We start from the raw sequence: 129,803 nt of genomic DNA on the forward strand, positions 1-129,803 counted from the left end.
CGGTTATGTTGTTGAGGGCTGATTTCTTTTCCTGTGATAAAAAGCCTTCTGTTTCGACTGCAAAACCTCTCAGGGGAGCATTTGCAACCGTATGGCACCATTTTTGAGTGAATTGCCGAAAGTCAGATTTATGATGAAATTGTTACCCCGGGGCTTAGGGATTTTTTCAAAAGATTCTTTTTCTGCCGGTTATGTTGTTGAGGGCTGATTTCTTTTCCTGTGATAAAAAGACTTCTGTTTCGACTGCAAAACCTCTCAGGGGAGCATATGCAACCGTTTGGCACCATTTTTGAGTGAATTGCCGAAAGTCAGATTTATGATGAAATTGTGACCCCGGGGCTTAGGGATTTTTTCAAAAAAATCTTTTTCTGCCGGGTATGTTGTTGAGGGCTGATTTCTTTTCCTGTGATAAAAAGCCTTCTGTTTCAACTGCAAAACCTCTCAGGGGAGCATTTGCAAACGTTTGGCACCATTTTTGAGTGAATTGCCCAAAGTCAGATTTATGATGAAATTGTGACCCCGGGGCTTAGGGATTTTTTCAAAAGATTCTTTTTCTGCCGGTTATGTTATTGAGGACTGATTTCTTTTCCTGTGATAAAAAGCCTTCTGTTTCGACTGCAAAACCTCTCAGGGGAGCATATGCAACCGTTTGGCACCATTTTTGAGTGAATTGCCGAAAGTCAGATTTATTTGGAAATTGTGACCCCGGGGCTTAGGGATTTTTTCAAAAAAATCTTTTTCGGCCGGTTATGTTGTTGAGGGCTGATTTCTTTTCCTGTGATAAAAAGCCTTCTGTTTCGACTGCAAAACCTCTCAGGGGAGCATTTGCAAACGTTTGGCACCATTTTTGAGTGAATTGCCCAAAGTCAGATTTATGATGAAATTGTGACCCCGGGGCTTAGGGATTTTTTCAAAAAAATCTTTTTCTGCCGGGTATGTTGTTGAGGGCTGATTTCTTTTCCTGTGATAAAAAGCCTTCTGTTTCGACTGCAAAACCTCTCAGGGGAGCATTTGCAAACGTTTGGCACCATTTTTGAGTGAATTGCCCAAAGTCAGATTTATGATGAAATTGTGACCCCGGGGCTTAGGGATTTTTTTAAAAAAATCTTTTTCTGCCGGTTATGTTGTTGAGGGCTGATTTCTTTTCCTTTGATAAAAAGCCTTCTGTTTCGACTGCAAAACCTCTCAGGGGAGCATTTGCAACCGTATGGCACCATTTTTGAGTGAATTGCCCAAAGTCAGATTTATGATGAAATTGTGACCCCGGGGCTTAGGGATTTTTTCAAAAGAATCTTTTTCTGCCGGTTATGTTATTGAGGGCTGATTTCTTTTCCTGTGATAAAAAGCCTTCTGTTTCGACTGCAAAACCTCTCAGGGGAGCATATGCAACCGTTTGGCACCATTTTTGAGTGAATTGCCGAAAGTCAGATTTTTGATGAAATTGTGACCCCGGGGCTTAGGGATTTTTTCAAAAAAATCTTTTTCGGCCGGTTATGTTGTTGAGGGCTGATTTCTTTTCCTGTGATAAAAAGCCTTCTGTTTCGACTGTAAAACCTCTCAGGGGAGCATTTGCAACCGTTTGGCACCATTTTTGAGTGAATTGCCGAAAGTCAGATTTATTTGGAAATTGTGACCCCGGGGCTTAGGGATTTTTTCAAAAAAATCTTTTTCTGCCGATTATGTTGTTGAGGGCTGATTTCTTTTCCTGTGATAAAAAGCCTTCTGTTTCGACTGCAAAACCTCTCAGGGGAGCATTTGCAACCGTTTGGCACCATTTTTGAGTGAATTGCCCAAAGTCAGATTTATGATGAAATTGTGACCCCGGGGCTTAGGGATTTTTTCAAAAAAATCTTTTTCTGCCGGTTATGTTGTTGAGGGCTGATTTCTTTTCCTGTGATAAAAAGCCTTCTGTTTCGACTGCAAAACCTCTCAGGGGAGCATTTGCAACCGTATGGCACCATTTTTGAGTGAATTGCCGAAAGTCAGATTTATGATGAAATTGTTACCCCGGGGCTTAGGGATTTTTTCAAAAAAATCTTTTTCTACCGGTTATGTTGTTGAGGGCTGATTTCTTTTCCTGTGATAAAAAGCCTTCTGTTTCGACTGCAAAACCTCTCAGGGGAGCATTTGCAACCGTATGGCACCATTTTTGAGTGAATTGCCGAAAGTCAGATTTTTGATGAAATTGTGACCCCGATGCTTAGGGATTTTTTCAAAAAAATCTTTTTCTGCCGGTTATGTTGTTGAGGGCTGATTTCTTTTCCTGTGATAAAAAGCCTTCTGTTTCGACTGCAAAACCTCTCAGGGGAGCATTTGCAACCGTTTGGCACCATTTTTGAGTGAATTGCCCAAAGTCAGATTTATGATGAAATTGTGACCCCGGGGCTTAGGGATTTTTTCAAAAGAATCTTTTTCTGCCGGTTATGTTATTGAGGGCTGATTTCTTTTCCTGTGATAAAAAGACTTCTGTTTCGACTGCAAAACCTCTCAGGGGAGCATATGCAACCGTTTGGCACCATTTTTGAGTGAATTGCCGAAAGTCAGATTTTTGATGAAATTGTGACCCCGGGGCTTAGGGATTTTTTCAAAAAAATCTTTTTCGGCCGGTTATGTTGTTGAGGGCTGATTTCTTTTCCTGTGATAAAAAGCCTTCTGTTTCGACTGCAAAACCTCTCAGGGGAGCATTTGCAACCGTTTGGCACCATTTTTGAGTGAATTGCCGAAAGTCAGATTTATTTGGAAATTGTGACCCCGGGGCTTAGGGATTTTTTCAAAAAAATCTTTTTCTGCCGATTATGTTGTTGAGGGCTGATTTCTTTTCCTGTGATAAAAAGCCTTCTGTTTCGACTGCAAAACCTCTCAGGGGAGCATTTGCAACCGTTTGGCACCATTTTTGAGTGAATTGCCCAAAGTCAGATTTATGATGAAATTGTGACCCCGGGGCTTAGGGATTTTTTCAAAAGAATCTTTTTCTGCCGGTTATGTTGTTGAGGGCTGATTTCTTTTCCTGTGATAAAAAGCCTTCTGTTTCGACTGCAAAACCTCTCAGGGGAGCATATGCAACCGTTTGGCACCATTTTTGAGTGAATTGCCGAAAGTCAGATTTATTTGGAAATTGTGACCCCGGGGCTTAGGGATTTTTTCAAAAAAATCTTTTTCTGCCGGTTATGTTGTTGAGGGCTGATTTCTTTTCCTGTGATAAAAAGCCTTCTGTTTCGACTGCAAAACCTCTCAGGGGAGCATTTGCAACCGTTTGGCACCATTTTTGAGTGAATTGCCGAAAGTCAGATTTATTTGGAAATTGTGACCCCGGGGCTTAGGGGTTTTTTCAAAAAAATCTTTTCCTGCCGATTATGTTGTTGAGGGCTGATTTCTTTTCCTGTGATAAAAAGCCTTCTGTTTCGACTGCAAAACCTCTCAGGGGAGCATTTGCAACCGTTTGGCACCATTTTTGAGTGAATTGCCCAAAGTCAGATTTATGATGAAATTGTGACCCCGGGGCTTAGGGATTTTTTCAAAAGAATCTTTTTCTGCCGGTTATGTTGTTGAGGGCTGATTTCTTTTCCTTTGATAAAAAGCCTTCTGTTTCGACTGCAAAACCTCTCAGGGGAGCATTTGCAACCGTATGGCACCATTTTTGAGTGAATTGCCCAAAGTCAGATTTATGATGAAATTGTGACCCCGGGGCTTAGGGATTTTTTCAAAAGAATCTTTTTCTGCCGGTTATGTTATTGAGGGCTGATTTCTTTTCCTGTGATAAAAAGCCTTCTGTTTCGACTGCAAAACCTCTCAGGGGAGCATATGCAACCGTTTGGCACCATTTTTGAGTGAATTGCCGAAAGTCAGATTTTTGATGAAATTGTGACCCCGGGGCTTAGGGATTTTTTCAAAAAAATCTTTTTCGGCCGGTTATGTTGTTGAGGGCTGATTTCTTTTCCTGTGATAAAAAGCCTTCTGTTTCGACTGCAAAACCTCTCAGGGGAGCATTTGCAACCGTTTGGCACCATTTTTGAGTGAACTGCCGAAAGTCAGATTTATTTGGAAATTGTGACCCCGGGGCTTAGGGATTTTTTCAAAAAAATCTTTTTCTGCCGATTATGTTGTTGAGGGCTGATTTCTTTTCCTGTGATAAAAAGCCTTCTGTTTCGACTGCAAAACCTCTCAGGGGAGCATTTGCAACCGTATGGCACCATTTTTGAGTGAATTGCCGAAAGTCAGATTTATGATGAAATTGTTACCCCGGGGCTTAGGGATTTTTTCAAAAAAATCTTTTTCTACCGGTTATGTTGTTGAGGGCTGATTTCTTTTCCTGTGATAAAAAGCCTTCTGTTTCGACTGCAAAACCTCTCAGGGGAGCATTTGCAACCGTATGGCACCATTTTTGAGTGAATTGCCGAAAGTCAGATTTTTGATGAAATTGTGACCCCGATGCTTAGGGATTTTTTCAAAAAAATCTTTTTCTGCCGGTTATGTTGTTGAGGGCTGATTTCTTTTCCTGTGATAAAAAGCCTTCTGTTTCGACTGCAAAACCTCTCAGGGGAGCATTTGCAACCGTTTGGCACCATTTTTGAGTGAATTGCCCAAAGTCAGATTTATGATGAAATTGTGACCCCGGGGCTTAGGGATTTTTTCAAAAGAATCTTTTTCTGCCGGTTATGTTATTGAGGGCTGATTTCTTTTCCTGTGATAAAAAGACTTCTGTTTCGACTGCAAAACCTCTCAGGGGAGCATATGCAACCGTTTGGCACCATTTTTGAGTGAATTGCCGAAAGTCAGATTTTTGATGAAATTGTGACCCCGGGGCTTAGGGATTTTTTCAAAAAAATCTTTTTCGGCCGGTTATGTTGTTGAGGGCTGATTTCTTTTCCTGTGATAAAAAGCCTTCTGTTTCGACTGCAAAACCTCTCAGGGGAGCATATGCAACCGTTTGGCACCATTTTTGAGTGAATTGCCGAAAGTCAGATTTATTTGGAAATTGTGACCCCGGGGCTTAGGGATTTTTTCAAAAAAATCTTTTTCTGCCGGTTATGTTGTTGAGGGCTGATTTCTTTTCCTGTGATAAAAAGCCTTCTGTTTCGACTGCAAAACCTCTCAGGGGAGCATTTGCAACCGTTTGGCACCATTTTTGAGTGAATTGCCGAAAGTCAGATTTATTTGGAAATTGTGACCCCGGGGCTTAGGGGTTTTTTCAAAAAAATCTTTTCCTGCCGATTATGTTGTTGAGGGCTGATTTCTTTTCCTGTGATAAAAAGCCTTCTGTTTCGACTGCAAAACCTCTCAGGGGAGCATATGCAACCGTTTGGCACCATTTTTGAGTGAATTGCCGAAAGTCAGATTTATTTGGAAATTGTGACCCCGGGGCTTAGGGATTTTTTCAAAAAAATCTTTTTCTGCCGGTTATGTTGTTGAGGGCTGATTTCTTTTCCTGTGATCAAAAGCCTTCTGTTTCGACTGCAAAAACTCTCAGGGGAGCATATGCAACCGTTTGGCACCATTTTTGAGTGAATTGCCGAAAGTCAGATTTTTGATGAAATTGTGACCCCGGGGCTTAGGGATTTTTTCAAAAAAATCTTTTTCTGCCGGTTATGTTGTTGAGGGCTGATTTCTTTTCCTGTGATAAAAAGCCTTCTGTTTCGACTGCAAAACCTCTCAGGGGAGCATTTGAAACGATATGGCACCATTTTTGAGTGAATTGCCGAAAGTCAGATTTATTTGGAAATTGTGACCCCGGGGCTTAGGGATTTTTTCAAAAAAATCTTTTTCTGCCGGTTATGTTGTTGAGGGCTGATTTCTTTTCCTGTGATAAAAAGCCTTCTGTTTCGACTGCAAAACCTCTCAGGGGAGCATTTGCAACCGTATGGCACCATTTTTGAGTGAATTGCCGAAAGTCAGATTTATGATGAAATTGTTACCCCGGGGCTTAGGGATTTTTTCAAAAAAATCTTTTTCTGCCGGTTATGTTGTTGAGGGCTGATTTCTTTTCCTGTGATAAAAAGCCTTCTGTTTCGACTGCAAAACCTCTCAGGGGAGCATTTGCAACCGTATGGCACCATTTTTGAGTGAATTGCCGAAAGTCAGATTTTTGATGAAATTGTGACCCCGGGGCTTAGGGATTTTTTCAAAAAAATCTTTTTCTGCCGGTTATGTTATTGAGGGCTGATTTCTTTTCCTGTGATAAAAAGACTTCTGTTTCGACTGCAAAACCTCTCAGGGGAGCATATGCAACCGTTTGGCACCATTTTTGAGTGAATTGCCGAAAGTCAGATTTTTGATGAAATTGTGACCCCGGGGCTTAGGGATTTTTTCAAAAAAATCTTTTTCGGCCGGTTATGTTGTTGAGGGCTGATTTCTTTTCCTGTGATAAAAAGCCTTCTGTTCCGACTGCAAAACCTCTCAGGGGAGCATTTGCAACCGTTTGGCACCATTTTTGAGTGAATTGCCCAAAGTCAGATTTATGATGAAATTGTGACCCCGGGGCTTAGGGATTTTTTCAAAAGAATCTTTTTCTGCCGGTTATGTTATTGAGGGCTGATTTCTTTTCCTGTGATAAAAAGACTTCTGTTTCGACTGCAAAACCTCTCAGGGGAGCATATGCAACCGTTTGGCACCATTTTTGAGTGAATTGCCGAAAGTCAGATTTTTGATGAAATTGTGACCCCGGGGCTTAGGGATTTTTTCAAAAAAATCTTTTTCGGCCGGTTATGTTGTTGAGGGCTGATTTCTTTTCCTGTGATAAAAAGCCTTCTGTTTCGACTGCAAAACCTCTCAGGGGAGCATTTGCAACCGTTTGGCACCATTTTTGAGTGAATTGCCGAAAGTCAGATTTATTTGGAAATTGTGACCCCGGGGCTTAGGGATTTTGTCAAAAAAATCTTTTTCTGCCGATTATGTTGTTGAGGGCTGATTTCTTTTCCTGTGATAAAAAGCCTTCTGTTTCGACTGCAAAACCTCTCAGGGGAGCATTTGCAACCGTTTGGCACCATTTTTGAGTGAATTGCCCAAAGTCAGATTTATGATGAAATTGTGACCCCGGGGCTTAGGGATTTTTTCAAAAGAATCTTTTTCTGCCGGTTATGTTGTTGAGGGCTGATTTCTTTTCCTGTGATAAAAAGCCTTCTGTTTCGACTGCAAAACCTCTCAGGGGAGCATATGCAACCGTTTGGCACCATTTTTGAGTGAATTGCCGAAAGTCAGATTTATTTGGAAATTGTGACCCCGGGGCTTAGGGATTTTTTCAAAAAAATCTTTTTCTGCCGGTTATGTTGTTGAGGGCTGATTTCTTTTCCTGTGATAAAAAGCCTTCTGTTTTGACTGCAAAACCTCTCAGGGGAGCATTTGAAACGATATGGCACCATTTTTGAGTGAATTGCCGAAAGTCAGATTTATTTGGAAATTGTGACCCCGGGGCTTAGGGATTTTTTCAAAAAAATCTTTTTCTGCCGGATATGTAGTTGAGGGCTGATTTCTTTTCCTGTGATAAAAAGCCTTCTGTTTCGACTGCAAAACCTCTCAGGGGAGCATTTGCAACCGTATGGCACCATTTTTGAGTGAATTGCCGAAAGTCAGATTTATGATGAAATTGTGACCCCGGGGCTTAGGGATTTTTTCAAAAAAATCTTTTTCGGCCGGTTATGTTGTTGAGGGCTGATTTCTTTTCCTGTGATAAAAAGCCTTCTGTTTCGACTGCAAAACCTCTCAGGGGAGCATTTGCAAACGTTTGGCACCATTTTTGAGTGAATTGCCGAAAGTCAGATTTATGAGGAAATTGTGACCCCGGGGCTTAGGGATTTTTTCAAAAAAATCTTTTTCGGCCGGTTATGTTGTTGAGGACTGATTTCTTTTCCTGTGATGAAAAGCCTTCTGTTTCGACTGCAAAACCTCTCAGGGGAGCATTTGCAAACGTTTGGCACCATTTTTGAGTGAATTGCCGAAAGTCAGATTTATGAGGAAATTGTGACCCCGGGGCTTAGGGATTTTTTCAAAAAAATCTTTTTCTGCCGGTTATGTTGTTGAGGGCTGATTTCTTTTCCTGTGATAAAAAGCCTTCTGTTTCGACTGCAAAACCTCTCAGGGGAGCATTTGCAAACGTTTGGCACCATTTTTGAGTGAATTGCCCAAAGTCAGATTTATGATGAAATTGTGACCCCGGGGCTTAGGGATTTTTTCAAAAGATTCTTTTTCTGCCGGTTATGTTATTGAGGACTGATTTCTTTTCCTGTGATAAAAAGCCTTCTGTTTCGACTGCAAAACCTCTCAGGGGAGCATATGCAACCGTTTGGCACCATTTTTGAGTGAATTGCCGAAAGTCAGATTTTTGATGAAATTGTGACCCCGGAGCTTAGGGATTTTTTCAAAAAAATCTTTTTCTGCCGGTTATGTTGTTGAGGGCTGATTTCTTTTCCTGTGATAAAAAGCCTTCTGTTTCGACTGCAAAACCTCTCAGGGGAGCATTTGAAACGATATGGCACCATTTTTGAGTGAATTGCCGAAAGTCAGATTTATTTGGAAATTGTGACCCCGGGGCTTAGGGATTTTTTCAAAAAAATCTTTTTCTGCCGGGTATGTTGTTGAGGGCTGATTTCTTTTCCTGTGATAAAAAGCCTTCTGTTTCGACTGCAAAACCTCTCAGGGGAGCATTTGCAAACGTTTGGCACCATTTTTGAGTGAATTGCCCAAAGTCAGATTTATGATGAAATTGTGACCCCGGGGCTTAGGGATTTTTTCAAAAGATTCTTTTTCTGCCGATTATGTTGTTGAGGGCTGATTTCTTTTCCTGTGATAAAAAGCCTTCTGTTTCGACTGCAAAACCTCTCAGGGGAGCATATGCAACCGTTTGGCACCATTTTTGAGTGAATTGCCGAAAGTCAGATTTATTTGGAAATTGTGACCCCGGGGCTTAGGGATTTTTTCAAAAAAATCTTTTTCTGCCGGTTATGTTGTTGAGGGCTGATTTCTTTTCCTGTGATAAAAAGCCTTCTGTTTCGACTTAAAAACCTCTCAGGGGAGCATTTGAAACGATATGGCACCATTTTTGAGTGAATTGCCGAAAGTCAGATTTATTTGGAAATTGTGACCCCGGGGCTTAGGGATTTTGTCAAAAAAATCTTTTTCTGCCGGTTATGTAGTTGAGGGCTGATTTCTTTTCCTGTGATAAAAAGCCTTCTGTTTCGACTGCAAAACCTCTCAGGGGAGCATTTGCAACCGTATGGCACCATTTTTGAGTGAATTGCCGAAAGTCAGATTTATGATGAAATTGTGACCCCGGGGCTTAGGGATTTTTTCAAAAAAATCTTTTTCGGCCGGTTATGTTGTTGAGGGCTGATTTCTTTTCCTGTGATAAAAAGCCTTCTGTTTCGACTGCAAAACCTCTCAGGGGAGCATTTGCAAACGTTTGGCACCATTTTTGAGTGAATTGCCGAAAGTCAGATTTATGAGGAAATTGTGACCCCGGGGCTTAGGGATTTTTTCAAAAAAATCTTTTTCTGCCGGTTATGTTGTTGAGGACTGATTTCTTTTCCTGTGATGAAAAGCCTTCTGTTTCGACTGCAAAACCTCTCAGGGGAGCATTTGCAACCGTTTGGCACCATTTTTGAGTGAATTGCCGAAAGTCAGATTTATTTGGAAATTGTGACCCCGGGGCTTAGGGATTTTTTCAAAAGATTCTTTTTCTGCCGGTTATGTTATTGAGGACTGATTTCTTTTCCTGTGATAAAAAGCCTTCTGTTTCGACTGCAAAACCTCTCAGGGGAGCATATGCAACCGTTTGGCACCATTTTTGAATGAATTGCCGAAAGTCAGATTTTTGATGAAATTGTGACCCCGGGGCTTAGGGATTTTTTCAAAAAAATCTTTTTCTGCCGGTTATGTTGTTGAGGGCTGATTTCTTTTCCTGTGATAAAAAGCCTTCTGTTTCGACTGCAAAACCTCTCAGGGGAGCATTTGCAACCGTTTGGCACCATTTTTGAGTGAATTGCCGAAAGTCAGATTTATTTGGAAATTGTGACCCCGGGGCTTAGGGATTTTTTCAAAAGAATCTTTTTCTGCCGGTTATGTTGTTGAGGGCTGATTTCTTTTCCTGTGATAAAAAGCCTTCTGTTTCGACTGCAAAACCTCTCAGGGGAGCATTTGCAAACGTTTGGCACCATTTTTGAGTGAATTGCCGAAAGTCAAATTTTTTATGAAATTGTGACCCCGGGGATTAGGGATTTTTTCAAAAAAATCTTTTTCCGCCGGTTCAGTTGTTGAGGGCTGATTTCTTTTCCTATGATAAAAAGCCTTCTGTTTCGACTGCAAAACCTCTCAGGGAAGCATTTGCAACAGTTTGGCACCATTTTTGAGTGAATTGCCGAAAGTCACATTTTTTATGAAATTGTGACCCCGGGGCTTAGGGATTTTTTCAAAAAAATCTTTTTCTGCCGGTTATGTTGTTGAGGGCTGATTTCTATTCCTGTAATAAAAAGCCTTCTGTTTCGACTGCAAAACCTCTCAGGGGAGCATTTGCAAACGTTTGGCACCATTTTTGAGTGAATTGCCCAAAGTCAGATTTATGATGAAATTGTGACCCCGGGGCTTAGGGATTTTTTCAAAAGATTCTTTTTCTGCCGGTTATGTTATTGAGGACTGATTTCTTTTCCTGTGATAAAAAGCCTTCTGTTTCGACTGCAAAACCTCTCAGGGGAGCACATGCAACCGTTTGGCACCATTTTTGAGTGAATTGCCGAAAGTCAGATTTATTTGGAAATTGTGACCCCGGGGCTTAGGGATTTTTTCAGAAAAATCTTTTTCTGCTGGGTATGTTGTTGAGGGCTGATTTCTTTTCCTGTGATAAAAAGCCTTCTGTTTCGACTGCAAAACCTCTCAGGGGAGCATTTGCAAACGTTTGGCACCATTTTTGAGTGAATTGCCCAAAGTCAGATTTATGATGAAATTGTGACCCCCGGGGCTTAGGGATTTTTTCAAAAGATTCTTTTTCTGCCGGTTATGTTATTGAGGGCTGATTTCTTTTCCTGTGATAAAAAGCCTTCTGTTTCGACTGCAAAACCTCTCAGGGGAGCATATGCAACCGTTTGGCACCATTTTTGAGTGAATTGCCGAAAGTCAGATTTTTGATGAAATTGTGACCCCGGAGCTTAGGGATTTTTTCAAAAAAATCTTTTTCTGCCGGTTATGTTGTTGAGGGCTGATTTCTTTTCCTGTGATAAAAAGCCTTCTGTTTCGACTGCAAAACCTCTCAGGGGAGCATTTGAAACGATATGGCACCATTTTTGAGTGAATTGCCGAAAGTCAGATTTATTCTGCCGGTTATGTTGTTGAGGGCTGATTTCTTTTCCTGTGATAAAAAGCCTTCTGTTTCGACTGCAAAACCTCTCAGGGGAGCATTTGCAAACGTTTGGCACCATTTTTGAGTGAATTGCCGAAAGTCAGATTTATGAGGAAATTGTGACCCCGGGGCTTAGGGATTTTTTCAAAAAAATCTTTTTCTGCCGGGTATGTTGTTGAGGGCTGATTTCTTTTCCTGTGATAAAAAGCCTTCTGTTTTGACTGCAAAACCTCTCAGGGGAGCATTTGAAACGATATGGCACCATTTTTGAGTGAATTGCCGAAAGTCAGATTTATTTGGAAATTGTGACCCCGGGGCTTAGGGATTTTTTCAAAAAAATCTTTTTCTGCCGGATATGTAGTTGAGGGCTGATTTCTTTTCCTGTGATAAAAAGCCTTCTGTTTCGACTGCAAAACCTCTCAGGGGAGCATTTGCAACCGTATGGCACCATTTTTGAGTGAATTGCCGAAAGTCAGATTTATGATGAAATTGTGACCCCGGGGCTTAGGGATTTTTTCAAAAAAATCTTTTTCGGCCGGTTATGTTGTTGAGGGCTGATTTCTTTTCCTGTGATAAAAAGCCTTCTGTTTCGACTGCAAAACCTCTCAGGGGATCATTTGCAACCGTATGGCACCATTTTTGAGTGAATTGCCGAAAGTCAGATTTATGAGGAAATTGTGACCCCGGGGCTTAGGGATTTTTTCAAAAAAATCTTTTTCGGCCGGTTATGTTGTTGAGGACTGATTTCTTTTCCTGTGATGAAAAGCCTTCTGTTTCGACTGCAAAACCTCTCAGGGGAGCATTTGCAAACGTTTGGCACCATTTTTGAGTGAATTGCCGAAAGTCAGATTTATGAGGAAATTGTGACCCCGGGGCTTAGGGATTTTTTCAAAAAAATCTTTTTCTGCCGGGTATGTTGTTGAGGGCTGATTTCTTTTCCTGTGATAAAAAGCCTTCTGTTTCGACTGCAAAACCTCTCAGGGGAGCATTTGCAAACGTTTGGCACCATTTTTGAGTGAATTGCCCAAAGTCAGATTTATGATGAAATTGTGACCCCGGGGCTTAGGGATTTTTTCAAAAGATTCTTTTTCTGCCGGTTATGTTATTGAGGACTGATTTCTTTTCCTGTGATAAAAAGCCTTCTGTTTCGACTGCAAAACCTCTCAGGGGAGCATATGCAACCGTTTGGCACCATTTTTGAGTGAATTGCCGAAAGTCAGATTTTTGATGAAATTGTGACCCCGGAGCTTAGGGATTTTTTCAAAAAAATCTTTTTCTGCCGGTTATGTTGTTGAGGGCTGATTTCTTTTCCTGTGATAAAAAGCCTTCTGTTTCGACTGCAAAACCTCTCAGGGGAGCATTTGAAACGATATGGCACCATTTTTGAGTGAATTGCCGAAAGTCAGATTTATTTGGAAATTGTGACCCCGGGGCTTAGGGATTTTTTCAAAAAAATCTTTTTCTGCCGGGTATGTTGTTGAGGGCTGATTTCTTTTCCTGTGATAAAAAGCCTTCTGTTTCGACTGCAAAACCTCTCAGGGGAGCATTTGCAAACGTTTGGCACCATTTTTGAGTGAATTGCCCAAAGTCAGATTTATGATGAAATTGTGACCCCGGGGCTTAGGGATTTTTTCAAAAGATTCTTTTTCTGCCGGTTATGTTGTTGAGGGCTGATTTCTTTTCCTGTGATAAAAAGCCTTCTGTTTCGACTGCAAAACCTCTCAGGGGAGCATTTGCAACCGTATGGCACCATTTTTGAGTGAATTGCCGAAAGTCAGATTTATGATGAAATTGTTACCCCGGGGCTTAGGGATTTTTTCAAAAAAATCTTTTTCTGCCGGTTATGTTGTTGAGGGCTGATTTCTTTTCCTGTGATAAAAAGCCTTCTGTTTCGACTGCAAAACCTCTCAGGGGAGCATTTGCAACCGTTTGGCACCATTTTTGAGTGAATTGCCCAAAGTCAGATTTATGATGAAATTGTGACCCCGGGGCTTAGGGATTTTTTCAAAAGAATCTTTTTCTGCCGGTTATGTTATTGAGGGCTGATTTCTTTTCCTGTGATAAAAAGACTTCTGTTTCGACTGCAAAACCTCTCAGGGGAGCATATGCAACCGTTTGGCACCATTTTTGAGTGAATTGCCGAAAGTCAGATTTTTGATGAAATTGTGACCCCGGGGCTTAGGGATTTTTTCAAAAAAATCTTTTTCGGCCGGTTATGTTGTTGAGGGCTGATTTCTTTTCCTGTGATAAAAAGCCTTCTGTTTCGACTGCAAAACCTCTCAGGGGAGCATTTGCAACCGTTTGGCACCATTTTTGAGTGAATTGCCGAAAGTCAGATTTATTTGGAAATTGTGACCCCGGGGCTTAGGGATTTTTTCAAAAAAATCTTTTTCTGCCGATTATGTTGTTGAGGGCTGATTTCTTTTCCTGTGATAAAAAGCCTTCTGTTTCGACTGCAAAACCTCTCAGGGGAGCATTTGCAACCGTTTGGCACCATTTTTGAGTGAATTGCCCAAAGTCAGATTTATGATGAAATTGTGACCCCGGGGCTTAGGGATTTTTTCAAAAGAATCTTTTTCTGCCGGTTATGTTGTTGAGGGCTGATTTCTTTTCCTGTGATAAAAAGCCTTCTGTTTCGACTGCAAAACCTCTCAGGGGAGCATATGCAACCGTTTGGCACCATTTTTGAGTGAATTGCCGAAAGTCAGATTTATTTGGAAATTGTGACCCCGGGGCTTAGGGATTTTTTCAAAAAAATCTTTTTCTGCCGGTTATGTTGTTGAGGGCTGATTTCTTTTCCTGTGATAAAAAGCCTTCTGTTTCGACTTCAAAACCTCTCAGGGGAGCATTTGAAACGATATGGCACCATTTTTGAGTGAATTGCCGAAAGTCAGATTTATTTGGAAATTGTGACCCCGGGGCTTAGGGATTTTGTCAAAAAAATCTTTTTCTGCCGGTTATGTAGTTGAGGGCTGATTTCTTTTCCTGTGATAAAAAGCCTTCTGTTTCGACTGCAAAACCTCTCAGGGGAGCATTTGCAACCGTATGGCACCATTTTTGAGTGAATTGCCGAAAGTCAGATTTATGATGAAATTGTGACCCCGGGGCTTAGGGATTTTTTCAAAAAAATCTTTTTCGGCCGGTTATGTTGTTGAGGGCTGATTTCTTTTCCTGTGATAAAAAGCCTTCTGTTTCGACTGCAAAACCTCTCAGGGGAGCATTTGCAAACGTTTGGCACCATTTTTGAGTGAATTGCCGAAAGTCAGATTTATGAGGAAATTGTGACCCCGGGGCTTAGGGATTTTTTCAAAAAAATCTTTTTCTGCCGGTTATGTTGTTGAGGACTGATTTCTTTTCCTGTGATGAAAAGCCTTCTGTTTCGACTGCAAAACCTCTCAGGGGAGCATTTGCAACCGTTTGGCACCATTTTTGAGTGAATTTCCCGAAAGTCAGATTTATTTGGAAATTGTGACCCCGGGGCTTAGGGATTTTTTCAAAAGATTCTTTTTCTGCCGGTTATGTTATTGAGGACTGATTTCTTTTCCTGTGATAAAAAGCCTTCTGTTTCGACTGCAAAACCTCTCAGGGGAGCATATGCAACCGTTTGGCACCATTTTTGAATGAATTGCCGAAAGTCAGATTTTTGATGAAATTGTGACCCCGGGGCTTAGGGATTTTTTCAAAAAAATCTTTTTCTGCCGGTTATGTTGTTGAGGGCTGATTTCTTTTCCTGTGATAAAAAGCCTTCTGTTTCGACTGCAAAACCTCTCAGGGGAGCATTTACAACCGTTTGGCACCATTTTTGAGTGAATTGCCGAAAGTCAGATTTATTTGGAAATTGTGACCCCGGGGCTTAGGGATTTTTTCAAAAGAATCTTTTTCTGCCGGTTATGTTGTTGAGGGCTGATTTCTTTTCCTGTGATAAAAAGCCTTCTGTTTCGACTGCAAAACCTCTCAGGGGAGCATTTGCAAACGTTTGGCACCATTTTTGAGTGAATTGCCGAAAGTCAAATTTTTTATGAAATTGTGACCCCGGGGATTAGGGATTTTTTCAAAAAAATCTTTTTCCGCCGGTTCAGTTGTTGAGGGCTGATTTCTTTTCCTATGATAAAAAGCCTTCTGTTTCGACTGCAAAACCTCTCAGGGAAGCATTTGCAACAGTTTGGCACCATTTTTGAGTGAATTGCCGAAAGTCACATTTTTTATGAAATTGTGACCCCGGGGCTTAGGGATTTTTTCAAAAAAATCTTTTTCTGCCGGTTATGTTGTTGAGGGCTGATTTCTATTCCTGTAATAAAAAGCCTTCTGTTTCGACTGCAAAACCTCTCAGGGGAGCATTTGCAAACGTTTGGCACCATTTTTGAGTGAATTGCCCAAAGTCAGATTTATGATGAAATTGTGACCCCGGGGCTTAGGGATTTTTTCAAAAGATTCTTTTTCTTCCGGTTATGTTATTGAGGACTGATTTCTTTTCCTGTGATAAAAAGCCTTCTGTTTCGACTGCAAAACCTCTCAGGGGAGCACATGCAACCGTTTGGCACCATTTTTGAGTGAATTGCCGAAAGTCAGATTTATTTGGAAATTGTGACCCCGGGGCTTAGGGATTTTTTCAAAAGATTCTTTTTCTGCCGGTTATGTTATTGAGGACTGATTTCTTTTCCTGTGATAAAAAGCCTTCTGTTTCGACTGCAAAACCTCTCAGGGGAGCATATGCAACCGTTTGGCACCATTTTTGAATGAATTGCCGAAAGTCAGATTTTTGATGAAATTGTGACCCCGGGGCTTAGGGATTTTTTCAAAAAAATCTTTTTCTGCCGGTTATGTTGTTGAGGGCTGATTTCTTTTCCTGTGATAAAAAGCCTTCTGTTTCGACTGCAAAACCTCTCAGGGGAGCATTTGCAACCGTTTGGCACCATTTTTGAGTGAATTGCCGAAAGTCAGATTTATTTGGAAATTGTGACCCCGGGGCTTAGGGATTTTTTCAAAAGAATCTTTTTCTGCCGGTTATGTTGTTGAGGGCTGATTTCTTTTCCTGTGATAAAAAGCCTTCTGTTTCGACTGCAAAACCTCTCAGGGGAGCATTTGCAAACGTTTGGCACCATTTTTGAGTGAATTGCCGAAAGTCAAATTTTTTATGAAATTGTGACCCCGGGGATTAGGGATTTTTTCAAAAAAATCTTTTTCCGCCGGTTCAGTTGTTGAGGGCTGATTTCTTTTCCTATGATAAAAAGCCTTCTGTTTCGATTGCAAAACCTCTCAGGGAAGCATTTGCAACAGTTTGGCACCATTTTTGAGTGAATTGCCGAAAGTCACATTTTTTATGAAATTGTGACCCCGGGGCTTAGGGATTTTTTCAAAAAAATCTTTTTCTGCCGGTTATGTTGTTGAGGGCTGATTTCTATTCCTGTAATAAAAAGCCTTCTGTTTCGACTGCAAAACCTCTCAGGGGAGCATTTGCAAACGTTTGGCACCATTTTTGAGTGAATTGCCCAAAGTCAGATTTATGATGAAATTGTGACCCCGGGGCTTAGGGATTTTTTCAAAAGATTCTTTTTCTGCCGGTTATGTTATTGAGGACTGATTTCTTTTCCTGTGATAAAAAGCCTTCTGTTTCGACTGCAAAACCTCTCAGGGGAGCACATGCAACCGTTTGGCACCATTTTTGAGTGAATTGCCGAAAGTCAGATTTATTTGGAAATTGTGACCCCGGGGCTTAGGGATTTTTTCAGAAAAATCTTTTTCTGCTGGGTATGTTGTTGAGGGCTGATTTCTTTTCCTGTGATAAAAAGCCTTCTGTTTCGACTGCAAAACCTCTCAGGGGAGCATTTGCAAACGTTTGGCACCATTTTTGAGTGAATTGCCCAAAGTCAGATTTATGATGAAATTGTGACCCCCGGGGCTTAGGGATTTTTTCAAAAGATTCTTTTTCTGCCGGTTATGTTATTGAGGGCTGATTTCTTTTCCTGTGATAAAAAGCCTTCTGTTTCGACTGCAAAACCTCTCAGGGGAGCATATGCAACCGTTTGGCACCATTTTTGAGTGAATTGCCGAAAGTCAGATTTTTGATGAAATTGTGACCCCGGAGCTTAGGGATTTTTTCAAAAAAATCTTTTTCTGCCGGTTATGTTGTTGAGGGCTGATTTCTTTTCCTGTGATAAAAAGCCTTCTGTTTCGACTGCAAAACCTCTCAGGGGAGCATTTGAAACGATATGGCACCATTTTTGAGTGAATTGCCGAAAGTCAGATTTATTCTGCCGGTTATGTTGTTGAGGGCTGATTTCTTTTCCTGTGATAAAAAGCCTTCTGTTTCGACTGCAAAACCTCTCAGGGGAGCATTTGCAAACGTTTGGCACCATTTTTGAGTGAATTGCCGAAAGTCAGATTTATGAGGAAATTGTGACCCCGGGGCTTAGGGATTTTTTCAAAAAAATCTTTTTCTGCCGGGTATGTTGTTGAGGGCTGATTTCTTTTCCTGTGATAAAAAGCCTTCTGTTTTGACTGCAAAACCTCTCAGGGGAGCATTTGAAACGATATGGCACCATTTTTGAGTGAATTGCCGAAAGTCAGATTTATTTGGAAATTGTGACCCCGGGGCTTCGGGATTTTTTCAAAAAAATCTTTTTCTGCCGGATATGTAGTTGAGGGCTGATTTCTTTTCCTGTGATAAAAAGCCTTCTGTTTCGACTGCAAAACCTCTCAGGGGAGCATTTGCAACCGTATGGCACCATTTTTGAGTGAATTGCCGAAAGTCAGATTTATGATGAAATTGTGACCCCGGGGCTTAGGGATTTTTTCAAAAAAATCTTTTTCGGCCGGTTATGTTGTTGAGGGCTGATTTCTTTTCCTGTGATAAAAAGCCTTCTGTTTCGACTGCAAAACCTCTCAGGGGATCATTTGCAACCGTATGGCACCATTTTTGAGTGAATTGCCGAAAGTCAGATTTATGAGGAAATTGTGACCCCGGGGCTTAGGGATTTTTTCAAAAAAATCTTTTTCGGCCGGTTATGTTGTTGAGGACTGATTTCTTTTCCTGTGATGAAAAGCCTTCTGTTTCGACTGCAAAACCTCTCAGGGGAGCATTTGCAAACGTTTGGCACCATTTTTGAGTGAATTGCCGAAAGTCAGATTTATGAGGAAATTGTGACCCCGGGGCTTAGGGATTTTTTCAAAAAAATCTTTTTCTGCCGGGTATGTTGTTGAGGGCTGATTTCTTTTCCTGTGATAAAAAGCCTTCTGTTTCGACTGCAAAACCTCTCAGGGGAGCATTTGCAAACGTTTGGCACCATTTTTGAGTGAATTGCCCAAAGTCAGATTTATGATGAAATTGTGACCCCGGGGCTTAGGGATTTTTTCAAAAGATTCTTTTTCTGCCGGTTATGTTATTGAGGACTGATTTCTTTTCCTGTGATAAAAAGCCTTCTGTTTCGACTGCAAAACCTCTCAGGGGAGCATATGCAACCGTTTGGCACCATTTTTGAGTGAATTGCCGAAAGTCAGATTTTTGATGAAATTGTGACCCCGGAGCTTAGGGATTTTTTCAAAAAAATCTTTTTCTGCCGGTTATGTTGTTGAGGGCTGATTTCTTTTCCTGTGATAAAAAGCCTTCTGTTTCGACTGCAAAACCTCTCAGGGGAGCATTTGAAACGATATGGCACCATTTTTGAGTGAATTGCCGAAAGTCAGATTTATTTGGAAATTGTGACCCCGGGGCTTAGGGATTTTTTCAAAAAAATCTTTTTCTGCCGGGTATGTTGTTGAGGGCTGATTTCTTTTCCTGTGATAAAAAGCCTTCTGTTTCGACTGCAAAACCTCTCAGGGGAGCATTTGCAAACGTTTGGCACCATTTTTGAGTGAATTGCCCAAAGTCAGATTTATGATGAAATTGTGACCCCGGGGCTTAGGGATTTTTTCAAAAGATTCTTTTTCTGCCGGTTATGTTGTTGAGGGCTGATTTCTTTTCCTGTGATAAAAAGCCTTCTGTTTCGACTGCAAAACCTCTCAGGGGAGCATTTGCAACCGTATGGCACCATTTTTGAGTGAATTGCCGAAAGTCAGATTTATGATGAAATTGTTACCCCGGGGCTTAGGGATTTTTTCAAAAAAATCTTTTTCTGCCGGTTATGTTGTTGAGGGCTGATTTCTTTTCCTGTGATAAAAAGCCTTCTGTTTCGACTGCAAAACCTCTCAGGGGAGCATTTGCAACCGTTTGGCACCATTTTTGAGTGAATTGCCCAAAGTCAGATTTATGATGAAATTGTGACCCCGGGGCTTAGGGATTTTTTCAAAAGAATCTTTTTCTGCCGGTTATGTTATTGAGGGCTGATTTCTTTTCCTGTGATAAAAAGACTTCTGTTTCGACTGCAAAACCTCTCAGGGGAGCATATGCAACCGTTTGGCACCATTTTTGAGTGAATTGCCGAAAGTCAGATTTTTGATGAAATTGTGACCCCGGGGCTTAGGGATTTTTTCAAAAAAATCTTTTTCGGCCGGTTATGTTGTTGAGGGCTGATTTCTTTTCCTGTGATAAAAAGCCTTCTGTTTCGACTGCAAAACCTCTCAGGGGAGCATTTGCAACCGTTTGGCACCATTTTTGAGTGAATTGCCGAAAGTCAGATTTATTTGGAAATTGTGACCCCGGGGCTTAGGGATTTTTTCAAAAAAATCTTTTTCTGCCGATTATGTTGTTGAGGGCTGATTTCTTTTCCTGTGATAAAAAGCCTTCTGTTTCGACTGCAAAACCTCTCAGGGGAGCATTTGCAACCGTTTGGCACCATTTTTGAGTGAATTGCCCAAAGTCAGATTTATGATGAAATTGTGACCCCGGGGCTTAGGGATTTTTTCAAAAGAATCTTTTTCTGCCGGTTATGTTGTTGAGGGCTGATTTCTTTTCCTGTGATAAAAAGCCTTCTGTTTCGACTGCAAAACCTCTCAGGGGAGCATATGCAACCGTTTGGCACCATTTTTGAGTGAATTGCCGAAAGTCAGATTTATTTGGAAATTGTGACCCCGGGGCTTAGGGATTTTTTCAAAAAAATCTTTTTCTGCCGGTTATGTTGTTGAGGGCTGATTTCTTTTCCTGTGATAAAAAGCCTTCTGTTTCGACTTCAAAACCTCTCAGGGGAGCATTTGAAACGATATGGCACCATTTTTGAGTGAATTGCCGAAAGTCAGATTTATTTGGAAATTGTGACCCCGGGGCTTAGGGATTTTGTCAAAAAAATCTTTTTCTGCCGGTTATGTAGTTGAGGGCTGATTTCTTTTCCTGTGATAAAAAGCCTTCTGTTTCGACTGCAAAACCTCTCAGGGGAGCATTTGCAACCGTATGGCACCATTTTTGAGTGAATTGCCGAAAGTCAGATTTATGATGAAATTGTGACCCCGGGGCTTAGGGATTTTTTCAAAAAAATCTTTTTCGGCCGGTTATGTTGTTGAGGGCTGATTTCTTTTCCTGTGATAAAAAGCCTTCTGTTTCGACTGCAAAACCTCTCAGGGGAGCATTTGCAAACGTTTGGCACCATTTTTGAGTGAATTGCCGAAAGTCAGATTTATGAGGAAATTGTGACCCCGGGGCTTAGGGATTTTTTCAAAAAAATCTTTTTCTGCCGGTTATGTTGTTGAGGACTGATTTCTTTTCCTGTGATGAAAAGCCTTCTGTTTCGACTGCAAAACCTCTCAGGGGAGCATTTGCAACCGTTTGGCACCATTTTTGAGTGAATTTCCCGAAAGTCAGATTTATTTGGAAATTGTGACCCCGGGGCTTAGGGATTTTTTCAAAAGATTCTTTTTCTGCCGGTTATGTTATTGAGGACTGATTTCTTTTCCTGTGATAAAAAGCCTTCTGTTTCGACTGCAAAACCTCTCAGGGGAGCATATGCAACCGTTTGGCACCATTTTTGAATGAATTGCCGAAAGTCAGATTTTTGATGAAATTGTGACCCCGGGGCTTAGGGATTTTTTCAAAAAAATCTTTTTCTGCCGGTTATGTTGTTGAGGGCTGATTTCTTTTCCTGTGATAAAAAGCCTTCTGTTTCGACTGCAAAACCTCTCAGGGGAGCATTTACAACCGTTTGGCACCATTTTTGAGTGAATTGCCGAAAGTCAGATTTATTTGGAAATTGTGACCCCGGGGCTTAGGGATTTTTTCAAAAGAATCTTTTTCTGCCGGTTATGTTGTTGAGGGCTGATTTCTTTTCCTGTGATAAAAAGCCTTCTGTTTCGACTGCAAAACCTCTCAGGGGAGCATTTGCAAACGTTTGGCACCATTTTTGAGTGAATTGCCGAAAGTCAAATTTTTTATGAAATTGTGACCCCGGGGATTAGGGATTTTTTCAAAAAAATCTTTTTCCGCCGGTTCAGTTGTTGAGGGCTGATTTCTTTTCCTATGATAAAAAGCCTTCTGTTTCGACTGCAAAACCTCTCAGGGAAGCATTTGCAACAGTTTGGCACCATTTTTGAGTGAATTGCCGAAAGTCACATTTTTTATGAAATTGTGACCCCGGGGCTTAGGGATTTTTTCAAAAAAATCTTTTTCTGCCGGTTATGTTGTTGAGGGCTGATTTCTATTCCTGTAATAAAAAGCCTTCTGTTTCGACTGCAAAACCTCTCAGGGGAGCATTTGCAAACGTTTGGCACCATTTTTGAGTGAATTGCCCAAAGTCAGATTTATGATGAAATTGTGACCCCGGGGCTTAGGGATTTTTTCAAAAGATTCTTTTTCTGCCGGTTATGTTATTGAGGACTGATTTCTTTTCCTGTGATAAAAAGCCTTCTGTTTCGACTGCAAAACCTCTCAGGGGAGCACATGCAACCGTTTGGCACCATTTTTGAGTGAATTGCCGAAAGTCAGATTTATTTGGAAATTGTGACCCCGGGGCTTAGGGATTTTTTCAGAAAAATCTTTTTCTGCTGGGTATGTTGTTGAGGGCTGATTTCTTTTCCTGTGATAAAAAGCCTTCTGTTTCGACTGCAAAACCTCTCAGGGGAGCATTTGCAACCGTTTGGCACCATTTTTGAGTGAATTGCCCAAAGTCAGATTTATGATGAAATTGTGACCCCCGGGGCTTAGGGATTTTTTCAAAAGATTCTTTTTCTGCCGGTTATGTTATTGAGGGCTGATTTCTTTTCCTGTGATAAAAAGCCTTCTGTTTCGACTGCAAAACCTCTCAGGGGAGCATTTGCAACCGTTTGGCACCATTTTTGAGTGAATTGCCCAAAGTCAGATTTATGATGAAATTGTGACCCCGGGGCTTAGGGATTTTTTCAAAAGAATCTTTTTCTGCCGGGTATGTTGTTGAGGGCTGATTTCTTTTCCTGTGATAAAAAGCCTTCTGTTTCGACTGCAAAACCTCTCATGGAAGCATTTGCAAACGTTTGGCACCATTTTTGAGTGAATTGCCCAAAGTCAGATTTATGATGAAATTGTGACCCCGGGGCTTAGGGATTTTTTCAAAAGATTCTTTTTCTGCCGGTTATGTTATTGAGGGCTGATTTCTTTTCCTGTGATAAAAAGACTTCTGTTTCGACTGCAAAACCTCTCAGGGGAGCATTTGCAACCGTTTGGCACCATTTTTGAGTGAATTGCCGAAAGTCAGATTTTTGATGAAATTGTGACCCCGGGGCTTAGGGATTTTTTCAAAAAAATCTTTTTCGGCCGGTTATGTTGTTGAGGGCTGATTTCTTTTCCTGTGATAAAAAGCCTTCTGTTTCGACTGCAAAACCTCTCAGGGGAGCATTTGCAACCGTTTGGCACCATTTTTGAGTGAATTGCCGAAAGTCAGATTTATTTGGAAATTGTGACCCCGGGGCTTAGGGATTTTTTCAAAAAAATCTTTTTCGGCCGGTTATGTTGTTGAGGGCTGATTTCTTTTCCTGTGATAAAAAGCCTTCTGTTTCGACTGCAAAACCTCTCAGGGGAGCATTTGCAAACGTTTGGCACCATTTTTGAGTGAATTGCCGAAAGTCAGATTTATGAGGAAATTGTGACCCCGGGGCTTAGGGATTTTTTCAAAAAAATCTTTTTCTGCCGGGTATGTTGTTGAGGGCTGATTTCTTTTCCTGTGATAAAAAGCCTTCTGTTTCGACTGCAAAACCTCTCAGGGGAGCATTTGCAAACGTTTGGCACCATTTTTGAGTGAATTGCCCAAAGTCAGATTTATTTGGAAATTGTGACCCCGGGGCTTAGGGATTTTTTCAAAAAAATCTTTTTCTGCCGGTTATGTTGTTGAGGGCTGATTTCTTTTCCTGTGATAAAAAGCCTTCTGTTTCGACTGCAAAACCTCTCAGGGGAGCATTTGAAACGATATGGCACCATTTTTGAGTGAATTGCCGAAAGTCAGATTTATTCTGCCGGTTATGTTGTTGAGGGCTGATTTCTTTTCCTGTGATAAAAAGCCTTCTGTTTCGACTGCAAAACCTCTCAGGGGAGCATTTGCAAACGTTTGGCACCATTTTTGAGTGAATTGCCGAAAGTCAGATTTATGAGGAAATTGTGACCCCGGGGCTTAGGGATTTTTTCAAAAAAATCTTTTTCTGCCGGGTATGTTGTTGAGGGCTGATTTCTTTTCCTGTGATAAAAAGCCTTCTGTTTTGACTGCAAAACCTCTCAGGGGAGCATTTGAAACGATATGGCACCATTTTTGAGTGAATTGCCGAAAGTCAGATTTATTTGGAAATTGTGACCCCGGGGCTTAGGGATTTTTTCAAAAAAATCTTTTTCTGCCGGATATGTACTTGAGGGCTGATTTCTTTTCCTGTGATAAAAAGCCTTCTGTTTCGACTGCAAAACCTCTCAGGGGAGCATTTGCAACCGTATGGCACCATTTTTGAGTGAATTGCCGAAAGTCAGATTTATGATGAAATTGTGACCCCGGGGCTTAGGGATTTTTTCAAAAAAATCTTTTTCGGCCGGTTATGTTGTTGAGGGCTGATTTCTTTTCCTGTGATAAAAAGCCTTCTGTTTCGACTGCAAAACCTCTCAGGGGAGCATTTGCAACCGTTTGGCATCATTTTTGAGTGAATGGCCGAAAGTCAGATTTATGATGAAATTGTGACCCCGGGGCTTAGGGATTTTTTCAAAAAAATCTTTTTCGGCCGGTTATGTTGTTGAGGGCTGATTTCTTTTCCTGTGATAAAAAGCCTTCTGTTTCGACTGCAAAACCTCTCAGGGGAGCATTTGCAACCGTTTGGCACCATTTTTGAGTGAATTGCCCAAACTCAGATTTATGATGAAATTGTGACTCCGGGGCTTAGGGATTTTTTCAAAAAAATCTTTTTCGGCCGGTTATGTTGTTGAGGGTTGATTTCTTTTCCTGTGATAAAAAGCCTTCTGTTTCGACTGCAAAACCTCTCAGGGGAGCATTTGCAACCGTTTGGCACCATTTTTGAGTGAATTGCCGAAAGTCAGATTTATTTGGAAATTTTGACCCCGGGGCTTAGGGATTTTTTCAAAAAAATCTTTTTCTGCCGGTTATGTTGTTGAAGGCTGATTTCTTTTCCTTTGATAAAAAGCCTTCTGTTTCGACTGCAAAACCTCTCAGGGGAGCATTTGCAACCGTTTGGCACCATTTTTGAGTGAATTGCCAAAAGTCAAATTTTGATGAAATTGTGACCCCAGGGCTTAGGGATTTTTTTTGAAAAAAATCTTTTTCTGCCGGTTAACTTGTTGAGGGCTGATTTCTTTTCCTGTGATAAAAAGCCTTCTCTTTTGACTGCAAAACCTCTCAGGGGTGCATTTGCAACCGTTTGGCACCATTTTTGAGTGAATTGCCGAAAGTCAGATTTATGATGAAATTGTGACCCCGGGGCATAGGTATTTTTGCAAAAAAATCTCTTTCTTCCGGTTAAGTTGTTGAGGGCTGATTTCTTTTCCTTTGATAAAAAGCCTTCTGTTTCGACTGCAAAACCTCTCAGGGGAGCATATGGAACCGTTTGGCACCATTTTTGAGTGAATTGCCGAAAGTCAAATTTTTGATGAAATTGTGACCCCGGGGCTTAGGGATTTTTTGAAAAAAATCTTTTTCTGCCGGTTATGTTGTTGAGGGCTGATTTCTTTTCCTGTGATAAAAAGCCTTCTGTTTCGACTGCAAAACCTCTCAGGGGAGCATTTGCAAACGTTTGGCACCATTTTTGAGTGAATTGCCGAAAGTCAGATTTTTGATGAAATTGTGACCCCGGGGCTTAGGGATTTTTTCAAAAGAATCTTTTTCTGCCGGTTATGTTGTTGAGGGCTGAAAAAACTCAAGATCTACCCACACTGGAAGAGTGGCAGATGCAGCTGATGGACTATATGCAACTGGCCGAGATGACTGGCAGAATTCGAGACCTGGGAGAAGAGAGGGTTGAAGAAGATTGGAAGAAATTCAAGATCTATCTACAAAAGTATTGTAATTTGGTTGAATGCTAAGAAGGATGCTAGATCATAAATAATTGCCTGCCATTGAATCAGATTTGAATTTGACGATAAGTGAGACTGAGGGAAACACAAAATTTTTGGAGATTAGATTAAACTAACTGAACAAGATTTAAGAATATAAATAAGATGCTAAATTGCTGGAAAAAATTTATACTGATGTAAGTGGGAGTGGGAGACGTGAGGGAATCCAAAGAAGTTCTGAAAAATGTGTTATGATCCATGTTATATTGTTTATTATTTTTGCATTTGATATTTTTAAAAAAAATCTCAATAAATATTTATAAAAAAAAAAAATATATGTTGTTGAGGGCTGATTTCTTTTCCTGTGATAAAAAGCCTTCTGTTTCGACTGCAAAACCTCTCAGGGGAGCATATGCAACCGTATGGCACCATTTTTGAGTGAATTGCCGAAAGTCAGATTTATGATGAAATTGTGACCCCGGGGCTTAGGGATTTTTTCAAAAAAATCTTTTTCTGCCGGTTATGTTGTTGAGGGCTGATTTCTTTTCCTGTGATAAAAAGCCTTCTATTTCGACTGCAAAACCTCTCAGGGGAGCATTTGCAACCGTTTGGCACCATTTTTGAGTGAATTGCCGAAAGTCAGATTTATGATGAAATTGTGACCCCGGGGGCTTAGGGATTTTTTCAAAAAAATCTTTTTCTGCCGGTTATGTTGTTGAGGGCTGATTTCTTTTCCTGTGATAAAAAGCCTTCTGTTTCGACTGCAAAACCTCTCAGGGGAGCATTTGCAACCGTTTGGCACCATTTTTGAGTGAATTGCCGAAAGTCAAATTTTTAATGAAATTGTGACCCCGGGGCTTAGGGATTTTTTGAAAAAAATCTTTTTCTTCCGGTTAAGTTGTTGAGGGCTGATTTCTTTTCCTTTGAGAGAAAGCCTTCTGTTTCGACTGCAAAACCTCTCAGGGGAGCATTTGCAACCGTATGGCACCATTTTTGAGTGAATTGTCCAAAGTCAGATTTATTTGGAAATTGTGACCCCGGGGCTTAGGGATTTTTTCAAAAAAATCTTTTTCTGCCGGTTATGTTGTTGAGGGCTGATTTCTTTTCCTGTGATAAAAAGCCTTCTGTTTCGACTGCAAAACCTCTCAGGGGAGCATTTGCAACCGTTTGGCACCATTTTTGAGTGAATTGCCAAAAGTCAAATTTTGATGAAATTGTGACCCCAGGGCTTAGGGATTTTTTTTGAAAAAAATCTTTTTCTGCCGGTTAACTTGTTGAGGGCTGATTTCTTTTCCTGTAATAAAAAGCCTTCTCTTTTGACTGCAAAACCTCTCAGGGGTGCATTTGCAACCGTTTGGCACCATTTTTGAGTGAATTGCCGAAAGTCAGATTTATGATGAAATTGTGACCCCGGGGCTTAGGGATTTTTTCAAAAAAATCTTTTTCTGCCGGTTATGTTGTTGAGGGCTGATTTTTTTTCTTGTGATAAAAAGCCTTCTGTTTCGACTCCAAAACCTCTCAGGAGAGCATATGCAACCGTTTGGCACCATTTTTGAGTGAATTGCCCAAAGTCAGATTTATGATGAAATTGTGACCCCGGGGCTTAGGGATTTTTTCAAAAGAATCTTTTTCTGCCGGTTATGTTGTTGAGGGCTGATTTCTTTTCCTTTGATAAAAAGCCTTCTGTTTCGACTGCAAAACCTCTCAGGGGAGCATATGCAACCGTTTGGCACCATTTTTGAGTGAATTGCCCAAAGTCAGATTTATGATGAAATTGTGACCCCGGGGCTTAGGGATTTTTTCAAAAGAATCTTTTTCTGCCGGTTATGTTGTTGAGGGCTGATTTCTTTTCCTGTGATAAAAAGCCTTCTGTTTCGACTGCAAAACCTCTCAGGGGAGCATTTGCAAACGTTTGGCACCATTTTTGAGTGAATTGCCGAAAGTCAGATTTATTTGGAAATTGTGACCCCGGGGCTTAGGGATTTTTTCAAAAAAATCTTTTTCTGCCGGTTATGTTGCTGAGGGCTGATTTCTTTTCCTGTGATAAAAAGCCTTCTGTTTCGACTGCAAAACCTCTCAGGGGAGCATTTGCAACCGTTTGTCACCATTTTTGAGTGAATTGCCCAAAGTCAGATTTATGATGAAATTGTGACCCCGGGGCTTAGGGATTTTTTCAAAAAAATCTTTTTCTGCCGGTTATGTTGTTGAGGGCTGATTTCTTTTCCTGTGATAAAAAGCCTTCTGTTTCGACTGCAAAACCTCTCGGGGGAGCATTTGCAACCGTTTGGCACCATTTTTGAGTGAATTGCCCAAAGTCAGATTTATGATGAAATTGTGACCCCGGGGCTTAGGGATTTTTTCAAAAGAATCTTTTCTGCCGGTTATGTTGTTGAGGGCTGATTTCTTTTCCTGTGATAAAAAGCCTTCTATTTTGACTGCAAAACCTCTCAGGGGAGCATTTGCAAACGTTTGGCACCTTTTTTGAGTGAATTGCCGAAAGTCAGATTTATGAGGAAATTGTGACCCCGGGGCTTAGGGATTTTTTCAAAAAAATCTTTTTCTGCCGGTTATGTTGTTGAGGGCTGATTTCTTTTCCTGTGATAAAAAGCCTTCTGTTTCGACTGCAAAACCTCTCAGGGGAGCATTTGCAACCGTATGGCACCATTTTTGAGTGAATTGCCCAAAGTCAGATTTATTTGGAAATTGTGACCCCGGGGCTTAGGGATTTTTTCAAAAGAATCTTTTTCTGCCGGTTATGTTATTGAGGGCTGATTTCTTTTCCTGTGATAAAAAGACTTCTGTTTCGACTGCAAAACCTCTCAGGGGAGCATTTGCAACCGTTTGGCACCATTTTTGAGTGAATTGCCGAAAGTCAGATTTATTTGGAAATTGTGACCCCGGGGCTTAGGGATTTTTTCAAAAAAATCTTTTTCTGCCGGTTATGTTGTTGAGGGCTGATTTCTTTTCCTGTGATAAAAAGCCTTCTGTTTCGACTGCAAAACCTCTCAGGGGAGCATTTGCAAACGTTTGGCACCATTTTTGAGTGAATTGCTGAAAGTCAGATTTATGAGGAAATTGTGACCCCGGGGCTTAGGGATTTTTTGAAAAAAATCTTTTTCTTCCGGTTCAGTTGTTTAGGGCTGATTTCTTTTCCTGTGATAAAAAGCCTTCTGTTTCGACTGCAAAACCTCTCAGGGGAGCATTTGCAACCGTTTGTCACCATTTTTGAGTGAATTGCCGAAAGTCAGATTTATTTGGAAATTGTGACCCCGGGGCTTAGGGATTTTTTCAAAAAAATCTTTTTCTGCCGGGTATGTTGTTGAGGGCTGATTTCTTTTCCTGTGATAAAAAGCCTTCTGTTTCGACTGCAAAACCTCTCAGGGGAGCATTTGCAACCGTTTGGCACCATTTTTGAGTGAATTGCCGAAAGTCAGATTTATTTGGAAATTGTGACCCCGGGGCTTAGGGATTTTTTCAAAAAAATCTTTTTCTGCCGGTTATGTTGTTGAGGGCTGATTTCTTTTCCTTTGATAAAAAGCCTTCTGTTTCGACTGCAAAACCTCTCAGGGGAGCATATGGAACGGTTTGGCACCATTTTTGAGTGAATTGCCGAAAGTCAGATTTATGATGAAATTGTGACCCCGGGGCTTAGGGATTTTTTCAAAAAAATCTTTTTCTGCTGGTTAAGTTGTTGAGGGCTGATTTCTTTTCCTTTGAGAGAAAGCCTTCTGTTTCGACTGCAAAACCTCTCAGGGGAGCATTTGCAACCGTTTGGCACCATTTTTGAGTGAATTGCCGAAAGTCAAATTTTTGATGAAATTGTGACCCCGGGGCTTAGGGATTTTTTGAAAAAAAATCTTTTTCTGCCGGTTATGTTGTTGAGGGCTGATTTCTTTTCCTGTGATAAAAAGCCTTCTGTTTCGACTGCAAAACCTCTCAGGGGAGCATTTGCAACCGTTTGGCACCATTTTTGAGTGAATTGCCGAAAGTCAGATTTATTTGGAAATTGTGACCCCGGGGCTTAGGGATTTTTTCAAAAAAATCTTTTTCTGCCGGTTATGTTGTTGAGGGCTGATTTCTTTTCCTTTGATAAAAAGCCTTCTGTTTCGACTGCAAAACCTCTCAGGGGAGCATATGGAACCGTTTGGCACCATTTTTGAGTGAATTGCCGAAAGTCAAATTTTTGATGAAATTGTGACCCCGGGGCTTAGGGATTTTTTCAAAAAAATCTTTTTCTGCCGGTTATGTTGTTGAGGGCTGATTTCTTTTCCTGTGATAAAAAGCCTTCTCTTTTGACTGCAAAAACTCTCAGGGGTGCATTTGCAACCGTTTGGCACCATTTTTGAGTGAATTGCCGAAAGTCAGATTTATGATGAAATTGTGACCCCGCATAGGTATTTTTGCAAAAAAATCTCTTTCTTCCGGTTAAGTTGTTGAGGGCTGATTTCTTTTCCTTTGATAAAAAGCCTTCTGTTTCGACTGCAAAACCTCTCAGGGGAGCATATGGAACCGTTTGGCACCATTTTTGAGTGAATTGCCGAAAGTCAAATTTTTGATGAAATTGTGACCCCGGGGCTTAGGGATTTTTTGAAAAAAATCTTTTTCTGCCGGTTATGTTGTTGAGGGCTGATTTCTTTTCCTGTGATAAAAAGCCTTCTGTTTCGACTGCAAAACCTCTCAGGGGAGCATTTGCAACCGTATGGCACCATTTTTGAGTGAATTGCCCAAAGTCAGATTTATGATGAAATTGTGACCCCGGGGTTTAGGGATTTTTTCAAAAAAAACTTTTTCTGCCGGTTATGTTGTTGAGGGCTGATTTCTTTTCCTGTGATAAAAAGCCTTCTGTTTCGACTGCAAAACCTCTCAGGGGAGCATTTGCAACCGTTTGGCACCATTTCTGAGTGAATTGCCAAAAGTCAGATTTATGATGAAATTGTGACCCCGGGGCTTAGGTATTTTTGCAAAAAAATCTTTTTCTTCCGGTTAAGTTGTTGAGGGCTGATTTCTTTTCCTTTGAGAGAAAGCCTAATGTTTCGACTGCAGAACCTCTCAGGGGAGCATTTGCAACCGTTTGGCACCATTTTTGAGTGAATTGCCGAAAGTCATATTTTTGATGAAATTGTGACCCCGGGGCTTAGGGATTTTTTCAAAAAAATCTTTTTCTGCCGGTTATGTTTTTGAGGGCTGATTTCTTTTCCTGTGATAAAAAGCCTTCTGTTTCGACTGCAAAACCTCTCAGGGGAGCATATGGAACCGTATGGCACCATTTTTGAGTGAATTGCCGATAGTCAGATTTTTTATGAAATTGTGACCCCGGGGCTTAGGGATTTTTTCAAAAAAATCTTTTTCGGCCGGTTATGTTGTTGAGGGCTGATTTCTTTTCCTGTGATAAAAAGCCTTCTGTTTCGACTGCAAAACCTCTCAGGGGAGCATTTGCAACCGTTTGGCACCATTTTTGAGTGAATTGCCGAAAGTCAAATTTTTGATGAAATTGTGACCCCGGGGCTTAGGGATTTTTTGAAAAAAAATTTTTTCTTCCGGTTAAGTTGTTGAGGGCTGATTTCTTTTCCTTTGAGAGAAAGCCTTCTGTTTCGACTGCAGAACCTCTCAGGGGAGCATTTGCAACCGTTTGGCACCATTTTTGAGTGAATTGCCGAAAGTCATATTTTTGATGAAATTGTGACCCCGGGGCTTAGGGATTTTTTCAAAAAAATCTTTTTCTGCCGGTTATGTTGTTGAGGGCTGATTTCTTTTCCTGTGATAAAAAGCCTTCTGTTTCGACTGCAAAACCTCTCAGGGGAGCATTTGAAACCGTTTGGCACCATTTTTGAGTGAATTGCCAAAAGTCAAATTTTGATGAAATTGTGACCCCAGGGCTTAGGGATTTTTTTTGAAAAAAATCTTTTTCTGCCGGTTAACTTGTTGAGGGCTGATTTCTTTTCCTGTAATAAAAAGCCTTCTCTTTTGACTGCAAAACCTCTCAGGGGTGCATTTGCAACCGTTTGGCACCATTTTTGAGTGAATTGCCGAAAGTCAGATTTATGATGAAATTGTGACCCCGGGGCTTAGGGATTTTTTCAAAAAAATCTTTTTCTGCCGGTTATGTTGTTGAGGGCTGATTTCTTTTCCTGTGATAAAAAGCCTTCTGTTTCGACTGCAAAACCTCTCAGGGGAGCATTTGCAACCGTTTGGCACCATTTTTGAGTGAATTGCCGAAAGTCAGATTTATTTGGAAATTGTGACCCCGGGGCTTAGGGATTTTTTCAAAAAAATCTTTTTCTGCCGGTTATGTTGTTGAGGGCTGATTTCTTTTACCTTGATAGAAAGCCTTCTGTTTCGACTGCAAAACCTCTCAGGGGAGCATATGGAACCGTTTGGCACCATTTTTGAGTGAATTGCCGAAAGTCAAATTTTTGATGAAATTGTGACCCCGGGGCTTAGGGATTTTTTGAAAAAAATCTTTTTCTGCCGGTTATGTTGTTGAGGGCTGATTTTTTTTCTTGTGATAAAAAGCCTTCTGTTTCGACTCCAAAACCTCTCAGGAGAGCATATGCAACCGTTTGGCACCATTTTTGAGTGAATTGCCCAAAGTCAGATTTATGATGAAATTGTGACCCCGGGGCTTAGGGATTTTTTCAAAAGAATCTTTTTCTGCCGGTTATGTTGTTGAGGGCTGATTTCTTTTCCTTTGATAAAAAGCCTTCTGTTTCGACTGCAAAACCTCTCAGGGGAGCATATGCAACCGTTTGGCACCATTTTTGAGTGAATTGCCCAAAGTCAGATTTATGATGAAATTGTGACCCCGGGGCTTAGGGATTTTTTCAAAAGAATCTTTTTCTGCCGGTTATGTTGTTGAGGGCTGATTTCTTTTCCTGTGATAAAAAGCCTTCTGTTTCGACTGCAAAACCTCTCAGGGGAGCATTTGCAACCGTTTGGCACCATTTTTGAGTGAATTGCCGAAAGTCAGATTTATTTGGAAATTGTGACCCCGGGGCTTAGGGATTTTTTCAAAAAAAATCTTTTTCGGCCGGTTATGTTGTTGAGGGCTGATTTCTTTTCCTGTGATAAAAAGCCTTCTGTTTCGACTGCAAAACCTCTCAGGGGAGAATTTGCAACCGTTTGGCACCATTTTTGAGTGAATTGCCCATACTCAGATTTATGATGAAATTGTGACTCCGGGGCTTAGGGATTTTTTCAAAAAAATCTTTTTCGGCCGGTTATGTTGTTGAGGGCTGATTTCTTTTCCTGTGATAAAAAGCCTTCTGTTTCGACTGCAAAACCTCTCAGGGGAGCATTTGCAACCGTTTGGCACCATTTTTGAGTGAATTGCCCAAACTCAGATTTATGATGAAATTGTGACCCCGGGGCTTAGGGATTTTTTCAAAAAAATCTTTTTCGGCCGGTTATGTTGTTGAGGGCTGATTTCTTTTCCTGTGATAAAAAGCCTTCTGTTTCGACTGCAAAACCTCTCAGGGGAGCATTTGCAACCGTTTGGCACCATTTTTGAGTGAATGGCCGAAAGTCAGATTTTTGATGAAATTGTGACCCCGGGGCTTAGGGATTTTTTCAAAAAAATCTTTTTCTGCCGGTTATGTTGTTGAGGGCTGATTTCTTTTCCTGTGATAAAAAGCCTTCTGTTTCGACTGCAAAACCTCTCAGGGGAGCATTTGCAACCGTTTGGCACCATTTTTGAGTGAATTACCGAAAGTCAGATTTATTTGGAAATTGTGACCCCGGGGCTTAGGGATTTTTTCAAAAAAATCTTTTTCTGCCGGTTATGTTGTTGAAGGCTGATTTCTTTTCCTTTGATAAAAAGCCTTCTGTTTCGACTGCAAAACCTCTCAGGGGAGCATTTGCAACCGTTTGGCACCATTTTTGAGTGAATTGCCAAAAGTCAAATTTTGATGAAATTGTGACCCCAGGGCTTAGGGATTTTTTTGTTTTTTTTTTTGTTTTTTTTTTTTTATAAATATTTATTGAGATTTTTTAAAATACAAAATGCAAAAATAATAAGCAATATAACATGGATCATAACACATTTTTCAGAACTTCTTTGGACTCCCTCGCGTCTCCCACTCCCACTTACATCGTTATAAATTTTTTCCAGCAATTTATCATCTTGTTTATATTCTTAAATTTTGTTCAGTTAATATAATCTATTCTCCACAAATTTTATGTTTCCCTCAATCTCACTTATCGTCAAATTCAATCTAATTCAGTGGTAGGCAATTATTTATGATCTAGCATCCTTCTTAGCATTCAACCAAATTACAATATTTTTGTAGATAAATCTTGAATTTCTTCCAGTCTTCTTCAACCCTCTCTTCTCCCAGGTCTCGGATTCTGCCAGTCATCTCGGCCAGTTGCATATAGTCCATCAGCTGCATCTGCCATTCTTCCAGTGTGGGTAGATCTTGAGTTTTCCAGCTCTTGGCAATGAGTATCCTTGCTGCCGTTGTTGCATACATAAAAAATGTTCGGTCCTTCTTTAACACCTTCTGGCCGACAATGCCCAGAAGGAAGGCCTCTGGTTTCTTAGTAAAGGTATACTTAAATACCTTTTTCAACTCATTATAAATCATTTCCCAGAAGGCCTTCACTCTAGGGCAAGTCCACCAGAGGTGAAAGAATGTTCCTTCATGTTCTTTACATTTCCAACATTTATTATCAGACAAATGGTATATTTTGGCAAGTTTAACTGGGGTCATGTACCATCTATATATCATTTTCATTACATTTTCCTTCAAAGCATTACATGCAGTGAAGTTCAGCCCAGTGGTCCACAACCTTTCCCAGTCCTCAAACATAATATTATGCCCAATATCCTGAGCCCACTTTATCATAACCGATTTAACCATTTCGTCTTGTGTATTCCATTTCAGCAGCAAGTTATACATTCTTGATAAAACCTTAGTTTTTGGCTCTAACAATTCTGTTTCCAACTTCGATTTCTCCACCTGGAACCCTAACTTTTTGTCATTTTTAAAAACTTCTTTAATCTGAGCGTAATGTAACCAGTCTCGCACTTTATCCTTCATTTTCTCCAAACTCTGCAATTTCCAATTGTCTCCATCTTTTTCTAATATTTCCCAATATTTTGGCCAGTTGGCCTCCATATTGAGTCTTTTTCGGGCCTTAGCTTCCAGAGGTGAAAGCCACCTCGGAGTTTTATTTTCCAATAAGTCTTTGTATTTTGTCCAGACTTTAAAAACTGCTTTCCTGACAATATGGTTCTTAAAGACCTTATTAATCTTAACCTTATCGTACCATAGATATGCATGCCAACCAAAGGCATTATTAAACCCTTCCAAATCCAATACGTCAGTGTCTTCGAGAAGTAGCCAGTCTTTTAGCCAGCAAAAGGCTGCGGCTTCATAATACAACTTTAGGTCTGGCAGGGCAAAGCCCCCTCTTTCTTTCGCATCAGTTAGTATCTTGAACTTAATTCTGGGCTTTTTGCCCTGCCAGACAAATCTAGATATATCTCTCTGCCACTTCCGGAAACACTCTGTCTTGTCCACAATCTGCAATGTTTGAAACAAAAACAACATCTTTGGCAATACATTCATCTTAACAGCAGCGATTCGGCCTAACAGAGAAAGCTTCAATTTTGTCCAACTATCCAAATCTCTCTTAATTTCAGACCAACATTTTTCGTAATTATCCTTAAATAGACTCAGATTTTTTGCTGTTATGTTTACCCCTAGGTACTTTACTTTTTTAACCACAGTTAGTTCCGTTTCTCTCTGAAACTGTTCCGACTCTACATCTGTCAGATGGCTTAGGGATTTTTTTTGAAAAAAATCTTTTTCTGCCGGTTAACTTGTTGAGGGCTGATTTCTTTTCCTGTGATAAAAAGCCTTCTCTTTTGACTGCAAAACCTCTCAGGGGTGCATTTGCAACCGTTTGGCACCATTTTTGAGTGAATTGCCGAAAGTCAGATTTATGATGAAATTGTGACCCCGGGGCATAGGTATTTTTGCAAAAAAATCTTTTTCTTCCGGTTAAGTTGTTGAGGGCTGATTTCTTTTCCTTTGATAAAAAGCCTTCTGTTTCGACTGCAAAACCTCTCAGGGGAGCATTTGCAACCGTATGGCACCATTTTTGAGTGAATTGCCCAAAGTCAGATTTATGATGAAATTGTGACCCCGGGGCTTAGGGATTTTTTCAAAAAAATCTTTTTCGGCCGGTTATGTTGTTGAGGGCTGATTTCTTTTCCTGTGATAAAAAGCCTTCTGTTTCGACTGCAAAACCTCTCAGGGGAGCATTTGCAACCGTATGGCACCATTTTTGAGTGAATTGCCGAAAGTCAGATTTATTTGGAAATTGTGACCCCGGGGCTTAGGGATTTTTTCAAAAAAATCTTTTTCGGCCGGTTATGTTGTTGAGGGCTGATTTCTTTTCCTGTGATAAAAAGCCTTCTGTTTCGACTGCAAAACCTCTCAGGGGAGCATTTGCAACCGTTTGGCACCATTTTTGAGTGAATTGCCGAAAGTCAGATTTATTTGGAAATTGTGACCCCGGGGCTTAGGGATTTTTTCAAAAAAATCTTTTTCGGTCGGTTATGTTGTTGAGGGCTGATTTCTTTTCCTGTGATAAAAAGCCTTCTGTTTCGACTGCAAAACCTCTCAGGGGAGCATTTGCAACCGTATGGTACCATTTTTGAGTAAATTGCCGAAAGTCAGATTTATGATGAAATTGTGACCCCGGGGCTTAGGGATTTTTTCAAAAAAATCTTTTTCTGCCGGTTCAGTTGTTGAGGGCTGATTTCTTTTCCTGTGATAAAAAGCCTTCTGTTTCGACTGCAAAACCTCTCAGGGGAGCATTTGCAAACGTTTGGCACTATTTTTGAGTGAATTGCCGAAAGTCAGATTTATGATGAAATTGTGACCCCGGGGCTTAGGGATTTTTTCAAAAGAATCTTTTTCTGCCGGTTATGTTGTTGAGGGCTGATTTCTTTTCCTGTGATAAAAAGCCTTCTGTTTCGACTGCAAAACCTCTCAGGGGAGCATTTGCAACCGTTTGGCACCATTTTTGGGTGAATGGCCGAAGGTCAGATTTTTGATGAAATTGTGACCCCGGGGCTTAGGGATTTTTTCAAAAAAATCTTTTTCTGCCGGTTATGTTGTTGAGGGCTGATTTCTTTTCCTGTGATAAAAAGCCTTCTGTTTCGACTGCAAAACCTCTCAGGTGAGCATATGCAACCGTTTGGCACCATTTTTGAGTGAATTGCCGAAAGTCAGATTTATTTGGAAATTGTGACCCCGGGGCTTAGGGATTTTTTTAAAAAAATCTTTTTCTGCCGGTTATGTTGTTGAGGGCTGATTTCTTTTCCTGTGATAAAAAGCCTTCTGTTTTGACTGCAAAACCTCTCAGGGGAGCATTTGCAACCATATGGCACCATTTTTGAGTGAATTTCCGAAAGTCAGATTTATGATGAAATTGTTACCCCGGGGCTTAGGGATTTTTTCAAAAAAATCTTTTTCTGCCGGTTATGTTGTTGAGGGCTGATTTCTTTTCCTGTGATAAAAAGCCTTCTGTTACGACTGCAAAACCTCTCAGGGGAGCATTTGCAACCGTTTGGCACCATTTTTGAGTGAATTGCCGAAAGTCAAATTTTTGATGAAATTGTTACCCCGGGGCTTAGGGATTTTTTGAAAAAAATCTTTTTCTGCCCGTTATGTTGTTGAGGGCTGATTTCTTTTCCTGTGATAAAAAGCCTTCTGTTTCGAGTGCAAAACCTCTCAGGGGAGCATTTGCAAACGTTTGGCACCATTTCTGAGTGAATTGCCGAAAGTCAGATTTTTGATGAAATTGTGACCCCGGGCCTTAGGGATTTTTTCAAAAAAATCTTTTTCTGCCGGTTATGTTGTTGAGGGCTGATTTCTTTTCCTTTGATAAAAAGCCTTCTGTTTCGACTGCAAAATCTCTCAGGGGAGCATTTGCAACCGTTTGGCACCATTTTTGAGCGAATTGCCGAAAGTCAAATTTATGATGAAATTGTGACCCCGGGGCTTAGGGATTTTTTGAAAAAAATCTTTTTCTGCCGGTTATGTTGTTGAGGGCTGATTTCTTTTACCTTGATAAAAAGCCTTCTGTTTCGACTGCAGAACCTCTCAGGGGAGCATTTGCAACCGTTTGGCACCATTTTTGAGTGAATTGCCGAAAGTCAGATTTATTTGGAAATTGTGACCCCGGGGCTTAGGGATTTTTTTAAAAAAATCTTTTTCTGCCGGTTATGTTGTTGAGGGCTGATTTCTTTTCCTTTGATAAAAAGCCTTCTGTTTCGACTGCAGAACCTCTCAGGGGAGCATTTGCAAACGTTTGGCAGCATTTTTGAGTGAATTGCAGAAAGTCAGATTTATGATGAAATTGTGACCCCGGGGCTTAGGGATTTTTTCAAAAAAATCTTTTTCTGCCGGTTATGTTGTTGAGGGCTGATTTCTTTTCCTGTGATAAAAAGCCTTCTGTTTCGACTGCAAAACCTCTCAGGGGAGCATTTGCAACCGTATGGCACCATTTTTGAGTGAATTGCTGAAAGTCAGATTTATGATGAAATTGTGACCCCGGGGCTTAGGGATTTTTTCAAAAAAATCTTTTTCGGCCGGTTATGTTGTTGAGGGCTGATTTCTTTTCCTGTGATAAAAAGCCTTCTGTTTCGACTGCAAAACCTCTCAGGGGAGCATTTGCAACCGTTTGGCACCATTTCTGAGTGAATTGCCGAAAGTCAGATTTATGATGAAATTGTGACCCCGGGGCTTAGGGATTTTTTCAAAAAAATCTTTTTCTGCCGGTTATGTTGTTGAGGGCTGATTTCTTTTCCTGTGATAAAAAGCCTTCTGTTTCGACTGCAAAACCTCTCAGGGGAGCATTTGCAACCGTTTGGCACCATTTTTGAGCGAATTGCCGAAAGTCAAATTTATGATGAAATTGTGACCCCGGGGCTTAGGGATTTTTTGAAAAAAATCTTTTTCTGCCGGTTATGTTGTTGAGGGCTGATTTCTTTTACCTTGATAGAAAGCCTTCTGTTTCGACTGCAGAACCTCTCAGGGGAGCATTTGCAACCGTTTGGCACCATTTTTGAGTGAATTGCTGAAAGTCAGATTTATTTGGAAATTGTGACCCCGGGGCTTAGGGATTTTTTGAAAAAAATCTTTTTCTGCCGGTTATGTTGTTGAGGGCTGATTTCTTTTCCTGTGATAAAAAGCCTTCTGTTTCGACTGCAAAACCTCTCAGGGGAGCATTTGCAACCGTTTGGCACCATTTTTGAGTGAATTGCCGAAAGTCAGATTTATTTGGAAATTGTGACCCCGGGGCTTAGGGATTTTTTTAAAAAAATCTTTTTCTGCCGGTTATGTTGTTGAGGGCTGATTTCTTTTCCTTTGATAAAAAGCCTTCTGTTTCGACTGCAAAATCTCTCAGGGGAGCATTTGCAAACGTTTGGCAGCATTTTTGAGTGAATTGCAGAAAGTCAGATTTATGATGAAATTGTGACCCCGGGGCTTAGGGATTTTTTCAAAAAAATCTTTTTCTGCCGGTTATGTTGTTGAGGGCTGATTTCTTTTCCTGTGATAAAAAGCCTTCTGTTTCGACTGCAAAACCTCTCAGGGGAGCATTTGCAACCGTATGGCACCATTTTTGAGTGAATTGCTGAAAGTCAGATTTATGATGAAATTGTGACCCCGGGGCTTAGGGATTTTTTCAAAAAAATCTTTTTCGGCCGGTTATGTTGTTGAGGGCTGATTTCTTTTCCTGTGATAAAAAGCCTTCTGTTTCGACTGCAAAACCTCTCAGGGGAGCATTTGCAACCGTTTGGCACCATTTCTGAGTGAATTGCCGAAAGTCAGATTTATGATGAAATTGTGACCCCGGGGCTTAGGTATTTTTGCAAAAAAATCTTTTTCTTCCGGTTAAGTTGTTGAGGGCTGATTTCTTTTCCTTTGAGAGAAAGCCTTCTGTTTCGACTGCAGAACCTCTCAGGGGAGCATTTGCAACCGTTTGGCACCATTTTTGAGTGAATTGCCGAAAGTCAGATTTATGATGAAATTGTGACCCCGGGGCTTAGGGATTTTTTCAAAAAAATCTTTTTCTGCCGGTTATGTTGTTGAGGGCTGATTTCTTTTCCTGTGATAAAAAGCCTTCTGTTTCGACTGCAAAACCTCTCAGGGGAGCATTTGCAACCGTTTGGCACCATTTTTGAGTGAATTGCCGAAAGTCAGATTTATGAGGAAATTGTGACCCCGGGGCTTAGGGATTTTTTCAAAAAAATCTTTTTCTGCCGGTTATGTTGTTGAGGGCTGATTTCTTTTCCTGTGATAAAAAGCCTTCTGTTTCGACTGCAAAACCTCTCAGGGGAGCATTTGCAACCGTTTGGCACCATTTTTGAGTGAATTGCCCAAAGTCAGATTTATGATGAAATTGTGACCCCGGGGCTTAGGGATTTTTGCAAAAAAATCTTTTTCTTCCGGTTAAGTTGTTGAGGGCTGATTTCTTTTCCTGTGATAAAAAGCCTTCTGTTTCGACTGCAAAACCTCTCAGGGGAGCATTTGCAACCGTTTGGCACCATTTTTGAGTGAATGGCCGAAGGTCAGATTTTTGATGAAATTGTGACCCCGGGGCTTAGGGATTTTTTCAAAAAAATCTTTTTCTGCCGGTTATGTTGTTGAGGGCTGATTTCTTTTCCTGTGATAAAAAGCCTTCTGTTTCGACTGCAAAACCTCTCAGGGGAGCATTTGCAACCGTTTGGCACCATTTTTGAGTGAATGGCCGAAAGTCAGATTTTTGATGAAATTGTGACCCCGGGGATTAGGGATTTTTTGAAAAAAATCTTTTTCTGCCGGTTATGTTGTTGAGGGCTGATTTCTTTTCTTGTGATAAAAAGCTTTCTGTTTCGACTGCAAAACCTCTCAGGGGAGCATTTGCAACCGTTTGGCACCATTTTTGAGTGAATTGCCGAAAGTCAGATTTATGATGAAATTGTGACCCCGGGGTTAGGGATTTTTTGAAAAAAATCTTTTTCTGCCAGTTAACTTGTTTAGGGCTTATTTCTTTTCCTGTGATAAAAAGCCTTCTGTTTCGACTGCAAAACCTCTCAGGGGAGCATTTGCAAACGTTTGGCACCATTTCTGAGTGAATTGCCGAAAGTCAGATTTTTGATGAAATTGTGACCCCGGGCCTTAGGGATTTTTTCAAAAAAATCTTTTTCTGCCGGTTATGTTGTTGAGGGCTGATTTCTTTTCCTGTGATAAAAAGCCTTCTGTTTCGACTGCAAAACCTCTCAGGGGAGCATTTGCAACCGTTTGGCACCATTTTTGAGTGAATGGCCGAAGGTCAGATTTTTGATGAAATTGTGACCCCGGGGCTTAGGGATTTTTTCAAAAAAATCTTTTTCTGCCGGTTATGTTGTTGAGGGCTGATTTCTTTTCCTGTGATAAAAAGCCTTCTGTTTTGACTGCAAAACCTCTCAGGGGAGCATATGGAACCGTTTGGCACCATTTTTGAGTGAATTGCCGAAAGTCAGATTTATTTGGAAATTGTGACCCCGGGGCTTAGGGATTTTTTCAAAAAAATCTTTTTCTGCCGGTTATGTTGTTGAGGGCTGATTTCTTTTCCTTTGATAAAAAGCCTTCTGTTTCGACTGCAAAACCTCTCAGGGGAGCATATGGAACCGTTTGGCACCATTTTTGAGTGAATTGCCGAAAGTCAGATTTATGATGAAATTGTTACCCCGGGGCTTAGGGATTTTTTCAAAAAAATCTTTTTCTGCCGGTTATGTTGTTGAGGGCTGATTTCTTTTCCTGTGATAAAAAGCCTTCTGTTTCGACTGCAAAACCTCTCAGGGGAGCATATGGAACCGTTTGGCACCATTTTTGAGTGAATTGCCGAAAGTCAGATTTATGATGAAATTGTTACCCCGGGGCTTAGGGATTTTTTCAAAAAAATCTTTTTCTGCCGGTTATGTTGTTGAGGGCTGATTTCTTTTCCTGTGATAAAAAGCCTTCTGTTTCGACTGCAAAACCTCTCAGGGGAGCATTTGCAACCGTTTGGCACCATTTTTGAGCGAATTGCCGAAAGTCAAATTTATGATGAAATTGTGACCCCGGGGCTTAGGGATTTTTTGAAAAAAATCTTTTTCTGCCGGTTATGTTGTTGAGGGCTGATTTCTTTTCCTGTGATAAAAAGCCTTCTGTTTCGACTGCAGAACCTCTCAGGGGAGCATTTGCAACCGTTTGGCACCATTTTTGAGTGAATTGCCGAAAGTCAAATTTTTGATGAAATTGTTACCCCAGGGCTTAGGGATTTTTTGAAAAAAATCTTTTTCTGCCCGTTATGTTGTTGAGGGCTGATTTCTTTTCCTGTGATAAAAAGCCTTCTGTTTCGAGTGCAAAACCTCTCAGGGGAGCATTTGCAAACGTTTGGCACCATTTCTGAGTGAATTGCCGAAAGTCAGATTTTTGATGAAATTGTGACCCCGGGCCTTAGGGATTTTTTCAAAAAAATCTTTTTCTGCCGGGTATGTTGTTGAGGGCTGATTTCTTTTCCTGTGATAAAAAGCCTTCTGTTTCGACTGCAAAACCTCTCAGGGGAGCATTTGCAACCGTTTGGCACCATTTTTGAGTGAATTGCCGAAAGTCAGATTTATTTGGAAATTGTGACCCCGGGGCTTAGGGATTTTTTTAAAAAAATCTTTTTCTGCCGGTTATGTTGTTGAGGGCTGATTTCTTTTCCTGTGGTAAAAAGCCTTCTGTTTCGACTGCAAAACCTCTCAGGGGAGCATTTGCAACCGTTTGGCACCATTTCTGAGTGAATTGCCGAAAGTCAGATTTATGATGAAATTGTGACCCCGGGGCTTAGGGATTTTTTCAAAAAAATCTTTTTCGGCCGGTTATGTTGTTGAGGGCTGATTTCTTTTCCTGTGATAAAAAGCCTTCTGTTTCGACTGCAAAAGCTCTCAGGGGAGCATTTGCAACCGTTTGGCACCATTTTTGAGTGAATGGCCGAAGGTCAGATTTTTGATGAAATTGTGACCCCGGGGCTTAGGGATTTTTTCAAAAAAATCTTTTTCTGCCGGTTATGTTGTTGAGGGCTGATTTCTTTTCCTGTGATAAAAAGCCTTCTGTTTCGACTGCAAAACCTCTCAGGGGAGCATATGGAACCGTTTGGCACCATTTTTGAGTGAATTGCCGAAAGTCAGATTTATTTGGAAATTGTGACCCCGGGGCTTAGGGATTTTTTCAAAAAAATCTTTTTCTGCCGGTTATGTTGTTGAGGGCTGATTTCTTTTCCTGTGATAAAAAGCCTTCTGTTTCGACTGCAAAACCTCTCAGGGGAGCATATGGAACCGTTTGGCACCATTTTTGAGTGAATTGCCGAAAGTCAGATTCATGATGAAATTGTGACCCCGGGGCTTAGGGATTTTTTGAAAAAAATCTTTTTCGGCCGGTTATGTTGTTGAGGGCTGATTTCTTTTACCTTGATAGAAAGCCTTCTGTTTCGACTGCAGAACCTCTCAGGGGAGCATTTGCAACCGTTTGGCACCATTTTTGAGTGAATTGCCGAAAGTCAAATTTTTGATGAAATTGTTACCCCGGGGCTTAGGGATTTTTTGAAAAAAATCTTTTTCTGCCCGTTATGTTGTTGAGGGCTGATTTCTTTTCCTGTGATAAAAAGCCTTCTGTTTCGAGTGCAAAACCTCTCAGGGGAGCATTTGCAACCGTTTGGCACCATTTTTGAGTGAATTGCCGAAAGTCAGATTTATTTGGAAATTGTGACCCCGGGGCTTAGGGATTTTTTTTAAAAAAATCTTTTTCTGCCGGTTATGTTGTTGAGGGCTGATTTCTTTTCCTTTGATAAAAAGCCTTCTGTTTCGACTGCAAAATCTCTCAGGGGAGCATTTGCAACCGTTTGGCAGCATTTTTGAGTGAATTGCCCAAAGTCAGATTTATGATGAAATTGTGACCCCGGGGCTTAGGGATTTTTTCAAAAAAATCTTTTTCTGCCGGTTATGTTGTTGAGGGCTGATTTCTTTTCCTGTGAAAAAAAGCCTTCTGTTTCGACTGCAAAATCTCTCAGGGGAGCATTTGCAACCGTTTGGCACCATTTTTGAGTGAATTGCCCAAAGTCAGATTTATGATGAAATTGTGACCCCGGGGCTTAGGGATTTTTTCAAAAAAATCTTTTTCGGCCGGTTATGTTGTTGAGGGCTGATTTCTTTTCCTGTGATAAAAAGCCTTCTGTTTCGACTGCAAAACTTCTCAGGGGAGCATTTGAAACGATATGGCACCATTTTTGAGTGAATTGCCGAAAGTCAGATTTTTGATGAAATTGTGACCCCGGGGCTTAGGGATTTTTTCAAAAAAATCTTTTTCTGACGGTTATGTTGTTGAGGGCTGATTTCTTTTCCTGTGATAAAAAGCCTTCTGTTTCGACTGCAAAACCTCTCAGGGGAGCATTTGCAACCGTTTGGCACCATTTTTGAGTGAATTGCCGAAAGTCAGATTTATGATGAAATTGTGACCCCGGGGCTTAGGGATTTTTTCAAAAAAATCTTTTTCGGCCGGTTCAGTTGTTGAGGGAGCTGATTTCTTTTCCTGTAATAAAAAGCCTTCTGTTTCGAGTGCAAAACCTCTCAGGGGAGCATTTGCAACTGTTTGGCACCATTTTTGAGTGAATTGCCGAAAGTCAGATTTTTGATGAAATTGTGACCCCGGGGCTTGGGAATTTTTGCAAAAAAATCTTTTTCTGCCGGTTAAGTTGTTGAGGGCTGATTACTTTTCTTGTGATAAAAAGCCTTCTGTTTCGACCGCCAAACCTCCAAACCAGAGGCCTTTCTACTAGGAATAATTGGGGACGAAATTAAAAAAGAACATAGGACATTATTCCAGTATGCTACAGCTGCCGCTAGATTATTAATTGCCCAAAATTGGAAAAGTCAAAGCACCCCAGCAATTAAAAGGTAAGGGTACCCCTGCCCGTACGGGCCAGTCTTGACAGACTCTGGGGTTGTGCGCCCATCTCACTTAAGAGGCCAGGGGCCAGCGCTGTCCGCAGACACTTCCGGGTCACGTGGCCAGCGTGACATCACTGCTCTGGCGAGCCAGAGCCGCACACGGAAACGCCGTTTACCTTCCCGCTGGTAAGCGGTCCCTATTTATCTACTTGCACCCGGAGGTGCTTTTGAACTGCTAGGTTGGCAGGCACTGGGACCGAGCAGCGGGAGCGCACCCCGCCGCAGGGATTCGAACCGCCGACCTTTCGATCAGCAAGTCCTAGGTGTTGAGGCTTTAACCCACAGCGCCACCTGCGTCCCACCCCAGCAATTAGAGATTGGCAAATAAAGTTATTTGAATTTGTAGAACTTGCAAAAATGACACAAAAAATTAGAAACCAAAAAAATACAAAGTTTATTAACGATTGGAACAAATTTATGATATACATTGAAGGGAATTATAAGAACCTAAAAACTACAGTAGGACTGATATAGATCTTACGATGTGTAAACCATTGTAATTATTAGCTGCAAGACAAATAAACTACTTATATTAAGAAGCCTGAAACCGGGAGGGATGGAAGTCAATAGGAGTGCAGAGGAATGATTTAAGTATTTAAAGATATAAAGATATAATTGAGAAGACAAAGAACTGTAATGGAAATCGACGCTATTTCTATGTTATTTTTCTTTTTGTGTTTCTGTGTTTTAGGTAACTGTTGTAACGGTTGATTTGTTTTCTTTTTTCTTTTTTGTTATTTAAGTGAAAATCAATAAAAAGAATTTTTTTAAAAAAAGAATTTTTTTGCAAAAAAATCTTTTTCTGCCGGTTAAGTTGTTGAGAGCTGATGTCTTTTCCTGTGATAAAAAGCCTTCTGTTTTGACCGCCAAACCTTTCAGGGGAGAATTTGCAACCGTTTGGCACCATTTTTTAGTCAACTTCCGAAAGTCATATTTTTGATGAAATTGTGACGGGGCATCAGTCTTTGCAACAGAATTATGGATTGTGGGGCATCAGCCTTAGCAATAGAATTTTTGATTGTGGGGCACCAGCCTTAGTAACAGAATTATTGATTGTGGGGCACCAGCCTTAGCAACAGAATTATTGATTGTGGGGCACCAGCCTTAGCAACAGAATTATGGATTGTGGGGCATCAGCCTTAGTAACAGAATTATTGATTGTGGGGCACCAGCCTTAGTAACAGAATTATTGATTGTGGGGCACCAGCCTTAGCAACAGAATTATGGATTGTGGGGCATCAGCCTTAGTAACAGAATTATGGATTGTGGGGCATCAGCCTTAGTAACAGAATTATTGATTGTGGGGCACCAGCCTTAGCAACAGAATTATTGATTGTGGGGCACCAGCCTTAGCAACAGAATTATGGATTGTGGGGCATCAGCCTTAGTAACAGAATTATTGATTGTGGGGCACCAGCCTTAGTAACAGAATTATTGATTGTGGGGCACCAGCCTTAGCAACAGAATTATTGATTAGTGGGGGCATCAGCCTTAGCAGGAGAATTATTGATTAGGGTGGCATCAACCTTAGCAACAGAATTATTGATTGTGGGGCACCAGCCTTAGCAACAGAATGATGGATGGGGGGGATCAGCCTTAGCAACAGAATTATTGATTAGGGGGGCATCAGCCTTAGCAACAGAATTATTGATTGTGGGGCACCAGCCTTAGCAACAGAATGATGGATGGGGGGGATCAGCCTTAGCAACAGAATTATTGATTAGGGGGGCATCAGCCTTAGCAACAGAATGATGGATGGGTGGCATCAGCCTTAGCAACAGAATTATGGATTGTGGGGCATCAGCCTTAGTAACAGAATTATGGATTGTGGGACATCAGCCTTAGCAATAGAATTATTGATTAGGGGCATCAGCCTTAGCAATAGAATTATGGATTGTGGGGCATCAGCCTTAGCAATAGAATTATTGATTAGGGGCATCAGCCTTAGCAACACAATTATGGATTGTGGGGCATCAGCCTTAGCAATAGAATTATTGATTAGGGGCATCAGCCTTAGCAACAGAATTATTGATTGTGGGGCACCAGCCTTAGCAACACAATTATGGATTGTGGGGCACCAGCCTTAGCAATAGAATTATTGATTAGGGGCATCAGCCTTAGTAACAGAATTATGGATTGTGGGGCACCAGCCTTAGCAACACAATTATGGATTGTGGGGCACCAGCCTTAGCAATAGAATTATTGATTAGGGGCATCAGCCTTAGTAACAGAATTATGGATTGTGGGGCACCAGCCTTAGCAACACAATTATGGATTGTGGGGCACCAGCCTTAGCAATAGAATTATTGATTAGGGGCATCAGCCTTAGCAACAGAATTATTGATTGTGGGGCATCAGCCTTAGCAACACAATTATGGATTGTGGGGCACCAGCCTTAGCAATAGAATTATTGATTAGGGGCATCAGCCTTAGTAACAGAATTATTGATTAGGGGCATCAGCCTTAGTAACAGAATTATTGATTAGGGGCATCAGCCTTAGTAACAGAATTATTGATTAGGGGCATCAGCCTTAGTAACAGAATTATTGATTAGGGGCATCAGCCTTAGTAACAGAATTATTGATTAGGGGCATCAGCCTTAGCAACAGAATTATGGATTGTGGGGCATCAGCCTTAGCAATAGAATTATTGATTAGGGGCATCAGCCTTAGCAATAGAATTATTGATTAGGGGCATCAGCCTTAGCTATAGAATTATTGATTAGGGGCATCAGCCTTAGTAACAGAATTATTGATTAGGGGCATCAGCCTTAGCAATAGAATTATTGATTAGGGGCATCAGCCTTAGGAATAGAATTATTGATTAGGGGCATCAGCCTTAGCAGGAGAATTATTGATTAGGGGCATCAGCCTTAGCAACAGAATTATTGATTAGGGGCATCAGCCTTAGCAATAGAATTATTGATTAGGGGCATCAGCCTTAGCAATAGAATTATTGATTGTGGGGCATCAGCCTTAGTAACAGAATTATTGATTAGGGGCATCAGCCTTAGCAATAGAATTATGGATTGTGGGGCATCAGCCTTAGTAACAGAATTATTGATTAGGGGCATCAGCCTTAGCAATAGAATTATGGATTGTGGGGCATCAGCCTTAGTAACAGAATTATTGATTAGGGGCATCAGCCTTAGCAACAGAATTATGGATTGTGGGGCACCAGCCTTAGCCTCCACCTTCCTGGAACTGGAATTTCTGCACCAAGAGCAGCCCAAGCAGAACGTAACCCAGCCTCAAGGTTGCAGATAAAGGGACACGACTACCCGCCCGGCGAGAGCCGAAGCCGGCGAGCCGTGCGAAGCTGAAGTGAAGCCAGCCGGCGGAAGTAGCAGCTTTGTGGCCGACGGGAGGCGGGGGGGGGGAGCCCTTCCCTTCTTCCCTTCCCCTCCGGACTCCGCCCCAGCAGTCTGACGAAGGGGGCGGGCTCGGCGGCTGGGAGAGGCCGAGGCCTTCCTGCGGCTCCTTCCGCGGCCTCCGGACGAGGCGCCGGCGACGCGGGGCAGCGGAGAGCGGCGGCTTCGTCCTCGTCCCGCCGGGTTTCCCCTTCAGCAATGGACGGCCAGCTGCCTGGGCTGGTGGAGGAGCTGACGACTTCGGGGGAGCCGCGCCTCGACCCCGCCAAGCTCAAGGAGCTGAAGAAGATCTGCAAGTAGGAACCTCTTCACGTAGACTATTCCCCCCCCCCTTTATTTTATTTATTTTTGTTTTATATTTCCATTTCATAATATACATCCACATCATTTACTTCCCTGGCTCTCCCTCCCGCCTCTTGGCTTTCAAAATTATTATTATTATTTTTAATAACATTTATTAAAGTTTCGAAAATGTTACAAAAATGAAAAAGAAAACAAGAAAAATACAAAATACAGAGAATTAAAAACATGTCAATCTTTCCATATCTTGTCTTTCATTTACTTTTCCCCCTGACCTCCTCACACCTCCCTTTTTTGTATTCTAATTCGATTAGCAGTTTCAGCAAATCCTTTCCATTTTTGCTTTTATCTTAATAGTTTATCTTAATAGATTGTAACTTTACATTCTCACCTATTCATAATCCAATTTTACCTAATTCTATAACATTACTGCTAAAAATTTGCGTTACTTTATTTAACCTTATCTTACCATAAAACACCTTGAAACTTAAAACTTAATGCTTATTTATACATAACTCCTTATATCATTCCTACCTAATTCTATAACATTACTGCTAAAAATTTGCGTTACTTTATTTAACCTTATCTTACCGTAAAACACCTTGAAACTTAAAACTTAATGCTTATTTATACATAACTCCTTATATCATTCCTACTAAAGCCAGACAGTTTCATTCCAACATTTTCCCTAATATTCATTAATTTTACACTAGTTCCCCAAATTAAAAAATTTTCTTTATAGAAAGAAAATTAACCTTTACTGTATAATTCTTGCCTTTTGTACGTTTCCCAATTCTAATTGCACGCATTGCAGAATAACTCAAAATTTAAATAAATATAGCATGGTAGAAAACTCCTCATTACAAACCTTCAGACAACCCCTACTAGCGATGTTAATTGCTTACAATGGTTAATTACAATTTACTCCAGTCTTTTTGGAATACTTGATCATGCTGGTTTGGGATTTTTCCTGTCAGCTTGGCCAGTTCTTCAAAGTCCATCATCTTCATCTGGGAACCTTTCCTTCCTCATTTTTCTTTTTTCCTTTTTGGATATATTTTTATTAAATTTCCAAAAAGTTCACATCATTCCAATACATTTGTTTTCTTTTTGTCCGCTTCCCATTCCATTTTTCCATGGTGTGTTTTATTCCTCCCCTTTACTGCACTTTGTCTCCCCGCTTTTATTATCATCACAATAACGCAACAATCTCTCATCCAGTTCTGTTGCTTATAGTTCAAACCCTTCTCCCCAATTCATCATACTGTAATATTTCTTTAAATGGTCCAAAAAGGGCTTCCGTTCTTTCATAAGGCAATCGTCGTTGAGTTCTCTTATTTTAGCTGTTAAATTTGCCGATTCCACATAGTCCTTCTCTTTACTTATCCGTCCTCCTTTGGTGGGAACTTCTTCATCTTTCCGTTTTTGTGCATAAAGAATCCCAGCTGCTGTAAAAAGCAAATTTGGGAACCTTTCTTTTAAAAAGAATCTGTTAGAAAGCAAATCTGGGAATCTTTCTTTTAAAAGCAAATGTTTCCATGGTGGATGTCCGCTGTTCTTTATATTATTATTTGGAGCGGGGGGTGCAATCCTGTGCATTCTTGTTCAGAAGTAAGTTAAGTGTGGAGTAACAATTGGGGAGAATTAGTTTTCTTCTTGTGCTGGGTGTTACTTAAAAAAGAACAAAAACTTCACTGTTGACGGTAGTGTATTTGCTTTCTTGCTAATCATGCTGGTTACTTTTCCAAAGGTCCTCGGATGAGCATATTACTCATGTTTATCACTTGCTGATGACACAGCTGAATCAAGAGCATGCAGAGATACGGCTGTCAGCATTTCAAGTTGTGGATGAACTCTTCGCCCGTTCCCATCAGTTTAGGACTTTAATCATTTCAAACTTCCAAGAGTTCTTGGAGCTCACAGTGGGAACAGACTATGATCAGCCACTTCCCCCACCAGTTGAAGTGGCACAAAAGCTAAAAAGAGCTGCCATTAAATCTGTACAGGAGTGGCATGAGAAATATGGAGAGGCCTACAAGAAACTTTCACTAGGATTCCATTTCCTAAAACAGAATAAGAAGGTACTTAAATACTCACTTTCGTGATTGAATGCTTAGTGGCTTTATACGAATAAAGTGTTGGAAATGTTTAGTTCATTGCTAGCAGACGTGAATATATTAAATGTGAACAAAAAAAATATGGTTCTTTATAAATAAGTAGACGAAAGACCTGTATTATATTACTTTAAAGTGCTGTTGCACAAAGACTGATTGGTAATACTAAAATACTTATTATTTAACAAAGACGACACTGAAAAATGGATTTCCTGCATCAGATGTGTGTTTCTACTGATAAAGTTTGCATCGTTCAAGTATTTGAAACAAAAAAAGGTAAGTATTCTTAAACCGGAACGGCTTAAGAAATTCTGTGTGCCTTCCCATGCACATAGAACACAATCTGTATTAGTATCACCTTGTGCTACTTCTAGTAAGGACTTGCTGTGAGATTTGCCCTAAGCTTCTGAGAAGAAGCTTTTATTGTTAGCTCAAAAACAGATTCTTTAGAAATATCTGAAAGTATTATTTTGTGCAGTCTGTTCCTTTCAGATGTTGACCACCAAAGAAAATTTGTCTTGACATGCACAATACGTTTTCAGCAGCAGCAAAAATAATAAAATATATTCTACAATTCTGTAGGTAGATTTTCAAGATACAAATGCCAGAACTCTAGCAGAAAGGAAGAGGGATGAAGAGAAACAAAAAAGGTTGGATAATATTTACAAGGAAAAAGCCAAAAAAGCTGAGAGGGAAATGGCAGGTGAGTGGGGTTTAGTGCCTTAATGGGTGGTTCATTAGTCCTAATTTCATTTGAAGATGTCAATACAGTCGTACCTTGGAAGTCGAACGCAATCCATTCCGGAAGTCTGTTCGACTTCCAAAATGTTCGGGAACCAAGGTGCGGCTTCCGATTGGCTGCAGGAAGCAGAACCTGGAACAATCACTTCCGGGTTTGTGATGTTCGGGAGCCAAAATGTTCGTCTCGCAAGGCATTCGACTTTCGAGGTTCGACTGTACTAGTAATTTTAATAAGGAAAGTAGTTATTTGTTTATATTATTATTATGTATTAAATTGGTATATTGCCCCTCATCCGTAGATATCAGGGCGGTTCACATAATAAAAATACAAGATAAAAAAACAATACATATGAAAACATTTATATAGTGCTATCGTTATGAAAGAGTTTCATAGGCAAAAAGTAGACTAAACTCTGTCCCAAAATAACTTCTGTGGGAACAAACTTATTTTAGTGTATGTGATATTTCTGTATTTTTATGGCAGTATTTTAAAACTACCACCACTTGACAGATATGTCACAAGAAATCGAAGCTGTGCTGACCGAGATGGAGAATTGTTTTCAGCTTCTGATGCCAGATCCCTTTGACTTCATGGCAAATGACACTGAAACAGTCAATTGGAGGACGGCTGAACTGGACAAAACTGTTTCCTGCCCTTCTGTGGAGAGAGCAGCTCAACAGGCACATTTCCTTGACGATAATGAGCAACCTTGCTGCAGCAAGGACCTTCCTTCCATCTCTCTGGTTCCGAAAGCTGGTAACAAAAAAGACTTGAATAGCGAAATAGAGGAGAATGGAGGCATGGAAGACTCTTTAAATTCTGAATTGACTTCTGCTGCCGCCAGTGGAGAAGATGACTATGCCACCTTTGTTCGGAGCCATGGTCTTGGATCTCATAAATACAGTCTCAATCTTGAAATAGCCACAGGTATTGGGATTCTGTGGAATGTAATCATTAATTACAACACACTCCTTTTAATTACAGGTTAAATGATCATCTTCACTGGTCAGCTAATAAACAAGTATTTAGAATCTGTTATAAGTACAGTCATACCTCGGGTTGAAGTAGCTTCAAGTTAAGTATTTTTGGGTTGCGCTCCATGGTGACCCAGAAGTAACGGAGCGCGTTACTTCCGGATTTCGCCACTCGCACATGCGCAGACGCTCAAAATGACATCATGCGTGGAAATGTGACATGCGCAGACGCACAGTAGCGTGTTACGTTTACTTCAGGGTGCAAACGGGGCTCCGGAACGGATCCCATTCGTATCCAGAGGTACCACTGTATGTTGCCGTTCCTGGGTGGAAAATATATTTGTCCTGGCCTGCTTTCCTGACTGTTGATTTTTGCAAGTAGGGCTTGAAAAAAAGGTTGGAAGTCACAGATTTCAAATTAAGACCTATTGAGAGATCCTCCGGCCTTTTTTCTACTGTTTTTCAGTATCTTCCTTATTTCAAGTGTCTAGTCATAGCAGAATAGGGCTCTGCCATGGGTGTCTACTTCGTATTGTTTTTTTAAAAATATATCTGCTGCTGTTTTCTTTGTTGTTTACTGTACTTTGTACATTGCCTTGAGAAATGTGTGGAAGGTGATGTATTAGTATTACTAAAAGTTATTTAAGTGTCTAGTTACTCACCAAACTCTTGTGGTGGCAGCCACTGAATTATAAAACCAGATTGGTGGGAGGAGAGATTGTATGGAGAAATATCCTCTTGCTTTTAGGCGAACCTACTAAGTTGGAGGCTGCTAAGAGAAGGGAACCATGTATATCACCTTGAGGTTAGAGGATAGGTGAGATATAAATGTAATAAATAAGTAAATAAATTAATACTGTACCAAAACATTCTGCGAATCTGATATGCATTTGCTCATTGTCTGTTTCCCCCCTGCTAGATGTGAAATTGCAGGAGAATGAAGACAATACAGCTATAATAAATAACGCTACAGACGCTTATAAGCTCATTAGAAACAAATTCATGCCTTCTGTACAGTCTTGGATTCAGGTGAGGAAAAACTCTTCCATTGAAAATAAAAATAAATTCTGTATTTTGTTTATTCTCTGTGTGTCAAAATGCTAATACGCTCACGCGGTGTTTTAGTTCCCCTAGGCTCTACACTAACTTCAGCATTCTTGAATTGAAAGCACATTCAGCAAAGTTTTTGTGGAGCCTTGCAAACTTATACTGATGTTTTATTTCTGAGCTGTGTTCGGTATTTGAGGGAGGTGTCACACATTCCTTTATTTCCATCTCCTCTGATTTCAACCAAAACTTTCATAATCTCATGCTTTAAAAAGCTTTCATAAATTTCTATTCAAAAAGTTAACCTAGTGGAGAGAAGATTCTGTGTATGTGCTTTCTTAATGGTGCAGTCAGCGTTATAGTTTCACTGACAAGTACAGTAACGCTAGTTAAGGCAGAAAATGGACATTTATTGTAATCCTTGGTACTAGGATCTTAATCAGATGCAACAGGAAAATCTAGCCAGTCATTGTTCTTTTGGATTGGGAAAAGTAAGACAGAGTTACTTGGTCCCTACTCTGCTGTATTTTGATTGAAGAGAATAGGGTTTGGGTGGTTTCCAGGATGCTTCTAATATAGTTAATCTTAGGTAAGCCTTTCCTTTCTAGAAATTCTTGATATCAGAATACTTCTGCTTTGGAAATCGCAGTTGGAGGACTGGCATTACATAGAATCAGAACTGCAGAGCTGGAAGGGACCTCAGGGGTCATTTAGTCCAACCCCCTGCAATACAAGAATCCCAACTAGATCATAGATGACATATGGCCATCTAACCTCTGCATAAAAAACCTCCAATGAAGGAGAATACACAACCTCTTGTGGGAGTCTGTTCCACTGGTGAACAGCTCTTACTGTCATAAAGTACTTCCTGATGTTTAACTGGAATCTCATTTCTTGTAACTTGAAGACATTGGTTTGTTTTTTCATCTGCAGCACTTTAGATATTTGAAGGTGGCTATTCTTCTTTCTTTCTTTCTTTCTTTCTTTCTTTCTTTCTTTCTTCTTTCTTACTAAATGCAAGAATATTGAAGGTGGCTGTTATATCACATCTCAGTCTCCTCTACTGCAGCAGCGTCCTCAGCCGTTCCTCATAAGACTTAGTTTTCAGACCCTTTATCATCTTGATCACTCTCTTCTACATATGTTCAAACTTGTCAATATCCTTCTTAAATTGTGGTGCCCAGCACTGGACACAGGACTCCAGGTGTGGTTTGACCAAAACAGAATAGAGTGGTACTATTACTTCCCTTGACCTGGACACTAGACTTCTGTTGATGCAGCCTAGAATAACATTAGCTTCCCCCCTGCTGCATCATACTGTTGACTTACGTTTCACATGTACTACTGGCAAGCCAGGTGTCCCCCATCCTATATTTCTGCAGCTGGTTCTTCCTGCCTAAGTGCAGAACCTTACATTTGTCCCTACTGAAATTCATTTTGTGAGTTTGGGCCCAGTTCTCCAATCAGTTAAGGTCATCTTGAATCCCAGTTCTGTCTTCTGCAGCATTAGCTACCCCTCCCAGTTAGGAGTCATCTGCACATTGGATGAGCATCCCGCTAATATTTTCATCTAAGCTCACAACATTATAAACAACCAGATCCTACCCCCCCCCCCACATTATTTACCATCTCATCTAATAAATGTATTTCCCTAATATGAGTTTGGTGGTGGCGGCGGCTACCTTTACTTTTTATTTACCAGCGGTGTGTGAAGCTGAATGACACACAAATTAAATGTGCATAAGTTGCGAGTTATCTGTATTACAAATTCCCGTGGCATGCCAAATGTGCATGAAATCTTGGCATGTATGTGAGTGCCAAGTCAGCTAATGTTGCGGTTTTTATTTTATAGTTGTTCACAAGGGCTGGAATAAATGATGAACATCTAAGACAAGCCATTGATCTTAAAAACAAATTGGAGCGTGCCACAGAGAAATGTAAGGAAATGAATATTGGTTTTAAAGACAGGAAGATGACAATGGTGAGTTAAGTTAAATATTTCTGGTATAGTTTGAGGAATACGTGACCTGAATTTAGAACATAATGTCACAATATGGCCTCAATATGGCATATCGTAGTCTTGTATATATACCTTGGTTATTGGGGGGGGGGGTTCCTTTCTAGAGACCAGGATCTTTCATTGTCTTGAACTGTTTGTAACTCATGCCAGAATCACGCTGCAATAAAATGTGGGATTATAAATTTAACATGCAAATCGTTTTTTAAAATCTCTTTAAACTTTTCATAAAACTTAATATCTTTGAACCTGCTTTGTATTAATTATCTAGATTTCTCTCTGAGCTTCATAGTTTGCTGTGTCTTTAAATAGCAGAGCATTTATATACTGAACAATATATACTGAACACAGAGCAATATATACTGAACACAGTGGTAACTGAGATGGGGTGAGAGATTGCTGTAGAAAAATCAAAGTGGTCTCATCTTTTTATCAAATTGCTTTTCTTGGGGTAACTGATTTCACTTGTCCCCTAAAGCTGCTGTATTGGGTAATTTCACATATCATAAAATCAGCCATGCATTAGTCCTAGTCCACACGCAGTATAGTTAGTCTTTTAGTGAAGGGTTTCCCATAGTGTGAACTCTTAAAGAATAATGTTCCATGATTATTAAAACTACATTTTAATAACTTCTACTTTTGCTTCCACATTTTTGTACCCACGCTCTACCTGTCATTATATGAGGGGCCGCAATGCCTAAAGAGGGCTATGGTCAGCCAATTTAGGACCAATTGAGCTTGGTCCTAAAATTGAGGAGCCGTTGACACACTAGTCCTCTATGTCTAAAATAAATTTGAAGTCACTTCTGAGTAACAAAGATTAGACAGGGTGTAGGAAAGGAGAGCCTATGAGCTTACATCTTGAACATGTGGGTATGGGGTGGGTGGGTTTGAGGCCAGTAGCTGCAGTCCTACTTCCCTCTTCCCACCTGTTTGGTATACGCATAGAGAGGTACTGTGTAAAGGTAAAGGGACCCCTGACCATTAGGTCCAATCGTGACCGACTCTGGGGTTGCGGCGCTCATCTCGCTTTATTGGCCAAGGGAGCCGGCGTTCAGCTTCTGGGTCATATGGCCAGCATGACTAAGCCACTTCTGGCGAACCAGAACAGCGCACAGAAACACCGTTTACCTTCCTGCTGGAGCAGTACCTATTTATCTACTTTCACTTTGACGTGCTTTCAAACTGCTAGGTTGGTAGGAGCTGGGACTGAGCAACGGGAGCTCACCCCATCGCGGGGATTCGAACCACCAACCTTCTGATCAGCAAGTCTAAGAAAATATAGAAAGCACTAAGTTCTCACTGACTTATGAAAGAAGTTATGATCTACCCAAAAAATGTTAAGGCATCTGAGTCTCCAGGAAAAGGGAATTTGACTGAGGAACCCCTCTTCACATGCAGGGCAATACTACTATTTGTTCACAGCAAGAAACTACAGAATGAAGGGGTGCGGTTATGACAGTGGTGAAAACAGAACGCATGTGATGGTGGGTCATTCTTGCCATCAGTTGTCCATACAGTGATGCCACAGAAATCTTTATAAGAACACAGTTGACAAGTCCGTATGTTGTAAACAGAGCACTAAGTTCAGGATTCACAAAGGTAATAATAATAATAATAATAATAATAATAATAATAATAATAATAATAATTTATTACTTCTACCCCGCCCATCTGGCCGGGCCTCCCCAAGGCACTCTGGGCGGTAAAATGTCATGGCAGATGAAGCGATGCTAATAATTTTAGGTTGTCAGTTTGGGCCCTATGCTAAGCCATGGTTAAATTTTCTTAACCATTATCTGTTGAAATGTCTGAACTGAACCTTACCTATCTTTTTAAATTGGCCCTTCATAGGCCAGAACTGTGTTGGCTCTAGGTCCTTAGACTTATATACAATAAGATTCTGCAAAGGATGATCAGGTCAGGCCAGCACTAGATTTCAAGTTTCTATCTGGGCATATGTGAACACTGGCATGAATTCGTATACTCTTTTAATGAAAATAAATATTAGCATTTGCTGAGAGCTGTATTTTTGAAGATGTTTTAAATTAGACTTGAATCCTTCCCCCACCCCAAAGCTACATTGTGCTTTTTTCTCCCCCTCAATTTTTCTGGGAACTGGATTTTTGTTTTCGTTTGCTTCTAAGGCAATTCAGAGCACACTTAATTTGGCAGTAGATCCTGTTGAAATCAATGCAGCTTCTATCTGAATATTTTTTAGGTTCAGGATGTAGCTAAAATTATTTCAGGTGGCCAGTAGAGGGAGCACATCCAGCATGCTGGGAGCTGCTTCTGCCCACATGATTTGAATGCGTTTGTTTGTGGTGAATAGAATATTATAGCTCCCATCAATATTTAAATTGAAAATGCACTCATTTCTAGACAGTACCTTAAATTAGCTGTTCTTAACTAATGTTTTCATCTGTATGTATGGCATGAATCTTTCCCCAAAGATCTTCATAAGGCTAAAGTGTTAAATGCAAAATATCTCATAACTGCCTAGTATTTTTTACCTGTGCCACATTTCTCGGTAGTTATGCTTACTTGTCAACTAATTCATTTGCAGTGCTTAAAAACACAAAAGAAATCGGCTTTTGTAGCTTAAAATAAAAATAGCAGTATTTCTCTTCCCTAGCTTTAGTTTTGTGAAGGATATTGTTAAGAGTAATCTTCTTATCAAAAATTGTGTTATGAAGCATTGATAATCCACAAATTGTGTAAATAAGAGGTGAAGAATAGTTTACAAATGAAGGCACACATAAAAAGCTGTCACATGGAACTGACCTGGTGTACACATAATGTTAAGCATGTGGTAAAGGTAAAGGGACCCCTGACCATTAGGTCCAGTCGTGGCCGACTCTGGGGTTGCGGCACTCATCTCGCTTTATTGGCCGAGGGAGCCGGCGTACAGCTTCCGGGTCATGTGGCCAGCATGACTAAGCCGCTTCTGGCAAACCAGAGCAGCGCACGGAAACGCTGTTTACCTTCCCGCCGGAGCAGTACCTATTTATCTACTTTCACTTTGACATGCTTTCAAACCGCTAGGTTGGCAGCAGCGGGGACCGAGCAATGGGAGCTCACCCCGTCGCGGGGATTTGAACCACCGACCTTATGATTGGCAAGTCCTAGTCCAAAAAAACCCATATGCAGAAGCTCCCCCCCCCCCGTGCTGACTGTAATAATTGCTGCAGGTGGCGCTGTGGGTTAAAGCCTCAGCGCCTAGGGCTTGCCGATCGAAAGGTCGGCGGTTCGAATCCCTGCGGCGGGGTGCGCTCCCGCTGCTCGGTCCCAGCGCCTGCCAACCTAGCAGTTCGAAAGCACCTCCGGGTGCAAGTAGATAAATAGGGACCGCTTACCAGCGGGAAGGTAAACGGCGTTTCCGTGTGCGGCTCTGGCTCGCCAGAGCAGCGATGTCACGCTGGCCACGTGACCCGGAAGTGTCTCCGGACAGCGCTGGCCCCTGGCCTCTTGAGTGAGATGGGCGCACAACCCCAGAGTCTGGCAAGACTGGCCTGTACGGGCAGGGGTACCTTTACCTTTACCACCCTTCATTGAAAGATCTCAGGGTGGTTCTCTGAATAAAATGCAACATAAAAACACAAGTAAATAATTAAAACAAAGCAATGACCCCTCCCCCTTCTTCCCACAGCTTCATTTAAAAGACTGTAGAATATTAATCTGCCAATTGGCAGAAGTGGAAGATTTGTTTCATCTGGCAAGCTGATATTCAGTAGAGCTGGATGTTGAATTCCACCCATGGTTTATTTCCTATAGTTTATTAAACTATGTTTTAATGTTACATGAAATATCTGCAAAGAAATGCATGTTTTTACATTTTTCCTCCATATCCACTCACACATGTAGTATAAACTTAGGGGAAATGGCAACTTTTTCCTTGGTCAAGGTATCGATTAATGTTCATTTGGCCAAACTGGTTGCTGTTGGTTTAGTAGATAAAAGGGGTGCCACCTATTTTCTGCGAATTCTCTGCAGAACATAGGCTATAATATGAGAATTTCAGGGTTCTTGGGCAGCTCTTTCTCTGACCTTGGGGTGAAATGTGATCTCTAAATTTCAAAGATGCTTTCAGTGCAGGTGTGACTGGTCCAGCTGTCCTCATCAGTCCCAGCAAATGTGGAGCAAGGCAAAGGGTGAACCAATGAGACGTCTCTTCTCCCCACTCCTGTGCAATGTGCAAACTGGCTCTAAGGAATATTGGCAGTCTTTAGTACAGTACAGGTCAGAAATAAGATGGTACAAGAATGAGTGCAATCAGGGGTGGAAATGAGATTAAAAGGCATTTTAATACATAGAGGGGGGATTGTCTTGGGGTGATTAGAGATGAGGTTGTGTTACTTAATAATTTGGCAAAAGTATATCCCTTAATAGTTACTCCTCACTTATTTTGTAATACTCATATGGATAAATTACAGTCCTTCCCCCACAGAACATGCATAGAACTAAGATTGCTAAGATTTGTCTCAGATTTTGAAGCATTTATTTTTTAACTACACGGTTCTGAAGGCACCATGTAACTTGCTAGCATATTGCATCAGGTACAGCAGAGGAATAATAGCCTTATTATAATTCCCAGAGAAAAAATGGTCTTTTTGTTTACTCTTTTTTTAGATTTTTTGTTTTATCTTTTGTAAGATGCTTTGAATATTACTTTTATAGGCCAGTTTTCTGTTATATGCTCAAAATAAGTGATGCTATTATTCTATTAAAATCTGGCTTGCTAGATTGCAGATCAGGCTTTATATCATTGCTATGGAATCATTATCATTATTATTTATATTTATATACCACCTCTTCTTCCAAGGACCTCAAGGTGGTTCTCCCCATTTTATCCCTACAGCAATCCTGTGAGGTAGGTTAGGCTAAGAGATGGTGACTGGCCCAAGGTCACCCGGTGAGTTTCATGGCTGAGGGGGGATTTGAACCCTGGTCTCCCAGGTCCTAGTCCAACACTCTAACCTGTATACCTGAAGGAGCATCTCCACCCCCATCGTTCAGCCCGGACACTGAGATCCAGCGCCGAGGGCCTTCTGGCGGTTCCCTCATTGCGAGAAGTGAGGCTACAGGGAACCAGGCAGAGGGCCTTCTCGGTAGTGGCGCCCGACCTGTGGAACGCCCTCCCATCAGATGTCAAAGAGATAAAGAATTACCTGACATTCAGAAGACATCTTAAGGCAGCCCTGTTCAGGGAAGTTTTTAATATGTAATGCTGTATTGTTTTTAACACTGATTGGGAGCCGCCCAGAGTGGCTGGGGAAACTCAGCCAGATGGGCGGGGTATAAATAATAAATTATTATTATTATTATTATTATTATTATTATTATTATGCCACCCTGACTCTAGAATGGCCAGGTGAAATACAATTTCACTGCTATGTAGCTGCGTTGAATCACATAGGGGTATTTGGTTAGTAAGTAACACTCGCCTACATCCATACTGGAAAGAGGTTTTAAGATGTTCTGAGCATAAAAGCTTTTCCTTGGAAGAAAGTGTGGCACAGCTAAATAGATGCATGAAGGTGGCATTCTGCCCAGGTTTGTGGTTCCTAAGAAGCATCTGTCTTCAAAGCTTGTCTAAGCGCTTGGCAAGTTTAGACTGTCTGTATGGGTGGGTACCTTCTTTTGAAGCCTGTGATTTGGCTGTGTTGTATCAGTGAACTAGAATTATTTGTCTCCTTGTAGCACATCATGGCTTGTATTTCACCGGTGAATGAATGCGTCATGTGGATGGGTTTGCATTTGTGGTAGAGGATGTGCCTTGCACCTTCGTTTCCGCGAACTGGTTGTGTGGTTTTGCTGACATTCTCCACCCATTTTTCATGTAGCATGCTACCTCTGAAGGGTCAGAGGTCACAGGAAGGGCCAGAGCAGATAGCTCTGTAGGGCTCTGCTGGGCTCTTGGCTCCAGAGTAGGGCTAGCCTTCGTTTGACTCTTAAGCCAGTGGTGCACAGCATTTAATAATGCAGCAAGAGGAAAACAAGGGGTGGTCTTCCCTCATTCTCCAGAGAAAGGGGGCAGCAGGCAAAGGCTGTTTAATCCAAAAAAATAAGCCTTGGCTATAAAAGAACTTGGAGTTACTGTGGCAGTGTCCACTAGAGGGTAGGCAAAGGCAAGAAAAATAAAGCATTTTTTTTTTAATTTGGGAGGGGGAGGAATGGAAATTTCTTCATTCCTAGGTTAGAGTCTTGCTCCCCCTGCCCTTTCGCCTTGTGGTCTGGCTCTCTTTCCCAAAAAATGGAGACTTGCATCTTGGTGCCATCTCAGTCCATAGCTTTCTCGGGCTGATGACTTTCCTCCTTGCTTGGGTCGCTGCTGAAACCTGTTTCTCTCTACCTAACAGTCTCTAGAAGCTCCTCCTCTGTGAAGGAAACAGGTTCATTTTGACTGCCCCCCCTTCCTTTTTCTTTTGGCTGCAGGTGGTTTTTCTTCAGTGAGGAGAGTGTTGGCCCAGGGAGGAGTTGCCATCTTGGGCAACCTGAATCAAGTTGGGTGGATGGGAGAACTTACAGTACCCCATTATACTGCTCAACTTCGCGGTCCATTTTAGGGAACTAATATTCAGGGTGCAGATCATAGCCCTAACTGCCTTTTACAGCAGATGATTCCCACTGCAGCCTACTTTTAAAGAAAATTAGCAAGATGCTTGTCTCTGTGATGGATAGATTAAAGAAACAGTCCAGGTATGTTCTCAGTAAAGACCACCCTTCTTTCCCTGTTAGAGATGAGGGAAGAGATCTTGCCTATTACAGTGGTGTCCTCAACTGCTACACTTTTTTTCATAGGAGTAAACGGCAGGGGTTGACGATGGGAATAATTTAAAGTACATTATAGAGGTCCCAACATTCCTATCCTCCTTCTAGCTCAGATCTCAAAACCAGCCTCTTGTCTGTTTCACATTAACCAAAGTTGCCTGCATTCCAGTTCTGGGCAGTATTCTCTTTCTGACTTAAACGATGTTGTTGGTAATTAAAGCTTGCCAAATCAAAACACTTATGCAACATAACATGCCTAGGGAAATAATTAGGCAAAGCAACATTTGTGTGAAACAGAATTTCAGGATGTTGCTTAAACATCTTGCTCATCTCAACATGGGTATAGGTGGGTCACTTTTTGCTGGATCGTGCCCGGTCTTCCATGCTAGTCCTACTCAAAATAGACTTATTGAAATTAATGGGCATGACTGACTTAGGTTCATTAATTTCAGTGGGCCTTCTCTTGAGTAGAACTTAATTGGATGCAACCTCATTTTTCCTGGTTATATGGATGATCAAGAAAGTTATATTTTTTTTGTCTGATAAAAATTAGAACCCCACCATAGAACTAACTCATAGCAAAAAGGAGGAGGAGTAACAATACTTTTTAGCACTTTGTGTTTAAGCAGGGTAGTGCAGACAATACTCCTTTATCTCAGTAAGCAATAAAATTGTTCCCAACAGGATCTTGTTGGACAAATTTGGAGCTACTTAATAGGCTTAATAGGGAAGGAAAGTGAAGGGGAAAGGGAAATACCGTCGTACCTCCGCTTATGTAGCCCTCCGGTTACGTAAACTTCAGGATACGTAAGCAGCAAACCCAGAAGTATATTTCCGGGTTTTTGCCACACGCGCATGTGCAGAAGCGCTCTACTACCGCGTGCGCAGAAGCGGTCTCTCCGGTTGCGAAAACATCAGGATCCAGCTGGATGACTGGAACGGATCCCACCCGCAACCGGAGGTACCACTGTAATGGTCAGACACTGATTGCCCATCGAGAGGAAGCTCTAGTACCATAAAGCCAACCTGGAAGTTCTGCCACCATCACCACCCTTCTCCATACATTGTTGATATATACTACAGGCAACAGCAGATATATCCGCCTCCAATTGATGCACGACTGCATACGTGTGCATCGCAGCAACTTGGAAGTGGCTGGAAAAGGAGGTGGAACCAGCTTATGGGTGTTTCGCTATTGTGCGCGATGACCTGGAATGCAACCCAGGTGCAAATTGGGGGTTGCTTATGCAGATAAAGAGCTCTTTAAGAGAGTAGTCTCTTAATTTTGTACAAGAAAGGCAGCATACAAACACAGTAAGTAGTATTCTGAATTCACAGTGGATTCCCAGCCCAGTGTTTTACTGCAGTTTTAAGAAAGAGAAAAGCAAATTGTTTACAGATTGGTTAATGTGACATTTACATTTATGATTTAACAGGTGTAGAAGTTGTAAAAATCTCATTTCCAGTAAGGTACCTTGTTTTGCCCCATATTGTCAGTCATTCCAAAAGGCTTTTATACTCTGCTAATGAACACTACGTGATTTGGTTACACAAATTGTAGTTTTCCTTCATTTAAGATGACTTGACTATATTTTACATCATGGCTGAATTCAAAATGCATTCACATAAAGTTGCCCATATAAATTGGTTCCACTGCAGTAAGTATTAATTCCTTGGCCGAAAAAAATCCTCTCTCTCCTCTTGGAAAAAATATTTAGTTGACTGTGAGTAGATGCACATGAAATATTGGTAGGTGGAATAATTTGCAAGATCTTCCAGTGAGGGTATTAGCATATAAATAGCAGATGCAATGATGACCATCACAGCTGAGTACATTTAATTTTTAGTTTATAAGATAAAATGGGTTTTTAAATGCATAGTCATCAAGCCTGCTGAAAGACAAATGAAGTTTAGAGTTCACTTATCTGAGGAGGCCTTACATCATGTTAGAGGAAGGAAAACCAAGCCTGCCACATTACCATACCTGAAAGAAAGAGATTTCCTGGGCTGGGGGAAAGGAATGAAAAGTGTTCAGAAAGGCAGAACAAGAAATCTGGCAGCAAAATGTTAATGAGCCCAGATGCAGTGAACAATTAGCTGTACCTTCTTTTTATGTACACATGCACCTCACCAGATCTGTAAATTCTTGGCCCTTGCTTTTGCTTGTATAATACAGTTTTTTCAAGAGACAGCTCCAGAAGCAGTAGAAAGAAAAGTGAATATAGAAATGCAGTGTCTGTGGCAATATGGCCACTGCACATTGATCAAAAGATTGATCATAGGCTCCACCCTCTAGCCCTAGTCTCTTCATGAGGGAGCTATTTTCAGAGGAAGAACTAGGAAGGGAGAGAGACACTGTTTGCCATCAGGCGGTGGTTGGTTTCAGCTGTGCTCGGGGGCATAGCTGATTTTAACCGTGGTGTTCCAGGTTCTAGTGTACTTAATACCTCTCCATTTTATTTCACATTATGGAAAAAGTTAATAAGCTAGGGAAGGGGCATAATATTGCCCCCATAAGTCTAGAAATTTATTAGGCCCCTTGTTAACCATCTTGTGTAGTGCCATTAAGACTAAGCAATTCAGGCGGCAATCTTTTACATACTTATGAGCGGTCCCCATTGAATTCAGTGTGGCTTACTTCTGAGCAATGTGCAGTTATTGTGGCATGAAACCACACTGGAAGATTGTGTCATCGGAGACCCTCTTCTGAAGCAAAGTAAAACCCTGTAGTTCAGTTAACTGCTGTTTGCAAAACTGCAATGTTATTTCCACAGTATCTTTGCAAAGGAGGATGGGGAGAAAACCAGAAGAAGGTGGCCACAGCCCTGCCACCTCTCATTGGCCGTGTCCCCCAGTAGCACCAGCTGGCATGGATGGTGCGGGAAGATCACAGGAAATAATTGTAGGAGGTGCCTGGTTATTCAGTGGGAAGAACACATAATGAGATTATATTAACATTTGGGGAAATATTATTAAGATTCCAAAGGAGGATACAATAATACGTTGGTGGGCTAAAAAACCTCCAAAACTTGATTAGCAGAAAACAGTAAGGTTTGAGCTAGGTTGTGGATATTTGAAAAGAAATGTTGCTAAATATATAGGAGAAATGTATTTCATATTTAAATAGCTCTCCGATAAAAATTACAAAGGGCTGTATTCGACGAAGCAGTTCCATTAGTGCAAGGAATTCTGACTGTACCATTCTGAAATTTCTCTCTCTCTCTTCTACCACCTGCCACCAGGCCCTCTCCAAATCTGATTTGGGAGGTTGGGGAAAACCCCAGAACAGACCTGGGGCGACTTCTATTGCACAGCCAGAAGTCCATGCACTAACTGAACTATTTCGTTGGATCCCTGCTGCTTGTTTTGTTCACACAGTAATATGATGAGAACAACCAGTTTAGTCTCTATATGAGTTGTGATTTGCTTTCCATCCTCATTCTGGATAGGGGTTTTAAGGATTGGAAATAATTCCTTAAACAGTTGTGTTTTTCTAGGAGTAGGACAAAACCCAGGAGATATGTGTGCGTGCGTGTGCACGCGCTCACACACACACACACACACACACACACACACACACACACAGTTGTTTGTAAAAGCTGAAAATTGCAAGCGGCCAAATTGAACCTTATACTGCATAATGGTTTGAAACTAAATGAGTGTCACCTGAACCATCATTTTTATTGGTTTATATTGGAGAGTAAATGTACAAAAGGGGCATTTTAAAGTGACTGTCCCAGTGCTCCACAATACAGTAGTACCTCGGGTTAAGAACTTAATTCGTTCTGGGGGTCCATTCTTAACCTGAAACTGTTCTTAACCTGAAGCAGCACTTTAGGTAATGGGGCCTCCCGCGCCGCCGCTGTGCGATTTCTGTTCTCATCCTGAAGCAAAGTTCTTAAACCGAGGTACTATTTCTGGGTTAGCGGAGTCTGTAACCTGAAGCGTCTGTAACCCGAGGTACCACTGTAGTTGCTCTTAAAAAGGCATTTATGTGTTAACTAGTTGCCTCAAGGTGGGCGCGCACTTCCTCTTGAAAAGAATGCTGTGTGGATTGGCAGAATTGACAGCTGGATGTGGATTCTGATGTGCACTGGATGAGCTTCAGCCATGTTTGTTGTACCGCAAGGGATGCACCAGCTAAATCCTGCTTATTCATCTTAGCTGGATGGAGTGTGAGCTTTACTTACTTCATTACTTAGTGCTTCTTAATGGAGTTGGGGATCTTTTTAAGGGACTATTGCTAAGGATTTACTGGCCCTCAAGGGTGGCTGCCAAGTGTGTGCTTTCGGTGGAGAGAGTCAGAACTGGAGTGCTGGGCTGGCTGAAGTACATTGAGTTAGCAGAGGGAAACTGAAGCCCTATGAGTGTTTGTTTGCACAAACCTGCTGCTTAGGTGTGGAATCCTAGGCATAAGGTTTTTCTGGCTACACAGTACAGGATTTTGCATCAAGTAAGCAGATTTTTATGGAAAGAAAGGGAACTCGATACTGCAAACTGAAATAGTAAAGTTCATTACTACCTCCTTTTACATGTCTCTTTTAAGCACTTATCTTTGCTTACTCACAAATGAAGAAAAATGTGACTTGTTTTAAAATGATACAAAAACGAATCTTTTCCTATCTAGGAGCTAAGGCTTAATTTCTCATAGTTAGCTAAGCAGTTAAATATTTTTTAGAGGAAATATGAATTTAATAAATTCCTCAGTGAATTCAAGGGTGCAGACAATAAGCATAATATTTTATGAAAATGACCCTCATATTTAAAACCTGGCATTATATGTTATGCATTGTAGCACCAAGTCCACATCTACCTTTTAGAAAATTAAAACACATAAATTCTGTTTAGTGTTTGATATGCACTGCACTAGCTGAAAGCTATAATGGCCCTAAAACCTTGGGTTGCTTTTCACCTTTCATAAATTCCTGGGTAGATTCTATACAAAAAATAATTTTCAGCTCCGTGGCTCATTGTTATTCAAACGTGATTGATTGTCGTCATTTACTCAGTGAGGAAGTTAAGTGCTCCTGTCATTTCCAAAGAGTATAATTGGGACGTTTCACAGGTCAGTGCTAGTGACAGGTTTCCCTTTTGATTAGTGTTGGACTGATAACAAAAATTACAGTTTCCTATGATTAATGCTTCCTATAGTGCCTAAATGCACTGCTCATGGATTGTGCCTAAACAAAGTGACTTTGCATCTTATTATTTCTCTTCTCAGCAGAGCTCTGCGAGGGTCTCAAAGTTTGGGAACCTGCAAGTGTGCAGCAGTGTTGACCCCTCTGGTTTCCGATCAGGTTCTTGCACTAGGAATTTGACTGAGGCCTCTTTACCCTGGCTTCTCTGTGTGCCCATGTGAAATAAAATCTGGGAATGTCTTTAGAAACGTTGTGTTGACTTTTTCACATTTGCCCACTGATTACAGAACAGGCAACCTTAAAAAAGACATTTGCCGTATTCCCCAAAACCGTACACAATTTAAATTATTTGTATTCTGCCATCATACATGGATGCTTTGCTTGTCAGTGGTCCTTAATAAAGGAGAATTTGACTGTTTTTGCTTTTGGTTTGAAAGGGGTTTTTTATACTTCTGAGTTAAAACTTTTCCTATGAAATACACTAAAAAAAAAAAAAAATTCCCTATAAAAGAATTGTCCCTCAGAGTTCTATTTTCTAATTTATTTGACAGAAGCTGTTACATCTCGATATATAGTCTTCTCAGCTAGTTGGGAAAAAGTAATGTACTCAGCACTGGAGTTTAATGTCGACCCTATATTTAGTTAAGCTAGGAGAAACTTTGATAACTGTTAGAGGTAAATGGCCTTTCTCTCATCACCAGGTAAAAGTTAAAATGTTTAAAAGAGAGCAGGAAAGAACGCCTTCTGAATCTAGTGTTAAACCACGCCTTACTTTTTGTCTTAAGTTACTGTTATATAAAAGTCTCCAAACATCCTCTTCCCAAAAATCTTCATCTCTCTCTCTCTAAAAACACAGTATGTTTTATAAAAGTGTGGGTAGTTGTTGGTTCATGAGTAACACAGCAGCTCAGGGGCTTGATCCAGTGTAGGAAATGAAAGGTGTGTGTGTGTGTGTGTGTGTGTGTGTGTGTGTGTCTGTGTCTGTGTGTGTGTGTAAGTGTAAGTGTGTAAGTAAGGCTGCCTCTGCATGCACAATTAGATGCATTTCTAGGCTGGACAGCTGGAATACGGCAGGTAGCTGTCTGAAAAAGTAACTCTGCACCACAGTCTATGCAGAGGAGAGACTAGTCACAATCAGTTACTACCATTTATTAGATATATGGAAGGGACGTGGGTGGCGCTATGGTCTAAACCACAGAGCCTAAGGCTTGCTGATCAGAAGGTTGGTGGTTCGAATCCCCGCAACGGGGTGAGCTCCCGTTGCTCGGTCCCTGCTCCTGCCAACCTAGCAGTTCGAAAACATGTCAAAGTGCAAGTAGATAAATAGGTATCGCTCCGGCGGGAAGGTAAACGGCGTTTCCGTGCGCTGCTCTGGTTTCGCCAGAAGCGGTTTAGTCATGCTGGCCACATGTCCCGGGAAGACTGTCTGCGGACTAACGCCGGCTCCCTCGGCCAGTAAAGCGAGATGAGCACCGCAACCCCACAGTCCCTGACTGGACCTAATGGTCAGGGGTCCCTTTGCCTTTATTAGATACAGAAGTAACAACTGTAAGCCAAGTCTACAAAGGCATATTTGTGCCTCAGAGCAAGGGCTTAAGCTTCCATGTGAATTTTTAGCTTTCCTTGTATGCTGTAAATCAAATAAACATAACTGGGTTGGTTTTTTTAAAAAAAATGGGAGGGAGAGGATAAAAGCGATAACTCGAGCTTTGATATGGACTTGGAAACATACTGGGAGTAAATGCATATCAAATAACGATGAAATAACAGGCCCTTATCAACAGCCCAGCAGCAACCATTGGAACCAACTGATGTTCCTGAATATTCTTCAAGGGCAGTCCCACATCGACTAGGTATCATAGTTCAGCCTCAGCGGTCTCAGACCCTGCAGCAGTGGGAAATCCCATCTTCCTCTTGCAATTTAAGGACTAACAGTTGGCATGAATGTTAGCCTGAGAGTTTAGCAGCCTACTATTTACTAGGGGGCGGGGGAGCAAAAGAGAAGGCAGGTTTTAAACGACAGCAAAAGTTGGAGTAAGTCATGGGTTGAGGGATACAGAGGAGCTATGAAGGAATGTGGACTTAGGTGAAGTGTTAAGGGAGAGGTGGAGACTTGGCAGAGGATGGGAGGATGCCCCTAGTTTTATATATTTTTTAAATTGCATAATTCCTGAACTTGCATATTGCTTAGAATTCTCTGGATTAGAGACTTAAAAGGCACTACTGTATGTTTCTTTCTATCTTTGCACTGGGTGTTTCCCAGTGAGACGCAGTGAGTTCACAAAGTGATAACTAGTGGATATAAGATTTATCTATCAGCTACGTTTTCCCCCCAATTCAGTTTAATCAATGTACAGTATGCCTCTTGTATATATTCTTCATGCAAGACTGTACTATGGAGGTTGGGAATTCTTTAGGCCTGTTACCACTGGGGGTGAGGGACTGCAGAAAGCAGAATGACCTGTTTTCATTTTTAAAATTGCTTAAGTTTTATTTATTCGTATTTTAGTTTTTTACTTTTACAGGTAAAGTAGTAAGGAAAAACATACAGTTAGTATTTTCCTTAATAGCTCAGTAATATAATAAAGCTTACTGCCACTTTCCAGTTTCTGCCCCAGCAGCAAAATCACTGAATTATATTAACAGGGTTTTAAAATGTTATAAAATATATTTTATTTTAATGATAATAATTTAATTTAGTGTGTTAACTTTTGGTTTTTATACCCCTCTGTTATAAAATGACATTAAATGCGGTGGACTGCCAGTATTTAAGTTCTTCTTCTTCCTCACAAGAAAGTCAAGGCTGCAATCTTGTACCCACTTACCTGAGAGTAAGCTCCATTAAACACAAAGGGACTTACTTTTGAGTAAAAATGTATAGAGTTGTACTTTAAGTTAACTATACAGTAAATTCTTAATGAGTGCCTGGACTTTAGTTCCTACACTGCAAGAGACATGCCTGTGCCTTTTTAGAAAGCTTTCACATTTTGTATTGGCACTTATTGTGTAATAAGAGAGTATTTGAAGAAGTGTGCATGCACACGAAAGCTTATACCCAGAACAAATTTAGTTGGTCTCTAAGGTGCTACTGGACAATGTTTTAATTTTTTAAATTTATGTAATAGTTTGCAGAAAATAAGTTGTAGGGAGTACCTAATATCAGGTGAACCCACCACAGGACAGATGCCTCATGGCTGCTAGGATGAAAGGAGGGGAAAACTTGGAGGAAGCTCTAGGTTTTTGTTAATCATTAGTGGGGCTTGAACCAAAGTGTATACAAAACTGTGAACTTGTATTGATCCATTGATTGTGCTGAATTTGTGTTGATATCCTTCAAACTATCCAGATTCAACCGTGCATTCCAAACACAATTACAGTAGCACCTCGGCTTATGTTACGCTTGGGTAACGTAAACTTCGGGTTGCAAAAACCGCAAACCCAGAAGTATTTTTCTGGGTTTCGCCACATGCGCAGAAGCGCTCTGCATGCAGCGTGCATGCGCAGAATGTGCACCTCTGGTTGCAGAAACCTCAGGATCTGACCGGAACTCCGGATCCCGTCCGCAACCAGAGGTACCACTGAAATATGAAGCAAACTCCCACATTGAACTTAGTGGGTCTGAATTCTGAGTAAACATACAAAGGTTTGCATGGCACAGATTTGGGTATATATGAGATTACATTTTGGGTATCTTTCTAAGCACTACCTTGTGCAAATGTTTTAATGGTACTCTTTAAGTTTTCTTAATTTCTGCAGTGTTAGAACTCTGGATCCTCCAATGAAAAGGAGCAGTAGATTAAGAGAAAATAATTCTTTACACTGTGCGTTTTCCTGCCATTAGCTTCAACAGCTTCAGCTTATTAAGTAGTAGACTGCCTGTGAACCTTGAGGTTCTATGTAGCAACATTTGCTAAATATCCATTGATGGACACCTTTTATATTTCAGGTTTGGGGGCAGTCTATCTGAGTATGCTAAAGTAGGAGAGACAGATAACAGGGTTTCCTGGTGCTTCTGGCTGCCATTGTACAAAGCAAGATGTTAGAGCAGATGGACCTTTGGCTTGATCCAGTTAGGTGGCTCTTATATTCAAAGGGAGACTTTCCCAGCGCTGCCCCACCTATTTTTTTTTTAAATAAGATTTATTGTTTTTGGTTTCTTGAGTCCAATTTTTTTACGAACCTGTGAATACATCTCATTGCCTCAAGAACCCAAGCAAACTCCACTGTGCTCAAGCAGCAATATTTTTGGCATACTACACAACTAGCAGAAAAATAAAACATTTTTATACCACTCTTCAGCCAGAAAAGGCTTCCAGAGATTAGTCACAAGAAAATCATAATCAATAATGAAAACCTTAAATGTTTTAGGAATAACCCTCTGTTTTCTACACACTTCTCACTTTTATCACTTTTCTTAGAAGCCCAATACAAACTTAAGAGGCAAAGCCTAACTCTGTCCAGATTATACTTAGCCAAACTCTTAAACTTTGCTTGCCCAGAATACTCAAAATCACTTCCTGTTCTCCCACCTCCAAACTTTCTCCCCATTTATTATATTGCTTTTCTGTGGAGTGATACCCAAAACCTTTAGGATAAATAAAGTTGTACGATATTAATTACAAATGTACATAGTTTTCTCTGACCTGGCTGACAGCTGTGCTGGGCTTGGGCAAACTACAGAGATTCCATGTGCCAAAAACAGAGATAGAAATTGCACAAAAAAGGAGGGGGAAATAGCAGCTCTTCAGAAATTGGGGTTTTCTGTCGCCTGTTACTGAAACAGCTAACTTGTCAATCACAACTTTGACTTCTCTCATTGGCTAAAAACAGTGAAAGGCAGGAGGCAGCCAAGCTAATTTACCTGCTTCTTCCTCACTTTATTTCTAGGAAGCCAATAGACAGGCTTTTAAAAAAATGAAATCTCAGAGTCAGAGACTCCTTGCAGGCATGCGTCCTGGGCAGTGCTTAAGTAATTTTTTGTAGTTAAAAGATGTAATGGGAATACACCAGAGTAAAATGTTGCTTGTAAATGATTTCCTAAGGCTGCTTTTGCAAGGTAGGTGCACAAAGCCCCACACAATCAAACGGATGGTTCAGGCTTTGTTTGAGGGACGCGGGTGGCGCTGTGGTCTAAACCACAGAGCCTAGGGCTTGCCGATCAGAAGGTCGGTGGTTCAAATCCCCGCGACGGGGTGAGCTCCCATTGTTCGGTCCCAGCTCCTGCCCACCTAGCAGTTCGAAAGCACATCAAAGTGCAGGTAGATAAATAGGTACCACTCCAGCGGGAAGGTGAATGGGGTTTCCATACGCTGCTCTGGTTTCACCAGAAGCATCTTAGTCATGCTGGCCACATGACTCAGAAGCTGTCTGCGGACAAACGTCGGCTCCCTCGGCCTATAGAGCGAGATAAGCACGCAACCTCAGAGTCGTCCGCGACTGGACCAAACGGTTTGGGGTACCTTCACCTCAGGCTTTGTTTATGTTACATTGCTTATTGAGGAAACCCGGTTCCTGACAAAACACGAAGCAGCAGTAAAGTTCATGCGTAAGTAGGATGGAAGATCTCATCCCCTTCCAGGAGAAGGCAGTAAATACTGTACTTGAAATGTTCTTTTTAACAGTGCTTTGTATGTGTTCTGGTTAACGCTGAAAATAAAACCGGATGGCAGATCTTCAGAGGTGCCTGTTGCAGCTGAAGCGTTTATGTGAGGGATGTTCACATGGGGTGGCCGCTGGGTGTTTTCCGTGTTTCTTCAGTGCTTTTGACTCTTCTTCATAGATGAAAGCAACAGATGACAGTGACGAGGAGGATGAGTTTGTCGACGTGCCTGAAAAGGAGGGCTATGAGCCCTACATTCCAGACCACCTTCGTAATGAATACGGTGAGTTTGCTCAGCTGTGAAGAGCTTCATCACTGCATGTTACTACTGCGGTAAAGCAAATAAACAGCCATTACAAGGTAATAAAGCGATCAGTGGGGTGGGTAATCTTTCCGACTGCCGTGAGGAAATCAGTACATAGATAGGGGGAGCAAGACCGACTTTACAAAAACAGAAATCCTCTAGGAGTCAACTTTGGTCAGGCCAGGAGGCTTATTTTATTCACTCATATTTCACTGTAGCTTTGAACCAAGAATTGCAGTGTACGTACGTGTGTGCACCTGTGTGTGTGTGTGTGTGTCCATGCACAGGATAATTGTTTACTCAGGTGCACAGAACAGGATACGACCATCTGATTGAGCAGTGTAGAATTTGTACTACTTGTTGCAGGTAATGCCACTTTTTCAGGGGACCAGTAAACCAGGGTGTCTGTACAAAACTTCATACAAAGGTTGAGAAGAAAAATATTCTCCTGGCTTTTATTTTAAAGCCTCGTTTTTTTAAAGTCACATGCATTTTAGATCACATCCCTCATTGTATAAGGCCACTGTTTGTGTTTATCCCCAGTTATTTGTAATCTTCTTTTTCCGTGGGTCTGTGGCTTTTCAAAGCTTAGCAGCTTTCGGTATATCACAGAGGAAGAAAATGTTTTAATCTGGAAACAGTTAAGAGCTTTGACTGCTGAGCGTGTTTTTGGTTCATATTTTAGAATACCGTGGGACTTGCTGAAACAATGCTATGATAAACTGAAACAACTTCTTCCAGTAACTAGTGTTTTTTTCAGGGATGTTTGTAACATAACTGCAGAAAGGACAGGCAGCAACATTTCATAGTGACATTGTGAGCAGCAGCAATCTTTGACTGTTTGTCATCTAAGCATCTATTCAGAGTGATCTCGAGACTGGTCATGGATAAGCAAGCCATGTTTTGTCAATCTTTAATGTGCCAGAGTTTGGCACCACATTTGCTCAAATTATTTGGCTCAGGAAAATCTCTAGATGTCGTAGCCCCGCAAACCCAAGGAGTTAATTATCCCACCCCAATGTGAAATGTGAGTTAATACAGCTTCTTTGGCTCTCATGCATGTCTTCAGATTCCAGTCAGAATGGAATTGCCATTAAGATGTGCATGTTTATTAATGATCCTTAAAATTCTATATACTTGATTCTTTATCTGTCTAAAATTAACTACCAAAATAACCTTAACTCCTCTGTCTTTATTCCAACTATATGGTCTCGAAAAGCTTCTTAGTGTCCTGAGTTCTATTAATCACATGCCATTCAGTTTTTGTGACTGCAATTTTAGAATAGTAAAAATGATAAATTCAGTTTAAATTTGCCACTCGTTCCAAAGCCTAGCCGGCTCTCTCTGCTCTCTGGAATGTTTGCTACTCTTCTTTGTAAAATTTCAATCTTTCTTATTGTTCCCTTGTGGAATCTTCAGAGCACATTTTTGTGCATATTCACTCAGAAGTAAGTCCCACTCTATTCAGTGATACTTAATTCCGCAGGGGACGCAGGTGGCGCTGTGGGTTAAAGCCTCAGCGCCTAGGACTTGCCGATCGAAAGGTCGGCGGTTCGAATCCCTGTGGCGGGGTGCGCTCCCGCTGCTCGGTCCCAGCGCCTGCCAACCTAGCAGTTCGAAAGCACCTCCGGGTGCAAGTAGATAAATAGAGACCGCTTACCAGCGGGAAGGTAAACGGCGTTTCCGTGTGCAGCTCTGGCTCGCCAGAGCAGCGATGTCACGCTGGCCACGTGACCCGGAAGTGTCTCCGGACAGCGCTGGCCCCTGGCCTCTTAAGTGAGATGGGCGCACAACCCCAGAGTCTGTCAAGACTGGCCCATACGGGCAGGGGTACCTTTACCTTTACCTTTAAGTCCCACTCTATTCAGTGATACTTAATTCCAGAACAAAATAAAAAAATTCCTTCCAGTAGCACCTTAAAGACCAACTAAGTTAGTTCTTGGTATGAGCTTTCGTGTGCATGCACACTTCTTCAGATACACATACACATGCACACGAAAGCTCATACCAAGAACTAACTTAGTTGGTCTTTAAGGTGCTACTGGAAGGAATTTTTTTATTTTGTTTTGACTATGGCAGACCAACACGGCTACCTATCTGTAACTTAATTCCAGGTAAGTGTGCATAGGATTGGAGTAAGCGCCAATATTGGAGTTAAGCTCCAATATTCTTGTTCTGATAAGTGTTCATATTTAATATGTGGATATCAGCTGCATAAACAACTTTTAAATGCTTTCTTGCCTTTGCTTCCAACCAGTTGATTGATTAATGAATCACATTTAAATGAGTATACACACTGAGATTTTTTTCAATTAAGGTTTGTTTTGAAGATTCTAGAAGAAATTGAGATTTCTCTTAAGGGTGAAAACTTGCAGTGTATTGCGCAAAAGCTTGTTAGGATTAAAGGTGATATTTAATACTTAATCACTTAATTGGATAATATTCCCGATTACTTTGGATACAGACTTGAAGAAAAAGGCTGCTTTTAATTAATTTTATTTTCTTTCATCAAATTTGGTACTGGTATGAGGAAGACAGCAATATGGCTGGCCCTTGAAGGGTCCATAATCTTTATTCTTAGCTTCACTGATTAATCTGAGGACATTTTTAAGGTGTGCTTAAGGCTTTCATTGATTGATGACACCAATTAATCAATTAAAGCCTGCAGCCCTAATTTAACAATGACATTTAGAGCTTTCTACCTCCATGAAATCTTTGCTTTCACACTCATCAGCCCTTTCCTGTTCTTAGAGCTTAGTCAAGATTCTGGCTGACATCCCCTGTGCTTTATATATCTAGCAGTCTAAGATTAGAAACCCATTTGAAGAAATAGGGCTGTTTTCCAAGGGCACATTAACCAAAATAAGACTTGTATTCACTTATGTGTGCTGATTTTTAACAAGTGGTTTGTGGGTTGAAGTGGCACATGATAGTGACTGAAACATATGCACACATACGTGAAATCACGATAGTCTTGGTTTTTGCACTTCTGTTGAAAGCAGTTCAGTAGAAACTGCTTTTGTAAACCACATAGAGGTTTCTTCCAATCAAGCGGTGTATAATAATAATAATAATAATAATAATAATAATTTACACCCCGCCCATCTGAGTGGGTTTTCCCCAGCCACTCTGGGCGGCTTCCAACAGAACACTAAAATACAATAACCTATTAAACATTAAAAGCTTCCCTAATTTTTATGAAATAAATAAATAATAAATAATGGATGTGCAGCTAGGCTATCTGTGTTCAGAAAGGACCATAGGTGACTCACCAACCAAAGCAGATGTAGGCACTCCTAGCCATTGAGATCACCTGGACTTCCAAGTGACAGTGATTATTCCTAGAGTACTCTAAACTCCATCAAGTGGACCATGGGTAGGCAAACTAAGGCCCAGGGGCCAGATCCGGCCCAATCGCCTTCTAAATCCAGCCCGCGGATGGTCCAGGAATCAGCGTGTTTTTACACGAGTAGTAAGTGTCCTTTTATTTAAAATGCATCTCTGGGTTATTTGTGGGGCCTGCCTGGTATTTTTACATGTGTAGAATGTGTGCTTTTATTTAAAATGCATCTCTGGGTTATTTGTGGGGAATAGGAATTTGTTCATCAAAAGCAGACTTTACCACTGAGCTTGCCAGATGAAACTGTCTCCCTGTCCTTCTCACCCCCTCCCAACAGTGATCTGGGGGTTCTTCAACCCCCACCCCCTCGAGCCAATTTCAGGGAGCGTGGGGAAAGGGGAAAAGGGGGCAAAGCTCAGGTAGTTCTTGTGAAGGGCTTCTACTCACAGTGAATACCACCCTATAGGAACTGCCCTGAGACCTCCGGGTATAGGGCGGTATATAAATTCAGTAAACAATAATAATAGGGAACTTGATTTAAATCAGTGTTAGTCTTTGTTTCATTGTGATTTTTCAATCAGTGAATTCTGCTTCCTGTCTAGATGGCTGATATGTTGATTTATTCTTTTTATTCTCTCTCTCTCTCTCTCTCTCTCTAGTTTTTCAGTTACACCCTCCATTGGTATGGGTGTTGGAAATGTGTTGCGCAAACTGACTGTTTTAATAAAGTTACCGCCATCAAGCATTAATTAGGACCGAATGTAGTCATGCACAGCATTGCACACTGTGTACGCACATGAGAGTTATAAACAAGACATGTGACATGTACAATAAAGTATGGACTATTTTCTAAATGAATGAAATATCTTCATCATGGTCTTATGATGTATTCAGATTGGAACACATAATGCAAATAAACAACAACAAAGTAGGCAAGTGGACCCTGCAGTTTATCCAAAGAAAATGAGCTCAATACACATAGCAATAATAAAAAAGCCATTTGCTCAGTAACATATAGGACCTTGTATGGTAAACAGTTCACAACCAAACTCTCATCTGAATACCCCAGTAAACTGATCAGAAGAAGGTGATGTCCCAAATTGCAATAAAAGATAGAATATTAAAGTACATGTACAGTGGTACCTCAGGTTACATACGCTTCAGGTTACATACGCTTCAGGTTACAGACTCCGCTAACCTAGAAATAGTACCTCAGGTTAAGAACTTTGCTTCAGGATTAGAACACAAATCGTGCTCCAGTGGCGCGGCAGCAGCAGGAGGCCCCATTAGCTAAAGTGGTGTTTCAGGTTAAGAACAGTTTCAGGTTAAGAATGGACCTCCGGAACGAATTTTGTACTTAACCCGAGGTACCACTGTATTATGATTCCAAGGACTAGCATTATGTGACCACAATCTATATTGAAACAGGATTCTTCGAAATTTTGTCCTTGATTAGAACATGGAATATTTTAAGAAAGAATGTGCTTAGGACTTCTTTAAGGGAACACAAATAAGAGGGAAGGGGATGCAGGTGGCGCTTGGGGACGCGTGTGGCGCTGTGGGTTAAACCACAGAGCCTAGGGCTTGCCAATCAGAAGATCAGCGGTTCGAGTCCCCGCGACGGGGTGAGCTCCCATTGCTCGGTCCCTGCTCCTGCCAACCTAGCAGTTCGAAAGCACGTCAAAGTGCAAGTAGATAAATAGGTACCGCTCCGGTGGGAAGGTAAACAGCGTTTCCATGCGCTGCTCTGGTTCACCAAAAGCGGCTTAGTCATGCTGGTCACATAACCCGGAAGCTGTACACCGGCTTCCTCGGCCAATAAAGCCGCAACCCCAGAGTCGGCCACGACTGGACCTAATGGTCAGGGGTCCCTTTACCTTTACCTTAACTTAATTGGGCAGGGCTCCTGAACCATGGGGAAACAAGTTTTATTAGCCAGGGAATATAGAGTTATTGGCTCAGTACGTTAAATAAGGGATGACCCTCCATACCTGCTGGACTGAAGCTCCCACCATCGCCACCCAGCATGGTCAGTGCTCAGGACTAATGGGAGTTGCAATCCAGAAGCGTATGGAGCAGAGACAGGCTAGCCACCCCTGCTTCAAATACTTACTGTTGCCCAAGCATTAGAAAAGACTCAAGATGAGATACAGTGGTGCCCCGCAAGACGAATGCCTCGCAAGACGGAAAATTCGCTAGACGAAAGAGTTTTCTGTTTTGGAGGTGCTTCGCAAAACGAATTTCCTATGGGCTTGCTTCGCAAGACGAAAATGTCTTGCGAGTTCCTGCAGGTTTTTTTTCCTCCACCCCCCCCTTTTTCTAAGCCGCTAAGGCGCTTATCCGATAAGCCGCTAAAAGCCGCTAAACCGCTAATAGCGCTAATCCGCTAAGCCGTCAATGGGCTTGCTTCACAAGACGAAAAAACCGCTAGATGAAGAGACTCGCGGAACGGATTCTTTTCGTCTTGTGAGGCACCACTGTACCAAGTAGGCAAGTTTTATTTACAACTTAAACCATTTAAAAAATACATGAATTATAAATGGTTGGGCTCTTTGCAATCAGTGGGTGGTGTTGTGTTGGTGTCTAAAGCCATCAGTTCACAATCCTTGTACTAACCAATCCCGATTCACACATGCACAAACCCACAGACCTATACAATACTTTTTTGATGAGTCAGTGTTCAAATACGCCAAGTCAGAGTCTTAATTTAATGGACAAAATATATGTTTTGAGTTAGTTATTTTTTGCTTTGCACTGGGGTTTTCCCCCCACTAAGGTAAAAAGTTACATTAAATAGTTCTTAATATGTCAAAAAGTATATTCTAACTGCAAATTAAGGCAAGAATTGAGAGTTTGAATAGATATTATAATAAGAGAGAGAGGAGGAGTGAGTCGGTTTGAGTTTCCATGTGCAAGATAAAATGTAAATTTGTAAAAGAATTTAGGTGATTAGACAACTGAAGTGTGAAGACATAACCCATTAAGGGGTGTCATGCCAAATTAACATTACCAGGGTTTTTAATGACCTCTCATTTGTATAATCCTTATTTACACTTGCACCTGATCTCTCAGGATGGCAACCATTTTGAAGTGTTGCAGTTTGCTTGTTATTTTGTATGCCTGTATCAAATGAGCTGACACCCCAAGTCTTCCTCTGTCTGGAACGCATACGTAAATGGACACCAAGAGAGATTTGACTTGTGAAAGAGTGGTTTTAAAGAGCATGCAGGCAACAGTTGTAACAACAATAGATGGATATGTTCTCAGGCAAAAAACTGTTGTGTGTAAAAAAAAAAAAGTACCTCTGCATGTGATGCGATACTGAATATGCAATAATAGATCGATAATTTTCCAGGGTGCAGACTATCGCTTCTTCTTACTAGCAAACTCAGGTGACAGGTGAAGGCAGAAATGGAACCAAAAAGGGGCTACTGATAAGCAAGACTGAAAGGTCAGAATGCGTGGAGAAATTTCTAGGGTTTGCAGAAATACACTAAATAATAAACCTAGCAGGGCAACTCCCTCATATTCCTATGAGAGGGGAAGATCCATTGCAACATTTTCTTGCAGATCCCACTCCCCCCCCCCCACATGTGGTTCTCTTGGAATTCTAATTTCCAGCCTATTTGCTTTAATTACATTGGCAAAAGTTTTATTCTGGTGCTGTGGGTTAAACCACATAGCCTAGGACTTGCTGATCAGAAGGTTGACGGTTCGAATCCCTGCGACGGGGTGAGCGCCCATTGCTCGGTCCCTGCTCCTGCCAACCTAGCGGTTTGAAAGCACAAAGTGCAAGTAGATAAATAGGTACCGCTCTGGCGGGAAGGTAAACGGCGTTTCCATGCGCTGCTCCGGTTCGCCAGAAGCGGCTTCATCATGCTGGCCACATGACCCGGAAGCTGTACGCTGGCTCCCTCGGCCAATAAAGCGAGATGAGTGCCGCAACCCCAGAGTCGGCCACGACTGGACCTAATGGTCAGGGGTCCCTTTACCTTTTATAGCTACAAAACAATGTGATGTACATACATGGTTTTGTAGACATACAAAGGAGAACAATTGATTAAGGACATTGTATAAAGAATAAAACTTCTGTCAAAATAATTAAAACAATAGGCTGGAAATTACAAGAGAACCACGTATAAGGGGGGACGGGACTCATTCAGGTGCTACTTGATAAATAATTTCTGCATGGTGGACCAATTGCGTGCCTAGAGTGCACTATCCATTAAACATGAATTGTTTCCAAAAACTGTTTGTATGGAGTAGGACCCTGATGTCTCCACTTCAGTGTCAGCGCTGCACCTCTTTTACAGCTGCCACACACTGGATTGGCATTTTCATCAAAGCTATCTAATACAATCTGTTTCCTGGTCAGTTACTTCTATTTCAGGCGCCATTAGTGTATATATGGTATGTGACAATAGGATTTTATGTCACAGTGTACGTCATTTTACACTTGCTTGTATTGAGTGTTACTTCCCATTCACCCAGTTTGGAGGGATCTGTTTGGAGCCCCTCATAACCCCTTTTTGTTTTAACCACCCTGAACAATGCATTATTAGTTACAAATTTGAGTGCCTTGGCACCTTTAACTAGATCATTTATGTAAAAGCACAGGTCCCAATATGAATCCTTGAGGGCAGTGTTGGAGCTAAACAAGCTATAGCTTAGGGCCCCACTCTCTTGAGCCCCCCCAAAAAATTCAAAGGAAAACAAAAACTGGATGTACATTTCCAAAATATAAGATAAAAATTCAAAGGAAAACAAAAACTGGATGTACATTTCCAAAAATATAAGATAAAAAAACAAATTACTTTGATAAAATACATATTTTGTTATGTGCAAATGGCTTTAGATCCTATTAGGTCCATAAATTACTATATAGCATATGTTATCCCATAATTAGACGCAGGTGGCGCTGTGGGTTAAAGCCTCAGCGCCTAGGGCTTGCCGATCGAAAGGTCGGCGGTTCGAATCCCTGCGGCGGGGTGCGCTCCCGCTGCTCGGTCCCAGCGCCTGCCAACCTAGCAGTTCGAAAGCACCTCTGGGTGCAAGTAGATAAATAGGGACCGCTTACCAGCGGGAAGGTAAACGGCGTTTCCGTGTGCGGCTCTGGCTCTGGCTCTGGCCAGAGCAGCGATGTCACGCTGGCCACGTGACCCGGAAGTGTCTCCGGACAGCGCTGGCCCCTGGCCTCTTAAGTGAGATGGGCGCACAACCCCAGAGTCTGTCAAGACTGGCCCGTACGGGCAGGGGTACCTTTACCTTTTTATCCCATAATTATCCCAGAAGAAACTTTAAGCTTCCTGGTTGTAATTTCCAGGACCTTGCCACTCACCAGATCCCTTTTTAAAATTGGTGTTACATTGGATACTTTCCAGTTATTAATACCATATTTTTCATCCCATAGGACACTCCGTCCCATAGGACGCACCTACTTTTTTTTGGGGGGGGGGATAAAGGAATTTTTTCCCCTTTATTTCCCCCCCAAAACCAGGTCGGGGAACAGTGGGATGGCGGCGCTGCGCCTCCCCGCTGTCCCCCGAGCTTGTGGGGCTGGCCGATGTCTGTCCAGCGCGCGGGGCGCTCTGCTTCAGGGCGCCAAGCACACCGGGCGGCAGGCTGCTACCCGCAGCGTGGGGACCCCTGCGGGGAACTCCTGCAGGGCTCCCCACGCTGCGGATGTCTGTCCGGCGCGCGGGGCGCTCTGATTCAGGGCGCCCTACCCGCCGGGCGGCAGGCTGCTATCCCACCGGGCGCGCAAGGCTTGCGGACACCTGCGCGAAGCACGGGGCGTCCTCCGGAGAGCGCCCCGTGCTCCGCGCTGCTGGCTGCCACCGGCAAGCCTTGCGCGCCCGGGGGGAGTTCCCCCAGGCACGCAAGGCTTGCGGATAGCTTCCTGGAGCCTGGAGAGCGAGAGGTGTCGGTGCGCACCGACGCCTCTCGCTCCCCAGGCTTCAGCGAAAGCCTGCATTCGCCCCATAGGACGCACACACATTTCCCCTTCATTTTTGGAGGGGGAAAAGTGTGTCCTATAGGGCGAAAAATACGGTAGATTATGATTGTTGGCATCCGTCTGTCTTGAGAAACAATGGAGTGCACCTCTGGGGGTGAAGGCAGACCACTGTTTTAGCAGCAGTGAAGTGGCCTCCCCAGGCCATAAGCCTGGGCAGTGTGTATGGGGGTCCTGAGCTGTCAAGACAACAAGACCACCCCTACCTCATTGATATGGTCCAAAGTAAAGCAGAACAAGACATTTGGCACCAGCTTGGCTTCAGGAATTGCTGGAAGGAGGCATACAAGGTGCCATCCAACCCCCTTAGGACGGCACTCCGGATTTGTGTAGGGCTTACTTCTTAGCCCAAGGGTCAGCAACCTTTTTCAGGTCCACTGTCCCTCAGTCTATGTGGCTGTGTTAGGGTGTGAAACCTAAGACGCTGGCAAGTTAGCAATGTCATGTGACTTTAAGTAGTCAAGCTCGTTAAGTTGTTAAGTTGCTCAGTATATAAAGAGTGTTTGTTTTCTCTGCCTGTGGGGGCGTGAAGCAAAAATGTCTGAAAGCTCCGGAGGTGTTTCTGTTATCTTTCTGCAATAAACCTGTCTTTGGAAAGACAGGCTTCCCTGTGTCGTTATTTCCTTGCTGCTGAGACTCTGAAGCTTGTACTGCAACAAGAATCTCTGCACTGGACTTAATTAATGCTCTGCAAAGAGAACTGTTGCTGGTTGCGCAGCGGAAGCGTTTACTGGACCAGTACACAGACTCTCTTAGGTTATGGCTCCTTCTACGTTTCTACAGCTGTATTGTGTGCAGAGAAAGTGAAAGCAGCTTTCGGATGAGAGAAGACTGGCTTGGTCGTAAATCCAGCTCTTAAAGGAACTGAGAGGCTGCAGAAAGTTGAGAGAGCTGCGTAAGTGAAGATTTACAGCTTCATTAAGCTGCAAAAGGCTAGCTTGACCTCCCGTTGTGTTTTTGTTTTGTTAATAAAACCAGAAGACGGTGGTAGGTCGCTAGTGAAGAGACGGAAGGAAAAAGTTTAAAAGGCTTCAGAGGAGGCTGGAGGCGTCTGAAAAGTGAGTAAAACAAATCCCAAGGGGAAAGAGAAGCAAGGGCACACAGAGGGAGTAGCAGCCGACCCCAAGAATGGCAGTGGAAAATTTCCAGGTTCCCTTTACAAAGTTGAACTCTGCTAATTACGTGCAGTGGTCTAAGAGGGCTCAAGTCTGGTTGGAAGCCAAAGAAGTGTGGGCTGACTATGTCCAGAGGCGAAAGCCGTTTGTGGCTGTTGCAGCAGATGCCACAGCAGAGCAACAGGCTGCTGCACATGCTCAGAACAGGGAACATGATAAAATGGACACTAAAGCTAGATGCATGTTGATGGTTTCGATAGACGATTCCCAATTACCTCATGTGGAAAATTTAAGGTCTGCATTTGAAATTTGGGAAGCTCTTAGGCGAATTCACCATAGAGCAACCATAGAGCGTGGGGGAACTAGCAGGCAGAGCTGTAAGGAAGCCTCACAAGTGTCTGCTATGGCCAGCAAGTCATGTTTTCGATGTGGCAGCAGGTTTCATTTGATAGCAAAGTGTCCAGAAAAGCAACAGGAATTTCAACAGTCCAAGGTCAGTTTCCGGAGCTACAGGGGAAAACGAAGTGAGAACTACAAGAATCAACGATCCAGAGGGGGAGCAGGTGCTGATAAGGGACTATCTGCAATGGCAGCACAACAGAGTCCTAAAAGGAGCCAACAAACCTTGAAGTGGATAATTGACAGTGGAGCAAGTCACAATTTAGTTCCAGCGACATCTAGTGGCAGCTTGATGAACTGCAAGACATTGCCAGTTGCAAAAACTGTGACTATAGCAGACAATAGTAAACGAGAAATGAACCTTAAAGGCACAATTTATGTTAATTGTTTGCAAACTAACCTTCCTGTTTTCGTTCTTCCAGGAATGAAGAATGGACTTTTGAGTGTGTCATGCCTGGTAAAAAGTGGTTTTAAGGTTGAGTTTGAAAATGATGTGTGCACCATTTCGAAACAGGGGAAGGAGCTAGTTAAAATTCCCTGTGAGGATGGGCTTTTTGTTTTGGATGAAGAGCAGTTAGCAGCAGGTAGATGTTCAACAGGTGAAGCGCAAGCTAAGTGTGTAAATAAGGCTCCTCATACAGGTTGTGCACATCTACTACACAGAAGGTTAGCTCATATATGCTTTAAGTATGTAAGCAAGATGCCAGATTTAGCTGAGGAGTGTAACATTAAACCCTGTCCAAATTTTCTGGATTGTTGTGCTTGTAAACATGCTAAGGTTAAGACATGTAACTATCCTAGATCTGATAGAGTAAGCAAGAAACCCTTTGAACTTGTGCACACAGACGTGTGTGGCCCTATGCCAGTCAAATCACTTGGAGGTGCGAGATTTATGCAAATTTTGGTGGATGTTTTTTCAAGGGCTAGTTGGGTTTTCTTTCTGAAAGAAAAATCACAAGCAGCTTCCATCCTGATGGATTGGATTGAAGAAGTCGAATGTAAATTTGACACCAGGGTGCGTAAAATACAATCAGATCGTGGTGGGGAATATGTGAACCACACGCTGGAGACGTGGTTAAAAAGGAAAGGTATAGTTCATAGACTTACCAATCCCTATTCACCACAGGAGAATGCAGTTGCCGAAAGAAAATTTCGAACATTACAGGAAGCCATTGCTGCTTTGCTGTTTGATTCTGGACTTCCTCAGCAGTTTTGGGCTGAGGCTGCACTGTATGCGAATTATACTTTTAACAGAGTGTACAATAGCACAGTAGGCAACACTCCTTACTTCATGCTGTTTGGGAAAAAACCAAAAATTGATCATCTAAGAGTTTTTGGATGTCGTGCTTATGTGCTGGTGCCTAGGGCACAACGTAGGAAAGGCGATCCTAGATCTAAAGAAATGCTTTTCTGTGGTTATCAAGCCAACACAAAAGGTTGGAGATTTGTGAATATAGAAGGCAATCAAACAAAAATCACAATCAGCAGAAGTGCGGAATTTTGTGAACAGGATGGTTGGAATAAAATTCATGGAAATCCTGACATACTATTTGATGTGGTGAACAGTAACAATGAAACTCAGGCCCCAGGGCAGGCATTAGTTCCAGAACAGGCTGAGGAATTTGAGTCTGAGGACGAAGGTGAGAAATCGCCTAGTTCACCCAAGTCAGTAAAGTCAGAATCTTCTAGCTCTAAAAGTTCACCCGTACAGCAAGAGAGACGTGTAAAGTCAGAATCAGAAAGTTCTTCAACTACTAGTGACAAACAGGTGACGACTAGTGATTCTGGGTCAGAGGGGGAAACTGAAGGAACATCACAGGAACCGTTAAGGCGTTCCAAGCGTGCCAACAAAGGTATACCTCCTGAAAGGTACCAAGCTATTAGTGTTTGGGCTGGTTTGGCAAATTGCGAACCTGAAAGTTTTGAGGAGGTTGAGCAATTACCCCAGGAGGAGGCCAGTAGGTGGCGTGAGGCCATGCAAAAAGAGTTGAATTCTATGAAAGAACTGGGTGTGTTTTCCATCACCAAACTGCCAGAAGGTACCAAGGCAGTAAGTTGTAGGTGGGTGTACAGGATAAAGACAACAGCGATGGGGAAACCAGAGTACAAAGCAAGGCTTGTAGCTCGAGGTTTTACTCAAAGAAAGGGGTTACATTATTCCGAAGTCTATGCACCCACTTCAAGGAGTGAAACCCTTCGGGCACTATTAGCAGTTGCTGCTCAGAAAGGGTTCAAAGTGAATCAATTTGATGTCTCTACAGCTTATCTTCATTCAGACTTGGCTGAAGAGCTCTATATGGAGCTACCGCCAGGATTGAAAGTTGGTAAATCAAATCAGGTATGGAAACTACATAAATCTATTTATGGACTCAAGCAATCTGCTCATAATTGGAATGAGTGTTTGAATGACGTTTTGGTAGGCATTGGTTTTAGCAGGAGCAAGGCTGACAATTGCTTATATTTCAGAGGTTCAGGAGATGCTCAAGAATCTTTGCTTGTTTATGTAGATGACCTGATTTATACTTCAAAGACACAAGAACAAGTAAAAAAACTAGCCAAAGAGTTAAATAAACATTTCAAAGTTAAGAATCTTGGTGATGTAAAGGTCTATCTTGGTGTTCAGATAGATAGGACCAAAAATGGCAGTTTTCTACTGAATCAAAAAGGCAAGATATTGCAAATGTTGAAAAAGTTTGGCATGACGGAGTGTGCAGGTGTTAGAACACCAATGGAAATGGGTTTTGTAAAAGACAATGAGTTCAAGGATAGTGCTGAATTCAAGCGTGCTGAAGTCTTTCAGTCAGCACTGGGAAGCTTACTTCATCTTTCGCAATGGAGTAGACCAGACATTGCTTACGCTGTTAACTTACTCAGCAGAGAAGCTTCAAAACCTAGTGTAAATGCATGGAAAGGAATTCAAAGAGTGTTAAGATATTTACAATACACCAAAGATTTTTGCCTTGAATTATCTTCTGAAGGACAAGCACAGATTACTTGTTGGGCAGATAGTGATTGGGGAAATTTAAAGGATAGAAAATCAGTGTCTGGCTGTGTAATAAAATTTGGTAACTCTCTGATTGGGTGGAGATCCAAGAAACAGAACCTGATTGCTTTGTCGTCAACAGAAGCTGAGTTCTGTGCCTTATCTGAGTTATGTAGAGATCTAGAATTTTACAAATGCTTGGCACAAGAGATGTATGAAAAGGCCATCACTCCAATCACTGTATGGGGTGATAATCAACCGTGTCTTAAGTTAGCACAAAATGGGCAGTTTAAAGGTCGTACAAAACATTTGGATATCCGCTTTCAAAATGTTTGTCAAACGGTAAAAGCAGGAATTGTTGAATTAAATTACTGTCCCAGTCATGAAAATCAAGCTGATGGTTTTACAAAACCTCTTGGGTTTCAGCGGCATGAAAACTTTTGTGAAGAAATGGGTCTGAAGTAATTTTGTTTTTGTATTGCCAGCGAGAGGGGGTGTTAGGGTGTGAAACCTAAGACGCTGGCAAGTTAGCAATGTCATGTGACTTTAAGTAGTCAAGCTCGTTAAGTTGTTAAGTTGCTCAGTATATAAAGAGTGTTTGTTTTCTCTGCCTGTGGGGGCGTGAAGCAAAAATGTCTGAAAGCTCCGGAGGTGTTTCTGTTATCTTTCTGCAATAAACCTGTCTTTGGAAAGACAGGCTTCCCTGTGTCGTTATTTCCTTGCTGCTGAGACTCTGAAGCTTGTACTGCAACAAGAATCTCTGCACTGGACTTAATTAATGCTCTGCAAAGAGAACTGTTGCTGGTTGCGCAGCGGAAGCGTTTACTGGACCAGTACGCAGACTCTCTTAGGCCGGACTATATTTTTTGGGGGGAAATGAATTAATTCCTATGCCCCACAGATAACCCAGAGATGCAATTTAAAGAAAAGCACACATTCTACTCATGTAAAAACACCAGGCAGGCCCCACAAATAACCCAGAGATGCATTTTAAATAAAATGACACATTTTACTCATGTAAAAACACTCTGATTCCTGGACTGTCCGCGGGCCGGATTGAGAAGGCGATTGGGCCGCATCCAGCCCACAGGCCTTAGGTTGCCTACCCTTACCTTAGCCTTTCCTTCTCCTGAAGATATCATGCAAGAGAGCAGAGGTTGAAAAAGGTAAAGGTACCCCTGACCGTTAGGTCCAGTCGTGGACGACTCCGGGGTTGCGCGCTCATCTCGCTCTATAGGCCGAGGGAGCCGGCATTTGTCCGCAGACAGTTTTTCCGGGTCACGTGGCCAGCATGACTAAGCCGTTTCTGGCGAAACCAGAGCAGTGCATAAAACGCTGTTTACCTTCCCGTCGGAGTGGTACCTATTTATCTACTTGCACTTTGACATGCTTTCGAACTGCTAGGTGGGCAGGAGCAGGGACCGAGCAACGGGAGCTCACCCCGTCGTGGGGATTCGAACCGCCGACCTTCTGATCGGCAAGCCCTAGGCTCAGTGGTTTAGACCACAGCGCCACCCGCGTCCCTCATAGCAGAGGTTTAGGATCACAGTTTTCCTTCTCCAAGATGGGCCACCTTCCCAGGTGGTCGAGCCCCATCTGCCCTCACTAGGAATGATGATTTCAGTGAATATAATAGCACATGGTGTGTTCATGCATGCACATACAAACAAGATTTCCCCAACAGAACATTTTAAACCAAACTATTGCGGGAGCTGCAAGGAACAGTTACAGTGTGGAGTGCTTCTGTTGAGAGCGTCAGCCGGCCACCCATGCCTTTTTGGAGAAAGTCCACTCTGTTCTGTTCCTCCTGTCCCTCACCAGATACTCAGCATTCTGTGGCCACAGAATACCCAATCACCATTATACAGGGATTTTTTTTTGGGGGGGGGGGTGTTGCAGGTGGCTTGTTTCCTCCTTTAGTTTTATTCTTCCTATTTTCCCCCTATTTCGGCAAGCATTATTATTAGTAGTAGTAGTAGATCATGGCCACTGGGCCCATCACCTCCTGGCAAATAGATGGGGAAGAAATGGAGGCAGTGAGAGATTTTACTTTCTTGGGCTCCATGATCACTGCAGATGGTGGCAGCAGCCACAAAATTAAAAGATGCCTGCTTCTTGGGAGAAAAGCAATGACAAACCTAGACAGCATCTTAAAAAGCAGAGACATCACCTTGCCAACAAAGGTCCGTATAGTTAAAGCTATGATTTTCCCAGTAGTGATGTATGGAAGTGAGAGCTGGACCATAAAAAAGGCTGATCGCCGAAGAATTGATGCTTTTGAATTCTGGTGCTGGAGGAGACCCTTGAGAGTCCCACGGACTGCAAGAAGATCAAACCTATCCATTCTGAAGGAAATCAGCCCTGAGTGCTCACTGGAAGGACAGATCCTGAAGCTGAGGCTCCAATACTTTGGCCACCTCAGGAGAAGAGAAGACTCCCTGGAAAAGACCCTCATGTTGGGAAAGATGGAGGGCACAAGGAGAAGGGGACGACGGAGGATGAGATTGTTGTACAGTGTTCTTGAAGCTACCAGCATGTGTTTGACCAAACTGCGGGAGGCAGTGGAAGACAGGAGTGCCTGGCGTGCTCTGGTCCATGGGGTCACGAAGAGTCGGACACGACTAATTGACTAAACAACAAAGTAGTAGTAGTAGTAGTAATGTATTGGGACTTCCCTGAGCATAGTGATATCCCTTTCTTGCCTCAGTAGCCCTGTTTTGGTTACACAGTCATCATAACTCAGCACCCAAATCGTTTAGGATAAATGGTAAAATGACAACTGTGGGCAAGAGCCAAAGAAAAATGTAACTAGCTTCATGGGAAGTATGAAAATCCATTTCTGGTAAGGAGTGTGTGTGAATGTATGTGCATACATGTTTATGTTAAAAGGAAAAAGGTAATGAAAATTCTCTTCAGCACACACTTGCCCTTCGGCATGCCTGAAGTAGTCATTTGTGTGCCGTGTTGTGTTGATAGACATGTATTTTGGATTAGCAAGGGCTATGCACAGAACAGAATGGAGGAAAGGGAGCAAAACCTGTTCTTCAAATCTTTTTGTTCATATTATTTACATTCTAGTTCGGTGGGATTCCCCCCCCCCTTTTCAATTAAATATATACTGCTACCCACTTCTGATTCTCCTAAGTCCAAATGGCTGATGAAACCTGTTCTTTTACTTTCTCTGAATTTTCATTGAGGAGCTTTTATCACCCCTTAATCCCACCATTTCTGTCAGGACACAATCTCTTTCTCAAATTTACATTTTAATTACAAGGCCAGCTGAACTAGCTAAAATCAATAATGTCAGCATTCAGCAGCCTAACTTTCAGCTGAAATCCCAGCCTCTCTATTTCCTACTATTGATTTATCTCTTTAACGCTGTCTACTTTATTGCTTCAGGCAAATAGGTGCCATTTGGTCAATTTAAACAACAACAAACACCACCAGGAGATTGGACTTTATAAAAAAAATCTTCCTAAAACCAAGTATTGCAATAAATTTGAACCAAGGTATTGTAGTAGAGATAATATAAAGGATATTTGAAAACGGAGGGGTTTGGATGGGGGATTAGCTTTAGCTATCGAGCTTTGTTCTGTTTCTGGTACAGACATGCTTTCTGCCCCAAAAGAGTATTTTTCTTTGAGTATTTGTTTTTACTCTATGTAATCAAAATTAATTTGAGGCCTGATTATTAGAATGAATTTGGTTTAATTTACTGGAAAGAGATTATCTTCAACTGACCGAGCCTCTACCCCTCCATTAGCTAAAAGTTCTCTAGTCTCTCCCCACCCCCCCAAAAAATGAATCTGCCAAAGCCCATGACAGAGAAAATTATTGCACTTACATGCAACTTGCTGGTCTTTGAAAGTCTTTCTGCAGCCCATTTGACTTCCTCCCCATAGAGGCTTCTCTCATTTGAAATTGACCTTAGTGGTGTCTGTGGGGTGGTGACCTGGCCCTTCAGCTGAGGTCTCTGATACCAAAGCCATCATCAGTCAAAGGGAGCGGGGGCTCCAAGCTCTAGAAGATCCAGTGACTTGACCTACTCATGAGTAGATCCCTTATGTGGGATTGTAGTGTGTCCTGAACAGTAGCAGGTGGTTGGGGGTGGATGGGTCAGTATTACCTGTAGATTCATCCTTGGAGAGAAAAGAGTTGCATGTCAAAGTCTCCCACCCCATCTCATTGCATAAACCAGTGTTTCCCAACCTTGTGCCTCCAGCTGTTTTTGGACTACAATTCCCATCATCCCTTGCCACTGGTCTTGCTAGTCAGGGATGATGGGAGTTGTAGTTCAAAAACAGCTGGAGGCACAAGGTTGGGAAACACTGGCATAAACAACACTTTCAAACTTAGCAGAAGTTGAAAAGTTGGGGGCGGGGAAATGATAGTAGGTAGCAAAGAAGAGCCCATTGTTTTGAAGAGAGTTTGGTTTGTTGTTGTTTAGTCTTTTAGTCGTGTCCGACTCTTCGTGACCCCATGGACCAGGGCACACCAGGCACTCTTGTCTTCTACTGCCTCCTGCAGTTTGGTCAGACTCATGTTGGTAGCTTCGAGAACACTATCCAACCATCTCGTTCTCTGCCGTCCCCTTCTCCTTGTGCCCTCCATCTTTCCCAACATCAGGGTTTTTTCCAGGGAGTCTTCTCTTCTCCTGAGGTGGCCAAAGTATTGGAGCCTCAGCTTCAGGATCTGTCCTTCCAGTGAGCACTCAGGGCTGATTTCCTTCAGAATGGATAGGTTTCATCTTCTTGCATGGGACTCTCCTGCCAAAGCAACAAAAGGGATATTGTTGTGGGCAGTCTCACTATATGCAGTGAAACAAGAATTAGATAGAACAGGCATAGGCAAACTTGGCCCTCCAGATGTGTAGGGACTAGAACTCCCATCATCCCTAGCTAACAGGACCAGTGGTCAGGGATGATGGGTTTGGTAGTCCCAGAACATCTGGAGGGCCGAGTTTGCCTATGCCTGGGATAGAAAATCACAAAATGCTTAACCTACTAATAATAGCCAACATAATAGGGTGGCCAGACCAGCTCCATAACTGGCAAAAAACAAAGTTCAGAACTCCTTGGGGCTGTCATTTGGCTTCCTTATTATTGGAGCTGCAATCACAGTGGCAAATACAGGTCTTGGAACACTAATTGTTGTCCCATCACTGTAAAACAAGAGGGTTCTGTTAGGACTGTCCCCTGGCTTGGCCTCTTCCAATTCTCTTTCCATTCCTCTTATAGTGTCACAAGTTCTCAGATATGCTAGATCAGACGCTGTATTTCTGAAAGAGTACAAAACTTTCTGCTGTTGACAGGGAAAAGTATTTGGTTCGAGACATTTGTTAATGTCGAGTCTAAATTGGGCAGTGGTGCTTTTTCTTGGACTTTCTATAGAAATATGGGTACAAACGAAATTTTGTCCTATACAGCTAGAGTTAGCATTTTGGTGAAGACCAGAATTTTGCCTCAGATCAATATTCCATTTCTGAAACGTGCTGTACAAACTGACCAGCTGTTACTTTTCAGAGACATAGGTTTCCTTCATACAGTATGTGTCAGCAAATGTTTGCTTACCCCAACTTTTCTCATCTTTTGTAGGGTTGGAACCAGTATCACCTTCAAAACCCTTTGCGACTGGAAGAGCATCTGCAGAAACCTCCCAACCTAAAAGAAACGATGAGGAACTTGATCCAACCTGTGCAGCTGCAACATGGAAAATGATCCAAGATAAACTTCCTAGATTACATCTTCCAGGTGCCAGATTGTAAGGAGACCAATATTCCGTTGGCAATCTTACCCTTTGCATTTCACGTCCAAAACAAAAGGCAGGCCTTAATACTTACAGAGCATTAACCTTGCTTCTCTCCTGCAGAGAAGAGGTTTTATTTAGTGTTTGGGATTTTTGCCTTGGTTGCCCTCACCAACTACGATGCCTCCGGGAGCTAGTGACTGCCACCACCAAAAGGGCAAGGCCAAGTTTGAACTGTTAAACCAAGCTCACCCTCATGGCAGAGGAGGAGACTTTGGGTAAAGCTGTGGAGAAGATGCTGTTGATGCAGGGAGGAGGCAGTCCTGTCTGTCTCGCTTTTTTGAGGGGAAGGGGATCCTCTGAACTGTCTCTAGTCCCTCAGTCTTCTTGCCTGCCTGTGGCTGTAGTCATCAATCAGCCTGCCTTGGACATATTCTTGGATCAGGTCTGGTTTTACAGGAATAATAATAATAATAATAATAATAATAATAATAATTTATTATATGTACCCCACCCACCTGGCTGGGTTTCCCCAGCCTCTCTGGGCAGCTTCCAACAAAGATTAAAAATACATTAAAATGTCACACATTAAAAACTTAGATGTCTTCTAAATGTCAGGTAGTTGTTTGACATCTGATGAGGGCGTTCCACAGAGCGGGTGCCACTACCGAGAAGGCCCTCTGCCTGTTTCCCTGTAGCTTTGCTTCTCGCAGTGAGGGAACCGCCAGAAGGCCCTTGGAGCTGGACCTCAGTGTCCAAGAAAGAACGATGGGGGTGGAGACGCTCCTTCAGGTACGAGGCCGTTTAGCTCATTGCATGATTCATAGAGGCAGCACAGCAGTAGGGCTGCAACATGTTTGTCTTTGGGTTCCTCCCCAGTTCCCCTCAGCTCTGCCGCAATTTCCAGCATGGAATTCATACGCTGTTGAATCTCCCGCCCCCTTCGAGGCCTCATGCCATACAGTCTGAGTAGCACATACAACTTTCTGTTTAAGTTTGCAGTCCTTGTACGGCATCACACATACCCTTAGCTGTATTATAAAAACATAAGAGCCTTCTGGATCAGGCCTGTGGCCTACCTAGTCCAGCATGCTGTTCTCAAAGGGTCCACATATGCTTGTGGGAAACCCTTGAGCAAAGGCTGAGCATGAGAGCACTCTGCCCCTCCTCTGGTCTCCAGGAATGTATTCTTTACTGCCTCTTTTTGGAGCAAGTTCAATGGTTTAACTATGTGTTAACTGTGTTACATTGGCTACTTTCCAGTCCTTGGGTATGGGGGCTGGTCCGAGGGACAAGTTACATGTTTTTGTTAGAAGATGAGCTGTTATACATTTGAGTTCTCCGAGAACGTCTGGGTGAATGCTTTTATTTTGCCTGTTAGTCCTAGAACTGAATTCCTCGGACTCTTCTACAAAAGTTAGTTCAATCACTAGGATATACTCTGGCTCCAATAGTAAAGGCAGACACAAAGAATTCATTCAGTTCTGCAATCTCCCTAACGTCATCTAGCACACCTTTGACTCTCTTGTCATCCTAAGGTCCAACTGCTCCACCCACACCCCTACTAATACAGTGGTACCTCAGGTTACATACGCTTCAGGTTACAGACTCCGCTAACCCAGAAATAGTGCTTCAGGTTAAGAACTTTGCTTCAGGGTGAGAACAGAAATCGGGCTCTGGCGGCACAGCAGCAGCAGGAGGCTCCATTAGCTAAAGTGGTTCTTCAGGTTAAGAACAATTTCAGGTTAAGTATGGACCTCCGGAATGAACCTGAGGTACCACTGTATATTTAAAGAACTTATTGTTACCATAACCAGACACTGGAGAGACCTGTCAGGAGTAAGCATGGACCAATGGTACCAAATAGTATGGGAAACAGCCCTACTAGAAAAATTAACTAATAAACTGAAACTGACACGGGGACAAACAGAAGAAGACACCTTCACCCCAGTATGGCTCCCCTTTATCACATACACAGCCCAACAGGACAATGACAATAATCCACCAACAGCATACAAATCAATATGGCTAACCTGATCCAAAACACCCACCCACCTCACTCACACACGAAAACAAAGATCACCACAGCCAATCACAAACAAGCAATCACATCCTAGGCCGACCCCAACCTCTCTCACCACCAAAGGAACACAAGTGAACAACACAAGCATGCTGACACCAAACTCTACATACATTAAGCATAATAGAAACACTGCTACCCGACCCCACCCCCATCCATCTCCCCTCCCTCCACCCCCTTTCTTTTTTTCTTTTTTTTTCTTCTCCCCATATTGCCTCAACAAATGAAATGGATTTGTAAAAATGTTACATGGAGAAAAAAAATACGAGGCATTACACTCACACTGTAAAACAAGAAAACCCTTAATAAAATATTAAAAAAATTTAAAAAATAAAGAACTTATTGTTGATGGTCTCAATGTTTTTAGCAATTTGTTCCTCAAGTTATTCTTTAGCATCCCTTACTGTCTAAGGGACGTGGGTGGTGCTGTGGGTTAAACCACAGAGCCTAGGACTTGCCGATCAGAAGGTCGGCGGTTCGAATCCCTGCGACGGGGTGAGCTCCCATTGCTCGGTCCCTGCTCCTGCCAACCTAGCAGTTCGAAATCATGTCAAAGTGCAAGTAGATAAATAGGTACTGCTCCAGCGGGAAGGTAAACGGCGTTTCCATGCACTGCTCTGGTTCACCAGAAGCGGCTTAGTCATGCTGGTCACATAACCCAGAAGCTGTACACCGGCTCCCTCGGCCAATAAAGGGAGATGAGCGCCGCAACCCCAGAGTTGGCTGTGACTGGACCTAATGTCAGGGGTCCCTTTACCTTTACTGTCTGCTTCCACTTTTCTTTTTGCCAAAGGTTATGTTCCTTTTTGTTTTCTTCATTTGGACAGGACTTGGACAAGACCTTGACATTCCATTGTTGCGCCCATAACCCAGGTTTAAGGTGCCATTCAGCTAGCTTTCATATCTCAGTATCTTTCCAAGGAACTCTGGGAATTGTAGCTCCATGAGGGGAGTAGGAGTCTCGGAACAACTCCCAGGCCAAACTACAGTTCCCATAACTCTTTGGGGGAACTCATGACTGCTTAAAGTGGTATAATACTGTTTTAGACTTCTAAAGACAAAGGCAGTATTTAATCAGCATTGCGGTTCTTGCTTGGTTTGTGTTGTATTGTTCTTAGCCTTTCTTGTTCGAGTACCTTGGAAAATCATCTAAGAGTTATGCACGTCATCTTGTGAATCTTTAATTCCTTGTCATAATTAAAAGTGTTTGCTTTTCACAGCATTTTGACCTGCTAAAAGTTGAAGTGGATGCCAATTGTTGAATGTATCCTGTCGTTCTGGATAGTAACTGTTGTCTCTTCATCATTTATATTTTATCCTACAAATCTAGAAATTCTGAACCAGTGGCACCCAACAATAAGTCTGAAGAAGAAAAAGCCAAGGCCCCGGTCGTACCGTTTGGGTTAGATCTTTTCTACTGGGGCCAAGAGCAACCAGGTTCTGGGAAGATTATTAAGTAAATATACTGCACGTTTTCTTTTAAAATATGTAAAAAAAATTCCTCTCTTAAATTGTGACACATCAAGCCTTATCTGCTCATTTTTACTGAAACCTTGAAATGTAAAAACTTTCTGCACACTTGCAAATTTTATGAGCCGTCTGATGACAGACAGCGTTTCTGACATAACCTGATCCATTTCTAGAATTCATTTTATTTAATTTATACGCCATGCTTCATCCAAAGATCACAAGGCTATTTACAACGTAAAAACACAAAATTATAAATTGACCTTACAAAATATGTGATGAAGCTGCTTATGGAGAAGTGAATCACTTGCAATCCTCTTGAGATAGTAGTTTCATTATATTTTTTTTAGCTTGCAGCTGAATTAAATATATTCAATATTTTAAAAAATCAAAGTTGTTTAGGAATTTGAGCCCAAGCAGTGTTTAGATATTTTAAAAGCGTATGTCATATATCAGGAGAAGGTGTTAAAATGTCTCTCTAGAATTTATATTTACATTCATGACAAAACACTGGTGTAACTGCTCTGTTTTCTAGATGTTCTTCTCAGCATCGCTTCTGGGCACCCAGCGAAATGGAAGAGGAAGTGGAAAACAAAGAAGTTGCAGAGATGCTGAAGAGCAGATGTATAACATTTGCTGGCAAGTTTGAGCCAGTGAAACACAAATGCCGGGCACCAATGCCTAATGGAGGACTTTGTGAAAGGCAGGATAGATTTAAGGTGGGTGCTTAATAACACCTCTAGAGCATTCCACTTGATCCTATTTTGCCATTTCTTTAAAATATTAATACTGTAATGTGCTTGGCCAGAGATATGAGGCAGCAGTTTGAGGGAAACTCTAGAAGGGAAGAATTGAATGTAATCCAAAATGAAGTCCTGTGTGTTCTGCTTGGAGCCCCACATAGTACACCTGTTACATTACTTGGAATTGAATTACTATATTTTTTGCTCTATAATACTCACTTTTTCCCTCCTAAAAAGTAAGGGGAAATGTGTGTGCGTCTTATGGGGCGAATGCAGGCTGCGCAGCTATCCCAGAAGCCAGAACAGCAAGAGGAGTTGCTTCTTTCGCTGCGCAGCGATCCCTCTTGCTGTTCTGGCTTCCGGGATTCAGAATATTTTTTTTCTTCTTTTCCTCCTCCTAAAACTAGGTGTGTTTTATGGTCTGGTGCGTCTTATGGAGTGAAAAATACGGTAGATCTCCTTTCTCTAAAAGCCTGCCTTCGTATTTCATGATTAAATGATGGAAAATAATCTTGTTGCTGACAGACCCAACATGGAGCAAAATTAGACTTGCAGAATGGAAAGGACTGGGGCCTGGGCACAGCGTTTTAACAGTTTGATGCTGAATAATTCAGTACCACTATAATGTCTACTCAGGATATTTCTGACCATAAGATTTGTGGTGTAAGATCACTGAGAATGCCAAAATGGACTTTGAAGATGAAGAATTTCAAGTCCTCAATTTGGTATATTAAACTTAAATCCAGCCATAAAAGAACTGTTTGAAGAAATGCTTCTCTGTTTTCCTAAAAGAGGGAATGACCTCAAGTTCTACTGCTCTGACAGAGTGAAGGAATTCCATTAGTTGTTTTAATCTTGGAGTTTGGGGTTGCAATTTGTTGATGAGTGTAGCTTTTGTGGGGTTTTTGTTTTTTTAAAATGTAGGTACTTTTAGCATTCTTGCAGAAGGAAAAGCAAGGTAGTTTTTTAAAATAAAAAAACTATTCTGGGAGGATAGCTATGCTCTGCAGCAGCAAAACAATGAAGGGTCCGATCACTTCTTAAAGACTACAGCTGCAATCCTGTACTTGTTTGCCTGGGAGTAAATCCTATTGAACTTGGTTGAACTTTCTTCTGAGTAGGCATGCACATGATTGCACATTTACTGTGATAATAGTTTGTATTCAGATTTTCCACATTGATGTTCATTGCAGTATACCGTATTTTTCCTTCTATAACACACAGATTTTTTTTCTCCTAAAAAGGAAGGGGAAAAATCAAATCGCGTCTCGGAGAAGGGAAACCTGAAAAGAGGAAGCGGCTGCTTTCCTGCATTCTGCTTCAGGGTCTTACTGCCCACCCAGCTCTGTTTCCTTGCTGTGTTTGCTCAAACGGAACAAAGAGCAGGGAAAGCCCCTCCCCTCCAGGCAAGCAGAGGGGAAAGCAGAGTGTCGTCTCTGTGCTCCGTGCTGCTGAAAACATGCAGAAGGGAGAGAGAGAGCGCGAGCTGGCTGGCTTGGGTGGGTAGGTGAGGGAAAACTTTTGCCTTCCTTTCCTCCCTCCCGTTATACCCCTCTCCTGCATTCTTAGCCAGCTGCTTCTCTGCACACCCCTCTCGTGCTCCTTGTCCCTTCTGTGTTTTTCCTTCCCTCCCCACTTAAAATGTGGTTAAAAAGCATGGATCCGATTCGGATGGTCCGCCCCTGCCACTTAATGGATCCAATTGGCTTCCAGAGAGTGGTAGGGGATGCTTTATCCCAAGCTGATGGCCTTTCAGCTGATTCCCTGGTGGCACGCTGGAATGCGGAGTTAACCAGGGCTATTGACTGTCTGGCTCCGAAGCGCCCTCTCCGATTGCATGGAGCCCGGACAGCCCCGTGGTTCTCCCCGGAGCTGAGGGTGATGAAACAATCGTTGAGACGGCTAGAGCGCCGGTGGCGGAAAACTCATTCTGAATCAGACCGGACACAGGTTAGAGCTCAACGTCGAGCCTACCAAGTGGCAATGGCGACGGCGAAGAGGGCCTTCTTCGCCGCCTCCATTGCATCTGCAGAAAACAGCAGCAGGAGACTTTTTCAGGTGGTTCGCAGTTTATCGGAACCACCTGTACCACCGGGGCCTGGTAGGGACCCCAAGATCTCCTGCAATGCTTTTGCAAAGTTTTTTGCAGATAAAATCGCTCAGATTCAGAAGGAAGTAGACTCCACAGTGGGAGCAGGGCCAGGGCGGGAGAGTGCTAGAGTTCTGTCTGGTCCTGTTATATGGGATCAATTCCAATCTGTTACCTCCGAGGATGTGGACAGGCTGCTTGGACGAGTGAAACCGACCACCTGTCTTCTTGATCCTTGCCCATCCTGGCTGATAAAAGCGAGCCGGGAAGGGCTGGGCGATGGGCTTTGCGGGGTGGTGAATGCTTCCCTCTGTGAGGGAGCCTTCCCAGACCCGCTGAAAGAGGCGGTCATTAAACCGCTTCTTAAAAAAACATCTTTAGACCCGGCCAATTTGGCCAACTATCGCCCAGTCTCAAATCTTCCATTCTTGGGCAAGGTGATTGAGCGGGTGGTTGCTGAACAACTCCAAGCACGCCTGGAGGAAACGGACCATTTGGATCCCTTCCAATCGGGATTCAGGCCTCACCATGGGACTGAAACTGCCTTGGTCGCGCTGGTTGATGATCTCCGGCGGGCTAGGGACAAAGGTGAGAGCTGTTTCCTAGTTCTGCTGGATCTCTCAGCGGCCTTTGACACCATCGACCATAACATCCTTCTGGACCGTCTAGAGGGGCTGGGAGCTGGGGGCACTGTTATACAGTGGTTCCGCTCCTTCCTCCTGGGCCGTGTTCAGAAAGTGGTGGTGGGGGATGAGTGTTCAGACCCTTGGGCCCTCACTTGTGGGGTACCTCAGGGTTCCGTCCTCTCCCCCATGCTTTTTAACATCTATATGAAGCCGCTGGGAGAGATCATCAGGGGGTTTGGACTGGGTGTTCATCAGTATGCAGATGACACCCAGCTCTACCTCTCCTTTAAATCAGAACCAGTGAAGGCGGTGAAGGTCCTGTGTGAGTGCCTGGAGGCGGTTGGAGGTTGGATGGCGGCTAACAGATTGAGGTTGAATCCTGACAAGACAGAGGTACTGTTTTTGGGGGACAGGAGGCGGGCAGGTGTGGAGGATTCCCTGGTCCTGAATGGGGTAACTGTGCCCCTGAAGGACCAGGTACGCAGCCTGGGAGTCATTTTGGACTCACAGCTGTCCATGGAGGCGCAGGTTAACTCTGTGTCCAGGGCAGCTGTCTACCAGCTCCACCTGGTACGCAGGCTAAGACCCTACCTTCCCGCGGACTGTCTTGCCAGAGTGGTGCATGCTCTGGTTATCTCACGCTTGGACTACTGCAACGCGCTCTACGTGGGGCTACCTTTGAAGGTGACCCGGAAACTGCAATTAATCCAGAATGCGGCAGCTAGACTGGTGACTGGGAGTGGCCGCCGGGACCACATAACACCGGTTCTGAGAGATCTGCACTGGCTCCCAGTACGTTTCCGAGCACGATTCAAAGTGTTGGTGCTGACCTTTAAAGCCCTAAACGGCCTCGGTCCTGTATACCTGAAGGAGCATCTCCACCCCCATCGTTCAGCCCGGACACTGAGATCCAGCGCCGAGGGCCTTCTGGCGGTTCCCTCATTGCGAGAAGTGAGGCTACAGGGAACCAGGCAGAGGGCCTTCTCGGTAGTGGCGCCCGACCTGTGGAACGCCCTCCCATCAGATGTCAAAGAGATAAAGAATTACCTGACATTCAGAAGACATCTTAAGGCAGCCTTGTTCAGGGAAGTTTTTAATATGTAATGCTGTATTGTTTTTAACACTGATTGGGAGCCGCCCAGAGTGGCTGGGGAAACTCAGCCAGATGGGCGGGGTATAAATAATAAATTATTATTATTATTATTATTATTATTATGGATCCACATGGATCCTCAGGATCTTTGCATTCGGTCACCCCAAATTCACCATCAGATCACATAGCATGTCCATGGCTACAGCCTGCCCCCGCAAAATCACGCACCCACTGTTGCCTGGGACTGCAATGGTGCAAAAACGTGGTTACAAAGCATGGATCCACATGGATGCTCAGGATCTTTGCATTGGGTCAGCCCAAATTCACCATCAGAGCACATAGCATGTCTATGGCTACAGCCTGCCCCCCAAAAATCATGCACCCACTGTTGCCTGGGGCTGCAATGGTGCAAAAACGTGGTTACAAAGCATGGATCCACAGGGATTCTCAGGATTTTTGCATTGGGTCACCCCAAATTCACCATCAAATAACATGTCTGTGGCCACAGCATGAAGCACAAAAATGATACATCCACTGTTTCATTCAGAATGTTTTTTCCCTTGTTTTCCTCCTCTAAAAACGATGTGCGTGTTATGGTCAGGTGCGTGTTATAGAGCGAAAAATACGGTAATCGCATTTTAAACATCCTTTCCCCCACCCCAAAGCTAAGAACACAAATAATTTAAGGCCTTTCTTTGTAGAGCAAATGCTTTAGCCTTGCCTTTCAAGTCGGGGTGACCAGATTTTTCCCCCAGAAGGAACAGACACATTTATAGGTTGTAGGTTGGATATTTGGCCTGATCCACTAAGACCATTATTACATTTTCAAGCAGAAAGTACTTTGTGTTAAGGCAGGCAGCATACTCCAAAGAAAATGCACATATGAGTAAGATGAAAGAAAGAAAGAAAGAAAGAAAGAAAGAAAGAAAGATGATTAAGTGAATCCACAAATTCATATCTCTCAAGGCTACCTCTCTATCTTCTAAAGATACTTAAAAAAACACCTTTCATTTCACTATCACTTTCTCAGTGGTTTTTGTATATTGGGAATTTGCAGGTGGATGAAAAAGCTTGGAGTGCATTACATGTATGTTGAGTGCGGAGAATTTGTACCAAACCCTTGGCTCAAATAAACATTTCAGGGAACTACAAATAGGAGTTTTCAGAACTGAGGTGAACTGTGGTTCCAGAGATAGCAGAGCAAAGTTCCCTGGATTTCATGACCACCTGCTGTTGGGATATTCCCATATCCAGAATGATATGAATCAGTCAGCACAGCCATGTACAGTGGTGCCTCGCAAGACGAAATTAATCTGTTCCGCGAGTCTCTTCGTCTAGCGGTTTTTTCGTCTTGCGAAGCAAGCCCATTGACGGATTAGCGGATTAGCGCTTTTAGCGGCTTAGCGGATAAGCAGATAAGCGGCTTAGCGGCTTAGAAAAAGGGGGCGGAAAGGGAAAAAAACCCGCAGGAACTCGCAAGACATTTTCGTCTTGCGAAGCAAGCCCATAGGAAATTCGTTTTGCGAAGCACCTCCAAAACGGAAAACCCTTTCGTCTAGCGGGTTTTCCGTCTTGCGAGGCATTCGTCTTGCGGGGCACCACTGTATACTCAAATAAACCCACTTGCAGCTTCTCTGTTCTATCCATAAGCTACAAAAAATGTTCCTAATCAGGCCTAACTTGTTATAAATATATATATATAGAGAGAGAGAGAATGTGTGTGTAACAGCACAAATATCATTGTTTCTTTCTGAAGTGCCCATTTCATGGAAAAATAATCCCCCGGGATGATTCCGGGACTCCTATTGATCAAGAAGACAGAGAGAGAGAAGCAAAGCAACAGTTTGAGAAAAAAGAAAAGCAACCAGGTTTGTATGTTTAATGAAATCTGTGATTATTGAGTTTAAAATATGTGCAAAGTTACCTTTGAATATGACTGTAACCATGGGGAGTGAGGAGAAGAAGCCAGACAATATTAATTTATAAATTAAAACATGAATTTATCCTTGGTGGAAATTTAGAGAAAAAATAGATTATTCCTGGTGCTAGAAAGGACAAGTCATCTTTACTAATACTTTTTTGACAGCATTTTGGATGTACCCAAAATGCTTTTCATAAATGAAAGCTCTATATTTTGTGTAGCATAAGCCATTTTCTAAATTCCAAAGGAAATGACCTATTTTGCTGCTTTTAGATAATAGTGCACAAACGTCAACAAATTAATTTCGGGTGAAATGTTACATTCCTACACTTCATAGCCTAAGTATAGCTACAGTCAAAGTCATAATTGGAAGAAGAAAGAAGCTAAATTATCAGATCCTCAGTAGCAAAACTGAAAAGGTCCCTGTGCCTGAGGCCTTGCAGCACAAATGCCATTCAGATCTGGATTAAAGTAGGGGTGGGAAACCTCTGGCCCCCAGGCCATTTCCCCCAAACCACACCCAACTTCTCATCGCTAGTGGCATTAGCTCAAGCATCCCCAAACTTGGCCCTCCAGATATTTTTTGGGACTACAATTCCCATCATCCCTGACCACTGGTCCTGTTAGCCAGGGATCATGGGAGTTGTAGTCCCAAAACATTTGGAGGGCTGAGTTTGCCTATGCCTGTGTTAGCTGATTGGGCGGGAGGAGAGGGTTTAATCCTGCATTGTCTTGTACACCTTGTTCCCAGCAGGATTTAACACATGCTCCTTAGCAAAAGCACAGCTTGAAGCAGCTCACGCTTCTCCCTCAGCACCCCCCTGCCTCTGGCCACCCAGTCACTTCAAGGAGAAATACAAGCTGTTTCCAAAAACACTTGCAAAATGCTTCAAGCACAAAGCAGGCTCTCTTCCCTCTTCCCACTGAGTAATATTGCAGGAGATCAATCCTGTTTGGTCCAGGTGCACAAGAGAGCTCTCTTCAGAGAGCTTGGTCTACACCCCCAAACCTAGCAGGAAACCTTCGCTACCCAGCAGGGTGGATTTGATTTAAATCAAATTGATTTAAATCACTAGTCAGTAAGACTGGATTTAAATCACTAGTCAGTAAGACTGGATTTAAATCATTTTATTATTTTTTTTACAGAAAGATTCATTCTTGCTCTATAATCTTAATATTTACAACCAGATGATAGTTTCATTTTTGGAATAATAAATTTTCAGAGCAGTTTTTACAGTTATATCAAAAAATACTGGTTTGCTTATACCATTAGAAATACATAGACAGATAATTATGAAATTATTGTGAGGTTTAATAAGTTAACTGTTTATATTTGGACAACTTTTCTGCTGTACTTTATTGGAAGGAATAAAAAACAATCATTTCCTTAATAACAGTTTAAACAATTTATTTAGCTAAAGCAATAACATTATGGCATATGTATCCATGTTTATTAACTGATGTGGTTAACTTTTTAAAAAACCAAAAACTTAGACTGAGTTTTAGCACACATGAAAAGCTTAAAACAAATCCTTATTTCCTGATGAATAGCCTTTGGACTATAACGTATCCTAAATAGAAAACTATATTTAGAAAGATTTTTCTTCCAAAAGTGTTTTATTTTTAAAATCCTATTTAAATCAAAAAAATCCTATTTAAATTTTTAAAAATCTGATTTCCCCCCCCCCCCCCTGTGCACCCAGACTGATCTGTTTGGCTGCACACATTGCAGAAATAAAGCAAGACACTGCCAACGGGAAGGTTTTTTCCCCTTGAAAGGAAGGAAAGAAACTTCCCTTCAGCACTGCCGTGGTGACCACTACCAAATCCCCTGAAATCATTTGTGATGTCAATTGATTGAGAGGTGCTCTGTGGTGACACCACCTGTCAAATTTGGCCTATGAGGCAGTTCTTGATAGGAATGTCACCTACGGAGCCAAAAAGGTTTCTCACTCCTGGATTGTTTCTCTGTTTTTTAAAAAATTTGCCTACCGCCTTTCATGGGACTCGGGTGGCGCTGTGGGTTAAACCACAGAGCCTAGGACTTGCCGATCAGACGGTCGGTGGTTCGAATCCCAGGGTGAGCTCCAGTTGCTCGGTCCCAGCTCCTGCCAACCTAGCAGTTCGAAAGCACGTCAAAGTGCAAGTAGATAAATAGGTACCGCTCTGGCGGGAAGGTAAATGGCATTTCCGTGCAATGCTCTGGTTCGCCAGAAGCAGCTTAGTCATGCTGGCCACATGACCCGGAAGCTGTACGCCGGCTCCCTTGGCCAATAAAGCGAGATGAGCGCCGCAACCCCAGAGTAGGTCACGATTGGACCTAATGGTCAGGGGTCCCTTTACCTTTACTGCCTTTCATCCTTGTATCTCAGGGTGGTTCTGAGCGTGAAGATAAAAACCCAAAATGCATAATAAAAGCAAGAACAAAATCAAACCCCTCCGACAAACACATTTAGAAGGATATAGGATGTTAGTCAGCCCAAGGCCCGGTTGAAGAGGAATGTTTTCGCCTGGTTCCTGAAGGTGTGTAAGGAAGGGGCCAGGCAAGCCTCCCTGGGGAGAGAATTTCACAAATGTGCAGCCGCTGCAAAAAAAAGGCCCATCATCGTATTGCCACCCTCTTTGTGGCAAGGGCACACAAAGAAGGGCCTCTGAAGATGGATCTCAGGGGCCAGGTCAGTTTATACGTCGATTGATTGAGTGGCAGTCCTTGAAGTATTGCGGTCATGAGCCCCTTGAGGCTTTATCGGTCAAAACCAACGCTTGGAATTGGGCCCCTGAAACTAATTGGCAGCCAGTGCAATCGGGCCAATTAAAGGGATGGCAGCAATTGTTCTACGTGGTCCTTGGTGTCTTTGCAAGGGAGGAGAATGTCTAGCAAAATAGAATCAGCTGGCTCTGCTCCACCTGTTAAGACACCTGACCCTCCCTCAAATGGACACTGGCCTCAAGGGTTCAGAAAGCGTATCCCCTTTTTTCAGAATCTGGGTCCCCTGAAAATAATGACATCTACCATGTTTGCAGTACTAGAAATAGAGAGCTGGGACGTGAGGCAAAGTAAAAGGCGAAGCATTCCGAGGCCCCTCTTGTGCCCTTTATATCTTCCCGTCCAGGTAACTGAAAGCAAAAGGTTGAGCGATTCTCATGCTGCAGTCTAATAGTGATGAAGCCTTGATTTCTGTTTCTTGACTCTTTAAAAATATTACATCCTAGCCCAAGTGTCCACGGAGCTTCAGGCTCTCCTGAAACGACGAATCATGAGGGATTAGGCTGACCTGCTAATCTGCAGTCTTCATCCTTTTACAATAGTTCACACAGAGGAGCAAATTAAGTGCCTATTTTTTGTGTCAGCCCTGAAGAATATCTGGTTTTCCAACCCTTAGTGACTTGTTAACAAACAGGTATCAGGACAAGGTAGTGAAGGCAGCCCCTGGCCAGTCAGATGTGAAATAGTATCTCTTTACTAACTACAGTATTGATTCCGCCCTACCCCTTGCAAACTGTGTAATTTTCTTTTCCCTGCTGCTAAACCAGTAACAATGTATGAAGAGCTTTAGGGGCCCATCAGTGCTCAAAAAGGCTGCTCTTCCTGGCACGCTATCGATTTTTCTCAAAGGCTTTTAAATTGCTCCTTCATTTTACTCAAATGCTCATTTCATCTCTACTGAACGCCAGCGTTTTTTGGTTGTGTTTAAACAATCGCTCCATTCACAGGGTTCCTAAACTGTGTGTCTGTGCTGCCTTCTTATTTACTGGGAGATAAACTGTTTAGTTTTTGTTAATCTTGGATTAATAGTTCCTGTATCTGAATTGTTCTGCTTTGTATTCCTTTACTTCAAAAAAAGTAAACTGTGTGATCCGTCTGCTGCAAGTGAGTGCTTTAATTTTGCCCTTCTAGGCTTCTTGCCTTGGAATTTTTCTAGAGCTCCATTTGCGCTTAATGCAAAGGTTCATCAGCGCTCCCCAACATGGTGCCCTCCAGATGTTTGGGATGCAGCTCACACCAGCTGCGCTGATGGAAATCATTCACCAAAAACACCTGGAGGGCAACAAATTGAGGGAAGCTGCTCTAGATGATATCTCTTTAGTGTGGAATGGTTTGATTTTTTTTCTGACTCGGCCTCCATTTTTAATTCGGTTCTGACATTCTGAAAATTCAGCAATAAAACGCTTGTTGGTGTTTTTGCCTTTGTCTAGAGTGGCAAGACCCAGAGTTCATGAGAGAAGTTGAAGCAGCCACTGGGGCTGATCTTGGATCCTCTCGGTACAGTGGAAAAGGAGGGAAAAAGAAAGGGAAGAAAAAGAAATATGCAAACCTCACAGACCTGAAGCAGCAAGCAAACACTTCTCGCTCCCGCCTGGAAAAGAAAGTTTTCGATAAGTAAGAGGCTACTTTGCTTATAATGCCTATCTTGTTTGTTGCTCTGCTAATTTAGTTTTGTTTTTATCATAGAATTGGAAGGGACACCAAGGGTCATCTAGCCCAACCCCCTGCAATACAGGAACATTGCCTTACTTCTTTAGAGGGTGCCTTTTATATACAATATCAAGGAAAATACAGGATTTGGTACCAGAAACGCTCTTGCTGGAAATCTGAAATTATGTCACTTGAGTCAAAAATATGAAGTTACACACAGTATTAAAACTGTTAACAATAATATTTATTTTTAAATTATTTATGTTGATTCATAGAATATTGCTACAGAAGAACAACTAGTTTTTGTGCTGTCCATATTAAGTATGTTACTGGTAACATCATTGTCATCATTTGAACAGTAGTGATTGGACTTTATTGCACATTGTTTGTATTCCATATCTCTGTGCATTGTGTTTGCCTTAAAGTAATGGATATCTGTTTTTGATACACATTTTTATCAAGCATTATTTCTACTAAAAAAGACAGTGGAAGTGCTGGGTTTCCTTGACAATGTTACAGAAGAAAGTAGCAGCTTATACATACATCTGATATTCGATTGCATATGATACATAACAAATACAATAGCATGTGTTGATTACATAAAACATGCTACTTTTTTTAAGGAAAATGGGATGGAGCATAAGAGATATTAAGAATAATATGGCACATGCTCATATTTCTATTTTCATTTATACCCAACAGAGCTATTAAGTGTTAGGGTTGGATTCCACCCTCTCTTCCTTATTCCCAAACTGGTCAGCTAACAGCTTTGCTGGTTGTATAGATTGCTTCTTTGTGTGAGGAGTCTGTTCTTTAGATCACAGGAATCTATGCTTACGAAATAGCTAAGCGCTCCCAATTCAAAACTGTAATCCTGTGCAAGCCAGTACACTGGTGCCCCGCAAGACGAATGCCTCGCAAGACGTAAAACTCGCTAGACGAAAGAGTTTTCAGTTTTGGAGGTGCTTCGCAAAACAAATTTCCTATCTTGCTTTGCAAGACGAAAATGTCTTGCGAGTTCCTGCGGGGTTTTTCCCCCTTCCCCCCCCCTTTTTCTAAGCCGATAAGCCGCTAAGCTGCTAAAAGCCGCTAAACCGCTAATAGCGCTAATCCGCTAAGGCGTCAATGGGCTTGCTTCGCAAGACGAAAAAACCGCTAGACGAAGAGACTCGCGGAACGGATTCTTTTCGTCTTGCGAGGCACCACTGTATGTTGAACCCCTCTACAAATCTGACTATACACAAGGGCAACTACCTGCTCAGTGTCTGGGTACTGATCATTTAGAAATCTGGTCCCAAGAAATAGGCAGCAAGAAGTCTGAAACTGTAGCATGTTTGTGCAGAAAATATATGCTTCGTGTCTGTCACTAAATAAGAATTCTTTCTTCTTTTGTTTTGTTTTCTATAATTTTTATTAAATTTTCTGTTTTATATTTTAGAATATTCATTTAAACAACCTTAAAATATCAGTGACCCCTTCTTCTCTTTCCATGCTTCATTTTGCATAACATAAATCCCTGCATATTTTATATAAACTAAACCATTCAGTATTCCATTATTACATCCATCAAAACTTATTTACACTGTTGAATTTCATCTTAATGCTGCCCACGTTTTCAAATATTTCCCTCCATATATTCAGCAAACATTTTCCAATCTTCTTTAAACATCTGTTCTTCTTGTTCTCTTATTCTATATTATAGGTCCGCAAGCTGTGCATATTCCATCAGTTTGAATTGCCATTCTTCTTTAGTTGGGACTTCGCTCATTTCCCATTTCTTCCCATTCTTGCTTCTTCCCTATATTTTGGGAATTCACAGGCCAAAGCCAAGAACCTTCTAGAATGCTCTGCACATGATAAGGAAAGGCCTTCTACCCATCTTTCTTCAGAGTAAAAAAGTCAGGAAACTATTTATACCCTTTGAATTGGGTCAGTTATGTGTGAAATATCTAGTTGCATGAGCAGTGCACACCAGACATTTTCTCAAATGGGATTTCCCTCTTCTCCAGCTCACTCTTGTTCAAGGAATATGGCATTGCATTTTCTGCAACAAAGCTCTGATGCACAATGTATCATTTGTCTGACCTGATGTTTTAACACAATTTATTCCTACATTCAAAATGTATCGCTAATGTTTCAGCATCTTATTATTATTATTATTTATCCCGCTCTTATTCCTAAAAGGAGTCCAGCGCAACAAACATTAAAGTAGCACCAATATGTAAACAGCGGCTGTTTTCAAATAATACAGACATCCACAGTGTCTGTGACTTGAAATGACATCCTTGTGGCTGTGGGTCTGTGCCTGAGTAGCCACAGCTCGTTCCACAGCTGTGCCAGCCACTACCACAAATGTGGGCTGGTGACATGAAAGCTTCATTCCCAGACGTACAGATCTGCCTTTGTTGCATGTTGCAACCAGTGCATGTTCCAGCTGTGCCACAGTGACTGTTTGAAGCCAACCTCTGTGTGACAGAACAACAGCAAGTGTGATCAATCCAAGTGGAGCAAAACAAATGCTATTAAATCGAGAAGCAAAACATTTTTTGTTTGCAACAAAAATACTAGTGTTTACAATATTATATAACCTCAAAAGCCCGAATGAGCCAGTTTTGAGGGATGTTCATTATTTTAAAATGGTGTTGCTTTCCTTGTCTTGATGTAATGGTTGTTATGAGTAATGAAAACTCGCCTTGCTTTTCTTCTCCTCGCAGAACAACACATTGTCCATGACAATCTTGTATTATCTGGTCTTATTTTGAGGAGTCAATAAGCCATAAAGTTCTAATAAGCAGAATTTCACATCAGCTTTAGAAAATAAATTTTAAAAGTTGTTTTTAGTTTACTGTGCTTCGTGCTAATGATTTTGAATGTGTGTTAGTGCCAGGCGTGGGAATTCAATCTGTCATGTTTTAATAGGTTTCATAGTTTGCAGCACTAAACAAGATGATAACCTTGGCTTTATATAACAGTCCCAAATTACTTGAAATGTACAGGTGATAAACCCAGGCTCTAGTCTGCCAATAAAGTTAAGTGAAATTGCACACAGATCATCAGAGTGGGATCTCATTTCATTTACAGTATCTCACAAGCTAGTGCTGCTAATGTAAAACCTACATGACATGAAAGTGCCAAGGCCATTGTGCCGTGCTAAAGACTCACTTTTCTCCTGCCAATTAAATATCATTCCCGCTCCAAAACCATGACCACATAGTTGTCGTTCTTTTATAGCAATGCCTCCTGTAAACTCCTCAAGCCAGGGGAGTTTCGCTTAAAGGGCCACCTCTTTTAATCTGTTGTATTTGCTCCATGTCTCCTTTGCCCTTAGACAACTTTAAAATCTTTAAAGCAAAAGCAAAAACATGCCCAAAGCTATCTCCATTGTTGTCCTAGTTTCCAGGAAATATGATGGCAAGCTCAGTAGGTGGTGGTATCTAACAGGGAGGTTTCTAAGCAGAGATTGGATGGCCATCTGTCAGGGATGCTTTAGTTGAGATTCCAGCATTGCAGGGGATTGGACTAGATCACCCTCGGGATCACTTCAAACTCTACAGTTCTGTGATTCTATGAATAACGAAGTCTGCAAGGTTTGGGGCATCTGCAGATTGACTGCCATCAGTGGCTGATGTTAGTACCATCAGTTAGTTGGGTGTGAGAATTCAGCCAAGATGCATGTGAACAGCACACATGGGCATATGGTGTCTATGCCCACACAGCTGCCAGTCATCTTACAACTGGAGGCGATGGTTGTGCTGGAATATTACAATACAGGTTCATAGAAAATTTGTCTCAGTTCCCTTATTTGCAGATTGGAGAAGCTAAACTTTAGGGGCATCCTGTTTCAGGCAAGTAGGAAAACTAGGCACCTGTCTCAAAAACAGAGATTTCCAGAAATTCTAAAGCTGACTTGGTGAAGGGTTGACATATATACAGTAATTTTTATCCTCGAGCCTATACTTGGAAAAAACACATGAAATGTAGGAGGCAGGAGTTTTGTGAAGTCAATTTGAGAGAGTGTGATTTGCCCAAGTTCATCAAGTGAGTTTTAGGACTGAGTGGGATTTTTGTCCCTCTTAACCGCTAGACCACACCCGGTCTGTAATTTGTGTAGTTTAACACATATAGAATAAGTATGGAAATAAGATTCAGTGGCTTCAGTTTATTGAAATGGATTGAGATCCTTCCCTTTGTGTGGTCTGTAGAATAATAATAATAATAAATAATAAATTTTTATTTGTACCCTGGCCGGAGTCGGGCTCAGGGCTGCTAAAGCCCTTCCCTCTGATCTGAGCAACTCAGTTTATGCTTTGGGGCAGGGGGGGGTGTGAAACAAAATTTGTTTCCAGAAATGATTTTATGCAGATGCTTTGAGTTCTGTTAAAAACAGCTATTTGCAGGTTTGTGGGATGAATTGAATGGACGCATGCATGCATGCACAGTGCCTGTTGTTAAGACTTTGTGGTTTAGGGGCCCCATTAAACTAATTTGATAGTTTCCAAATAGTTGCTGTTTGTTTATATTGCTCTGGTTAATTCCTTTTTAATGTGCAAAACGCTTCCTGCACACTGCAGAAGATCATAAACATTGCCCCCTAGAGGTACATGTTCTGTATATTCCAACTTCGGTGTTTAAAATTTCACTAAAGCAATTGTGTAAAATGAGTGCGGCCATAAAAGGTGTGATGTGCGATCATTACTGTGAAAGACTTTGCTTTGTTTATTTCTCTTAATGAGCCCATTGTTAATTAAAAATTATTTCTGTAGCTAATTTAATTAAGATTATAAATTTGTTCTGCTTCGTCATCAGTGCAGTGTTGTGGAGGCTCGATTAGCAATTATTCACATCCCACTTATATTTGCTCACATGTTCATAAATGCTGCTCACATTTGTGTGTAACCTCAGTTTCGTTCTCTCCTTTTCATCTTGTCTTGTTTTCTTCTTACAGAACAGCCATGAAGCGGGTGGTGAAAGCGATGAATCGAATGGATCAAAGAAAACATGAAAAGTTTGCAAACCAGTTTAACTATGCACTAAACTGAGTTGCCGTGAATGGCAAAACTGCAAGGACCTTTGCCAGTACTGCCACTCTGTAAAGGAAAGCATTTTATTGGACTAGTTTACTTAGTATCAACTTGCGTAATCTAATACATTTTACAATGAACATGAATTGTACACATAATTTTGTGTGTGCTTATATTGATAACTGTTCTGTTCTCATTTTAAACAGAAGACTTGTGGTTTGTATATATTCTAACACCACTCTAGTTTTTTTACTTTTTGGTGGACTGCAGATTTTCAGCTTTTGATACCTTGACTCAGTGGTCACAGGTGATGGGGGTTGTAGTCTAGCAAAATCTAATGGTTGCCATCAATTTGATTTGAATTAATTTTATAATGAAATGATTTTAGAATGTTGTACTATTTTATTGTTGTTAGCCGCCCTGAGCCCGGCTTCGGCTGGGGAGGGCAGGATATAAATAATAATAATAATAATAATAATAATAATAATAATAATAATAATAATTATCTGGCATCCCACATGTTCCCCACCCTCTATGCTTCAGGGCCCACACTCCCCCCTTTTTTTCTTTTGGTATATTCCTTTTCCAACACCTGCATTTACTTTCCCTGAAAGAATAACATCTGGCAACAAAGGACAAACTCCCCTTGAGCAGCTTTTGTGTCAATCTGAATGTGTAAGTTCATTCCTGCGATTCGGCAATTGTCCAGTTGTCTTTAGGTGAGAAGGTGTTCTTCTGTAGTCAGCACACTTGTGACTAACTGAGAATACAAGTGCTTTGCAGCAGTTTGCCAGAAACATTCTCTGTGGCTGTAACTGGGGGCATAAGGTTTTGCTGGAACGGCTTCCTTTTAAAAGCATGCCTTGGCCCTTGGGTGCACATGATCACACAATCATTGTCTAGGTTTCGTGGATGAGGTCAGCCTTGCTCACAATTTTCATTTCACGTGAGAGTCATGCCTTATGGACTAGCATCACATGAACGAGAAATTTATTACTTGTGTACCATTTTAAATGGGACGCAGGTGGCGCTGTAGGTTAAAGCCTCAGCGCCTAGGGCTTGCCGATCGAAAGGTCGGCAGTTCGAATCCCTGCGGCAGGGTGCGATCCCGCTGCTCGGTCCCAGTGCCTGCCAACCTAGCAGTTCGAAAGCACCTCCGGGTGCAAGTAGATAAATAGGGACCGCTTACCAGCGGGAAGGTAAATGGCGTTTCCGTGTGCGGCTCTGGCTCGCCAGAGCAGCGATGTCACGCTGGCCACGTGACCCGGAAGTGTCTCCGAACAGCGCTGGCCCCTGGCCTCTTAAGTGAGATGGGCGCACAACCCCAGAGTCTGTCAAGACTGGCCCGTACGGGCAGGGGTACCTTTACCTTTACCTACCATTTTAAATGCTCTTGTTCATGATGGTTGTCAGAGCTCTTCATTTTTCTTGTAGGCAGCCTTTGTAAGAATTTGCATGTAAATTTGTTAATAACTCCTAAAGAGGAACAACTATGTTCTGTGAACCGCCCTGAGACCTCCGCTTATAGGGTGGTATAATAATAATAATAATAATAATAATAATAATAATAATAATAATAAAGACCCTGATGTTGGGAAAGATGGAGGGCACAAGGAGAAGGGGACGACAGAGGACGAGATGGTTGGACAGTGTTCTCGAAGCTACCAGCGTGAGTTTGACCAAACTGCAGGAGGCAGTGGAAGGCAGGAGGGCCTGGCGTGCTCTGGTCCAGGGGGTCACGAAGAGTTGGACACGACTAAACGACTAAACAACAACAACAACAACAATAATAAAGTTAATTCCTGCCTGGGGATCTGCAGACTTGCAAAATGGGCCCAGTGGAGAGAGCATGAGTGGACACTGAAATAAACAATAATTCTTGGTTTTTTGAAGTTAAACCCTCCCCCATTCCACCTCCAAAAAAGGAGAAAAAAATATCTATGGGCACATGGAAAGGACAGTGGCCGCTGAGGGCAGAACACTAGTGCAAGACTGTTGAAAGAAAGCTCAAGACTGCTGAGGTGCTGGGTGCAAGATCTGAGCATGAAAAGCAGCAGAATGAAAGGCTTGTGTTCGCTCACTGTTCGCTCCTCACTTACACTGCCAGTTAGGAAAATGCATTGGCCGAGTTTGTTCCCATTCACCACAAGCACACCTGACCCACAGCCGGGCGAGTGCACCTTCGCAGGAGGGAGAGAGGTAGGGTCAACGCAGCGGGCAGGGACCATACTGTGTAAATTCTCATTTAAATGACATTAATAAAAGGCCTTGTAATGACAATAGAGTTGAAGAGCTTATATAAAGGAAATAATATGTAAAATGAAAATGAATATTTAAAATCAAAATATGTATTTATTGTAGGAGAAGGAGAGCCTGGTAACAAAAAAAAAAGACTGCGAAAATGTTTATGGATATTGCACTTATAAATAGTGTACTTTTTTCTTAGTTTTTTTAAAAATTATGATTGGGTTTTATAAACAAGAATAAGGTTATACAAACAAGTATACCAAGTTTTCTCATGTCATTTGTGTATCACAAAAAAAGGATAATAAATGTGGGGAAATATCTACAACATGTGTTTCATTATTAGTGGTCAATGTACAGGTTCTTGGTTCATGAATTGGTTTAGATAGAAGAAAAAGACAGACAGACAGAAAGAAAGAGAAAGAAAGAAAGAGAAAAAGAAAGAGGGAGGGGAATGGTGAGTGGGATGGGGTCGGGTGGTTATGCTTCTGTTCTACTTATTAGTGTTGGTTTCTATTTCCCTCACTGAGCAGCAACTGCAGTCACAAGGCATTGTTTTGCATTCCACAGTCAGAGTTACTGTTGGGTTCCCACGGGAATGGGAGACTGGATGTGACGTTCACTGGTTTCCTGTTCTTCACTGTTCTCTCGGTGTTCTTTGTTTCCGAGAGGAGTTGCTTCTCTGCTCTCACAGAGGCAAGATGCATGTTTGTATTCTCTCAGCATAGAGTGTAAATAAAATTAAGAATGTAGCACATACTGCTTATCCTTCTGCTGTGTGACGACGCTCTGCTTGGACTCAAGATATGACGAGCCTGTTTCAGCTTCAGATGGGCAGAAGCTGGTCAAAATCTCACACTTAGTGTGGGTGGATACTTTTTTCTTACTCTTTTTTGGTAGCAGTTTTTGCTGTATTATTTTCCAAAGTGGGTCCCCTTTCTCTCCCCCCCCCCAACACTCTGGGTAAGGCTGATTTATTCAGGACGCTGATCAGGAGGGGGAATGGCTAAAACATAGCTATCTAACCAGCCTGAGGGCAGCTGAGTGTGGAGTAGGGCTGCCTATCTGTGCTGCATAAGTTGAGAAGTGGCACATAATTCTATACTGAGTGTTCAGTTCATGAATGTCTTCAGAAGCAAGGTGCTGAAAATTCAGAAGACAGCTGAAAATCTTGATTATCTTGGTGAATGACTTTTTAAAAATGCAAAGCACATCTATCAGGAATAGAACAGGTTTTTTTTTCCATAAAGAGCTGCATTTCCTTGGAGTGGGGATGGGGGGAACTTTTTTTTTAAAAAATAAATTTTTTATTAATTTCCAAATTTTTTAACATAAACAAAAACAACATAAAAAGAAACATAAAAAATCATATTTTCTTAACCTTATTTCCATAACCCTCTTTTCCCGGACTTCCCCGTACCTTTCCCTTTTTGCATCCTTAATTATAAACCATTATTCAGCAACCCTTCTTAACCAATTAAATATAAATTCATTCTCTTTTTCAATTCCACCCTAAAATTAAACACAATTTCCCGCTGCAATTCTACGTCTTCTTTTCCCTCAGCATTTTAACACTCCTCAATTTTATAATAGTTCTTAAGATACATCTTAAATTTCTTCCAATCTTCTTCCACAGTCTCTTTCTCTTGGTCGCGGATTCTGCCGGTCATTTCTGCCAATCCCATAAAGTCAATCACTCGCCTGCCATTCCTCCAGCGTGGGTAGCTCTTGTGTCTTCCAATACTTTGCTAGAGGGGATGGGGGGAACTTCTGTCTCACGAATTAAGTCTTGGCCCAAGTTGCCCCACAAGACCCATTTCCCCCAAACTACGCCCACTTGCCCATCAGCTGACATCACTTGTATTCTGATGCACAAGAGGCTGGGGTTAAATCTTGTGTTTCCAGCAGGAAATGGGCATTCAGCCATAAGAGCAGGATCCACCCCCTGCTTGTTAGCTGGGGGTTGGGGGTTAAGCCCTGCACAGTTTGGCAGGATTCCATGCAACTCTTTCGTGATTCAGGACCCCCCTGCTCCGCTTACCGTATTTTTCGCTCCATAAGACATACTTTTTTCTTCCTAAAAAGTAAGGGCAAATGTCTGTGCGTCTTATGGAGCAAATGTGTGGTCCCTGGAGCCGAATTGCCCAGGGGCAAAAAGCAGATCATGCTTTTTTTTTTTTTTTTTTTTTTTTTGAAAGAGGGAAGTGGGTGTTGAAACAAAGTCACTGATCGTTTGCCGATTGGGGAGAGAGATAAGCGACGCTAGAGATAAAGGAGGCTGCCTGGGAGGGGGGAGGTAAAAGCCCATGAATCCTCATGATTTTTGCAGTGGGTCACCCCAAATTCAATATCAGCTCACATAGCATGTCCATGGCTGCAGCCTGCACCCAAAATATCACGTATCCACTGTTTCGTGGGGCTGCAATGGTGCAAAAACGTGTTTACAAAGCACGGATCCTCAGGATTTTTGCATTGGGCTACCCCAAACTCACTGTCAAATCACATGTCTGTGGCCACAGCATGAACCACAAAAGGCATACATCCACTGTTTCGTTCAGAATTTTTTTTTTTTCTTATTTTCCTCCTATAAAAACTAGGTGTGTCTTATGGTCAGGTGCGTCTTATGGAGCTAAAAATACGGTAAGCAGGAGGAGAAGACATTCAGATGAGCAACTCTGCCTACAGAGACTGGAGCTTGATGCAGGACCAGCTTTTCAACACAGCAGGTCCTCTTTCCTCTGGCAGTATCTCTTTCGCAACTGCTTTATTAAAAGGCTGCAAGTCAGTTGTGGTTCGAGGACCCGACCACCGCGACGTGAAAAGAAGACACAGGGACACGTGATATAAGGTTAATGGGCTAGAAAAGGCCACAACTTTATTGATTACAGCAATGAAAAGGTATTGGCTTAGGCATTGGATCGCGAAACAAGTGGTTTTATTCACCAGGGGTTCATCACCTGTTGATGCTAATCCAACTATAGGCTCACCCCTGCTGTCACCGAGGGTCGTGCCATGGCCTCCCGCCAAGCAGGCATCGGACAGAATACACGACCGCCAGATTCCTTTAACGGAATACCCCTAAACATTGAAGGCATAGGCGATGGCCACACCTAGCACTTCGACACACCACAGCACATTATTCCAATGCCTAACCTACCCACCAATACCACAAAAGTTGTGACGATTGCTACGAGGTAGGCGAAAAAACCAAAAAGCCTAATGCCAAATGGAAAAACTCCTACCAGGCCCCCCGTGCAACCGGGGCGACCAACCTAAGGTCCATAGCAAGGCCAATGACCTAAGCCCTAACTCAATGGAAGTGGAGGGTGGGTGACTCGCACAGGACGACGAAGAGAAATGAGGCCGGGGAGAGGCTGACGCTGCAGCATCAAGGCTGCTGGACACGCCCCCCCATGGCACCTGGTTGGACGGCCACCGGGGGGCGTGAGCGCCAGCCAGGTGAGCTGGAGGCAGGGGGCTATGCCCCCTGCTAGGGGCGGTGTTCAGGCTCCCGCCCACAACCACTCCCCTCTCTTTCAGGGAGGAGAGTCTTTCCCAGGACTAATACACTCCCAGTGTGAGCTTGAAAAATAGGAGTACTCCAGGGTTGTTAAGATTGTTTAAATTTTGAGTTAACAACACCTCGAGACAGCAAACGATGCTAGGTGCCCACTTCATCTGCTGCTTAAACAACCATTCCTGCCCCAGTCTCAATATTCATGGGGATGTGATGATGCTAATGCAACCTCCATCCATTTCCTTTATTTCTAATGCTGCTGTAGAGCTCACATCCTTGCAAACTGTTAAATGTTATATAGAAAGCATCAGTCTCACACTATGGGGGGTTTTTTAGGAGCTTTCATCTGCTGGAAGCTTCAGAAGTAAATAGACATGTTTGTTGTTTAGTTGTTGAGTCGTTTCCGACTCTTTGTGACCCCAAGGACCAGAGCACGCCAGGCACTCCTGTCTTCCACTGCCTCCCGCAGTTTGGTCAAACTCATTTTAGTAGCTTCGAGAACATTGTCCAACCATCTCGTCCTCTGTCGTCCCCTTCTCCTTGTGCCCTCCATCTTTCCCAACATCAGGGTCTTTTCCAGGGAGTCTTCTCTTCTCCTGAGGTAGCCAAAGTATTGGAGCCTCAGCTTCAGGATCTGTACTTCCAGTGAGCACTCAGGGCTGATTTCCTTAAGAATGTATAGGTTTGATCTTGCAGTCCATGGGACTCTCAAGAGTCTCCTCCAGCACCATAATTCAAAAGCATCAATTCTTCGACGATCAGGCTTCTTTATGGTCCAGCTCTCACTTCCATACGTCACTACTGGGAAAACCATAGCTTTTACTATACGGACCTTTGTTGGCAAGGTGATGTCTCTTGCTTTTTAAGATGCTGTCTAGGTTTGTCATTGCTTTTCTCCCAAGAAACAGGCGTCTTTTAATTTTGTGGCTGCTGTCACCATCTGCAGTGATCACGGAGCCCAAGAAAGTAAAATCTCTCACTGCCTCCATTTCTTCCCCTTCTATTTGCCAGGAGGTGATGGGACCAGTGGCCATGATCTTCGTTTTTTTAATGTTGAGCTTCAAACCATATTTTGCGCTCTCCTCTTTCACCCTCATTAAAAGGATCTTTAATTCCTCCTCACTTTCTGCCATCAATGTTGTGTCATCTGCATATCTGAGGTTGTTGATATTTCTTCCGGCAATCTTAATTCCGGCATGAGATTCATCCAGCCCAGCCTTTCGCATGATGAATTCTGCATATAAGTTAAATAAGCAGGGAGACAATATACAGCCTTGTCGTACTCCTTTCCCAATTTTGAACCAATCAGTTGTTCCATATCCAGTTCTAACTGTAGCTTCTTGTCCCACATAGAGATTTCTCAGGAGACAGATGAGGTGATCAGGCACTCCCATTTCTTTAAGAACTTGCCATAGTTTGCTGTGTTTGACACAGTCAAAGGCTTTGGGGAAATAGACATAGCACAGTATGTTACAAATCTTGGAATGTGGCAGCAGAGAGCTATGAGCAAAAACTGCCTTTTGCCTTGAGTGCATCGCTCCCCTAGTTGGAGAAGACAGTAACATGTACATGCAATTCTCAGTAATTTCAGTATTTATCAGGTGAGTGACCTTGAGCTGGTTGCATTCTCTCAGACAGACATGGCTCACAGAGACTATTAAGAGGATTAAATGGGGGAAGGAGAGATCTTGTTTATTACCCTGAGATCCTCGAAGGAATTGCAAGATTAAAAGGTGCTTATTTATATCTTTATTTTATATGCCGCTCTTGATCTGAAGATCCAAGGATGGTTTTGTAGCACAAAAATATAAAATGAAACCGCGGAATACATAACATAATAAAAACAAATAAAAACCTATAGTCCCCCCCCTCCCACAAACACATTTAAGAGGCCTGACCTCTCATGGAGGAGGCACTTGAATAAAAGCTTCAGATTATGATCACAGGCCAGGGTGATATGGGGAGAAGCAGCGTTTGAGGTATTGCGGTCCTGAGCCGTTTTAAGGCTTTATAGGTCAAAAGCAGCACTTTGAATTAGGCCCGGAAATTAATTGGCAGCCAGTGCAGTGCGGGTGGCGCTGTGGGTTAAACCACAGAGCCTAGGACTTGCTGATCAGAAGGCCGGTGGTTCGAATCCCCGCGACGGGGTGAGCTCCCGTTCCTCAGTCCCTGCTCCTGCCAACCTAGCAGTTTGAAAGCACATCAAAGTGCAAGTAGATAAATACCTTGCCGCTCTGGCGGGAAGGTAAACGGCGTTTCCATGCGCTGCTCTGGTTTCGCCAGAAGCAGCTTAGTCATGCTGGCCACATGACCCGGAAGCTGTACGCCGGCTCCCTCGGCCAATAAAGCGAGATGAGCGCCACAACCCCAGAGTCGGTCACGACTGGACCTAATGGTCAGGGGTCCCTTTACCTTTACCTAGTGCAGCTGGGCCAGGATAAGTGTCAGATGCCTAGAGTCATTGGGGCAACCCAATGGGATGGATGGGGTACAAATGCTGTTATTTTATGCTCAAAATGTCTTATGAATACATTTCATTTTTTCTTAAGGAATTTCAATATAACAAATTATCAAATCATATAATCACATACATTATCCCGCCCCCTTTTTCCCCACCCCCCTTCCATCCCTCCCTCCCCCTCCCCCCAGAGACTTCCCTCAGCTCTTCTCTCTGATTTCTCTGCACTTATTATTCTCTGCATGTTATAAAATTATACATATCCTTACATTGTCTATCTATCATGTTATCAACCAATAAATTTGTGTATGTTTATTGAAAACCTGCCAAGGAGTCTCGTTCATTTTGTTGTCTTTTTTGATAATTTGTAAAAAGTTCCCATTCTTCTTTAAAGTCACGGCTGTCCTTGTCTCACAGTTTGTTTGTTTGTTTGTATGTATGTTCAAACTGACTTGCCCTGGTGAACAGCCTGGCCACTGAATTCTGCACCAGCCAACGTTGCTGCCTTCAGAGGCACCCTCATACATAATGTGTTGGAGTAATCTAATTTAAAAGTTTGTCACAGCATGAATGACAGAAGTTAGGCTTGTTCCAGATAGGGGCATGGCTGGGCCACCAGTCAAAGCTGATGGAAGGCACTCTGCACCACTGAAGCCACCGGAGCCTCAAATAAGCTACAAAGCCGTTCCTTCAGAGGGTGTGTAACCGCATAAAGAGCAGGCACCGTCCCATCCATCTGGTCTAGGGTACCGCTCACAGTCTTATCTGGATTGAGCTACAGTTCATTGGCTCTCATCCAGTCCACTGAGGCAAGACAACGTTCCAGTACTCCCACTGCCTCACCTGCAGATGTAAAGGAGAAATAGAGCTGACTACTGATACGGAAGGGGGGGCATGTCTTCTTTACCTTCTTCTTCACTACAATATATCCATTTATTTCCAATTGTCAATGTCAAAAGGGACTAAAATCTATAAAATTCATAGAAACTCAACGTGCCAATTTGCTCAATTTCTCTAGGACTCCATGACACCTCCCCTGTCCTCCATAATCCCTCAAGCAAGGTGTCAAGACCCTAATCCTGTCAAATCACTCTGCCAAGCCTTTCCTCCGGGCAATGCCAGGTGGCAGACTATACATATTTGGACCATTGTCTTCTCATCACCGGTACTCAGGAAGTGTTTATCTGCGCATATCTCCAACTCTGCATATTCCCCCTCCCTCCTCCATATGTTAATCCGTGTAACCCAACCTCTTCTTAATGTATTCATGATGTAACTGGGATGTATTTTGCACTGTATTCTGGGACATGGAGGGAAGTTTCAAAAGTTCATGTCACCCCTTTCTCACTGTTCAATCTCGCCTTGAACCTGTTGCGCAATAAACTTGGATCTTCTGCAGCTTGCTCCTGTCTCTGGCTGAGCTCATTTTCCTCTGCAGGGACCCACGGATTTAGTCCGACGAGCTGGGTGGCAGAGTAGCCTCGCACCCAGATTTTACCGTAACACTACGTACTCCAAACCTTTGGATAACTCCACTCAGTGGTTTCATGTAGATGCTAACAGCATAGGGGCTAAAATTGAATCCTGAGGAACCCCATGTTGAAGGCTCCATGGGGCTGAAGAACATTCCCCAAATATCGCCCTCTGGAAACGTCTGTCCAAGTAGGACTGCACCCACCCCCTAACTCAAACTTAAACCCAAAGACATGGAGGGACGCTATTGGCCATCTAAATTAATGGAGAAAAAATAGTTCTAAGATGGCAGGCAATAAATGACTTTCTGAGCAGGTTTTCTTCCTGTTCATCTGATGCTTAGCTGCAACAACAGCAGTCTAAGGGCTTATACACACTTAACTTTCTTTAAAAAAATGTTATTGAAACATTTTCATGGATAACAAAAGTGCATATAACACCTCTGTTTTCAATTCGTAGGAGTCCTTTCTACAGGTCAGTTACATTCAGTGTGAGACACTTTTGTGGAAGGCATTGTGAGGTTGGAGGTTGGATTATTATACATACATACATACATACATACATACTGCAGCGACTCTGGGCGGCTTCCAACAGGATATTAAAAACACGATAAAACATCAAACATTAAAAACTTCCCTAAACAGAGCTGCCTTCAGATGTCTTCTAAAAGTCAGATAGCTATTTATTTCCTTGACATCTGATGGGAGGGCGCCACTACCGAGAAGGCCCTCTGCCTGGTTCCCTGTAACCTCACTTCTCGCAGGGAGGGAACCACCAGAAGGACCTCAGAGAGAGAAGTGGGGAGAGAGGAGCCAGGGATAATGATCTTCCATTCTTTTGCATAGTGTATGTGCAGAGTCTTTGTGTCAGCATCACGTGTATAGGTTCTTTCTTTATTTGCCCTCCTCTTCCCAGGCATGGTTCTGCACTTAAAAGCTCCATGTCTGGTGTTTGCCCTGAGTTTTCCCCATGAAACCTGCTCCTTTTTGCAGGGAAAGCTCTGGAATCATAATTTTTAAAATGGAGGCGCTTGGAAACAGAGCTTTAAAGTGCTTTGAAAGAGTGGAGGAAATGTTAAGTGTGGATAAGGCCCTACAGTGTTCACAGCAGTTGAATTAAAGCCCCAGACATCTGGGTTTAAACTGTTAACATCACTTTTATCAGGTTGAGGTTTTTTCCTCACTTGTGCAGATATTTCTTTGCTGGGCTGTGTGAACCATGCTGTCCCGATGGACTTAATATACCGCCCTGCACTAATATTTCAGTCCACCTGGCTTCCATAATTAGTTCAATATTTAACTGTTTGGTCTTCCCCTTGCATTTTGACGGTGTCATTTAATAAAGGGATTAAAGTATTACCAGTGTCTCTCTGAGACTTCACTAAACAGCTATCAACTGGTAATGACCTCAAGTCGCTGCTGGAACAAGTGATGTTCACACCAGTGAAAACTAAGCTGAAAGTCTCCGCGTCTCATTACTAATCCCCTTGAGCTCATCAGTTCATCAGCCGTCATCAGCCCTTCTTCACCTGCTGTCGCTGGGAAAAAGCTCATTTAGGGTGAATCCTACCTTATAATCACTAGCCACTAGGGAAATTGGTCCCTGTTCACCAAGAGCCTTTAAGAACGCTCATCCTATCTCCACCAGCCATGAAGGTGCTGCTTGCAAGCCCTTGGCGCAAATATACCACAGCTGTTTTATGGAGTGAAAGTTGTCAGTCAGCGTAGCCTGTGTAGCCTTCCTAATGTTGCAGGCTGTGACATTAGAGCAGATGAACTGGCAAATCTAGAAAGCAGTATGGTCTGAGAGGGAGAGGAGCGCAGACACAACCAACCAAGGCCCCCAAATTGGAGACACCAGGTTCTCCGACTTTTCCATATATTTCTTTTTTTATAATAATTTTGGTCGGAACCAGACATTACAAATTAAGGGCATTTGCAGATGACCTGGTATTAACCTTGCAACAGCCAGACACTAGTACTAAAAGAGTATTAGAATTAATTGAGACATTTGGTCAAGTGGCAGGATTTAAATTGAATAAACAAAAGACGAAAGTGTTGGAGAAAAATCTTACAATGGCTGAAAAAGAGAAGTTTCAGAGTGAAACAGGCTTAGTGATAACAAAAAAAGTGAAATACCTGGGGGTAAACTTAACATCTAAGAATGTGAACTTATTTAAGGATAATTATGATAAATGTTGGACAGAGGTAAAGAAAGATCTAGAAATATGGTCAAGATTGAGACTTTCCTTGTTAGGCCGAATTGCTGTCATCAAGATGAATGTGCTGCCCAGAATGCTGTTTTTATTTCAAACATTGCAGATATTGGACAAGGTGGAGTGTTTCAAGAAGTGGCAGAAAGATATATCTAAATTTGTCTGGCAGGGCAAAAAGCCCAGAATAAAATTTAAGATTTTAACTGACGTAAAAGAAAGAGGGGGGTTTGCCCTGCCGGACTTAAGACTTTATTATGAATCGGCAGCTTTTTGCTGGTTGAAACAATGGCTGCTTCTTGAGAACACAGACATTTTGGATCTGGAAGGGTTCGATAATAGATTTGGTTGGCACGCATACATATGGTATGACAAGGTAAAAGTACATAAGGGTTTTAAAAACCATATTGTTAGAAAAGCATTATATAATGTTTGGATGCGATATAAAGATTTGTTGGAAAGTAAAACTCCCAGGTGGTTGTCACCAATGGAAGCCAAAGAGGTGAAAAAACTTAATATGGAGCCTAATTGGCCAAAATATTGTGAAATTTTAGAACAAGGTGGTGAAAAAGTTAAATTACAGAGTTATGAGAAACTGAAGCCTAAAGTACGAGACTGGTTACACTATCATCAGATATATGAGGCATTTAAACAGGACAGGAAAATAGGCTTCCAGAAGGAGAGGTCTAAACTAGAAACAGAATTGTTAGAACCCAATACTAAGAATTTGTCAAGAATGTATAATTTGCTGCTAAAATGGAATACACAGGATGAAACGGTGAAATCAGCTATGATTAAATGGGCACAAGACATTGGTCATGATATTATGTTCGCAGACTGGGAGCAGTTATGGACCACCAGTGTTAAATTTACGGCATGTAATGCCTTAAAAGAAAACTTAATGAAAATGATTTATAGGTGGTACATGACCCCAGTCAAGCTTGCAAAAATTTATCATTTGCCCAATAATAATTGCTGGAAGTGTAATGAGACTGAAGGTACTTTCTACCACCTTTGGTGGACCTGCCCGAGGATTAAAGCCTTTTGGGAAATGATCTATAATGAAATTAAGAAAGTCCTAAAGTGGACTTTTCCTAAGAAACCTGAGGCTTTTCTTCTGGGTATGGTTGGCCAATTGGTGCCAAGGAAGGATAGGACGTTTTTTATGTATGCTACTACAGCAGCAAGAATTCTTCTCGCAAAGTATTGGAAGACACAAGAACTACCTACTCTGGAAGAATGGCAGACGAAGGTGATTGAATATATGGGACTGGCAGAGATGACCGGCAGAATTCGTGACCAGGGGAAAGAGACAGTGGAAGAAGATTGGAAGAAATTCAAGATATATCTTAAAAAGTATTGCAAAATTGAGGAGTGCTAGATGTCAGGGAATAAGAAATAGAGAATTGCAGCTGTAACTAATAAGTTAAAGAAAAAGGAATGTAATGAAAGTGAATTAAATAATTAATTATTGGAGAATTGCTAAAAAAATGTTAAAAATTAAGGATGCAGTAAAAGGGAGGTATGGGGAAGTTGGAGAAACGAGGGGTATGAAAACAGGATTATGAAATTATACATGTTGTATATGTTTTTGTTTGTGTATGTGAATGTGTTGTTTGTTTTTATTTGTGTTGGAAAACCAATAATAATTATTTAAAAATATATATATATATAATAATTTTTATTAGGTTGTTTTTACACACAGTTTAACATTGTTCAATTCACCTTCAATATAATCATTTCTTACATTGTGACTTCCATCCTTATGTCTGTGACGCTCCTGTTGTAATCCTTTATCTGCTGCCATCACTACCATTTATTTTCTATTATATTGTGACTTTCATAACAATCATTTATTTATGCTCCTTCCCTTGCCTATAGTTCGAATCCTGGTCGCAATTTCATTGGACTGTATTTTTTCCTTAAACAGCCTGAAAAGAATCATCACTCTTCAACAAAGTGTTCATCTTTTGGATCTCTTATTTTTGCGGTCAGCTTCACCATCTCTGCATAGTTTGATAACTTTAAAATCCATTCTTCTTCTGTTTGAACTTCTCCTTCTTTCCTTCTTTCCTTCCTTCTTTCTGTGTATACGGGATTCTGACTGTGGTCGTAGCATGCATAAACAATTCAACCGTCTTTTTTAGGACCTCTGCCCTTATAATCCCCCAAAGAAAAGCTCCAGGCATCTGTGGAATCTTTTAAAATTCATTATGTATCATTTCCCAGAAGCCTGTTGCTTTTTTTTACAAGTCCTCTTTTCCATTATCTTTCTTGAAATGGCTAAAACTTCCTCAACTACATTGACTTACTCAAACAAAAACAAACAAAAACAAAAAAAATAATGCAGCCACCGTGCTCCAAATAAGGTTTCTGTGTTTTGTTTTTACGACTTTGTTTTTCAGTTTTTTAAAATTCATATAACAAGCAACCCTCATATACCCCACCCCTCTAGAAACATTTCATGCATACACAATGTAAATGTTAAGTTGTGGGTGAACATATCAGACGACACAGTGATTCTTCAAACAGCTCTTGTTTATTCACAGGCCAGGACAGAACTGAACTGAAGGGTTCAGCCAGCCTGCTTATATAGAGCTCCACTAGAACGCAACAGTAACCATTTTCTGTAACTATCCAATCACTGAATGTCACTTTCAATCCCTTATTTGCATATGTGGACCTGAGTGAAAACTATCTACAGTATCCCCCTGCTGGCCCAGGGTGAGAACTTCAGTACATAACAGTGAAGAATACAGTCAAACATACAGCAAGTTGGTAAATTGTTTAGAATTAATTTCATCGGCTAGGTGTCTCCTACTGTCCATCTTAAGATTGTCCCAAGGTGAGCCATGGCAAATAAAGTGCCTCTGGCTTGCAAGGAAACCCTCCCTGGAGCTCAATGAGGATGTCCTCTCTGGGCTGTTGATAGAGTCTCCTCATGAGCCAGGGGGGTGCTCCCTGCTTCTGGGTTCCCAGCGCCACGCATGTGTGCAGTCGCGCACAGGTGTGCTAGTGGGGAGTTGTCTGTGTGGGATGTAACATAAGCAGTCAAATACAACGCAGGTGGCGCTGTGGGTTAAAGCCTCAGCGCCTAGGACTTGCCGATCGAAAGGTCGGCGGTTCGAATCCCTGCGGCGGGGTGCGCTCCCGCTGCTCAGTCCCAGCGCCTGCCAACCTAGCAGTTCGAAAGCACCTCCGGGTGCAGGTAGATAAATAGGGACCGCTTACCAGCGGGAAGGTAAACGGCGTTTCCGTGTGCGGCTCTGGCTCTGGCCGGAGCAGCGATGTCACGCTGGCCACGTGACCCGGAAGTGTCTCCGGACAGCGCTGGCCCCTGGCCTCTTAAGTGAGATGGGCGCACAACCCCAGAGTCTGTCAAGACTGGCCCATACGGGCAGGGGTACCTTTACCTTTACCTTACAACATTTCCTGTTTGCCTAGAGTGGACATGCAGGAGAATGTTGGTCCAGCCAGTTGAACTTACACCTGGTCTGGAGCACCCTTGCTTTCCATGTGACCAGGTAGGTGGGCGTGACCCTTTCAGACCTCTCAGAAGGTCCAGTCACACAGCCATCTCCCTCTCTTGATGCCTTTTCTTCTCTTGGACAGCAGTACAGGGATATACCCACATGGGGTAAATCCACTCCTTCTACTTACTTGTAACTTCAAGCCTAAAGCCCGCCTTCAGGGATCACACTCTGCTCTGATGGTGAGTAAACTTCTTATTGTTACTAATGAACAAGACTGTTGTGTCGTTATTCTTTTAGCAGGGAATCAAAGGGGTCTTACCGGGAATAATATAACTTTAGAGATTCTAACGAATCTGCAACTAGCTTCCTGCTGCGTAAAAGGGGGAATGTACTCTGCTGTATGAATAAACCCACTAGCATGAGTTAGGAAGGATAGTATATAATCAATATATCCTCTCCTGCTACCCACAACATTCCCACAGTCTCTCTCTCTCTCTCTCTCTCTCTCTCTCTCTCTCTCTCTCTCTCTGTGTATATATATATATATATATATATATATATATATATATATATATATGTATTATTGGAAATGTTTTGTAGCCTAGTTTTATGCCGTTTGCACAATGGATTTTGGGGGCCACTAGGGATATTATTTTGGGGGCCACTAGGGATATTAGGGACGCAGGTGGCGCTGTGGGTTAAAGCCTCAGCGCCTAGGACTTGCCGATCGAAAGGTCGGCGGTTCGAATCCCTGCGGCGGGGTGCGCTCCCGCTGCTCGGTCACAGCGCCTGCCAACCTAGCAGTTCGAAAGCACCTCCGGGTGCAAGTAGATAAATAGGGACCGCTTACCAGCGGGAAGGTAAACGGCGTTTCCGTGTGCGGCTCTGGCTCGCCAGAGCAGCGATGTCACGCTGGCCACGTGACCCGGAAGTGTCTCCAGACAGCGCTGGCCCCTGGCCTCTTAAGTGAGATGGGCGCACAACCCCAGAGTCTGTCAAGACTGGCCCGTACGGGCAGGGGTACCTTTACCTTTACCTTTAGGGATATTATATAACAGAAATACAGTGGTGCCTCACAAGACAAAATTAATCCGTTTCGCAAGTCTCTTCGTCTAGCGGTTTTTTCGTCTTGCGAAGCACCCCTATTAGCGGCTTAGCGGATTAGCGCTATTAGCGGCTTAGCGGCTATTAGTGGCTTAGCGGCTTAGAATGGGGGGGGAGGGAAAAAACTCGCAAGACTCGCAAGACATTTTCGTCTTGCAAAGCAAGCCCATAGGGAAATTCGTCTTGCGAAGCACCTCAAAAGACGAAAAACCCTTTCGTCTAGCGAGTTTTTCGTCTTGCGAGGCATTCGTCTTGTGGGGCAACCACTGTATTAAAATTTTCCAAGCACATTCCAAGGTTCCAGTTTGAACTAATCTCCACACACAAACACACACACACTTCAAATTCTTGCAGGGCCACATTTGGTAATTGGTTGTTCCTGTATTGCAACTTCATTTCTGAACACATCAATAGCTAGTATAACTGCTGATGCCATAACTGTCATAAAAAGAAAAGCAAAAGACAGAAATCATTTGTTGTGAGTTTGGTTGAGGAGTTCGTCTGCACGATACCCGAGTCCCTTCTCATTCCTGGACTCCTGGATTCAGCAAGTGGATCCCATTATTAAACTAGTCAGCCCAATTTCTTTGTGAGACAATGGCCTAAGTACTGTTGTTAGTATAACTATAGAAGTTGATCTGTGCCAAAGTGCAATTGGGTAGGCTGGCACCCTCACCTGGGTGGTACTTATAAATGCCATCTCCAACTCCTCAAAAGATTCCAACAACGGTGTCTCTGAAAAAATTTACACATCATTTGGGAAGACAGGTGAACTAATGTCAGTGTACTGGAAGAAGCAAAGAGCACCAGTGTCGAAGCAATGATTTTTCAACATCAACTTCGTTGGACTGGTCATGTTGTGTGGATGCCTGATGATCGTCTTCCAAAGCAACTACTCTACAGTGGTACCTCAGGTTACATACGCTTCAGGTTACATATGCTTCAGGTTACAGACTTCACTAACCCAGAAATAGTACCTCGGGTTAAGAACTTTGCTTCAGGATGAGAACAGAAATCGTGCGGCGGTGGTGCGGCAGCAGCGGGAGGCCCCATTAGCTAAAGTGGTGCTTCAGGTTAAGAACAGTTTCAGGTTAAGAACGGACCTCCGGAACAAGGTAACCAGAGGTACCACTGTATTCCGAACTTAAAAATGGAAAATGTAATGCTGGTGGTCAACAAAGGAGGTTTAAAGGC

The 129,803-nt window shown here is 42.1% G+C and overlaps 1 protein-coding gene across 2 annotated transcripts; it reads left to right on the forward strand.

Annotated features, from left to right (window-relative positions):
- Nucleotides 1–48,217: 48,217 nt before the first annotated feature.
- Nucleotides 48,218–113,176, forward strand: UVSSA (UV stimulated scaffold protein A). Of its 2 annotated transcripts, none has more exons than XM_079975191.1 (13): nt 48,218–48,366; nt 50,121–50,451; nt 51,067–51,187; nt 51,737–52,153; nt 53,120–53,229; nt 55,100–55,228; nt 72,953–73,055; nt 92,521–92,686; nt 96,082–96,207; nt 96,754–96,937; nt 102,526–102,637; nt 106,888–107,071; nt 112,053–113,176. In XM_079975191.1, exons 1-13 carry the CDS (start codon nt 48,269–48,271, stop codon nt 112,144–112,146), a joined length of 2,175 nt encoding a protein of 724 aa, XP_079831317.1. In that variant the 5' UTR covers nt 48,218–48,268; the 3' UTR covers nt 112,147–113,176. The 2 variants fall into 2 exon arrangements, with proteins under 2 accessions (XP_079831317.1, XP_079831318.1); XM_079975192.1 differs by having other exon boundaries at nt 92,521–92,681; nt 96,080–96,207.
- The last annotated feature ends 16,627 nt before the right edge of the window (nt 113,177–129,803 follow it).

This window comes from Podarcis cretensis, assembly GCF_951804945.1.
Source record: "Podarcis cretensis genome assembly, chromosome: 5".
Classification (NCBI taxonomy): domain Eukaryota; kingdom Metazoa; phylum Chordata; class Lepidosauria; order Squamata; family Lacertidae; genus Podarcis; species Podarcis cretensis.

Excerpts from the sequence above, each read along its gene's own strand:
- UVSSA (XM_079975191.1), top strand. The coding sequence starts at position 48,269 with ATGGACGGCCAGCTGCCTGGGCTGGTGGAGGAGCTGACGACTTCGGGG. Across the intron at positions 53,230-55,099 it reads CTGTACAGTCTTGGATTCAG|TTGTTCACAAGGGCTGGAAT; the intron begins GTGAGGAAAAAC and ends TTTATTTTATAG. Across the intron at positions 107,072-112,052 it reads GAAAAGAAAGTTTTCGATAA|AACAGCCATGAAGCGGGTGG; the intron begins GTAAGAGGCTAC and ends TTCTTCTTACAG.